The sequence below is a fragment of the Hypomesus transpacificus genome, unplaced genomic scaffold, assembly GCF_021917145.1.
Source record: "Hypomesus transpacificus isolate Combined female unplaced genomic scaffold, fHypTra1 scaffold_107, whole genome shotgun sequence".
NCBI classification, from domain to species: domain Eukaryota; kingdom Metazoa; phylum Chordata; class Actinopteri; order Osmeriformes; family Osmeridae; genus Hypomesus; species Hypomesus transpacificus.
In genome coordinates, this window is record NW_025813698.1 from 22,501 (window position 1) to 160,000 (window position 137,500).

Here is a 137,500-nt window from a genome sequence, read left to right on the forward strand (position 1 = left end):
ATTTTTTTTTTTTTGGGGGGGGGGGGGGGGGGGGGGGGGGGGGGGGGGGGGAGGGGGAGGAGGGTGGTTGTTAGAAACTGAACTCTTTGGAAAGTAAATAAAGATTTTGGTTGTATTTTTGGTTGCATCCATCTCATAGGGCTAACCTGTGAGCCTCTGCAACAGGTCATCCATGCTCTGTCAGTACCAGTCCACCAGAACGCAGCCAATCAGCATCTTGACCTGTAAAACAAGCTCCCCCTCACTCCCGCAGGTCAGAGGTCAACAGCCGTCACGTCAGCTGTGACAGGATAACCTTCACGTGAGGAAACTCAGTCAGTGCAGGCTCCTCTGCATGGTGTCATGGTGGGTTAGGACTTGGGGTTCGTTGTCTGGAACAGTGCTCATGAAGGCGTACAACTCTGGGGCAGGAGCGTAGGTTTGTTTTCAGACGTGGCGGGGCAACTTTTCCATGCGGCCATTAAATGTACTTTCCGTGATATCAAGTGGTTTTGAAAGTCCCACCCGTGTGTAATGAAGCTGAGTGGATGCTGTTGGGGATCATCCCGTTACCTGTTCTCTGTAGCTCTCTGAAGTCTTCCCGTCTGTCACCGAGAGGCTTTTACTGCGAAGCCGGAGAAAGGCTTGTTTTCCCCCGGACACTGGTCACAGCGTGTCAGAGCTTCCATTACAAGACGTCCCCCCGAGGCCGCCTGTGAAAGATTTATACCTGGCCAAGGGTCGGGATGGCAACGAGCCTCGCTGCCCAGACAGGATGCCTCCCAGATCAAAATCGCCATGGAAACAAAAGCGGGGGGGGGGGGGAGGGGGGGCGGGCGAGGGGGACTGGAAGATGATGGTTCAGAGCTGGTGTCCCTCTCCGCACGTCTCGGGGAGCTTAGCGCTGTGACACAAGCGCTCAGGGGTCCACAAACGAGTCCCAAACAACGGCATTTCCCGTAACGACTTCCTGTAACAGTGCTTCTTGTAACGTCACTTCCTGTAACAGTGCTTCCTGCAGACGTTTGCATGCCAGTTCGCAGTGGCTCTGTCTGTGCTGGGTGTCGACAGGATGCTACAGATTGATAGATCTATAAATTGTCTCTGTCCTCCAGCCTGCCCTCACCTTCACAAAATAGGAAGAGGAAGAAAGGGAAAAAAAACACATTAACGGTAATTGGAAAAGGGTCACTTACTGGTCAGACAATAAAGACAATAAAGGGAGGGAAGAAGGGAGGGAAGAGAAGAGAGATCTAGGTAAAGAGGGAAAACGAGGTTGGGTGGGGGGTGGCGGCAATGAGCAGTGAACGAGTGGGAGGAGGCGAGAGGGAGAGAGAACAGGAGAGAAGTCGTAAGAGAGGTAGGAAGAGCAGGAACGGGTACGAGGAGAGAGGAGCTGGGCGTAGAACGTGAGCGGAGCCTGGCGCACCTCGTTGTCCGGAGAAGGGAGGCCAACTCCCACCTCACAACCACCTGAACTCCACGGAGAGAGGAGAGGGGGACGGTGCTCCCCTCCTCCCCCAGACGCCAGCCGACCGAGGGGCGTGGAGTGGGAGAGCCACAGCCCCCTGCGCTAATGCTAACCGGGAGAGCTTCCACACCTGGGAAAACGGGAAGGAGCAGGACGTAGACAGAACTCTGAAAAGAACAACACGAGAGCGGAGGAGGATCTCTCTAGGAAACCGACCCCGGAAGCTCAACATTCTGATGTCGGGAGACCCGGGCTCCATCCATGGTCCCTGCGGGCTTTCTTTCTGAGCGAGGGCTCGGAGCTTCTCCCCTGTGCCGGCACTAGGAGGAGGAGAGGGGGGGGAGTGCTGGAGGAAGGACCAGGCGAAGACAGCAGATGGACACTGAGGAGGAGCAGTGAAGGCTGGAACTACATGTGAAGTGGTGTCATCGAACAGGACTACATGTGAAGTGGTGTCATCGAACAGGACTACATGTGACGTGGTGTCATCGAACAGGACTACATGTGACGGGGTGTCATCGAACAGGACTACATGTGAAGTGGTGTCATCGAACAGGACTACATGTGAAGTTTTGTCATCGAACAGGACTACATGTGAAGTGGTGTCATCGAACAGGACTACATGTGAAGTGGTGTCATCAAACAGGACTACATGTGAAGTGGTGTCATCGAACAGGACTACATGTGAAGTGGTGTCATCAAACAGGACTACATGTGAAGTGGTGTCATCAAACAGGACTACATGTGAAGTGGTGTCATCGAACAGGACTACATGTGAAGTGGTGTCATCGAACAGGACTATATGTTGAGTCATTAGACAGGACAACAGGTGACGTCAGTTTTGAGGACTGATTGTGACGCGCTGTGGAGAGATGCCTGTCTTCACTCTCCTCTGCTGCTCTGGGTGATATGTCTTTCACTGTTTACATAAACCGTTACATTATATTTACATACACGTTTACAATATAGCACCTAACATATACTTTTCAAAAAAGCCCTTTCCATATACCTTCACAAATAATAATTGATATGTACATTTACAATATAGCACATACTTGGCTTTGGAATGTTGTCAGCAGCAGAATTTAGAAATGAAAAAAGATCCCCTAAATGATGTCCACAAGGAAGAGGGACCTGGTCACTTGGTACTTGAGGAGGATATCAAACCACTGATGCCATCTCATCATTCCTGCCACACGCTTCGCCTTGCTGAATAAATATTAGTCTGGTTCCAGATCAGAGCCCGGGATAATGAAGCTGAATATCTGTGCACTTCTTACCTTTCACCTTCACTCATGCTAATGTGGGCTGAGACCCAGATGGCTTGACTGAATGTCGAGTCTGTGAATCAAACAGATCCCTTGTCGGACGCGCTAGCGGGCGCTCTCCGGCGCTCTCTGGGTCCTGAGGGCAAAGCCGTGGCATATGCCGGCACGCGTCTCCTGGCAGGTGTCTCTGTGATGGTGCGGGGGATTCGCGCGGGAATGTTTTCGTCGTCGTCGTCGCCGCGTTGGTCTCCCAGCCTGTGGCTCATTAGCATACAAGAGGGAACCGTTGTTGATTTGCCGCCCCCGTGTTTTCGCAACCTAACTCCGCGGGGAGGGGAGGGTTTATGTAATATCTGGTCTCCCCCACGGCGATGTAAGCTAACACACCGTCTAAATGTTGTCTTTTCCCCTCCTCCCAGTGCACACGCCAGAATAGCCTTATTAGCAGCTGCCAGGGAGACGGAGGGAGGGGTGGTGGACACGGGTCCCCTGAACATATGGACGAGTGTCTCCGTCTCATAGAGACATAGAGACTAGCTCTACCAGCTATCTGCACCGGGCTCGGACTGCATGGAGGAGAGAATGGAGGAAAACTCCTGAAGACGTTTTTCAAATAGGAGTCAAGTACGGCAGGGTGATTGCTTGTGTGTGGGTGTGTATTGTTGGTGATGGCAGCTTCTCTCTGTTGCACACGAGAGGATTGGGAGGGTAACCTTTCGCTAAAGCTGCCCCATGCTGCTGGACAGACCTTGCTCTTGGGACTAAGGCTCTTGATGTGAGGATCAAAGCTGGTTGTGAGACATACGTCCAGCATAGTCCATCAGGTTAAACGGTATACATGCAGCAAGAAGAGACATTACCTGTGGTTTACTGTGTGAGATCACCTCCAAAAAACGACGAGAATATAGGATGGTCTTTGGTTGTTTACTGGCTGTTTAACAACCAACATGAAAGGAAGCAAATAGTCAAGCAGGCAGTACAGTACACCAGGTCCAATCCTCAACTGACTTATTTCTCTGTCTCCTTTTTCCAATCTGTCGCTCTCTGGTTCCCCCTTCCAATCCCTCCGTAGGAATGAAGATGCTATCAACCAGATGGCTGTGCCTCCCTTTCCCAACCCACCTGCTGCCCTCCCAGTCGCTGAGGTAACACACACACACACTCATGCACACTCCTTCACACTTTACACACACATACACACGGTCTGACGTTCTTACACAAAAAAATTGGGATCTCTATTTTCCCTTTTTTTCTCCATACAAGCTATTCATACCCAGTCTATACATGTTGCCTCCTTATCCACGTAAGCTTTTAATGTTGGAGTCCAGTTCCATCGTCATTTCTAGAACATTGTGTTGTGACTCTCCCCTCCAGGTCCCCCCCCCCACCTCGGTGGTTCAGCCCCCCTCAGAGAAGCCCCAGGCCCCAGACACCCCGGCCCTCACCCCTGAGATGGCCCCCGCCAAGGTACAGGACCGGAGCCCTCGTTGTTGCAGACTGGAACAGATTGTAGTTAACTGTGTTCCTCAAGGCTTGATGCAAGGACACACTTTGGTACTGAGGCAGTCAAATTCATCCCTGGTTTTGGACTATCGCGCTGACATACTCTCTTTCTGTCTCTCTCTCTCGCCTCTCTCGTTTTCTCCTCTCTTTCTTTATTGTTCTCTTTCACATGTCTTTCTCTATCTTTCTCGCCTCTCTCTCTCTCTATCTTTCTCTTCTCTCTCTCTCTCTCTCTCTCTCTCTCTCTCTCTCTCTCTCTCTCTCTCTCTCACCTCTCTCTCTCACCTCTCTCTCTCATTCTGTCTCGTTCCATACGACTCTCACTCCTTCTTTCACTCTCATTCCCTCACCCCCGCCGCTTCCCATGAGCAGGTGTGTGTAGCGTCCACCACAGAGCTCGTCTCCAGAGACAGCGGCCCCAAGAGCCTTCGAGAGGGGGAGACGGTGTCCAAGGTCAGCCCCTCCGTGTCACTTCCTCTCCCAGCCTTCCTCTCAATCGAAACAGCTCCTGGACAGAAACAAGAGAGGGTTAGGGTTAGGAGCTCAGTATTGGGTCATCTACAGTCGACCCAATACTGTTTAATCCACTAGGTGTGTTTTGCGTGTGTGTCATGTTTTTTATCACTCACAAGTTCACACACATATCAAGTTCTTCCAGGCAGTTTGTCTTTGTCTCAGCCGAGGTTGTCTCCGAACTAGCTGAACATTGTCAGTCTTGTGAAGTCTTTTTAGTCGACATAAAAGTGTTTAGTGCACCGAGTGATTCTCTGTTTCTCATCTTTCGTTAACCTAGAAACCTGCTTACTGCGTCTGACTGAATAGGGCCATGGGCTTTACTTCTCGTCCTAACCCTCTCCCTCTCTCTCCCTCTCTCTCCCTCTCTCTCCCTCTCTTTCTCTCTCTCTCTCTCTCTCTCTCTCTCTCTGTCTCTCTCTCTCTCTCTCATCCCACCCCTTCCCTTTTCCCTCTCATTCCCCCTCTCTCTTTGTTTCTCTCCTCCTCTCTTTGTCTCTCTCTCTCCCTATACCTCTGCCACTGCATTCCGTGCCTCCCTCTCTGTGTGTGTGGCTGAGGTCGTCCGAGAAGGTTCCAGAGATCAGTGAGAGTGTTCCTCACACAGGCCCTGGCCCACAGGAGAAGGTGAGAGGAGGACCGGGGAGAGACCGGGCGCCGCTTCAAATGAGCTCCCACCGGAGCCTTCCAGAAAGGCCCACTTTTACCCAAGCTCCCGAAAGAGAGCAGGTGTCTCCGCAGTGTCAGACCAGCTCAGTTTAATAGTGGATGAGAACATACAAAATTCATCTTAAGGTGGCACTTTTGAGCGAAAGCGGAATGTAAAAATGTTGACGGTTGTGGTGTGGGGTTTGTTTGTGTGTATGTGTGTAGACTTCCAGCTTGCCCAGGGTCTCTGGAAGCTCCAGCAAGCTGCCAGCGAGGCCTGCTGATGGGCCGCTGTCTCCCCAGGCCCCCTCCCCCCTGCCCCTCACCAGCCCTGACCTCCCCTCCAGCACCAGAGGTAGGCCCATCACACTCACATCCACTTAGGACCAACAGTGCCCTCACTGCTACCCTTCGATAAAACAGCTGTCATCCATTGTGTGGGCGTCACTTCCCAGGCGATTCGATTTCTAACCTTTTTGCGAATGTGAACTTGGTTCATCCATCCCTCTGCTGTGGCCCTGTCTGCAGACCCGGCTACGTGCCCCATCGTGGCAGGCCAGGAGACGGTGATAGAGATAGCTAAGGGCCGCTCCGGCCTGGGCCTCAGTATCGTAGGGGGCAAAGACACCCAGCTGGTAAGACCCCCCCCCCACCCTCAAACACCCGGTAACCCTCAGCGACCAGCCTGCACTGACACACACACACACATACACATACAGGGACCGCCTGAGGGCAGTGTGTGAAGCAGGGGTTATCTGCAGCATCATGCAGGGCCCTGAGGGCAGTGTGTGAAGCAGGGGTTATCTGCAGCATCATGCAGGGCCCTGAGGGCAGTGTGGACTGAGAGGCACCTGTCATCTTCTGTGAGATCTCTCCCGCCCGCGCCCTCCACATCTCCCTCTCTTACCCCTCTGCCCTCGTCCCCTGTGCCTCTCGGTCGGAAGGGTTCGACTGGCTGCCTGGAACCCAGTGCTGCTGCATTATGGATAATGTGGATCCTATTGATTTAGCTCCTTCAGTGGCTCCGCAGTGATGTGATTTCACTCCTGATCCCTCCTGGAAAATTACTTTTTATTTCTGGCTGTTTCCATCTCTTTCTTTGTCCGTCTCTCTGTCTCTGTATCTCTCTGTTTCTCCCTTATTTAACTGTAATATATATGTCTGTTTCATTCCCTCTCTACTTTTATCCCTCCCTTACTCTCTCCGTCCCTCTCTCCTGGTTTCGCTCCATCCCTTCTTTTGTCTCTCAACCCTATTTCTATGTCTCTACCTTTTCTACATTTACCCCTCTCTCTCTCTCCTCCACCCCTCTCCCTCCTCCACCCCTCTCTCTCCCTCCTCCTCCCTCCCTCCTCCTCCCTCCCTCCCCCCCTCCCTCCATCTCCGTCCCTCCCCCTCTCCCTCCCTCTCTCCCTCTCTCTTTCTCCCCCCCTCCCTATCCCTTTCTCTCCCTCCCTCTCTCCCTCCCTCTGTCCCCCCCCCCTCCCTCTCCCTCCTCCCTCTCCCTCTCTCCCTCCCTCCCCCTCTCCCTCCCTTCCCCTCTCCCCCTCTTTCTCTCTCCCTGCCCCCCTCTCTCCCTCCCTCTCTCTCCCTGCCCCCCTCTCTCCCTGCCCCCCTCTCTCCCTCCCTCTCTCTCCCTGCCCCCCTCTCTCTCTCTCCCTCTCCCTCTCTCTCTCTCTCCCTCCAGGATGCCATAGTGATCCATGAGGTGTATGAGGAGGGTGCAGCAGCTCGAGATGGCAGACTCTGGGCTGGAGACCAGATCCTGGAGGTCAGTCTTCACACATGTCTCTCTTCTTTTGTCTCTCTCTCTCCCTTCCTTTCTCTCTGTAGAATTCCCATTCCCATTCTGTAGTGGGTCTTTAACCTGTGTGACAAGGTGACAGAGGGGCTTATCTCACCTCTGATCTCACCTCTGGCTCTAACGTCATTGCTCATCACGCCACAATCAACCCAGCTCATCTTTGACGATGACGCCCTCTACTGGACTTAATTGATATCTTACTGCTTGGAGACAACAGTTGGATCAACTTTATCTCAGTATAATTGTCTGGTAGCTCTGTTTTCAGCATACAGACAGGGACAGTAGTTTAGAGAAATGAGTGGGTGATGTTTTGGGTGTGAATGAAGGCCTATGCGATCACCAGTGTGTGTACGTGTACAAAAGCAGGTGTGTGTGTATATTTGAAATAAACACACATGAGTGTGTGTGTACAGTATGTGCATGAATTCCTGTGCAAAGTCCAGTGTGTGTATATTAACGTGTGTGTGTGTATGAACGTGCGTGCCCGTTCGCCAGGTGAACGGGGTGGACTTGCGCGGCGCCGCCCACGAGGACGCCATCGCCGCCCTGAGGCAGACCCCGGCCCTGGTGCAGCTGGCCGTTCTGAGGGACGAGGCGCAGTACCGCGACGAGGAGAACCTGGACGTGTTCCGCGTGGAGCTGCAGAAGAAGAGCGGACGAGGCCTGGGCCTCAGCATCGTGGGGAAGAGGTACGCTAGCTCACCTCAGGACGCTAGCTCACTCGGGGATGCTAGCTGACCTGAGGATGCTAACTCGCCGGGGACGCTACCTCACCTGAGGACGCTAGCTGACCTGAGGACGCTAGCTCGCCCTCAGGGACGCTAGCTCGCCCTCAGGGACGCTAGCTCGCCCGGGGATGCTAGCTCACCAGGGGACGCTAGCTGACCCGGGGACGCTAGGTCACCTTAGGACGCTAGCTCACCCGGGGACGCTAGCTCACCCGAGGATGCTAGATGACCCGGGGACGCTAGGTCACCTTAGGACGCTAGCTGACCTGAAGACGCTAGCTCGCCTCAGGGACGCAAGCTCGCTTGGGGATGCTTGCTCGCCCGGGGACGCTTGCTGACCTGAGGACACTAGCTCGCCTGGGGACGCTAGCTTGCCCAGGGACCTGTGTTGGACATGAGCAGCTTCCCCCTTGCCTCTTCTCTCCTCCTCTCTTCCATCCTCCAATCCCTCTCCTCTAATCTGCTCTTTCTGTCTGTTCTCTCTCCTCTCTCCTGTCCTCCATCTCCTCCCCCCCTCCCCTCCTCCTCCCCCCCTCCCCTCGTCCTCCCTCCCTCCCCTCCTCCTCCCCAGGAACGGTACGGGTGTGTTCATCTCGGACGTGGTGAAGGGGGGCGCGGCCGAGCTGGACGGACGTCTGATGCAGGGGGACCAGATCTTGTCGGTCGACGGGGACGACATGAAACAGGCCTCGCAGGAGACGGTGGCCGCCATCCTCAAGGTCAGAGGTCACGCGAGCACATTTAGACTGTCAGGCCGCACCCTCTAAACCTTAAAACTTAAAGGTTAATCTTAAAACTCATTGTGCCTCACTCTTAAATTGAATCTTACATTTCCTCTGGAACGAATAACGTGATGTAAATCGAATATGCCAAGAGGCTCCCTATATCTTCACCACCAGAGGGCGCCATTGTTCCAGCCACAAGGCTGCTACTGTAGAAGGCCTACAAGACTGTATGCGGGCTAATGCTGCCTATACTGGGGTACTAGGGAAGAGTACAGACAAGCACACCTGCTCCAGCAGCAGGGGGTGGAGAATCTGGGCTGTGTTTATCAGATACAACCTCTGTAGAGTGATATACACACCCCATTTCCACAGCCCTGTGTGTGAACCAGGAGGACTGGGGATTCAAAGGATAAAACATTTAGTCATTTAGCAAACGCTCTTATCCAGAGCGACTTACAGTAAGTACAGGGACAGTCCCCCCGAGGCAAGTAGGGTGAAGTGCCTTTCCCAAGGACACAACGTCATTGGCAAGGCCAGGGAATCGAACCAGCAACCTTTGGATTACTAGCCCAATTCCCTAACCGCTCAGCCACCTGACTCCCCAGAACAGAAATGTATTTCTACTATGTTGACGTGTTTAGTTTGTGTGGTTGAGGTGTGAGCCATGCAGCAGTGATTATTAACATCACGTGCATATACCACGGAGGCTGATCTGTAGTCACGGTGCAAGGACAATCGAAGAGAAGGGACGTTTTCAGACTTGAAGGGTAGCTCATCTTCTGGCCTTCCACGGACCATTTAAGTGAGTTATATTGACATTACATTTGACTTATTGAGCAGACCCTTTCATCCAAAGCGATGTGCGAGTATTGCAGACAGGGCACAGAAGAAGATCCGGCATCCGAAGTGCATCGTTCTACGGTATTTCAGGGGTCAGAGTCAGGGAACCGTCTTTGTGTATAATCTGTATTCAGATTTGAGGGGCTTCTTGGTCCACAGTTCCCCACCCTGGATGTGTGTCACCACCACCCCGCCTGCTAGCAGCCTGTCTCCAGGGCGGTGGTGTTTAGCCGTAGCCTGGTGCTCTTAGACCTGTGGGGTAGAGGGGCTGTGTGAGGGGGGCTCCTTGTGGGGGAGGAGGGGGGGGGGGGGGGGCTGGTCTGGGGGGGGTCAGGGGGCAGGCTGAGCTGTGGTAGTCACCCTGGCTTGCCTCCGCAGTGCGCCAGGGGAACGGTGGGCCTAGAGCTGGGCCGACTGAAGGCCGCATCCTGGATCTCCTCCAGACGCACCTCCCAGGGAAGCCAGGTGTGTGTGTGTGTGTGTGTGTGTGTGTGTGTGTGTGTGTGTGAGAGTGAGAGTAACAGGGGTCCGTATCCCTAACAGGAGGGAGTGTGTGTCATGGCCAGTGTTCATCCTCACCTCAGCTGGGAGCTTGCATGCAGAGGCTCTCACTCACCCTGGCCACCGCCTCGCCCTTCGCTCACCCCCCCCCCCCCCCCCCCTCGTGACTCACCCCTGTGACCGCTCATCTCATCTGTTCACATGCATGTGGCCCAACATGGCATCCACCTGGACCTCTGGTGTGTGTGTGTGTGTATCTGCACTTGCCTATGCACATTTCTGTGTGTGTGTATGTGTGTAACTGCGCTTGCCCATATGCCTGTGCACATGTCTGAACGTGTGTGTGTGTTGGTGTGCCTGACTGGCCTGTGTGTGTGCGGGTCTTCCCAGAGCATCATGGTGTCTCTCCTGTCCTCTCCAGATGAGCCACATCAGCTGCTCCAGCCTCCCTCCACACACCACCCACCCTGCGCCAAGCTCCACCTACAACCCTGCGCCAAGCTCCACCTACAACCCTGCGCCAAGCTCCGCCTACAACCCTGCCCCCAGCTCCGCCCCCAACCCTGCGCCCAGCTCCGCCCCCAACAACGCCCCCATCTCTGCCCCCAGTCCCGCCCCCCAGCCACTCAACAACGCCCGGAGGCCCACCACCGAGAGCATGACGTCATCAAAGAGCGCCGGTAGGACGTGACCTCATCATCGTGTGCTTTCGGTTTCTTTTTTCAAATGGTTCCTCGAGACCATATTTAATTTTTAGATAAATAACAAGTTACCTCCCTGCGTGTGTGTGTGTGTGTGTGTGTGTAGGGTCAGATACAGGGATGCGTACTGTGGAGATCACACGGGTAAGTCGTTACAGAACTCCTTGTGTTGTCCTATTGGACAACTGTGATTCTGCCTTATCATAGGTTTAGGAGCAGGACCACAGAATTCCACTGGACTTGTACCAGCTCTTGTTACAAAGAAACTAGAACATTGACAAGCCATTTATCATTGGGAGTTTAGAAGTCAGTAAACCAATACACTCTGTTTCTTTCTCCCTTTCTCTTCTCTTCTCTCTCTCTCTCTCTCTCTCTCTCTCTCTCTCTACCTTTCTCTCTCTCTACCTTTCTCTCTCTCTACCTCTCTCTACCTCTCTCTCTCTACCTCTCTCTCTCTACCTCTCTCTCCTCACTGTCTTTCTGCCCTTGCTGTCCCCCTCCGCTCTCTCTCTCTCTCCTCTTTCTCTCACTCACCCTCTTACCCTCTCCTTCTGTCCCCGCCCTCCTTCTCCCTCTCCCCCCTTCCCTCTCTCCCTCTCCCTCCCACTCCCCCGCTCTCTCTCCCCCCCCTCAGGGTCCCAGTGATGCTCTGGGTATCAGTATAGCAGGAGGGAAGGGGAGCCCTCTGGGGGACATCCCTATCTTCGTGGCCATGATCCAAGCCAACGGAGTCGCAGCCAAAACACACAGGCTCAAGGTGTGTGGGGGTGTGGGGGTGTGGGTGTGGGTGCATGCGCCTGAGTCAGTCAGTCTACGGTGTGATCCAAGATTGACTCCATTTGTTATTACCTGTGTGTGTGTGTGTGTGTGTCCAGGTGGGGGACAGGATGGTCAGTATCAATGCCCAGTCCCTGGACGGGATGTCCCATGGGGAGGTGGTCACCATCCTGAAGAACGCCTACGGCATCATCACCATGCAGGTAGCCCAATCTCTCACACACACACACACACACCTCACACACACCAACCAGACACTCACCCTGAACACACACACACACATAGTTAAGGGACTAACAAACTGCATCAATCAGTGCATGGTCACACAAACTGGCATGTTCACAATCATCAACAAATGTGGACAAAATAAATAAAGAACTGTCATTACAAAACTGTACTGTATGTGGAGCTAATGTTTTTGTGTACGTTAATTAATGTTTGATGGGTCTATTGGAATGAATGGTTTGATGGATGATTTGAATGAATGAGTGACTGGTTACATGGGTTTATCTGAATGCTGTGAAAACCTTGAGATAAAATAATCAAAAGCTTAATATGCATAGAGTGTACTCAAAAATAAGTCATATTAATACTTACTAAATATTCAGGAGATCATAGTTATGAATATTCGTTTACAATATTAAACACATTCAGGTAAAAAAAAAAATATATGAAAAAACACTAATATACACATATTTTAAAGAGGTATTCATAATGTGTGTGTGTGTGTATGGACATGTCAAACGTATGACTGTGATAATATAAAATGTGTGTGTATGTGATCACATTGAATGTGTGTGTGTGTGCGTGCATATGTGTATGTGGTGTGTGTGTGTGTGTGTGCTGTTATCAGCTCCCTGCAGCTGGAAGGCAGTTTGGCGCGGTGAGCCAGATAATCCCAGTTCTTTATGCTAATGCAGCTTTATCAGGGGAGCTGCAGCCGACCAGCGCTGCTCTGCTGAACAGGGACGCCCCTCTCTGCTGCCTCCTGATTACACTACCCTGGACAGCAATTACTGTTTACTAACCTCCTCACTCCTCCCTCTGCCTCTCTCTCTCTATGCCTCCCTCTCTCTCTCTATGCCTCCCTCCCTTTCTGCCTGTCTCTCCTCTGTCTCTATGCCTCTTTCTGTCTCGCTCTCTGCCTCTCTCTCTCCCTCTCTCCTGTTCGTCTCTTTCTCTTGTTCCACCTCTCATTCTGTCATTTCCTCTTTGTCTTTCTCCCTCTTTCTTTTTCTCCTGTTCTCTCTGTCTCTCCTTCATATCTCTGTCCGTCTATCACAGTGCTCTCTCCATCATCCTCTGTTCTGTTTTTCTAGCCCACCTCTCTCCCTCTCACTATTCACTGTCATTCTGCCCCCCCCCCCCCTTTCTCTCCGTCTCCCTCTATCTCCTTTCTTATTCTCTCGCCCTCGTGCATCCCCCCACCACACACACACACACACACACAGTGTGTCATACACTGCATACACTAGTAATCCTCAATAGTTTTTTTTTTTGTCCTTCATCTTTTTCTTCCCCCCCATCCTGTTTCTCTCTCTCTTTCTCTCTCTGAGGATTAATAAAACACAGTGTTTTCACGCGCGCCCCTTCCCCATCCTTCTTTCTCCTCGTCGCCTCTCTCACACGCAGTCTTCTCCCTCTCTCGCCCCGCGCCTCCCCAGCGTCCTCCCTCTCTCCCCCCGCCGTCCTCCTCCTCTCGGCCCCCCCTCCCCCCCCCCCCCCCCGTGAGAAGGTGTGTCGACGAGATAAGGGAGAGGGGCTGGCTGGGGAGTGTTGGGCTGCGTTCAGCTAGCGAGCCGGCGCTTCATTAGCCATTGTTTGTTATTGTTGTTGTTGTTTTCATAATTTTTTAATTGCTTTTCTGTTGATTAAATATGGAAATGAACCGATTCCGACCGTGGGTGCCCTCAGTAGTTGGCTGACTATTATATTAAAGAAACAACTTGTGGAAAAAATGTATCCCTAGAATTGAATACCTTCCTGGAGAGAAGGATGGAAGAAGGTAGAGATAAAGAGGGGAAGAGAGAGCAGAGGGGGAGAGGGGGAGAGGGGGAGAGGGAGAGAGGGAGAGAGGGAGAGAGGGAGAGAGGGAGAGAGGGAGAGAGGGAAATGATTTCTGTGTGTAACCACAGTTTGTCCATTAACACTATTGTGATTCTGTTCTGACTAACAGAACCTTACTGGAGCATAGTGGTTGATTTCAAACACGCATTATATGACCAGTGTAGACTCACTCTTGCTAAACACAAAGATTATTATAGCGAGACAGATGCTATGTGTTAATGTACATCTGTGTGTGTGTGTTTCAGGTGATAGCTGACACCAACATCAGTGCCATAGCCAGTCAGGTGGAGAGCCTGTCCACCAGCTCCAGTCTCCCTACCAGCCCAGAGTCCCTGCCCCCGGAGCCAGAGTGAGTGACACACACACACACCTACACACACACACACACACACAAGCACCATACCCACACACACAGTCTTCCACAACGTTCATGCGAGCCCCTGGTTGTGCCCCCCTGTGCAGGCCCCCCCGGGCCAGGAGCATCTGTCTGGAGAAGGGCAGCGAGGGGCTGGGCTTCAGCATCGTGGGGGGGTTCGGGAGCCCCCACGGAGACCTGCCCATCTACGTCAAGACCGTCTTCAGCAAGGTAAGCCCTTAGGCTTAGGTAGGCCCTTCAGCCCGAGGCAGTGGTGAGAGTGAGGTGTGTGTTCCTGTCTCCTCCTGCAGGGGGCGGCAGCCTTGGACGGCCGGCTGAAGCGAGGCGACCAGATCCTGTCGGTGAACGGGGAGAGTCTGGAGGGGGCCACCCATGAGCTGGCTGTGGCCCTGCTGAAGAGGCAGAGAGGGGCCGTCACGCTGAACATACTGTCCTAGCTCTCTCTCTCACACACACACACACACACCTGGACACTCACACACACCTCCAAACAAAGTGACTCTCACGCACCCTCACCTAGACACAAGTTCACACCTACACTCGCACAAACACTCTTACACTTACACACACTCTTGCCTACACAGCCACGTACTCACATGCGCACTCTCACAAACGCGCACCGACTCACACTTAAAAATACCGACTCTCACACTGTCAACACACTAACTCACTCACATAGACACACTCACACACACACACATCAGTTGGCAAAGGACAACCGATGGACGTTTGAACTTAGCAACATGCAAAAAATGATCATAATCATAAAAAGTAAGAACCAAGTCAGAAGGAGGTGGCTCCTGTCCTCCTCCCTGGACCTGTTGGGCACCTCATGTCCATCTTCACCCCCTTTAGAAGAAAGAGAGAGAGAACTCCATGCATTAAGGACTGCCTACAGCCTTGCCCCCAGCCCACAGCCCTGCCCCCAGCCCAGCCCCCAGCCTTGCCCCCAGCCCAGCCCCCAGCCTTGCCCCCAGCCCTGCCCACAGCCCTGCCCCTAGCCCAGCGCACAGCCCAGCCCACAGCCCTGCCCACAGCCCTGCCCCCAGCCCAGTACACAGCCCTGCCCCCAGCCCTGCCCCCAGCCCTGCCCCCAGCCCTGCCCCCAGCCCTGCCCACAGCCCTGCCCACAGCCCTGCCCCTAGCCCAGCGCACAGCCTAGCCCACAGCCCTGCCCACAGCCCTGCTCCCAGCCCTGCCCCCAGCCCTGCCCCCAGCCCTGCCCACAGCCCAGCCCACAGCCCTGCCCACAGCCCTGCCCCCAGCCCTGCGCACAGCCCTGCCCCCAGCCCTGCCCCCAGCCCAGCGCACAGCCCTGCCCCCAGCCCAGCGCACAGCCCAGCCCACAGCCCTGCCCACAGCCCTGCCCCCAGCCCAGTGCACAGCCCTGCCCCCAGCCCAGCGCACAGCCCAGCTCACAGCCCTGCCCACAGCCCTGCCCCCAGCCCTGCCCACAGCCCTGCCCACAGCCCTGCCCCTAGCCCTGCCCACAGCCCAGCCCACAGCCCTGCCCACAGCCCTGCCCCTAGCCCAGCGCACAGCCCTGCCCCCAGCCCTGCCCACAGCCCAGCTCACAGCCCTGCCCACAGCCCCGCTCCCAGCCCCGCCCACAGCCCTGGCACTGACCTGGAAGGGTGCCACTTCAGCTGTAGACCGTGGAAGAACAGGAAGTCATCGTCAGATCCACTGCCTCCTAATCACTTGTGTGAGCTCTATCTCCTCTGGGTACTGTGTGCCGAATGGACAGACAGGATGTAAAATGGCTGCCAATGGACTTGAAGCAGGTACAAAAAGGGAAGTGAGGTCACGGAATTGTGACTCGAATCTCCACATTATTTTGTCTCCGTCTCTGTGAACGCACTTTTTTGGGGGTCTTTTTTTTCATGCAAGATTGTAAGAGCAATATGAAGGGATCGCCAGGTATGGCTCTGTATCCCTTTAGCTTAGCACGCGTCAATGGGGAAAGTACTGGTGAGGAGGTAGTAACATTAGCCGCAGCTACTGCTAATGCAAACCCTTTTTAGTAGCTTAGTTTTCAGTTTGTCTTTGAACCAACTAATGTCTCGGTATCTACATGCATCGGCCACCAGCAAGCACCGTGAAGTGGATTAAGCAGTGAAAACAATTACACCCTCTAAACCTACCCACTTGAGCACGTTAGCATGACTCAGCAGAATCTTCATACACTTAGAAACAGCCCTACCAGTATGTCACCTGTCACCAAGTCACACTGCAGTTATTTATCATAAGCTTTCAGTGTTGTTCCGCTTTGTTGTAGGAGGTTTTTGCCAAAGGTTGCCAGTTGAAAACACTCATCAGAAAAGCAGGGAGAGGAATGGCAATCTGAAGATGTTTATTCAGTCAGCTTTGTTACGTCCACTAAGGTGGTTCACGGTAGAACTTTCAGAGTATGTAGATAACACTCAGGAAGAACTCCTTGTCTGTGAATATGGTGAAAAATATTCAAGTTCTCAGTTCTGTGTCTCTGTGTTCTCTAACAATATTAGATGCTAACTAGTTGCCAAATATGTCCTATGTTGCTTTGTCTGAGGGGGAAAAATGTGTCAAAGTTAGTGTCCAGTCCTGTGAAAGGAGATTACTTGGAGGATGAGAGTCTGGTGCAGTTGGCACCAGGCAGCTTAGGATCTGGACCTGCAGTAGTGTGCACGTGCATGTGTTTGTGTGTGTGTGTGTGTGTGTGTGTGTGTGTGTGTGTGTGTGTGTGCAGCACACACACCAAGCGCTGGTACTGTGGGTTTGTGATGGGAGCTGTAAGGAATGTTTATTGGGAGGATCCTGCGAAGGTCACCCGTGGACATTTTAAGATGGGAATTATTATTAGAATATGTCATCTCGTGTTGTGCTTTATAGAGGTACTAAAGGTAGATTGTCAAGTCAGTCTGTGATTTTTCTTTAGTTTGTTAAATTCACACATTTCTGTGTGTGTTTGTGTTTCACACTTGCCAAACAATGACAGGATATCCTGTCTCGGCCACGGTCAGTTGCTGGTGTCACTGCAAGCCGTCCACTCACAGGAAGTGACATCACTGACCGCCAATGCACTGGGAAGCTCCCCATTATTGCTACGGAGTAAGGCACACTCAAACTGCATCTGTTTGGTGTATCTGTGGATGGTGTTTATGGTTGAGTGTTTGTGTGTTTGTGTGTTTGTGTGCGTGTGCGTGTGCGTGTGTGTGTGTGTGTGTGTGTTTGTGTGTGTGTGTGTGTGTGTGTGTGTATGCGTGTTGATCCTGTGTGTGTGTAGGGGTATGGAAGACCTGGATTGTGGAGGACTACTATTGTTTTGTGGAAGCTAAGTGCTGTCGTCTTAAAGCCAGATCCCTTTAAAGGAAACCCACCCACTGTTGAAAGCCCTACTGCATACCTCTCTCTCTGCATCCTTATGCCTTCATGCTCATGTTTTTAATCCTTATGGAGCTAGTGACACAAGCTGCAGAATTGGGTTATTGAACGTTGTCAACACTGATCAACAAAGTACCACAGCATTTTCTAATCCAAAGAACCCTTACATTTGTAGCCTTTGTGACCAGCAATGCCGATTTAAAATGGATAGAAAGACTATATCTATGGAAAAGGTATGCAAATATATAGTCTGTGATCAATAATGCAAGTCTTCTCCTCTATGTATGTGTGTGTTCGTTGCTTAATTTCACACGTTTATTATTTCAGTTCTCATGATTTGTCTTAAGATCAACAATGTATGTTTTATTAAAAAAAGTACAACCCATTTGCAGAACAATTTCCGTCATGTTAACTTTGGCCTAAGGATATATATAATATATATGTCTATATATATAGACATATATATATATAGAGAGAGACAGTGTCATTCTGTTCTGCCAAGCCATTTGCATGCTGTCTGAAGTGAATAATTGAATGATTATTGTGATGATTCATCTGGGAAAAAAATTATGTTTTGGTGAGATTAATAATTACTCACATGATACTTTAGACCAGAGAAGGACAGGAGTGTTGACAGGATTACACATTAAATGTGAATAACAAAGACCAGTCTTCCTATACACCAACACACTGGTTGTACACTTGATGGGGTCAACTGTATACACTTCTTATGCATTTTCTTTAGGCAGTTTGAGATTTTTAAACAGATCATGCAATTATTTCTGTATCTTACTTAAATGATGTGTCCTATCACCTTCAAGTAGCGTTGTTAAAAGTGTGGAGTGAGGAGATGCAGTTGTAAGCCGGTGCATTCTGTTGTCCTATCTTTTTGTGTTGTGAAAGAGAGGTTGGCCGAAAACCAAATAGCAAAGGAATGAACTGGATTGGTCCACGTCAGTCACATGACAGTGACTTTGTCTTCACTGTGATCGAAAGCCAAGTTGTCATAGACGCTCTCGCTCTCGTGATCAGCACTCCTGTTACGCACACAAACACACACACACACTGTGATTACAAAATGAAAGGGTACAGATAAGCACAGTCGTAAACTATATTGGTCTTAATAAATAATAATATGGTCAAACCAAAACAGTAGTTGTATTATAGTGCACTATCTTTTAATATAAGGTTGTAATTAAGTATATTATCAGGTTGTACAGTAATGGCTACCCCATTCTATCTGATCAGGATATTCATTAATTCCAGACAGGACTGGCAGCTTAGCTTACCTGAGCACGTTGAGAGAGGTGTCATAGGTCGCTCCGTTCGTAGTTGCGTGGTCTTCTACCATCACCGGCTCCACTCTCAACTCTTTGCTTCACAGGTCAAGTAAGTGACAGTTATTTCATCAGCATATTTGCCTTCACACAGCAGCAATACAGCACAGTGTAAAACCTACTGATTCAGAAGGAGTTATTTTCTTCATTAGCCAGTTTACAGCTAAATGTATTAAGTGAGACATGATTATTTGAGTATCTAGGTAGAATTTCCTACCAACGTATGGACAGAACATTAAAAAAGCAGAAAGTAATTTATTTTAACACTAGTTTTATCCTCTCATCTTCTTGAATAATTCATAATTCAGGCCTTTTTTTCCCCTTTCAAAACACTAAAGTATTTCCTTATCTAGGTCCTTGAAAAATGCTGTTTGCCGGTGAGCCTATGGCATACAGTGAGAAGCTTGCTTCATCTGAATAATCTTAATGCAAACTGCCTTCAGTCCTTCAGGTAATCTTTGATGAGCTGTTCCTAAACAGGTCTCAGAGCAGAGGAAGGAAGGAAGAAAATAAGATCCCATCCTCTCCTACCTGTGGTCACACCAGGCCTTGTTGACGAGGAACGTCACGAAAACGAGGAAGAGGAAGCAAGCCACGGCGATGAAGCCCGTCAGCCACTGTGGCAGTGCCCGCCCCTCAGCTCAGCGTCAGGATGGAGGAGAGACCATTGGTACAGCAACCACACCCACAGTACATGACGATCAACCATTCTTCCACTCAGCAGACTATCCCACATCCTATCCTTTGCCAATTTCCTGGTCTATGTACTCAGTGATTGTTGTTCTCTCTGTGGATGGTATTACTAGCATGGCTGTTGTGTTTTGGGTTTTTCCTCCAGCTGGAAGCGCTGTACAGATATAGGATTAAGAAGCTGTGGACCAGCTTCACCTCTAAAAGGAGCGCATGCTGTGTTTCAAAGGTGAAATAGCCTGCGCTCAGACTTAATCGAAAATGCCAAAGCCATCGAGCAAAGATAGAATTGAAGGTGAGACTTCAAAAATAAAAAAGTCCTGATCCCTCCCCCATACTGTCATTCAACCATTCACAATGTAAACAGGAAACGGTGCTGAAGAATACATCGGAGGCAGTGAGGTTTCTTTACAATAATAAGTCCATTGCAAAACCTACCTGTCTGGGCAGTCACCACACCAAGGGTCAGCATGAGAAACCAAACAGAGTTCACTCTCCCCATGGTTTAGATCTCAGAGGAAGTCCAGTCTATGTTCGAACATCCAAGAGGGTCAAAATGATGAACTAGAAACCAACAATACCTCGGTGATCTGCTTTGCACATGAAGTGTCCCAACTAAATGCAGTGTTAGTCCTGTTCTACCTCCTGACCGAAATGGTAGTTAATAGAGTTAATAGTTAACCATGCTTCCTCAAACAAATCAAGATTCCATAGAAAGGTGTAGCTTCTCCCAGGTTTTCAGCTGTTCCCTGGAAACACTCAAATTGATTCACATTCATAGACCATGCATGCAAGCTTATATAACTTATATTGCTCTTCCACCTTCAGGCAGTGTGTTTAAAGCATTTATATAATCACATCAATAAAGTACAGAAACCCTAATAACTATTTATTAAATACCAGATTACAGTTGTCAACATATTGTTCTAGGACTTGGATGGCAAAATAAACGTGTTAAATGTGTGCTTCATGACACTGGGTTAGGGGGTCAGTCTCAGGACAGATCTCCAAATAAGTCACTGCAGACCTGAGTTAAAGAGTCATCTATTGAATGCTGGTGATGTTATTCGCTTGTCAGCATATTAGCTGGGATAAAGATAGAGATGCGTGTAATAATTATAAACCATTATAGTGTCTCATTTTTCAGACTGTGGGATATATCTGCCATTGTACACGACTGACTAAGCAGAACTGGGGAAAAGTGGTCCTCAGTAGCACTGTGGCTCATTGAGCGATACATCAGCCGACTAGCTTCAGAGAGGGCTTCTGAGGCGGGGGGCAGAGGAGAGGGGGGGGGGGGGGCTGAACAGGCTTGATTGGAAGACCAGATAGAGAGGAGAGGGTAACAGGGAAGGGTAGGGGGGCTCGGGCTGGCTGAGGGCATGGAGCACGCCCCCTCTGGACTCTTGGGACCGCTTTTCTGTGTGTTTGAGGGGGAACGAGTGTGTGTGTGTGTGTGTGTGTGAGACAGAGACAGAGACAGAGAAGGTGTTTACGGGGTGAGAAAGAGAGAGACAGTGTTTATGTGAGAGGAACAGCCGACGTGAGAGAAGAAGTTGGCTTCGGTGTTAATGAGGGGGCAGGGCTGGTTTTTAAAAAGCTTGCTAATTTAGTGTGGGTTCGGCCGACACACACACACTCTCTCACACACAGGCACACACCCCCCAACACACACACAGACTCACATACGCCTCAGGGGAGTAGGCTACTCTGATGGAGGGGCCAGATAGCAGTCCTGAGATCCACTAGTGATCTCTCTCCCCACTGTCTCTCTGCCCACTGAGAACCTCCCCAATCCCATGTTCTCTGGAGCCACGCAACTCCCCAATGGGCCATCGTGTCACCACAGAGAGACGAGGATAGAGAGAAGGGGAGGGGCTCCTTAATTGAATTCGCTCTCCGCCCCCTAGTTATCTCCGTCCATAAGGGCGCGTTTTGTTATCTGCCTGTAACGCTGAGCCTCTGTCAAAGGGCTCTCCTCGGAGATCTATCTTACCCACTAACCTCCCAGGCTCTTCTTATGGGAAAATGGGAGATTGATGCTGGAGTTAATTAAAAAGAGACAAGGCCGTGTCACACCGCGGTTGCACTGCGCTTTCTTCTTCCTGATTGAATCCTATTCTTTCAAGTGGGAACTCGCAGCGGAAAAAGAACTCGGTACGCTTGAGTGGTCGCCACGATGATACAAGTGTAGATCGACGTGGGTTGGGTGAACCTGAACTCTTTACGCCTGCCTGTTTAATTGAGTTGAATGCAAGACACAGTAATATCTACATTGCATCTTATTGTATTCAGTCAGATAAATAAGATTTGGGGGTAACCTATCAATTAGGCTACATTAGCCTACATTTCTTTTTTGTCATATTACGTGTTGTTGGTCAAATAATGTGTGTTATGCAATACATTTATCGTCGTGGGTCGTAAATGAGTGGATCTTATAAAGGCCGCCCTACTGTAACTCTCGATTATCTAACTGGCGATATTCCGATACACAGACATCTTAAACGCCGTTTAGAGTTTGTCACTTCCCGATCTATCCGGAGTCCCTCAAGTGGTTGGGGGAGGTAAGATATTAAACACCACTCACCTAATGCTTCCAGTTAGTACCCCTGTTGCACCAGACAGTGAGTGCGTAATGACCATGAGAAACCTGCGTATTAGTGTGCATGTAAACGCATGCCACATCTCCTTCCCCTTTTTCGAATTTGTTTTTAGCATGGTCATACAAATACGCTGAATGTGTGTATGTTGGCCTATTGCGTGTGTGTATGTGAGACAGACAGACAGACAGACAGACAGACAGACAGACAGACAGACAGACAGACAGACAGACAGACAGACAGACAGACAGACAGACAGACAGACAGAGAGCATCGTGACTGTCCTGGGAATTGGAAATGAACCGTCTCTTCCACTGGGATCTACCACCTCTCCAATGGCCTTTTGATTAGCTTAGATTGTTATCAGCCATTACCACTTCAAATCAAAATGGAAAGATAATAGTGACCAACCAGTCCCCTGTGTACCCACATAACCCACTCAACCTTCATTTTCCCACCATGAACGGGTCATTGGTGCAACATGTGATGAATAGTGGTGCAACACCCTAATATGTGATTCATCACAAATTAGGGTGGGTGTCGCACCAATGTCCTGTTCATGGGAAGAGGGAGGTTATGTGGGTTCTGAGCATCTCATCTGTTCTGACATATACAGTATACCTTAACTCATGACGGTGGATTATGAAGGTGAAAGGGGTTTTAAGATGGTGGAAAATGTGCTATAATGTGCTGTGTGCCAATTTGCTGTTTTATTGCTGCTGTAATTGTAGATTAGTATTAAAGTTATCACATTATTATTCATGCATTACTTAAACTATACAGCAGTCCTGCACAAAATGACATATACAAAAGCATGGATCATTGGTAGTGTACAAATCTACAAAATGGAATAGACAGGTTTGTCATAAATAGTTTTCATTATTTTTATTTCGTGATTTTATTTAAAAAATCTGTGATATAATGCTGCGTGTATTTATAGATATATTCATCACCAAAACAAAGATTTATCTACCAATCAGCACAATAAAATAATAAAATGTCTTTGATGACATACAAGAATTAAAGGTACCAATTGTGGTTACTCAATATTCTGCTGAGGAAGCAGAATTCCATTGTGTTCATACAGTGATAAAACACTTACTTGATTAATACAATTTAATATAATTCTAGAATCTAGAGATGAGGAAACAATAAAAGAAGAAAAGATAGTAATCTATGTACCTTAGTCACACGTCGAGAAAAGAAGTACAAAATTGACGTTTGTTCCATTTGAGATTTACAGGTCTGTCGTGTATGTACACATTGGGTAGAATACTTGTACCTTTTCTATTTCAAGCAACTCTCACTTAATGTCTAAACAGACAAATATTATTGTGTATGTGCCTTTTATATCAACATTTTCCTAAACTATACATACTATTATTTTAATAACCATACGGTCTCTGTGAATATCACATTACCTTGTACACTTTCAAATGTTCGAATGCCTTTAACTCTCACAGCAGAAACAGTCATATGGAGGTCTTCTACCAGTTATCTAACGGCTGCTCTCTGAAGGTATAACATCGTTTTTGATAAATATTATTGTTTCTGTCCCAACATTCAATGAATCAAATGGACAACCACGTAAGATTTGAGGTGACAAAGGAGAAAACGGAACAGTTTACATTTGAGCTAAAAGTTTGTTCTTAAATCAGGGCAGTGTACCTTAAATAATACAATATTGTTGTATGGTAAGGCACCATACTTTACCCCATGCCTTTTTTGAAATATAATATCTTCTCTTTATGCACATCTCCATTTAAACATTTTCTGAAATCCTTTTTTGTTCTTTCAGATGTGACTTCCACAAATCACAATCCATCAGCTACTTACAACAGCAGCAGAGACAAGCAACAGAGAACAATCTCGCCTCTGGCCTCAAAACAGCAATCAAACTCAGAGAATTTGCAAAACTGTGGATGTCCATCCACTTCCAAATACCACACGCTCACAACAGTAGTCCAGCCAGGCCTTCCTCTGCTTGTCCCTTTTCTCCACGGCTTTTGTCCTTCAGATCCAAAATGGCGGATCATCTCTGGTTGCCTCCTTCCAGGTGTATTCTGGAGGGATTGTGGAGGCCTCTTGCGGCGGGCAGGTGAGTCTCCACAGACGAGTCCTGGTCCTCGGTGAAACTATCCGGACTGGCGTCCCCATCCAGCAGGCTCCCACAGCTGGAGTTGGGGGACAGCATGCCCTGGAGCATCTCGTCCCGGCCCTCGAGGACCCGGGGCCCCGCCTGGCCGTCCACGCCCCCCAGCACATCATCCTGGTCGCTCAGCAGCTTGGCCAGGAAGTTGATGTACTTCATGGCCAATCGGAGGATCTCGTTCTTGCTGAGCTTCTTGTCCGGAGGGTGGGTGGGGATGAGCTTGCGGAGCTCGGCGAATGCCCCGTTCACGTTCTGCTGTCGCCAGCGCTCGCGGCTGTTGGTGAAGATCCGACGCACGATTTTGGGCTGCGAGCCTTGATGGAGAAATGGAGGATCATGGGTCAGGTCAAGTCTTCCATTTCATGCGGTGCGCATACAGTTCAACTATTTTCACATATATCTTGGTTGTGTTACAACAATCGCGTTCGAAATGTACTAGTGCCAAAGCCTAAATATGTAAGGATTTGAATTAATTAGCACTTTTATAGCATGTTTATGAAGGTAGGAACAGCGACAGATATCTCCCTTATGAAACTGAAGGAATGCAGTATCTGGTGGGTCCTCCCAGACAACAGCCAAGCGTATTTTGCAGGCAGTGCTGTGGTAACATGGGTTATTTCGGTTTTCTCTCCTAACACTGTTTTCCTGGCAGACAGGCAGACAGACAGTCTCTTGCTATTCGTTTCAAATGTGTTGTTTCTATGAGATCTTCTATCCCTCTATAATCCTCTTCTTCTCTGCCCACCTCCTCTTCCAACTATGATCTTTTACATACAGTATCTATATAATTAAATGAACTGCACCATTTGAAATCTATGAAATGTTTTGAATGTCATTTCTGTAGCCTATGTAAATGACCTAATTCCTTTTGTGACCTATCCCTTTGTGGACTATTTATGGTTTCTGAAACGTTGCTCCCTATTATTGTTGGATGTATGGACAGGAAAGTCATTCTTTTTTGTCAAATTAAGCTAATCTGATTAAGAACCAAATAGGCTAAATCTAAAGAGTGATTTAGCTTACTATAAATACAAAAAAGTCTAAAACATATAAATGTATCATACCGTCGTTGATTTCAACCTCATATGGAGCAGGTCGACGTTTCATCCTGTTGCTGGGGTACATGCCGTACTGTTCCGGTTCGCCACCGTAGCCACTGCACAGGGAATAACATTGGGTGAGTAAATTAAATAGAAATCCGTTGAAAGGTGCTACCATTTTGTCACAGATGAGTCGGTTACATGCTTTTGTCTAACACATTTGTGAATTTTATTATTCGATTTCCATGAAATTCACGGTTTCTTATTTTGCTTTCACGTGCACGTGCAGAATATAGGCCACAGATTGTTTGATGAGAAAATGCGTTGGCAACTAGACAGATGAGATCCTGAATGTAAAACAATCTTAGTGATGTCAAACGAATGATCTGAGTGTAGACTACACTGTGTTAACTGTCACGCTTCCTTTCACTAGTGAGTGTCTAGATTCAAGTATCACCAAAATTGCCTTATATTAATTAATAACAACACAATGTTTGTCCGCATGATGAAAAAATGCAAAGAAATAAGAAGCATTGGTGAAATAGCAGCATCTATATTCTAAATCCAAACCAGGACTTTGCACAAACTGTGAAAAATAGAAAACTGGCTTTTGTACAAATAACTCACACACATAAGCAAAGTGTCAACAAGGATGCACAATAATCGAAGGATCAAATCTTACCTGTTCATGGTGGCGAGCGGTTGCGCAAGATTACTGTACAGCATCGCTCGTGCAGGGAGAGGGAACGCGGGTGGACTCAACTGCACCATTCGAGTGTCGCTCAGAGGGTCCCGGGGCGGTAGAGGCAGAGGTATCGGTGGTCTGCACAGCTCGGTGGTCTGCACCTTGTGGATGCTGTCTGCCGTCTGCTCCCTGGCTTTTATATCTGCACTCCCTCCTCTCCTGGCCAATTCGATAACCGGCACTTCCTTTTTTAGGTCGCTGGCGTGGTAAGCCGTTTCCTTGGTAACGCCATTAATGATGACAGTCCCGTTGCAGTGCTCCCCGGGGACATATTCCCCTTTCCGCTCACTCGCAGCAGATTCCACCGAAGCTGCCGTCGTGTTTTCCTGTGTCTCACCCGCCAGCCCCTCAGCGCTGACACGACCCATTGTGGAAGTTGGGCTGTCGTGCCGTGATAACTCCTTCTCGTCCGACGGAGTGCGCGGCCTCTTCTCTGGTTTCAGTTTGTCCATCATATCTGCTGTTTTCGATTTGCCTATCTGCGTAAACTTTTAAGAGCAATGGTTTACAACACGAATAAAGCCAAATTCCTCTCGTCCAGTGTTACAGCTACCCTACTATTCCAGATTGTCACCTGAAAAAGAAAGACATCTTTGGGCTATCTTATTTGTATGTGTTGAACTGTGGGTTGCAGTGCACGCCCCCCTTGGCGTGACACTGTCTACTTTCAGTAGCTAAATATTATGAGCCACCCCCCACCCCCCTCCCACCACCACCACCACCCCCCCCACAAACACACACATAATGAAAAACAATGCATGCGGTTAACTAATTTAGGATAAACTGTACACTTTATGGAAATCTTGTTATGCTCCTAATGTATGATGCCACAATCTTTATGGGCTTCTATAAACCCCATGATTGTTCATACAAATACACATTTCGCCTGCGTCCTAATCTAATTGTTGATATTTAAACAAATGAAATGAAAAAGATTGTGTCGATTTCAATTGTATTCATTTTCTGCGTCTGTCCAATTTTTCTAATAATCCATAAACCTTGACTCCAGACCATCATGTATCCAGCCAATGAAGGTCTTTGTGAACACAGATGATTTTTATGTGGACTTCGCCAGAATTAGTTCTACGTGTTTCATTCCTTCTTGACCTTGATTAGTGGCCAAATTAACTGTCGTGACTTATCATCAGCCAACACAATCATGCAGTCTTGGGGAGGCGTTTATCATCTTCCTCAACATTGTCGGTCTGTTTAACGAACGAACCGACCCTTTGTTTTAACAGACCTTTATCTCTAAGATACGTCTTCAACCTGCATAAGGCCCTAAACACGGCCAAGACCGCAGAATATTTTCTAAACTAGAGGGTAGCCAGTTAAGTTATTTCATTAATGTAAACCGATACACTTGTATAGGCCCTACATATTTTCAGTTAGATGTTCGGGCAGTCTCATTTATTTAGGCAATACTGTTCGTAGATTTGTTATTTTGTATTTTTTCCCCCTGGATTATGCATCCTTTTGTTGTTTGTAGGCATGTTCATAGCTCAAAACAATCTATGTCTTCGTGTGCTATGCAACTTTTCAACAAATGGGTTGGGAACATTTTTAAAATAGGCTAAGTGTTATAAAGATTATACCTTTGGTTAACCTAAAGGTCTATGTCCAATAAACATTTTAAATAGGGCCTAAGTCTTCTTTTTGTATCCTAGTCGTTTTATTTAGTTGCAGCTATGACAATTAATTCCGTCTTTGTGGACAAATTCTGATCTGACAATATGTTTAGGCTATCAGTTAACAGACATGTTGTCAAAAGATGTCTGTTGATAGCCTATCATGAATGTAAAATAAATAGGCTGTACTGTGGTGACGCTAAAATAACGTTCCTCAAGCTAATGTCAATAATATAGCCCCTTGGCACTTCATCGTTTTACGTCGAAATATCCTTCTAGGCTACAGTAACACATATGGTCATAGCCAGCCAACAGGCCTAATAGATTGTTTAATATTAAAAAACATATCGTTTTATTAGTGGCATAAATGGCTGCCAACATGATAACATTTATGGGCCTTCATTTATCTTTCCGACATAGGAAACAAATATTTAGATTTTTCTAAGGACATTGGTTATGCTCATAATCAGATCAATGGAAAGCCTATCAGAAAATCTCCCCCCAAAAATAACGTGACATTCCAAAAGCTGTTAGTAGGCCATAGCCCATGATTTTCTTACCGTTGCTTGAATGTTGTTGAAGGAGTATGTGTGGAGCCATTTTGTCGATGGTCATCCATGTCCGAGGTTTTAGATTCACTGAAGTGCTGTTTGGAGCTGGGAAGTGAGGTCTAGATTATTCCACATCATGTCCAGTGCTCTGCTTAGTATGGGGAGCGGAACACGGTTTCAATGTGGCCAGGGGAGATAAGCGCCCAATTGCAGGAGCTGCTCATTCGATAAGCCCTTAAATCCATTATTTATTAAATAATTCATTATTATTAGCCTTTTTAAACGAAGGCAAGAGCGGGGAAAAAATATTGATTTACATTTTAAATTGATATGCACATAAATAGGCCTAATTCGGCGGGAAATTTGAAATATAAAGGTCCTGAAAAATAGGCCTAATGCTACATGACATGTAGGCTAAATGTGCATTTCAAGGAAATAAACCTGTACTATTTTTTTATTAGACTTTTCCTGATTTTTCAGTAGGCCTAATTAAATGGAGAATGAATTGTGAAATAATGGATTTAGAATTTTTTGAAAATAACTAGAGATTATCGATTATGATATAGGTAAAACATAAGTTATATATTTTTTTACAGATAGAGAAACCGATAAACTATTAGCAAACGCTCTTTCTCAGCCTATAGGCAGTAGGCCTGTCACATGAACCTGCCTTTTGTATGCTGTGCACGAAGGAAAATGTCAGATCACTTGGTTCTTTTTGCTCGGTGAAATCTTGAAATGTGGTGATGATGGGGAGTGTTTAAACACCCCCGTATCGACTGTTGGCCAATACACTGTATCTTATCCATCACGACTCCTTAGGGATTGTGTAAACAACCGTGTACATTTTTTTTTTATTTACGCCAAATATTTCCTTAGATGGTTATCTCCCAAATGCATAAAATACTGTCACGACCACCATCCGGTCTCTGCTCAACTCTCTCCGCACCCATGCAGTAGACCTGAAGTTAAACATGTTTTCCGGTGTTGTGAGATCAGATGCACAGCTGTCATAAGAGACACCCCCTTGCGTGAGCGCGCGCAAACCACTCGGAATCCAAAAGTGAAGCATTTCGTCTTGATATCGCAACCAAACGGAGGGGAGACAATGGTCTCAGTCTCACATTATACTTTCTTTGTTATATTATTCAAAAGAAGAATGTCATCTGTGTAAATAACAGATGTTATTCTCAACACAAAATCCTCAAAATTCGTAATTCAAACCGTATAGTACATACAATACAGACAAATTAACAAATGTCAACACATTTTTGGATTATGTGCAATCAAGGCACGAGTAGTCTTCATTCACTCTAGGCCTTCACTCTTCACTGCACGCACACATGGTGGTACCATCTCCCACAGATGTCACTGCAGATCTTAGAAAAAATAATAATAATGCAAGTCCTCTTAATTTTGGCACCATCACTTCTCTTAAACTGAGGGTTAAGTAATTACCATATCCATAACCTTCCAATGCACACCCGAATTTTTGACAGTTTCCCTTCCCATATTGCAGTCATTGCAAAGCTGTCTATGACAGCAGCTGCATCAGCATTGCAACTGTTGCAGTTCCGCACGAGCACTGTCGAGTACGCATTTATTGACACTTTCCTTGTCAGAGTTAGCAGGGGGTGCATTTTGTGGCAAGATGGAATACAAGCCTGCCATGAAATGCACCCCCCTCTAATGTCTGTTTTGTATATCCCAGCATCAAATGATTCTTACTGTACACTGAGGGGACTACTATGAGTTAGCAGAGTAAGGTTCATGCATGTGACACTTTCCTAGTCAGAGTTACCAGGGGGTGCATGGCGATGGCATTTACATCAAATGGGAAAAAAGGCCTGACATGTGAAATGCTTTCCCCCTCGCATTATGTACATTCAATAATATCCTTCAAAATCCTTTGCGAGCGCTCCCGCGAGGGGGTGCCTTTCATGAAGGCCGTGCATCTGATCGCACAACACCGGTTAGCTGGAGCCAGAATTGCCTAGGTTCGATACTACTCCGTTTAGTAACCCAGTAGTTTAATCGAGCTTTTAGCGTCCTCTGTAGTCCTTTTATCGTTATTACACCAAGTGGATGGCACAAAGACAAGATGTAGGCTACAGTAAACTAACATTAAATTGGATGCCCCCCCCAAACAAAAAAAAACATTGAAAGGGACATAAACACTGTTATTTAAATGTTAATAATACATTTTAATTAAGGAAATGAAGGCCTATGCATGTAGGCTATCTGTTGTAAATACTGGATGTGGTCAGAAAAAAGTATTTGCCTGATGAATTTTCACGGAAAATTTAATATATCACATTGAAAATAATGACTTGTTTGTTTACTATAGAGATCATTGTGAAATAAACACCTAATTTGTTTATAATTTACAACTTTCATATTATCAATGCCACTCAGTGGTAGGCCTACACTCTAGTGGTGACAGTGGAGAACGCCCATTTGCCATACGATGAGAATATTGCAAAATAAAACAAAAACAAAACGACTTTGAGTCATTGTAAATTGTCATGTGTCAGGCCTACAATATAACTTATTAAGATACTGCAAGATTCCTTTGGTGGCAATTAATTAATTAAAGAAATCATAACAAACATCGAAATTATAGTCTACATGGCCCGTTCAATCTACTTGGTTGATTCAACTGCTGTCATGTTGGAAGATGATTCTATACACCTTTTCAGTCCTCACATCATCCCTTGTCTCGTTGCACCGCAGTGTAGGTACACTACGGCTCGCCTCGGAACATATATGTCGTTTTCTTCTACCCGGAACATTATAGATGTGCGACAAAGGCAGTGGAAACATGGCGGCGGCCTTAGTACAAATGTCATGTTTGTATCGTGGGATGTTAGCCGTCAGGGCGACGGGAATCAGACCGTTCATTCCAGGGCTGGTGCCCTCGCAGTTTAGAGCCTTTTCAGTGAAGAGAGAACCAGACCTGGAGGATAACCCGTATTACAATAAATATCAGGAAAAGATCAACAAACTGCGCCGGTGAGCAAAGTCAACTGCCTCGGTTGAATGCGACAGGGTAGCTAAATCTAGCGAGTCTCTGTTCTTACATTACATCTTCCTGTTGTCACTCCCAAATAGCCTACAGCGTTGGCATGTTATCTTAGGTAGCAATTTTGGAACATGGGTGTAGCCTTCATGTAACAATGTAGTTCCCGAGGGTAAACTGCATCATAATGTATTCTGATGGTCGTCGGTTTCCTGTCGGTGTAATGAATGCGACTGGGTAACACTGGCTTAATTTAACCTTTCGTTTTCAGTGCCAAACCCCAGGAGTTCAAAACTCGGCTACAAAAAAGAGATGAAGTCAGGAAAGAGCCACTTGGACACTCCAAACAAGCAGAGTTCATAAAACTCATGGAGGACGAGGTATCGCTGCAGTATAATACTAAAAATGTGTAAAAATAGCACGTGAGCACTGGGTAAATGAACGAGGCTTGTTGGATGAGATGCCTTACAGTTTGCTCACTTGAGAAGAGAATTTGTTAAAGTTTTACATTAAAATAAATCCCTAAATGTCTTATTTACAGCTGGAAAAACGTGACAAGCAACCAGCTGGCTCTGGATTCACCAAAGACAAGGTAACTTGTGTTGTTCTTAGGTCAGATTCCTTTTATCTTCCAAGATCATGGTCTCTCATCCACCAACCACATTTTTCAGAATGATTCATTCATTCTCTGCTTTGCTTTACAACCAAGCCACTGTAGGGAAACATCGATAAATCATCCCCTTTTTATGACATTTATGATATATTTTTCTCACTAGAGCCTTGGTTCCATCATAAATCTAGAGCTGATCAAGGATAACTCAGGCGATGAGATTGGTGAGGTATGTGCACTTGCTTGTTTTGACAAAATATTTCACATCAATCATAAAAATATTAAATTGTTTGTTTTCTATCACAGCTGTGCCATAAATGTGCTCCATTTTGTATTGTCCTTCTAGATCTGGATGCGATATCATGCCACAAAGGACACGATTAGTGCTGTCATACCAGTAAGTTTTCTTAATGTAATATACTTCATGTCATAATGTACTCTATATCATAACAAGCTATAATTATTTCCATATCATTATCATTGTGTTAATTTCAAATACATTAATCTAATGCTCTTCCGAGGTCAAGTACGTCATTTGTTTTGTTTGTGTTTAAGGATGAGATTTTTGAGTTGATGTTCAACAGAGCCAAGACATGCCCGACGGTAAGGGTCGTTCCTCAACATCAGTAATCTTCTTTATTGGCCAAGAGTATTTAAATGCAGAAGTATCTGTTCTTTTGAAAAACGCAACCATTAAGTGTTGTGTCAATGAATTCAATAAATCCATCTCTTGCAATGACACGGTTTCCTCTTTGAGGCTGGCTTGTGTAGTTGGAATTCTGTCACTCAACATTTTCACAGGAGTGTTATTTGACGACATGTTCATAAGCAAAATAATGAAATATCAAACAAACAAAAAAGCTTTGATCATTCTGAAAAAGCTGGTTGTTAAGCAGCTTATTGTCCCTGTGTGCAGTTCCTGTATGCGTTGCCCCAGAAGGAGGGTTATGAGTTTTTCCTGGGACAGTGGTCTGGATATCAGTTCCATTTCACATCATTGATCAATGTCCAGGTAATCATACAGCCCTCTAGCTTCCAAAAATATTGTAGATACCTGACAACTTCAACAGAATGTACAGTTTACTCACAAAGTGTTTATGTACACCAGCACTATGACATAACATGTTGGGTGCCAGGTACTCTTGTTGTAATCTTGTACATCATAGTTCTTCATATCGATACTATGTAATTACATCTAGACTTGCCTAACCAAACCTTATCAGAGAGGACAATAATGTTCAACTGCTCTTGTGAGTGTTAACTCACTCTAGTTTTGTTGACCTCCCTCCCCCAGACCATGGGTGAGAACGCTCCCAGTCAACTGATTCTCTACCACTACCCAGATCTGCAGAAAGACAAGGGCATAGTGCTCATGACGGCAGAGATGGACCCCAAGTTCATCGTAAGTCTTTCCGAAAAAAATCTGTCTGTAGAGGCTGTCTAGGCCTTTTCACTCATGTAAAATTAGAACATTTGAATTTAGCAGACACTTATCTAAAGCCATGTACATTTGGGAGATTTGAACCTGTGGCCTTTTCAGTTGTCAGAACTTTACTACTAATCTATACCTATTTTTAATGATTTTGTATTGCTTATATATCTCTTTGTGATATTTATATTTCTCTATATAAATTTGAATACTTTTTATATGGTTCTAACATACTTGAAACCTAATATTCTTTCAGACCGTACACCAGGCCCAGTGTCTGGCCAATCAACTCCAACTGTTCTACGCAACCAAGCGGCAGGAGACCTTCCAATTGGTTGAGAGCTTCAACCACAAACCAGCCGATTTCAGGCACATGTCTGTGATAGCTGAGCTGGAGCTGAGTGGCATCGGTCCTACGGTCGTCGTGGGTAACTCCTAGGTCAAGATGGGAATCAGGACTGTAAAATTGCACCAATATGCCGTGGCGTAAGAAATCACTAAGGAATGCTTGCACAGTGGGTTTTTTCTTCTGAAACTGTAGCCCGTGTGATCCCCTTGTCGAGGACTGGTGGGCCATCGCAGACTTAAATATACTTTATCATCCTTTTAAGTTATACGGTCAAAATTATGAATGGAAATTAATCCCCAAACTGTTTTTGTCTAAATGTGCTCTTTATTCCCTGTCCATCATATTGTAGTACTTTTGACACTGGTCTCAATGGAAACTTGGTGCTATCAGAACAGATTTGGTTCAGTATGGCTTTATCCCATTCATATTCTGTGTAATATACTGTACATCCCTGATAATACCTGATTTAAATTGACTGTCCAAGCTCAGTTTGGTTTGTCAAGGAGAGTATGTACATCTCTCTTAGTGGATAGAAATGGTCGAATGTGAAATACAGAGTTGGTGGGAGGTCATGTTGTCTCTTGAATGTGTACTTTGTTTATTTGGGTGTGCTTGTTAAACCCTATAGGTTTTGGATGATCAATGTCACAAATTGGCCATTTGGGCATTTTAATGTGGCATATTTTAGACATATGTTGGCTGTGCAGCGTATTGCAATCTAGTTGTGTAATTTACCCCTAGAGACCGGAGACTATTAATATATTTGCATTTTTTCTTAAGAAATGATTACAAGCGCCACTGACCCGCTTGTGAGTCATTCAACTGATAAAAATGAGCGTTCTGCAATCTGATAGGCCGGCCACTGCTCATGCACATAGAGCCACCGTCTGGTTACAAAATTGGTTCATTCACAGCAGTAGATATTTTTAGGGCCTTTCTAGGAGGGAGGAGGTGAAACAGCTGACACCTTTGAGAATTATAGTCCCATACTGTATGCCCCTGGCAGGATATTGCCGTCAATGCCAAGGGTTGTATACAATGCAGATTAATTTAAAGGAGAGTCTACTTGGCTATAGGACATAGTTATCTATTAAATTACCTTTTTAAAAGCAATTTTTACGTTCCGGCGTCCAAAAAAATGTTCAGATATTTTGCGGTGCATCATTAAGCGTTTTGGTCGCGGAACAGCAGCTGCCTCATAACCAAGACAACCGATAGCGAGATCTCTTCATCAAGTAGAATATTACGCTCAGCGCACTCTGCTTGCTAAATCATCGAGTTGAAAACGACGGGCGAGGAAAACACCAATAGCCTATTTGAGGTAAGATTTCATTCACGTCCCCATGAAAATAAAATGAATGAATAAACAATCATGACATACGCGCAACAACCGGAACGCTTGAATACAACTGTAGGCTACCTCAGGCATAACGACTGTAGCCAATTGAATAATGGTAGGCTTGACAACTGTTTTATTATTCAGACATTTCTACACAGATATTTATTTCTCCCCAAAAAAATCACTCTACTGAATGTAAGAAAAATAACCAATTTTGAATAAGAAGCACACCTGAGTTGCAAACCTGTTTGCTAGAATTATTTGCATCGGATTCCCACACATTGAAAAAGAGGCTTGCACCAGGTCGTAAAACGATTTTATACGTGCATTCTGATTGTTGTCTGATAACATACTGTATCTAACCTATTCATAGAAAAAAGGAGAGCAAATCGTTTAACCGTGAACATAATTATGATTGACCTGAATAGCTTATGTCATAAACACACATTATGTCAATAAACTCGGAAAATGGCTGTACTGTGTCCATGTTTTTGTGGTGTCTGTCAGTCTTTTCAAACATGGATTTGGTACTGCTTCCCTGTCCATCCATTAACAGCTCATGGCAGAGCTCATGGCAGTATTCAGTAGAAAATTAAATTAACAAAATTGATTATTACATTTTCCACAGAATACTGCTTTCTTCCAGATAGTGAATCAATATTGCACAGATGCTTCAGTGACATAATCACAAATTCTTCCAAGCCTGTCTCTGACTCATCAGTCTGCCACATATCATCACTGGTCCCCAGATGGCGAAAGCAGACCAGCGCTTCGGCCAGAGAGACGGCTCAGACCAGAACTTTGACTACATGTTCAAGCTCCTCATCATTGGCAACAGCAGTGTCGGTAAGACCAGCTTCCTGTTCCGCTACGCCGACGACTCCTTCAGCAACTCATTTGTGAGCACGGTGGGGATCGATTTTAAAGTCAAAACGGTCTACAGGAATGAGAAGAGGGTGAAGCTGCAGATATGGGTGAGTCCAGTCTTGGTCCTCTCTCCTCTGTATTAGAGTGGCACGCCACACTGGAGGTTGGGTTGTGCTCTATTGTACAGATGATTTTGCTTTCCAGTTGTTTGCATCTGGGCATAAGTACTCTATCATCATGTTAAACTGAGGATGGTTATGTAAATATATACAGTACCACAAACAATCATGTACAATGTAAATATATACAGTACCACAAACAATCATGTACAATACAAACGCACACACACACAGAATGCAGAGCCAAAACACATGTTGACATCCTCCTGTCTTTTGGATCTGAATAACGCGCTAATGTAGGGAGCAATTTGCTCTGAGGGGGAGAAAAGGAGACAGAAGCTTCTGGCGAGCTTGCATCATCGGCGATGATGGTTGTCATGGCAGCAGCTCTTCACACCGCACTCCTCAACAGCGATGTCCTCCGAGGCAATTTAAGTGGCGCCCCCTGGGGTGAAGGGGTAGAACACAGGAGCCTGCTGGGTAGGGAGGGGGGCAAAGTGGGGTAGGTAGACAGAGCGACCAGAGCTAATTGCAGTTTGTGATGAGAGAGGGATAATCAGGGCCTATTGATCCTGCCTGAACACATGGTAGTGACATAGATATAGATCACAAAGAAACACGCACACACTCTCATACACACATAAAAACAAACATGGAAGCACATTTCAAAAGAGATGGAGAGCTGTGAATGTTAGCAATTGAGTGAAGCTACAAGACTGCATCCATGCCTTGGTTATATCCTGACTTTGAAAACAGGCAGGTGCATGTTGTTTTCACCTGTACTCTGAGTAACATAGTCAAACATGCAGAGGGGGATTTGAACCTGCTACCTCCTGATCTGTTAAAGCTCTAACCACTAAACTACACCCATCCCTCCCCTTTTCCCTCCCTAACTCATAATTTATTGTGAAAGTTCGGAACGCTCATCTTTTTGTGTGGACACTGCACCAGTCCTCTGATAGGAGTGGATTGCTGTGAGTCGAATGCTCGCACAGCTATCTATATTGCACGTTGCATGTATAGCCATAATTAATTGGACTTTAACAAAGTGCTACACTGTGTCCTGCATTCTGCCAGTGAACATGTACTTCATGAAAACACAGACACAGATAAACAGTGACATCATGTCATCAGAGTACAATGAACATGACGCTTCTAAATAGGGAGATACAGCCCTCTTCACAGCCAGCCATATAACATATGCATGTCAAAAGGCTGTACAAAGCATTTGCATCAGTGTTTGTATTTCTGTTCGGTGGACCATATCCTGTGATAGGTCTGCACAAAGACTCTTCCATTCAGAAAAGCTGTGCAGTAGATAGGATGCTGGAAGTAAGATGTCACAAACGATCTGAATCTCCTGCGACGCTTTCCCAGCTTGGCTGCTGATCTTCCTCAGTGGAGACACCACAGCTTAATCTATAATTAAATGATAAGTGTGGAATGGGAGCGGCGAGGTGTGCATGCGTTTCCTGTTTTGATTGTCAGCGTGAAGCTGCGGCTTCTTCGCGTGCCCGCATGTGCCGTCGGGTGGGGGGAGAAGGTGTCGATCTTTCTGATTTGTCCTGGTAGTTCACAGATGGGAGCTCCGGTGTCGTTTTGCCAAGGCAACTGTTCCTCAGTGAATGAAGCTAATGTGGAAAGACAGAAGATAAGCCTGCTGGTGTAGCTTTCCATCCCTGCTTTTTTTCTTCCTTGACAGTTACCATCTAGATCCTCTAATCCCAGGCCAAATGCTGCACTTGGCTAGATTTCTCTGTCCCACAGCATTTGGTTCATCACAATTCCTGTAGCTTACATTACGCAGTCAGGAAAAACGTAAATGTCCATGGAAATAGTGTCAGAAAAGTGTGTTTTTCTTGTCTCTTTCTTTTGGAGTGTTAAAGGGGAGGGTTCTGTTGCCCTGATTGGTGTGTGTTGGATTATGTGTCAATTTGGCAAGTGGTGCTAATGTGTGTGTGTTTCTTGTCTCTAGGATACTGCAGGGCAGGAGAGGTACAGGACTATCACCACTGCTTACTACCGTGGAGCCATGGGCTTCATCCTCATGTATGACATCACCAACGAGGAGTCCTTCAACGCTGTGCAGGACTGGTAAGGGCTCTGCTCCACAGGAAAAGGAGGTGGTTTCTAATGGCCGCCTTTCTTATTGTCCCCAGATAAAAGGCCCAGATAGATGTCGTCCATTCGTCTTTCTCCCTGTCATGTCTTGTCAGAGCAGTGGCGGGGAAAGCAAAGAGATGAAGAAAGGAGTATATTTAGAAAGCAGTGAGATGCAACCCTTCTGTGCTCCAGATGGTTACGTTTGAGGGAACATTTATTCATGCAGCATGCTCCACATGAACTGTTGTGGGTTCAGCTCCTGCACAGATTTGACTGACTATGACTGTTATATAAGTAATTGATCTCCAAGACGTGATAGATCATGTTGTGTGTGTGTGTCTGCGTGTGTGTGTGTTTTCAGGGCCACTCAGATCAAAACCTACTCCTGGGATAATGCTCAGGTGATCATGGTGGGCAACAAGTGTGACATGGATGAGGAGAGGGTGGTGCCCCCTGAGAAGGGCAAACATCTGTCCGAGCAATTAGGTGAGCCCATAAGTGTCTAAATACAAGACTATATAACTGCAGTAGATGATGGTGATTACTGTACTTGTGTTGCTAGTGAGCAAATCTCAACAGCAGCCATCAGTCCATCTCACCCAACTGTCACTTTACTTTACATATACATATCGTTAGGGTATTCTTAGTTGTTATTGTTCCCCTAAATTAATCTGTTGTTCATGAAATGACAAATTCTATTTATGTTTACAACATGGATCAGGTTTAAATAATTTACTTTTAGCTTTAAGCAGTGTCTTTATTGGTAGTCATTTCAAACTCTGTATGTGTCTTTGTTTTTTTCGACGGCAGGGTTTGAGTACTACGAAGCCAGCGCCAAGGAGAACATCAACGTGCGGCAGGTCTTCGAGCGCCTGGTCGACATCATCTGTGTGAAGATGTCAGAGCGTGTAGACGTGGAACCACCCATGGCGCCAGGCACCAAGACGACCAGACTGACCGACAAGCCTCCCCAGCTGCCTCAGAAGTGCTGCTGATTCACCAGGAAGTTCTCTCATTCCACAACTGTCCCTTCGTTCTCTACTATCACCCTGTCACTCTCACACTTCTGCAGTTCCCCCAAACTGTCCATAAGGCCTGTTTGTCACTTTGTATCAGCCTGAAGGAAGGTGAGCACTACACATCTGTTATTACTAGGACAACTGCTACTACTATTATCTAGTATTGATTGCACCCTTAATGTCACCTTTGACCTTCAGATTCCGAGGACAGGGAACTCCAAGCAGAGTAAACAGGTAGCACTGCACTGCCTTTCTCCTTGAAAAAGTGTGGATTCATAGCACAATAGACACACAACCATAGCTCTTAACATCACATGTTTACAGGTTAGATATAGCTTTGTCAGCTGCATAATGTGAAGTTCAGGCGTTTACACCTTTTGTCTAATGTGTATTGACAGGGACCAGCTGCCTCTTGTGGAGTGAAATAGGTTATAACTTCTCTTATTAAGTCTATTTTGCCCACAAAGTTTGCCCACAAAGACATAAATTGCAACTGCCACTCTTAAAATGCATATTATATAGTAAATCAGGGTGTTTTGACTCTTTTGACGGACTCACAAGTTCAGTGAAGAGGATGCTTATTCCTTACCCCCCGCTAATGTAGCTATGTGGCTTCGTTGTTTACAGTGTTTATTTTCACAAACGTGTTTAAAAAGCAAACGTTATATTGTGTATGACATAATATTGACTGTTTGGTTGTGAGTTTTGTGCAGTATCTTTGACATGTGCGTTACATGTTGATAATGTCAGCCAACATACATGTACATTTAATTCGTGAATGGAAAGAAGTAGAAACGTAAAAATAAAATAAAAATAATAGTGCTACAAACTGGATTTAATATTGACTGTAATTGTGACAGCAAATGTGAATATATTCTGCCAAATCTCTATAGATATTTAACTGTAATTTCCCATCATGTGTATTTTATGTTTATATTGAGAATAATACAAACATATTTACAACATGTGATATGATTATTTTATTATAAGTTAATTTGTAAATTATAGTTAAAACTTATAATAGTTAGAACTTATAATAGTGTTAGCCAAGTATGGATTTATTTTTATGCTGTATGGGAAAAATATATACCTAGAGAATTAATGTAAACTTGCCATTTATAACTTAAACGACTTCAAGAGAAGCACAACGTGATTGTACAAAATATTGTGAATGTTTGTATATTATAGATTCAATTTAGTATAATAAAAGCACAATCTTTACTTCAACGGGAATGTTTGCTGTGATTTGAGCAAAGCAACAAGAACTGAACTGTGTTTGTCCATCCTGTTTGATAGAATGGTCATCACAATAGTGGATACGTCAGTCTTTTTGATAACAGTCGGAGATGGTCGGAACAAATGTGTTAACTTGAATGTACAGTCAAACGCGCAAGCGCTTGAAGTGACATTTTCTTCATTTCATTTTTAATCTTTCTCACCACTAAAAATAACCATGTTTTTGTGTTGCTGTGACAATATATGGTAAGTACACAATCAATGGGATAAGGGATCAATTACGTTTGGTCATTTAGCAGACGTTCTTAATCCAGAGCGAATAGGGTTAGTCGATTTTGGTCAATTTTTCAAAACCCTTCATTGATAGTCCAAAAGCATGCATATTTGTATATAACGGCGCACACAACTGCCATTTGGTGGATTTAGTTCTAAAATGTTTTGCACCGACCAATCAATCATTACTGATCAGTTTGGAACAATCAGATGCTCCCTTCTAGTACTGGTACAGTCATTTCCCCCAATCACGTTGCGCCTTGCAGTGTCAGTGCTGTTAAACAAATCCAAGGGGCAGATTAGGTTGAATAGGTTGTTAGAACCTCAAACAAGTCATTTTTATCGCAAAAGGTGAGTTTTATGTTACAATTTGTGCTAATTGTATGTTCTATAGTTATAATTTGAAGTGTAAGAAAACTTTAACTGTACAGTACACTTTCATAGCGGATACAATTAGGCTAGCTGGCTAACGTTAGCTAGCTCTAGCTATGTTGCATGTAGCACATCTCGTGTCTGTTGACAGTTTGCTGTTCCATTAACTCAGATTAACCAGACATGCAATGTTAGCTACGGTAGTGCTGCGGTAAAGGAAGCAATAATGCTATCCACTGTCTAGCTATAAAATTTGTTTGGCACGCTGTGGTTGTGCTACTTGAGCTAGCTACCTGACATTGCTAGGCTAATGGTTGCTTACAAACTAGACTAGAGCATAGTTAGCTCGGTAGATAGTATTAGTAGTGCTAGCCACTAATTTCACGTAACACTACAGTAGTTAAATTAGCAAGCAAGTTGACATGTTCACGTCCTATAGCTACTGTAATCTTGTGATACAGGTGGTATTAGTACAACTACCTAGTTAAGTCTTTAGTTAGTTAGCTACCTAGCTACTGTAGATACTACCTTGCCATTTATGCGGTGCCAGATAACTGTTATAAGAAAAGAAAACATTTACAATTTTAACAAAAACATGCTGGATGCTGCTATATGCAAGCCTGTAATTAGGTTGCTAAACTAAATTGATTTCTCCATGTCAACATTACTAAGCGCTTGAGACGTTTGTGATTTGTAACACCTTTAGGCTAACACAGGCTATGCAATAAATAATTTTCATATTCCAGTTTCAAAACGGCTTCAAGAATGCCTCAGACAAATAAGGCGATAAGTTGTCCTGGCGGTCCAGGACAGGCCTCTGCCCCAGACCGAGGTGAGCCACCACCAATCCCAGACGCTAGAGATCCGTTGGCAACAGGGGATGGTGCGGAAGCCGTAGCACAGGATCAAGGGGACCTCCATATCATCAAATCTCCCAGTGATCCAAAGAAGTACAGGTAAAGGTGTTTGAAGTGCAGTGACATCACTTTTGAACTTCACAATGTTGTGTTGTTAGTATGGTGCTATATAGGCCCCTGATACAGGTATGGACACCCAGCCATCGACACTTATAGCACAGACATGGATAGGTCACACATGCATGAATGTCCTATGAATATCATCTTCATAATTAGTTTTGTGTGTATGTATCTTTTTCAGCATTGAGTCTGCCTTATTATGGGATATTATCCTAAAATGAGTTAATTAACACAGTCAATTGATTTCAATTCATTTCCATCAAAACAGACCAAAAGTATTTGACCACTCTACTCCACAGATACATCGAGTTGAGCAATGGCCTACGAGCACTTCTTGTGTCAGACTTCAGTGGTGCTGAAGGGAAGGGAGGAGCTGAGGATGAGGAGGATGATGATGAGGAGGATGATGAGGAAGCAGGGGGTGGCGACGAGGAGGAAGAGGAGGGGGACTCGGGCGAGGGAACGGAAGAGGAGGACGAGGAGGAGGAAGAGGAGCACGACAGTGACTTTGAAGAGCTGGATGAGGAGCATGAGGGGAAACAGAAGAAAAGCTGCTCTGAGAAGCAGGTGTGTGTGTGTGTGTATACCATATATGCATATCTCAGATTTGCAATGTGTGCGCACTGCTGTGCAGGCCTGATATCAGGTTCTCACCCCCCTCCACCCGCCCCTCTGTGTCCCAGTCTGCAGCTGCTCTGTGCATCAGTGTAGGCAGCTTCAGCGATCCTGAGGACCTGCCTGGCCTGGCCCATTTCCTCGAGCACAGTGAGGGTTTATTTATTTTTTATCAGTCTACCTCCTTTTGTGGTATAGCCGTAGATCTACATTTTTGGTCCATTTCCCTGACCTGACCGTTGCTTTTCAATGTCTCTATCTCTCATTCCCTCTTTCTCTCTTGTTCACCCTCTCTTTCATTCTCTTAAGTGGTGTTCATGGGCAGTGAGAAGTACCCAGCAGAAAACGGTTTTGATGCCTTCCTGAAGAAGCACGGTGGCAGTGACAATGCCTCCACAGACTGCGAGAGGACCATCTTCCAGTTTGACGTGCAGAGGAAGTACTTCCGCGATGCCCTGGACCGGTGAAGCCAATACAATAATACTTAAATGTTTGTCATAGTTGGCACATCTTGTGTAGATACATTAGGTTTAAGTTATTGTTGTGAAACGTTTTTTGTAAAGATGAAAATGTAGCCTCCATGACTTTGTACTTGACAAATGTATAAACAGATATTTCATCTCCACTGTGACTAAATGCTGGAAAAGGCAACAGTCTGTTCTTTTGAGTGAGAGGGAATCATCTCATTCCTGTCTTCAGCAGCTATTGTCTTGAGACTTGAAAGTGGCCTTCAACCTGATCTGGGATGTTCTCCTTTTGTCCCAGGTGGGCCCAGTTCTTCATCTGTCCCCTGATGATTGAAGACGCCATCGACAGAGAAGTGGAAGCTGTGGACAGTGGTGAGTCTCAGTTTGTGGACCATTAGCTGGGTCCTGCCTTACTCTACCTAATGTATCTGTTCTCCTAATCTGAAACGTCTAGTCTTGTCAGGTATTTTTAATTCTCAGGGGCACAGTGTATGTAACACAGATGTGTGGCCTAGGTCTATCAGGTATGAACCAAGAGATTATTGAATTTGTTCTGCTGTGAGACCTAATGGAAAACTGCCTTCTGGAGTTCCCAGGTCGTCTTCTCTCACAGATGACTTTTCTCTCACTCTTCCTCCATCCCTCCGGCCCTATAATTGATTTTCCGCCTGTTTCTTTGATGTAGAGTACCAGCTCGCCAGGCCTTCAGACTCCCATCGTAAGGAGATGCTGTTTGGAAGCCTGGCCAAGCCCAGTCACCCCATGGGCAAATTCTGCTGGGGTAAGGACTCCAGAGAGGATTGGTTTTAAATGTTTAACAGCCAGTTTCCCCAGACATGGAATAAGCCTAGTCCCTAGACAAAACGGAAAATGCCCTGACCTCCATATCTCCATTGAAAAACGTTATAGTCTAGTCCTAGGCTTAATCCATGTCTAGGAAACTGAGCCTTAATGTTTGAGAGCCCAAGACGCAACGTTTCAACATACACATTGCGTCTGGAGAGCAGCAACGAGCCATATCCTTGTTTTCCTCTGCAGGCAACGCCCAGACTCTGAAGCACGAACCCAGAGAGAAACACATCAACACCTACCAGCGTCTCAGAGACTTCTGGAAGAGATACTACTCTGCCCACTACATGACCCTCACTGTGCAGTCCAAAGGTCACAACCACAACCCCTATGCCAAGTTAACAAACGCAAATTAACTCCACAAATCTCTCGATTTGAAGGAAATGTGTGCATGACGTTATTGGTTGTATACTCTGCCGGATCAGTTTTGTTATGTACTTAATTCAGTTTTAATAGGGAAGCGTGTGCTAGATCACATTAGCGGACTTGTAACATGTCCTGTTTGACTATTAGAAACCCTGGACACGCTGGAGGAGTGGGTGAGGGAAATCTTCAGCAATGTTCCCAACAAGTAAGTTCTGACTGGCTGGCTGGCTGGCTGACTGACTGACTGGTCATGGACTCAGTCTACAACTGCGGTCTGGTTTGTAACGGTCTTTGTTCCTCATCCTGTGTAGCGGTCAGCCGGCACCAGACTTCTCTGATCTCCAGGATCCCTTCGACACGCCGGCCTTCAACAAGCTCTACAGAGGTAACGTGGTCCAACACCTCAAATATCAAATCAAATCTCACTTTCTGAATTCTTCTGGTGAGATTCAATTCCCACTTCTTCATTTCCACCTGCACGTCACAATCTCAATGTTTTATATGTGTTTGTGTGTTACAGTGGTTCCTGTGAGGAAGGTGCATGCGCTCACCATCACCTGGGCCTTGCCACCTCAGGGGAAGCACTACAGGTGAATGTTCCAGAAGATCCAGGGGTTGTGGGTCTGTCTCCCTGCAGGACTAGCTGGATGACTGACCTGCTGTTTCTTGTCCCTCAGGGTGAAGCCCTTGCACTACCTCTCCTGGCTGATCGGCCATGAAGGAACCGGAAGCATCCTATCTCTGCTCCGCAAAAAGTGGGTTAACTGTCCCTTTCGTATGTGTGTCGACGTTGTGTGAGTGTATATGTGTTTAACAGTGTGTTGTGTAAATCTGTGGGTATTATGTGTGTACGTGTGAACATGGGTGGGCATGTCTGTCAAAATAGTTTGCAGGAGTCAGGTGGCTGAGTTGTTAGGGAATTGGGCTAGTAATCCGAAGGTTGCCGGTTGATGTGCCAAATGACGTTGTGTCCTTGGGCAAGGCACTTCACCCTACTTGCCTCAGGGGAATGTCGCTGTACTTACTGTAAGTCGCTTTGGATAAGAGCGTCTGCGAAATGACTAAATGTGTCAATATGTGTGTTGGGTCACAGATGCTGGGCGCTGGCTCTGTTTGGAGGGAACAGTGAGACGGGCTTCGACCAGAACGCCACCTACTCCATCTTCTCCATCTCCATCACGCTCACCAATGAGGGCTTCCAGAACTTCCACCAGGTCAGACCCCCCCCCCCCCCCCCCTCCTCCCTGCTCTGTTCACACACACAACATCCTCGTCTCACACGGTCACAAACTAACACACTCACACACACACTCTGGTTTCTGTGTGCAGGTGGTGCATCTGGTGTTCCAGTACCTGAAGATGCTCCAGACCCTCGGTCCTCAACAGAGGTTGGAGTCCTCGAAACCTCTAACCCTTCACCCTGTCGCAGCCGAGAGATATCCCTGCCCCTTATGAACAAACCATTTGTCCATTCATCCTGTCTCTCTGTGGGATTTTCCTCTTGAAAGACCGAAATGTTCATCCTGTCTCACTATCCCGTTTTTTGTGTCTCAGGATTTATGAAGAGATTCAGAAGATAGAAGCGAATGAGTTTCATTACCAGGAGCAGGTGAGCACCCTCTACTAATCTTTACATGGTTGATGTAACTTTTATTCCTGTATAATATAATCCCTGTAACTTTTATCACTGTGTTTGGTAGTGACGTGGTTCTGATCGTGAGTCTCTGTGTGTGTGTGTGTGTGTGTGTTTTATATCGGCGTGTGACCCTCCTGTGTTCCTCTGACAGACGGACCCCATTGAGTACGTGGAGAACATCTGTGAGAACATGCAGCTGTTCCCCAAAGAGGACTTCCTGACCGGAGACCAGCTCATGTTTGAGTTCGACCCCCAGGTAAGGAGGAGATCCTGGGCTTTACAATTGAGCCCCGGGCAAGCTACACCAACCCCATGCTTTGCTCCCAATGTATTATAAGTAAAGTGTTGTGTGCCTCTCCCCCTCCCCGTAGGTGATCTCTGCAGCCGTGACCCTGCTGACCCCAGAGAGAGCCAACCTCCTGCTGCTGTCCCCTGAGCACGAGGGACACTGCTCTCTCAAGGAGAAGTGGTTTGGCACCAACTACAGCATGGAGGGTACGGCCACCAGCCCCACACACCACCTCCACCAGCCCCACACACCACCTCCACCAGCCCCACACACCTCCACCACCAGCCCCACACACCTCCACCACCAGCCCCACACACCTCCACCACCAGCTCCACACACCTCCTCCACCAGCCCCTCACACCTCCTCCACCAGCCCCACACACCTCCTCCACCAGCCCCACACACCTCCTCCACCAGCTCCACACACCTCCTCCACCAGCCCCACACACCTCCTCCACCAGCCCCTCACACCTCCTCCACCAGCCCCTCACACCTCCATCACCAGCTCCACCAGCCCCTCACACCTCCTCCACCAGCCCCACACACCTCCTCCACCAGCCCCACACACCTCCTCCACCAGCTCCACACACCTCCTCCACCAGCTCCACACACCTCCTCCACCAGCCCCTCACACCTCCTCCACCAGCCCCACACACCTCCTCCACCAGCCCCACACACCTCCTCCACCAGCCCCACACACCTCCACCACCAGCCCCACACACCTCCTCCACCAGCTCCACACACCTCCTCCACCAGCCCCTCACACCTCCTCCACCAGCCCCACACACCTCCACCACCAGCCCCACACACCTCCTCCACCAGCTCCACACACCTCCTCCACCAGCCCCACACACCTCCACCACCAGCCCCACACACCTCCTCCACCAGCCCCACACACCTCCTCCACCAGCCCCACACACCTCCTCCACCAGCCCCACACACCTCCACCACCAGCTCCACACACCTCCTCCACCAGCCCCACACACCTCCACCACCAGCCCCACACACGTCCTCCACTGGCCCAGTACACACCTCCTCCACCAGCCCCACACACGTCCTCCACTGGCCCAGTACACACCTCCTCCACCAGCCCCACACACGTCCTCCACTGGCCCAGTACACACCTCCTCCACCAGCCCCACACACGTCCTCCACTGGCCCAGTACACACCTCCTCCACCAGCCCCACACACGTCCTCCACTGGCCCAGTACACTCCTCCTCCACCAGCCCCACACACGTCCTCCACTGGCCCAGTACACACCTCCTCCACCAGCCCCACACACGTCCTCCACTGGCCCAGTACACACCTCCTCCACCAGCCCCACACACGTCCTCCACTGGCCCAGTACACACCTCCTCCACCAGCCCCACACACGTCCTCCACTGGCCCAGTACACACCTCCACCACCAGCCCCACACACCTCCACCACCAGCCACACACACACCTCCTCCACCAGCTCCACACACCTCCTCCACCAGCCCCTCACACCTCCTCCACCAGCCCCACACACCTCCACCACCAGCCCCACACACCTCCTCCACCAGCTCCACACACCTCCTCCACCAGCCCCACACACCTCCACCACCAGCCCCACACACCTCCTCCACCAGCCCCACACACCTCCTCCACCAGCCCCACACACCTCCACCACCAGCTCCACACACCTCCTCCACCAGCCCCACACACCTCCACCACCAGCCCCACACACGTCCTCCACTGGCCCAGTACACACCTCCTCCACCAGCCCCACACACGTCCTCCACTGGCCCAGTACACACCTCCTCCACCAGCCCCACACACGTCCTCCACTGGCCCAGTACACACCTCCTCCACCAGCCCCACACACGTCCTCCACTGGCCCAGTACACACCTCCTCCACCAGCCCCACACACGTCCTCCACTGGCCCAGTACACACCTCCTCCACCAGCCCCACACACGTCCTCCACTGGCCCAGTACACACCTCCTCCACCAGCCCCACACACGTCCTCCACTGGCCCAGTACACACCTCCTCCACCAGCCCCACACACGTCCTCCACTGGCCCAGTACACACCTCCTCCACCAGCCCCACACACGTCCTCCACTGGCCCAGTACACACCTCCTCCACCAGCCCCACACACGTCCTCCACTGGCCCAGTACACACCTCCTCCACCAGCCCCACACACGTCCTCCACTGGCCCAGTACACACCTCCTCCACCAGCCCCACACACGTCCTCCACTGGCCCAGTACACACCTCCTCCACCAGCCCCACACACGTCCTCCACTGGCCCAGTACATACCTCCTCCACCAGCCCCACACACGTCCTCCACTGGCCCAGTACACACCTCCACCACCAGCCCCACACACCTCCACCACCAGCCACACACACACCTCCTCCACCAGCTCCACACACACCTCCTCCACCAGCTCCACACACCTCCTCCACCAGCCCCACACACCTCCACCAACACTCTGCTACACTTCATTCCTGATTCATCTAAGGGACCCATCCCATTTCTGGGTTCAAAGCTGTTTGAGGTCCTTTGAAGTGCTGTGTGGTGATGGAGGGAGTGGTGTGGTGTGGTTGTCTCGGCAGATATCCCTGAGGAGTGGGCCCAGCGCTGGGCAGGAGACTTCGACCTCCACCCTGACCTCCATCTGCCTGCAGAGAACAAGTTCATTGGTTAGTATCGTCAGTTGTTTTATCCCCGACGCTGAGACTTTAGTATTTTAATTAACGAAGCAATTTATAAGGCAAGATATTTACAAGATCGGATTTTTATAAGAATGTGAATCACAACATATTCATTCATAGATGAATGATCTATGATTATGATGATTTCTGCTAGCCGGCCATGATTTCACAACTCGCTGACCGTCATGTTCCCATAGCTACGGATTTCACTCTGAAGACATCGGACTGCCCCGACACAGACGTTCCGGTCAGGATAGTGAACAACGAGAGAGGCTGTCTCTGGTTCAAGAAGGACAACAAGTTCAAAATACCCAAAGGTGTGAACGTGTGTGTGTGTGTGTGTGTGTGAATGTGCGTTTGTGATCATGTGACTAACACTTAACACTTCCACGTTCCCCTCCCTCCCAGCCTACGTTCGTTTCAACCTCCTCTCCCCGATGATTCAGAAGAGTCCAGAGAAGTAAGCAGCACACGCACACAAATACACACCCGTCGCATTCAGCATCAGCGAGTCACACTAGAAAAAAACGGGAGGAAAACGTGGTCTGATCTGTGGTCGTGCCGTCTCTCCCCCGTTAGCCTGGTGCTGTTCGATATCTTCATCAACATCCTGGCTCACAACCTGGCGGAGCCGGCCTACGAGGCAGACGTGGCCCAGCTGGAGTACAAATTCATTGCAGGAGAGCACGGCCTGGTCATCAGGGTCAAGGGCTTCAACCACAAGCTGCCTGTGAGTGGCTCTCACACACACACACACGCAGGGACACAAACATGGCTGGGGTGTATGTGTGGGGGTCAGGGTCAAGGGCTTCAACCACAAGCTGAAACGCACACAGTACGGTCCTCCCAAGTCGAGGGCCACTCTGTACGCAAACATACTTGTCTCCCGACGCCCTAGCTTGTGTCTCACGCCCCCCCCTCTCCCCCTCCTCGCCCTCCCAGCTGCTGCTGAGCCTCATCGTGGACCACCTGGCCGACTTCACGGCCGAGCCTGGCGTCTTCACCATGTTCGCCGAGCAGCTGAAGAAGACCTACTTCAACATCCTCATCAAGCCAGAGAGACTGGGAAAGTAGGTCTCTCCCTCTCTGTCTCTCTCCAGCTGTCCTGACCTGTCACTAAGGCAGAACCCCAGACTGCCTGTGACTCTTCAGCTCTCTCTCTCTTGCTGTGCCGCTCCGCTGGGGTGAGTCGGAGGCTGCCTCGTGGTCAAAGTGGCTGAGCGGTTAGGGAGTCGGGCTAGTAATCTGAAGGTTACCGGTTTGATTCCCGGCTGTGCCAAAATGACGTTGTGTCCTTGGGCAAGGCACTTAACTCTACTTGCCTCGGGGGGGAATGTCCCTGTACTCACTGTAAGTCGCTCTGGATAAGAGCGTCTGCTAAATGACTACATTTAAAGTCCTGCGTGCAACGTCTGACTTGTGTCTGTCTCGCTTGCCCGTCCCCGACCATCCGTCCCTCATCCGTCTCTTCTCCCCCGTCCCTCAGGGATGTGCGCCTCCTGATCCTGGAGCACTGCCGCTGGTCCGTCATCCAGAAGTACCAGGCCATCATGCAGGGCCTGACCGTGCATGACCTCATGACGTTCGTGGGCGGCCTCAAGGCTGAGCTGTATGTCGAGGGGCTGGTGCAGGGCAACTTCAACAGCGTTGTGAGTCGCCTACGCACACAATCTCACACACACACACACACACAACTATTACAGTCTTAAAAAAATAATTTGTATATATATTTAATTAGTAATTTTATTTGTCACTGTTTAATGAAGGATAGGAATTAATTTATATGTTTCTCTGCCACATATAGTGATTTCTTAATCCATTTTCCTTCAACAGGAGTCCATGGAGTTTCTGCAGTATTTCATTGAGTAGGTGTCCCATCTCCCTGGCCCCTTGCCTTAGGAAGTCTTCACATCTGTAAACCCGTGTCAGAATCCAAGAGGAGTGGTAACCCTTTTTCTCCTCCCGTCTCCCCCAGCAAACTGCAGTTCAAGCGTCTGTCAGTAGAGGTCCCCGTTCTGTTCCGAGTGGTGGAGCTGCCTCAGAAGCACCACCTGTGCAAGGTCAAGTCCCTCAACAAGGGAGACGCCAACTCTGAGGTCACCGTCTACTACCAGGTAGGGACGCACCCTGCGCCTGTCACACGGTGGAGCAGCCCTGCTGCAGGGTTACCACGTGGTGGTTGTTAAGTACAACAGTGAAGATGATGGTTTGTCTGTGTTCTGTTCTAGTCTGGCCTCAAGAACCTGAGGGATCACACTCTGATGGAGTTACTGGTGGTGAGTGTTGTTGCCAAGAGACCCTGACTGATATCGCAATTTGTCATCCTCTTTTACAAGTATCCTTGTAATCCTTTTGAGTAAAAGAACTGTTTCAAGGGGTAGAGAGTTTACAAACGACAATGGCTGAATTTACGGATGTGAGAAAGCCGTTTGTTCATCCACTCAGTGCAGTCAGCAGGAACGTGTTCCCTATGTGTCGACACCAGCCCTGCGTCCCCCGGCTTCAAGTGGTCCAATAACACAGTTGACTGAGTGTGAAGCACAGGGCCCAGCAGCACAGATAAGAGCTGCTCTTGTTCCTTCCTGTTTCAGATGCACATGGAGGAGCCCTGCTTCGACTTCCTCAGAACTAAGGAGACACTCGGGTCTGTAGATTATGAGACATATATCAAACAGAGTATTATAATCTACTATAACATCCTTATCATATTTGGGGTCATGCATCTTATAGAGCAGTGGTTCCCAACCCTGGTCCTCTGGACCCCCTGTCCTGCATGTTTTAGATGTTTCTCTGCTCCAACACACCTGATTCAAATGAATGGGTTGTTATCCAGCTCTGCAGAAGCCTGTTAACGACCATTCATTTGAATCAGGTGTGTTGGAGCAGGGAAACATCTAAAACATGCACAACAGGGGATCCAGAGGACATGGGGTTGGAACCACTGTTATAGAGGATAACCCACAAGTCCTTTAAAGAGAGTACATAAAATAAATTAACGTTTCAATGTTTAGTAACTGACATCAAAGCAAGTTTTGCTTCCAGAGCTGGATGGGGGTGACCTTTGACCTTGTTGTCTGCAGGTACCAGGTGTACCCCACCTGCAGAAACACCTCCGGGGTCCTTGGCTTCTCAGTCACCGTGGAAACACAGGCCACCAAGTTCAAGTGAGTCCCCGTCATCTTGTCGCGTTTGGGATTTAATGGGCCAGGAGGTGTAGAACGCAGCCCAGGGGAACACAGACAAACTCTGGGATGATTTTAAAAGCAACAGTGAACTGATGAGGTGACAGGAGGGTCAGTGATGGATAACCTGTGTTGTCAGGGGCAGCACAGAGGAGAAGGATGTCAGCAGCGTATGCAGGTTAGACGGAACAGAGGGTTAGAACCACAGGCATGTCCATCGGCTGCACAGCCGTCATATGTGCTCATAGGTTGTCTCTGAAGTTGGTTTTAACAGAACCGAAAGGTGAAAGTTGCAGCGTAAGAGTCACGGGTGAAACGTATTCACACGTATTCCTTTAGCAGACGCTTTTATCCAAAGGGAGGTTCAAATGGTGCATACAGAAAGCAACGCAAGAGAATTAGGGAAGTCTGATGCAATCTGACCTCACTGAAGTCCACCAGGCACACACAGTTACTCAGTTGAATCCGATATGCTAAACAGGGAATCTCAACCACGACAAATCTCTCCCACTGTCCTCCCCCCCATCCTCCCAGCACTGACTTAGTGGAGTCCAAGATCGAGGAGTTCCTGGTGTCGTTCGGGGAGAAGATGAGCAGCCTGACGGAGGAGGCCTTCCGGACGCAGGTCACCGCCCTCATCAAGCTGAAGGAGTGTGAGGACACGCACCTGGGAGAGGAGGTGGACCGCAACTGGTTCGAGGTGGTCACCCAGCAGTACGTCTTTGACAGGCTCAGCAAGGAGGTGCGTTCCCCCTCCGGCCCTGCAGGGGGCGCCAACCCCCAGCAGCACCTATCATGACTGACCACCGCGATTCTGTTAGAACACTGCACTGCTGATTCTTAACCGTCTAAAAAAAAAAAGCGCATGGTACCTTTTGATGCAAATGTATGATGTCTGTTAAGTTTATTTATCACTGCTCCCATCAGATATCCAAAATTGGGTGCAAACTGATTCAGGCTACGTAGACAGTTCTACATCCACAGATAACCCCTTATCTTATCATTGTGCCATGTGTGTTATATAGAAGAGCAGTATGTCGTGTCTCACTCCTGTTTATCTGTGTGTGTGTGCGCTGCAGATTGAAGCCCTGAAGATCATCACCAAAGCAGAGCTGGTGTCCTGGTTCATGGAGCACAGGGATTCCTCAAGCAGGAGACTCAGTGTTCATGTAAGTGCGTGCGTGCGCGTGTGTGTGAAAGAGAGAGTGTGAGTGAGTCAGACGTGGTGGTTAGAGTAATAGTATCTAGATTAGAGCGACAAGTGCGTGTTGAATAGGAAATCTTACCGAGAATATCAACGTGTTAACATGGCGAGTCATTGGTCGTGACTGGCCGAGAGAGAGAGAGAGAGAATCTGTAGGGCAGTCATCCATCCAGCTGACCCCTCGCTGACCCCTCTCTCCCTCCCAGGTGGTGGGCTTTGGCGAGGAGGAGGACGGGCCGGCTGAGCAGCCCTCCTGCAGCCCTGCAGGCCAGGGCCCCGGGAAGGCCTCCTCCTACGGCGAGGTGTCCAGGCTCACCTTCCTGCCCGCTTCGCCTGCGCTCCCCGACGTCACCCTCATCACCGACATCCGCGCGTTCACCTCCTCCCTCACCCTCCACCCCTACCACAAAATCCTCAAGTAAACCCCCACACACACACCCCGACCTTGGGCGGAGTGGGAGATGGTGTCAGACGTCTTGTATCTCAGGATGACAAGGCCCTGGTACCATGTGGCTTCTTCAGAAGGGAAACTCCTGCCTGCCTCCCTCCCCTTTCTCCCCCCTCTCTTCTCTCGATCAAAATAATAAAGGGTCGATCACAGCGGTCAGTATCTATAATTGCAAAGACCACTTTACAAAGAGGAACCGGTTGTCTGGAGATATAGTAAACCTTGACGGGTCTCCAGTATTTGTCTTTAGTTTGTCTGGCCAGTGCCCCCTGATAGAACGTTATTGATGTGTTAACAACTCAGGATGTTGGGTTAACAAGGGATAAGAAAAACAAGAAGTAGCGAAGAAACGGATTTGGTTTTCAATCATGTATTTGAACTACATATCACTGACCACTGTATCACTAACAGATGTAACCATGTTGGAAGAAACTTGTATTTTGATAATGGCTCATCAGGGTTTATATATACATGTTTCAAAGATGGAAAGATTTTGTTGATAGAATTCAAATAATCATTGTGTGTAAAGAACCTAAAATGGTGGCCAGTGTTGTACTTTTAAGTTGATTTTGTTGTATTGTTTTAACGGACAGGTTGCGCAGAGGGGAGAAAGATAAGGCGTCATGATCTTTGTCAATTTAAGATTTCATCCCTACCTCCTTCCTTTTAACCACTGGACTGGCATGTTTTAATCAATAACCTGTCATCAACTCAAATGTATATATTTATTAAAAGTGAATGTAGAACCAAGGTCCTGACTACTACTTATTTAGAGAACTAGGTTAAATGTTTGGCCAAATGTATTTCTTATTTTACCCTTGTGCTGCCTTCGGGTCACATGACCCAAAGGTTCATAACGAACATCCTTGTTTTTACCCAATACAAAAACAAATAAATGTTCTTTTAACCATCACAATGTGGGGGGTCTGAAACAGCCCGACGGTTAAAAGAAAATGCTTCACTTTGTTTTTGTATGCAGTAAAGTTGTCGCAATACGACGGTGTGTCACAATGACTGATGGGTCAGAATGACTCGAAGATAACACAAGGGTTGAAAAATAATAACTATATTATTATATGGCAACGACAATGCGAGCATTCTGGCTAATGGGTAGTCATGCCAGCCGCGTATTGACCTAATCGCCGGTCCGCGGTCTGATACTAACTACTTAATAACCGAGAATGAGGTCATGCAGGGAAATATCAAACTGAGGCTGGAACGTATCGACCGAGCGATAGCGAGGCGCTACTCACTGCTGACCTCACTCTCGGTTAGTAAGTAGTTAGTATTGTAGGATATTTTACTTCAGAAGGATTTGGATAAAGAATAGAGACAAAGATGGAATATCTTTCAAAGTCAAGATGGCTTGAGAGGTTTATTCAGCACTGCAGCAGTGGTACAGGAAGACACCAAAAGCTAACAGGCAGAAGAAACAACCCGTTAATATAGTCATTATGAGGATAATCCCTTGCCCGACATTATACTATCTCTCAATGTTATTCCCCCAACATATCCAAGGTGCGTCACCCTCAAAGAGACTGACATGCGTGCCCCCCCCCTCTATCTGGCTCAAACTGCCACTCTTGGTCCTTACTTTATTCCCATGGTGAACATACATCCCAGAGTCAGTAGTAACCCAAGCACAGGGCCTTCTGAGCTTTCCCAGCTGTGCCACCGTGGCTGCCTCCCTTTCCTGGATTCTTGGTAAGATTACATCTAGTCATTTAGCAGACGCCCCTATCCAGAGCGACTTACAGGAAGTACAGGGACATTCCCCCAAGGCAAGTAGGGTGAAGTGCCTTGCCCAAGGACACAACGTCTGATTACTAGCCCAATTCCCTAACCGCTCAGCCACCTGACTCCCTAAGATGTTGTTCACTCACAGACTGATAACAATCCCTTTTGAAACATAAAAATACCCAGAGTCACAGATCATGCTTAGTCACCCTGGCCCCTATTCTTCCGAGACATTTTTGAGAATGTCCATCACCCTGTTAATCATGTTTTGGGCCACCGCAGTATCAACTCTGTTAAATCCTGCATCTAGTATAGAAAACGTCACCCTTATCAAATACATTGTACAAGAATGTAAAGTGTGGAGAAAAACTTCTGAGACTTTGTATAGATATGGCTGATGTGGTTTTGCATGTGTAGTCTTGTAGACGTAGTCACCGTTGAAAATAAATACATTCAGGAGACTTAAATTAACAAATGCTAGGAAGATGCATGCTTTTGGGGACCTTTTTATATCTAAATAGTAAAAATGACTTTGTGCTGTTTCAGATACTGTATCAAGTATTGAAACCAGGAGTCTTCTTCATACATTGCACAGTTGTGGATTAATATATTGACAATATGGGTGCGGTGTATTATGGAGTTTGCCACCAGTAAAAAAAAAACAAGGACCTATGTAGCTGCTAGTCCAAGCACTGGTCCTTTCCAAGTTGGACTACTGCAACTCGCTGCTCGCTGGTCTCCCAGCATGTGCAACCCGCCCTCTTCAGAGGATTCAGAACGCAGCGGCCCGCCTGGTCTACAATCTACCCAGACGCTCCCATGTTACCCCGCTCCTCATCTCTCTCCACTGGCCCTTACATAGGGACCCGCCTTGCCTTCGGTGGACCCCAAAGCCTGCAGCTGAAGGCCCACCCAAAGTCCTGGCTCAAGCCCGAACCCCCACTCCAGCCTCGGTCCTGCCCTGGGCCCCTGCCTCGATCCTGCCCTGTGCCCCTGCCTCATCCTGAGGTTGTGCCGCCCTGTGCCCGGACGAAGAAGGTTGCGCCGCCCAGCACCCAGACCACCGAGGCTGTTCCTGCCTGGGAGTCTCTGCCACCTGCCGCCGGTACCCAGCCCCGTTCCTGCCCTGTGCCCCAGCCTGGGTCCTGCCCTGAGCCCCTGCCTCGCCTTGAGGTTGTGAGAACGGGGTACTGTCAGGGCCACAGCCGTGCCCCCCTATTGTTTTTGCCCTGCCCTAGTGTTTCCCTGTCATTGTCTTCACCTGTGTCTCATTGTCGTTAGTGTCATTGTGTCCACCTGTGACTTGTTTGTTTCTGTGTATTTAGGTTTCCGTTTTGTGTCCAGTCTTTGTCTTGTCATTACTGCGTCTCCTGTATGCGTGAGTACCCTACTTCTTCCCCGGTTTTTGATCATTAAACCTCTGTTTATCACGATGCCTCGCGTCTCTCATGCGTTTGGGTCCTACCCCTCCTCACGTTGTGACATTCTGTTGATTTTGAATCATTTGGGTTTTCCCCAGTCCTGTTCTGTGTGGGTGGTTCTGTTTGAGCAGCCGGAGTCTGCAGGGGGGAAACAGAACTGTCTCGGTGGTGTTTCTGCTGGTCCTCTGGGTCAGTCTTGAAATGCGTCGGGGGTTTGTAACTCAGGTTCTAACTCACTGTCTAACTCACTTAATTTGGCCAAAACCTTTACAGCAGGCCCATGTTTGATCTGTAGATCTTTAAGATCTTTTTTGCTGAAACATACTAGGCAGTCTCCAGACACCTCTTCCTTTAGTAGCCGGTCAGTGTGTTGTTTGTCCAACTCCACTTTATCCAATAACCAATGACAAACTTGCTCTTTTGTCCACTTGTCTACATATGCAGGATATTTTGATGCATGCTGTGATCCTCTCCTCAACTCATCTAGATTAGTAAAGATTTTGACACAAATATTTGTTCTTATTTCAGAGAAACAACAATGATCAGAAGGCCACCTCTTAACCTTAAATGAACCCTAACCCAACTAAATATTACCAGTTGCTGAACACGTCTCATTTTGTAATTTCAGAGAAGTCACAATGAGGAGGAAGACATTGCGTTACATCAAATTGGTGGGTTTGCTTTTGATTGGAACTTTCGCCTTGGTGCTCATCTTTGAGAAAGAGGCCAACCCTGCAGATGAGCCATCAGATAACATGCCAGTTCACACAAGGGAATCAAACCGTAACCAAATAACTAAGAAACTAGTCAGTGTGCGGTCAGATGCCATCACATGGCCACCTTGTCAGCGTAATGAATCTGCATCCAACGTGACAGGCTTTTCTTCACTTCCCGGCCACATCCAAGACTTCCTGGATTATCGTCACTGCCGCCACTTCCCCATGCTGCTTGACGTTCCTGATAAATGTGGAGGTCCACAGAACTCTGCTGATGTCTTCCTTCTGCTGGTTATTAAGAGCTCGCCTTGGAACTATGACCGAAGGGAGGTTCTACGTAAAACCTGGGCAGAGGAGAGAATCCAGAATGGGGTGTGGGTGCGTCGACTCTTCATCTCAGGAACCACAAGCTCGGGATATGAGGAGTCAAAGCTGAACAACTTACTGGAGCTGGAAAACAAAGAACATCATGACATCTTGCAATGGGACTTCAGTGACACTTTATTCAATCTAACACTGAAGCACATTCTGTTTCTCGATTGGATGGAGAGGAACTGCCCAAATGCTCGCTTCCTGCTCAACGGTGATGATGACATCTTCGCCAACACAGATAACATGGTGGAATACTTTCAAAGCCTCAAGGACAATGACGGAAGCAAGCATCTGTTTGAGGGTTCTTTGGTCATCGGCGTTGGACCCGTCAGAGACCGACGGAGCAAGTACTATGTGCCAGTTCAGGTACAAGAGTCAGAAACATACCCCCCCTATTGTTCAGGAGGGGGAATTCTCCTTTCAGGCTACACAGCTATGGTCATATACAAAATGTCTCAGTTAATAACCATATTGCCTATTGATGATGCTTACCTGGGGATGTGCCTGCAAAAGGCTGGTCTTGGCATCAAGTCCCACATCGGTGTTCACTGTCAAGGACTGCATATTCCTTCTAAAAGGCTTGATGCCCATGACCCTTGTTTTTACAAGGAAATAATTTTAGTACACAGATTTGTAGTACATCAGATTTACATTATGTGGCATGCAGTACGTGACCCTAACCTGAATTGTGTCGGAAAGACTTTGACACTTTAGACGTGTTGATTTCCCAGGCATCTCTTTTAGGGCTCTGTGCCAGGACAGGGCTTCCATACATGAGGATCTATAATAGGTCAATCCTTCACATCTGGCCAGAAGAGATACTTTTGTGAAGTAACAAGAGTTTTTGTAAAGTAATTGTACAATTCTGATCTCTATTGCTGATATACAAATGTAGTAAACGTGTGTGATGTGAACATTTAAACAACCGTGTTTTCATAACTACTTTCACTCATTCCAGGACATCATGTCCAACTGAATTAAGGTGTTATCGTGGTGTGCTTATGGACACAGTAAGGGTGTCACCCATTTAGTTTTTCCCCCAAAAGCATAGGGAACTAAAAACTTAAATGAGTTCAGAGTTGGTTTTTGTGTGTTTTCTTTTTTGTATATAGAAATGAGAGCAGATATTTAGTGAAGTGCCCTCAACGAGACTAATACATATTATTTGTAAGATTTTAAATAACTCAATGAGACTCATAGAAAACCTGAACAATTCTACAGTTTCATGATCATGATGAGTAACTTTGATGAGAAGTACATCGCTGGACTTGTCAAACACACTCTCCAGGAATTTAACAGTTGTACAAAAACAGAAAAACATTTTACATTCTTAGCACTTCTGAATACATATGTGGTTGGATCTTACATTCCTGTATCTCTTTCTTGGGAATTAAATAATTTTATTGTGATGAAAATGTATGTGAAGAAATGGAACCATACTCAAACTTTTTGATAACAGACAGCATTGACGACCAAGGAGGATACAAAGTCCTTAGAATTCTACATTGTTCTATTGCCACTGCGTGTCTTGAAGAGCTGGACACAAGGTACAAACGTTGCTTGAGTGACGATTTCATGATTTAACCACATTTTTGGCTATGTCGGCGAGATTTCAATTATACTGACAGTCTTTGAGATGTTAAGGAGCCTGACATTCTTTGGAGTAGCTCATCCAATCAAAAATAAGTACTTCCAGGGATTTCTGAAGGGTTCAATCCAAATCACCAATGTTCCGGATGTGGGCAAAGAATATGTTGACGTCATCCAAGGACGGGAGTATTTTCTCTCAATTTTGTTGATTCAAGTGAAAGATATATTTGAGTTTTTTGACTGCTATTTCACATACACAAAGGTAAACAATGACAAAGCGTCCCAATCGAAAACTGGGAATAAAATCACTGATCATTTTGAGAAATATTTGACTCTGTGTTGTTCATCAGAGGAACTATGCAGTGAACTAGGAAAAAATCCTGAAAAAAAACTGAAAATCAAAATTGAGGGAAGAAAAAGTGAAACTAGAAAGAAAATGCATGCACGCACATTTGCAGGAATACATTTAGAAAAGGCAGAGGACATGGAAAAAATCACTGAGTGCTATGCATTTTTGCATACACACTCTGCTGACATTGTGTTGACAACAAAAGAAAAGTGCAATTTTGTTTTCTCCAATGTCATTCTCCAATGTCAAATAACCAGGAAATCGAAAATCTCTCCAAGCAAATATTGCAAGATGCAGGATTGACACATCCATTCCCCGACCCATACTATCTGGCATTATTGTTATTTTGGCCTGGTCTAAGTACAGATGTAATTCATTCAGATATCCGGACGTATGTGAACTCAATTCGGAACTCATCCCAAAAGTATCTGTCCATTTTGTTTAGGATGAGGAGCACTGTTGCCAACTTCTACCTGGCCAAAGGAAAGGGATTAAATAGGCTTGTTCCAAAACTAGCACTTGTTACACACTGGTTATATTCAGTGAAAGTGAAATACCTTTTTCTGAAGTTTGAATAAATAAAGATGTAACATGTATTGTTGTTAATACAATTGAAAGATTTGTTGTTGGGTAGTATATATATATATATATGGGTAGTAATAGCAGGGGGAGTGGGGGACAAATCTTTCCCATGCTCTCCCTCTCCCACCGTCCCCCCCCCCCCCCCCCCCCCCATCCTCCCAGCACTGACTTAGTGGAGTCCAAGATCGAGGAGTTCCTGGTGTCGTTCGGGGAGAAGATGAGCAGCCTGACGGAGGAGGCCTTCCGGACGCAGGTCACCGCCCTCATCAAGCTGAAGGAGTGTGAGGACACGCACCTGGGAGAGGAGGTGGACCGCAACTGGTTCGAGGTGGTCACCCAGCAGTATGTCTTTGACAGGCTCAGCAAGGAGGTGCGTTCCCCCTCCGGCCCTGCAGGGGGCGCCAACCCCCAGCAGCACCAATCATGACTGACCACCGCAATGCTGTTGCAGATACCTGAATTTGGTCCACACTAATTCATGCTACGTCGACAGTTACACATCAACAGATATCCCATTATCTAATGTGTAAGTTCTTTTCCAATGTCAGTTTTATTGTTCAGGACCAGAGAGAGAGAGAGAGAGAGAGAGAGAGAGAGAGAGAGAGAGAGAGAGAGAGAGAGAGAGAGAGAGAGAGAGAGAGAGAGAGAGAGAGAGAGAGAGAGAGAGAGAGAGAGAGAGAGAGAGAGAGCGAGAGCGAGAGCGAGAGCGAGAGCGAGAGCGCGAGAGAGCGAGAGAGCGAGAGAGCGAGAGCGAGAGCGAGAGCGAGAGCGAGAGCGAGAGCGAGAGCGAGAGCGAGAGCGAGAGCGAGAGCGAGAGCGAGAGCGAGAGCGAGAGCGAGAGCGAGAGCGAGAGCGAGGAGTTCATCACCCTGTTAATCAGGTTTTGGGCCACCACAGTATCAAGTCAGTGAATCTAGTATAGAAAACTTCCCCCTTAAGGAAGACACTGTACAAGAGTGTTAGAATGAGGTGTGGAGAGAAAAAGGAGACTTCTCTGTATTCTAAATCGGTTTTCTGAGAGGCTGACATGGTTTTACATTTGTAGTCTTGTAGATGTAACCTGGAGGGAGACATGTTCCTTCTGTTGAAAATAATTAAATTAAGGAGACTTAAATAAATAAATAAACTAGGAAGATTCACAATTTTGGGGAAGAAAATCTTTTCATATATATTAAAATAGTAAAAATGACCTTTTTTGTGTTCTGTTTCAGTTACTATATCAAGTATTGAGTACTGCAGTCAATTGTGGACTTCATACAGCTATTTCTGTTATGACAGTCTGGGTGTGGTGTAGTATGGAATGGAGTTTGCCACCAGTAAAACAAACCATGTGACCTATGTAGGTGTTGATGGAGACCTTTGATAGACCAAAGCACAGTACATGTTTGTTGCGGAGCCAAGAAATCATTTTGAGTTTCATTTGAGGGGTGTTAGAAGTGGACCTATTTTCTTTACAGGTAAATTCAGTTATTGAATGTTTACTATTAACTTTTACATTATGTAAACTTTTACATAAATGGGCATTGTGTATTGAAACCTACATTGTTTGCAAAAACACTTTTGTGTACAGGGTTGTATGTTACTTGTGTTTTAATACAAAAATATTTAGATAAGCAAACCTTTTGTTATCAGATGTATAGTTCTTATTTTAGCTTGGTACAGCAGTCATTTGGATGAGTAATCTAATATTTATGAAGTGTTAAGTGTCAGTTCTAGCTAAATAATAAATATTTTCATATGCAGGCTATAGGTGTAAACATTAAATCAGTTTGTATTTATAGTAGTTGGACTATTAAAGTAATGTACATTACTCATATGCGACAACCTTGATACTTATATGGAGCTCAGCAGTAGGAAGCATGATTCAAATGTACTAATTTAGATGTGCTTGTTTTGCATTTTACGAAGGGAGGCATTGTGCTTTTTTTTAAAGGAAACTATGTATGCAAATACTAGCTGGTAGCAGAAGGCTCTTTATTAGGCCTATGTTGGTATTCCACCTTTAAACTTGATATGGGATCCTTTGTCGGAGAAATTTAGGATGTAACGTTATATTCTGAACATACTGGTGCTAGCATTCCTTGCCAGCAGAGAACCCCCTCCTCACATGACTTATAGATGACACTAGGCTTACGTAAACAAACTGACCTAGGTTGACCATTAGCATACTAGAGGTGCTGTGTTGAGTGAATTATATGGTCAAGCCTAGGGTCAGGGAACTCTGTAAGTTTCCATGTGCAGGCGCACTCTGTCTCTGGGATCGATCATATTGACAGCTGGTATGCAGTCATGGACTTCTCTCCATTAAATGGTCTTACATGACAATTTGTGAACCAGACAAACTTTGTATTGCGATCAGACTTCATCTTCTTGCTGGCAAGCATTCAACTATTGTACTTTCTTTGAATCCGACGACTCTGTGCATTACTTGATAAAGAAATTATCTTAACACCCATACATGTACAATTATCGTAAACAATTATAATTGCCTACATTTAACACTATTATATACCCTTTACCAATTAACATTTTCCACTGAATATTTCTTAATCAATCCTTAAATAAACACACTAACACCTTTTGTCCCCTCATATATTTCAGGCACATTAAATATAGACCTAATCATTGCAGATGCAAAGCTTCATAATTAAAAATGAGCAAACTAACAGAATCGGAAGCTAAGATTGAAAAATGGACCACGAAAGAAGTTCACCAGTGGTTGAAGACAACGGTCAACATTCCACACTTGTATGCAGATAAGCTCCTAGAAGAAGAAGTATCAGGGGAAGAAATGGTCTGTTTTAAGAAACAAGATCTGCTTGATATGGAAATAAAACATGGACCTGCTGTCAAAATCTTTAGATATCTAGATGAGTTGAGGAGAGGTTCACAGCATGCATCAAAATATCCTGCATATGTAGACAAGTGGACAAAAGAGCAAGTTTGTTATTGGTTATTGGACAAAGTGAAGGTGTACGAACCATACACTGACCGGCTACTAAAGGAAGAGGTATCTGGAGACTGCCTAGTATGTTTCAGCAAAAAAGATCTTATAGATCTACAGATCAAACATGGGCCTGCTGTAAAGATTTTGGCCAAGTTAAGTGAGTTAGACAGAGAGTTAGAACCTGAGTTACAAGCCCCAACGCATTTCAAGACTGACCCAGAGGACCAGCAGAAACACCACAGAAACAGTCCTGTTTCACTCCTGCAAACTTCAGCAGCTCAAACAGAACCACCACAGAACAGGACTGGGGAAAACCCAAATGATTCAAAATCAACAGAATATGCGGAACCTAAAAAAAAAGGACCAAAACATCAGGCTATGGGACCAGAGAGACCAACAGTCAACGAGGTATAGTAAAGTATGGATAGCATGATTTTTTTAGGGTAAAGTTTTGGATGTATTGGCAATGACTTGTTTTAGGTTATGTAAGTAGTACAAAACTAACACATGTATTTATCTTTTCCTACCATAATAGCTGTAGAATTAAATTTGTTCTCCAGGCTCGTGAAGTTTTTTGTTTGAATAATTTCTTGAAATTACGTTTTCAATGTGACAATTTTACTGGATTCTTCACTATAGGTGAAATAGTTCTAATATCAAATATGGTTGCAAGCAGCAATTAAGGGGCCAAGCGCAAAAAAAGTCTAAATGAGAATCCAAACAAGCAAGGCAAAAGTAAATAAAAAATATTAGAGTTTTTTCATGATTAACTAATGTGTTCAGTAAATATCTTACTTGGAATAAGGAATTATTAGGAATTGTTTTTCTTTGGTAAAACATTTAAAATGGCCGATATGGGAAAATTTGATATTTTTTGACTTGGTATGCCACATAGAATCAGAAAAGTCCAATCTTGTGATTTTTGGTCAAACTGTTCAGAAGTTATAAGCAAAAAATATATTTTGTTGAATTATTCTGACCAGTAATTGGCGCTGTGCCAAAACTGTGCAGGTCCACCCAAGTCATGTTTGTGAGGACAGTTACCAAATTTCGTCTCCATATGGTAAACCGTTGCAGAGATATAGCCTCACGTCCACTTTGGCGCGTTATTCGTGAACGGTTTGACTGATCAATTAGAATGTAATCATTTTTTGTCAACATGGTCTGAAGACGATCTGATACAATTTTCATAAAAATCAGAGCAAGAGCCTATGTGGAGTTTGAAAATTGCATTTTTTCTGAAAATTCAAAATGGCGGGAAAACTTTCATGATGGAAATTACGTCATGGGTCCAATCGGATTGTCTCATAGAGTTAATATCATAGAGTTAATATAACTAGAGTAAGCTACTTTTGTCTTCCAAGATGGCGTCCCCATTCATTTCTATGAAAAGTGCTCAGTGGCGCAGTGAGGCAAGCGAGAGCGCGAGACTGGACGCGGCCATATTTCCACTTCCGTGTCTTCCGGTCTACTTTAAACAGTGGCTCTTTTTTTCCCTTGCTCCGAGACCTCGTGCACGCTTGCAACTAGCTGTACACGTCATACTTTCCGACAACCAGTCTGGAGCATAGATTTATATGGTTACGAGCGTGTGAGCTAAGGCATTGCAGTGGCAGAATCTATGGGCAGAAAGTCCGATAAGAATCAGAGACATGATGCAAACTTAACGGAAATGTATTCTGTCACTGTATAGTATTCCTTCCACTTGTTTTTAGAAATAATCTATAGGGCTAAATAAAGTGCTATTCTAGATGGAACTCATCACATATGTTGCTTTTTTTCTTCATGATATGAGTATGATTTCCAACGCATTGTATCGGATGAAATAAACTGTTAACATGAACAGCTCTGTCATTGCTCTCGCCAGGCAAAGAAAGCTCAGTTATTTTGGTAACCGAAATCTTCCATAATGCAGACCATAGCTTACTGTCAACTTTATATTCAAACGAAATGCCACGAAATTCATCAAGTCTTTTGAGCGCCTTGTGCTGGCACACCTCAAATCCATCACAGACCCTTTCCTGGACCCACTGCAGTTTGCCTACAGAGCCAACAGGTCGGTGGATGATGCCGTTAACATGGCCCTCCACTTCACCCTACAGCATCTGTTGATTTTATGTAAAGCACTTTGAGCTGCAATGCTTGGATGAAATGTGCTATATAATTCAATTCTTCTTCTTCTTCTTATCTTGTTTTGTCCTTACAGAACCGAGGGACACATAGAATGTTGATCCTATACTTAGAAGAACTACTGGAGAATGATTTTAAAAAGTTCACTTCATTACTTCGTGATTCCAAGTTGACTGGATTTGCATCAATTCCACACGGCCATTTAGAGAAAAAGGACCGCATTGGAATTGCTGACCTGATGATAAAATACTATGGAGGCGAGGCTTTGCAAGTCACCCTAAAGATTTTAAAGCAAATTGATCACAATGATCTTGCTCAACGTCTTGAGAGGAATATGGGTAAGAAAAACAATGGTGTATCTCTGGCAGTAGATTTAATATCGACTATTATCAATCCCATAAGATAATACTATATTAACTAAGGCATTATTTTCTATTCTATTGCTTGAATCCAATTTGACAAAGACGTTGCCTGATTGTTGATTTCTGATTGTTGATGATTCTTTTAGGTGAGATGGCGACACCCAACCCAAAAGCTGTTCCGAGAAGAGAGGCCAATCAGGGTGATAAACTAAAGAATTTGTTGACATGTGGAGGAAATTCCCTTGACCACTATGATAGATTTGTAGTTGTTATGAACAAGTGTCAAAAAGGACAAGTAGAAAACCTTGAGTTTCTAAGCAAATTGAAATTGTTCTGTGTACTAGATTTTGACCCAAACTCTGCAGCTCCTGGTGGAGTATGCAGTTTCTACAGAAAATCGCGTGTGGCAAATCTTCATGGCCCCACCCAATTTCAAAGTGAACCAGAAGATGTGATCAAAAATCTCAATCTTGGCATACAGACAAGCTGGGTTTTTTGCAATGGCAGAAATGATATTACCTGTGAAGCAAATAAAGAGTTATCCTACAAGGAATGGTTTAGGACAGCACGCGGAGACATTGAGCAAATTGTTTCATTCATCTGTAAGCCAGAAGTTCTTCAGTCTAGAACAACTCTTGTCATATTTCTCCTACTGTCACCAGTGCACACTGACAAAGACGCTGTCTTTGATACTTTCACGACTTTCTATTCACGTAGAAAGGGAGAAAACATAGTGAGTATTTGTGAATCTCAGAGCACATTTGATAAATGGAGAGACATGATAAAGGACAAGTGTGATTGTGATATCACCAAGCAGGCAGTATACCTGTTAACAATGAGTGAGATAAATGGCGCTGTAATGACCCTTGGACCACACAATCAATCATGTGGTAGATCCCTCCCATCTTCGGATTCAAGCAGCGTAATTCTCAAACAGAAGGATGAAGACTATATGACTGCTTTGGACATTTTATGTGAAAATCAGTGTGAGAATGTCTATGATGAGAAAAGCACAGACTTCCAAGACCATAAAATAAAAATGGAGGAGGAATTCTACAGAGGGGGCAAAGCCAAGTGGTGGAACTTCTATTTTAGTGACCAAGGTAAAGCAAAACCTTTCATAAAAAGAGACAAATATGTCAATGTAATGAAGATGGTCAAAGCTCAGACTAAAGATCCCAGATCTGCATGTGTTTTATTGAATCTTTTTCATCACCCAAGTTGCGGGGGTACCACACTAGCCATGCATGTGATGTGGGATCTTCGAAAGGAATTCAGATGTGCAGTATTGAAGGACAATACTCTACCCAAACCTGAAGTGGCTAGACAAGTCGAAATGTTGATGAAGCTTGGGCAAGGTGAAAAGTCTACTCCAGTGTTGCTGTTGGTAGATGATTCAAAAGATGCCGAAAACCGAGATCATCTCATTAACTGCATTCGCAAAGGCGTTGGTGAGAAATGCTCTAGCAGGGATGTGGAAGATCCTGCAAACTCTCTTGTCATCATTCTGAATTGTGTTCGTTCCCATAACCCAAAGAGCCAGTATCAGGATTGTGCTCAAGAAAGTAGCCAGTACATAACTGCATCACTTACAAAAAAGGAACAAGATGATTTTGAAGAGAAACTTCAAGAACTCAAAGAAACTCATACAAAACCTGAAAACTTTTACAGTTTTATGATCATGATGAGTGGCTTTGATGAGAAATACATTGCAGGACTCATCAGCCACACTCTAAAGGACTTTAACATTGAACTAAAGACAGCTAAACTCTTTGCTTTCTTAGCACTCTTGAATACACATGTGCCTGAATCATACATTTCTGTATCTCTTTGTAAGGATTTCTTTGGAAGTAAATTTTGGGGTATTTTGGTGAAAGACAGTGTACTTGACAGAATGGAACCGTACACAAACCTATTGATAATTGACAACATTGAGAACCAGGGAGGATACAAAGCTATTAGAATCCTTCATCATTCTATTGCCTCTGCATGTCTTAAAGAGTTTGGCACAAGTTACAACATTTGCTTGAGTGACATAACCTTAGAAATGCTACACTGTGATTTGTTTTTCAAAACTGGAGTGGTAAAAGACACCCTGATGCTCTCAATTCAAAGCATGCTGATTGGAAGGTGCAAAAAAGATGAAGATCTCAGAACTCAGTTCTCACCACTGATAGAAGATATCCACACACAGGAGGGGAGAGAACAAATTCAGGCCATCTTTGAGAAAGCATCTTTACGATTTGTTGAAAGTGCATCTATTCCTCAGGCACTTGCACGGTATCTTTATATCAAAGTACGTGATTTTCCCCAAGCCGTGAAATGGGCAGAACATGCAAAAAATATCACAGAAAATCCATACACAGTTGACACGATAGGACAGGTTTACAAAAGTAATCTTAATTACAACATCCAGAATGAAACCCAGAAAATACCAAGTCCAGATAACTTAAATACAAATCTGAAGATTGCAAAACATGCCATTCAGGCTTTTGAAAGATCGCAACAGTTGGCCAACAAACAGGATACATGTGTCAATGATCCTGAGGACAATTTCACAAAGTCAACCTACAGCATTTTTGGCTATGTTGGGATGATGGAAATGATAATAACAGTCTTTGAAATGTTAAGCAGTCTGCCATTCTTTGATGTGACTAATCTAGAGAAAAAGAGGCATTTACTTGGCTTTCTAAATAAGTCAATTCCCATCACTACAGTTCCAGACATAAACAATGAGGAGTACAGAGAGTATTGTGACATAATCCAAGAGCATAAGTCTTTTCTCCTTGATTTCCACTTGAAAGCTAAGGTAAAACAAATATTTGAAATTTGTGATGGCTACTTCACCTACATCAAGGGAAAACATTTAGGAGACTTTGAGACAAGAAATCGAAAGAAAATCTCTGACCACTTTACCAAGTATCTAAATCTTGTTTTCATGTCATCACAAGAGATGCGCGAGGAACGGCAAAAGAGGACCCAACTCAATCTGAACATTGATATTGAGGAACGCAGAATGTACCTAGTGGAAAGGCATGCAGACACATTTGCAGGATTAATTCAACATTTAGACAAGACTGCCGAGGAAATGGAGACAATCACTGAGTACTATGGATTTTTGCACAAACACTCAGTATTGTCTAGTACAAAAAACAAAATTAACTTAATTTTGTCCAATGTAATTCTCCACCTACTAAAACCAAAATCTAAACATTTAAAGAATCACCAAGAACTTATAAATCTCCTTAAACAAACATTGCAAGATGTAGGAATGCAACATCCCTTTCCCGACCCATACTATCTGGCACTGCTGTTATTTTGGCCAAGTGCAGATACAGAAAATACAGACATTGGGACATATGTGAACTCCATTCGAAAGTCATCCCAAAAGCATTTGTACGTTGTGTTTAGGAGGAGAAGCACTGTTGCCCACTTCTACCTTGGCAAAGAAAGGGGATTGAAGAGGCTTGTACCAAAACGTAACCTTGATGAGTGTTTTATGGAAATATCAAGGGTGAAGTTAGCTGCACTTTGGAGGAACGGAGATATCTTTAAAGATAAGAAAATCAGGGACCGTCTTCGCCGAGTCCATGGAACAATTGAAGAAGAACAAGTTTTTGCTAATTACGACAAAATGAAAATCCCTGTGCGACCAGCCAACCCTGGTGTTGTAAGGAGCGGATTCAGCTCAGAAAAAGTGTCGTTTTACTTGGGTTTTGCTATTGATGGCCCTCTTGCATATGATATCAAGTATGAATCATGAAGTTGCAAGATGTTCCTTAGGTCTGTTACAATGGGAACTTTCCCTAACCATGATCTACAACAAACGTTTCTTTTTTTCATGAGATGCGTATTGGATTGTGAAGAAATGCCTTATCTTAAGATAAACATTTTTTTTATTTTTATGGAGCCCTCAATAACCTGAAATGTAATTATTGAATGGCCTGTAGTAGTCAAGGCTATAGTCCCTTAATCCAGTATTGAAAACTGAGACTGAAATACAATTGCCAGGAGTGTCAAGAAAATGAATCATTGATTGTTCCAAAAACATGACACTGACAGATTTTGAAAAAAGCCATCACAGATGTCATGAGTTACCATTGCTTTAGGCATAATGGAGCAGATTCAACTGGATTATACATGACTACAGTCCTCATTGCGATGTAACAAGGCTTCAACTATCTTAATGAACAGTATGGTCCAAATATTTGAGATGGTGACTATATTCAATGAGTAAACATGCTTAAAATGGGCATGAAATTATTAAAGTACTTTCTTCTTTTAGACATTTTTGTTTGTTAGGGTTTCTGTTATATTGCTTTGTTTATTTACGGCTTGTGTGTTTTGGATTCCCGCAAAGACTGTGGCTTGTGTTTTATTGAGTTACAATTTTAATTACATTGGGAAACCACAAAGACTGTGGCTCGAGATACCGCGAAGACTGCGGCTTGTGTCTTCTGGATTACCGCAAAAACTGCGGCCTGTGTACAAAAGGGTTTTGTTACTTTTAATAACTTATTACTATAATGTTTAGATTTTATGTAAAGCACCTTGAGCTGCAATTCTAAAGTGATGACAGAACACCAGGACATGTACACACAGTACATGTTCAAATAACTTGCAATAAAGTTTAATTATTATGCACTGTTATAGAACAGTATAAATCTAAATAACTCAACATTATATGATGAGATTGTATTCTTTTAAGCCTACATTTTATGAGTGGTTTTAGTGTATTGGTATTTCATGGTGTCATTGAATCTTTTCCATTTTTAGCATTGTGAAACAGTAGAACTTTTTCAAAACAATGCAGCTATATCACATAGATAGAGATACGACAACAAACTTTTAATCTGTCTCTACACTCTAATAATAAATATACTTTGTTTTGTGTACCACAGTGTGCAGTGTCTTACATGCTTTCACTATTCAATCATATGTATGTCATTGTGTTGCCGTATTGCTCAGGCTCTATTTACAAAACCACCCTGGATTTTATTTTATTGGCTTTATTAAAATCAGGTAATTATGTTAATGAAAAGGTGACGGCAGAGATCCGTTGGTGTCCATCAGAACCAGCTGATGGTGGTCAACGCGTCTGGGTCGTCAGGCGCAGCGGGCAGCACAGCCTGGTCCAGCAGAAGGGTGGATCTCCAGATATCTGGTCTGGTTGTCTGGGCCCAGAGAAGCAAACTGGTCCTGCTCATTGGCGCTGTGCCCCTGTACAATTCTCCTACCTTCTTCACCTTCCTCCGCTTCACGCTACCCTGGCCGAGGGCAGGCAGCAGGCAGGGGCGTGCCAGCGGAGGGGCGGAGACCAGCATGGGCACGTTTTTCTCCAGAACCAGAGGGTTGCTGCTTTGGATGCCGTCGGATCCAGATGGAGCAGGAAGACCAGTCTGGAGGGGGGCCAGAGGCTACCGAACACGCTTGTCTCGACGGGCTTTCTTGGTGCGCTTCTTGGGGCGGACATCAGAACATGGGGGAGCCTGGGGAACAGCACGCAGGGAGGGGAGGGCAGAGGGCCTTGAGGAGGAGTCCAGGGCATCGTTGACTCCTTTGATCTCCCGGGGCAGTCTGCTAGGATGCAGTGGATCATCCTTAGACTTAAGCCCAGCTCCAGTCAAGTGTGTGTGTGTGGGGGGGGGGGGGGGGAGGGGTAGTGATTGTGATGGTGTTTTGGGGAGGATTGTGATAGTGGAGAGGATAGTGATAGTGCAGAGGATAGAGATAGTGGAGAGGATAGTGATAGTGCAGATTATAGAGATAGTGGAGAGGATAGTGTTAGTGATAGTGGGGGAGGATAGTGATAGTGTGGGGGAATGGGGGGGGAAAGGAATAGGGGGGAGGGAACGGTCCCTGCTGCACCTAAGGCAGCATGGCAGCTCCTGACAGGCCCTGGTTGGAAAACTGGACCTTCTTCTTCACCTTCCTCCGCTTCGCGCTTCCCTGGCTTCCGAGGGCAGGCAGCAGGCAGGAGCGAGCTGGCGGAGGGGCGGGGACCAGCTTGGGCGCGTTCTTCTCAGCCCTCCTAGTCAGCAGGGGCCCTGTGGTAACCACGGGTTTGGGGCTGGGGATGGGGCTCACCTCTTTGGCAGGTGCCGCCGCCACAGCCTGGCCAGACTCCGGCATAGAGAGCAGCATGACGTTGTTGAAGCAGGCGTTCGGCAGGTCCAGCCCCAGCTCACCCAGAACCAGAAGAGGGCTGCTGGACTGACTCAGCCCAGGCTGAGAGGAGCACAAGGTGCTGCTACTCGGTTGCACGTCTGGCTTAGCGGTGCCAACCGGATGGCATGGCGTACGTCGAGAAGGAGGACGCGCTGTGTTTCCGGGTCGATCTTCAGAAGGAGGACACATCATCACAGGGCTTCTTGGCTTCACAACAGGCTTAGCAACTGGGTTGCTAGGCCGTGCAACAGGTGGCAATATATTCCCAGGGTTGTTGGGACGAGAATCAAGTTGAAGATTTTTCTCCTTCTTCTTCTTCTTCCTCTGAAGCACCTCCTCCTTGCAGCTTGATGCAGCGAGCTGAGGGAGCACGGTCTCTGCTGCACCTAAGGCAGCATGAACCGACGTTCGCAGACAGCCCCTGACAGACCCTGGCTGGAACTCTTCACCTTCCTCCGCTTCACGCTTCCCTGGCCGAGAGGCAGGCAGCAAGCAGGGGCGTGCCGGCGGAGGGGCGGGGACCAGCTTGGGCGCATTCTTCTCCAGAACCAGAGGGCTGCTGGTCTTGATGCCGTCAGATCCAGATGGAACAGGAAGACCTGTCTGGAGGGGGGCCAGAGGCAGCCGGACACGCCTGTTTCGACGGGCTTCCTTGGTGCCCTTCTTGGGGCGGGCATCAGAAGGTGGGGGAGGCCGGGGGACAGCAGGCAGGGAGGGGAGAGCAGAGGGCTTTGAGGAGGAGTCTAGGGTATCGATGACTCCTACGCTCTCCTTCGGTCTGATAGGAGGCAGTGGACCACCCTTGGACTTCGGCCCAGCTCCATTCAGGCTGGGGAGTCTTCTATTCATGACTCGGGCACTGAAGCTGAGATCTGATAAATACATAATAATACATAATTTGGTTTGTGTTCTTTATATCTGTAAATTCCAGTTTAATCCGATTTATTGTAAAAAAAAAAAATGGTTTGTCCTCACCTCCAACTATAGTTTCTTCTAGGTGAAATGACTAGGTGAATGTACTAAAAATTACTGTTGAAGAAAAATACAATTTGTTCTACTAAATCATACAAACCAAATATACAATCACAGGTATCTTCAATAAAAAAGACAACATACAAGCCTACTACTGCAAGTTATACATGTACAAATACATACACACGAAGTCTAACATAATTGCAACAAAGAATACTAAAGTAAGTCGAGTACATTTTACATTTATTTTAGTTGTAATACTAGGTCACACAGAATAAAAAGTTTTCAAAAAAATATATAATATCCAAACAGTTATTAATTGTTCAATTAACCCAAGGAGCAAAGGGTGTAGTAGACGTTTTCCTTACCTTGTTTCAAGATGTCAAACCGCAAATGATCTGATTTCTCAGATGACCAACTATGTATAGAAGCAGTAGGCATTGTGACGCAACAATACATTTTGATAATGTCGATGGACAAGAGCTCACAACATGAACCCCATAACAAATACTAGATGTATTAAGGAATATGTTATTTGAATTAATTTGTTTTAATTGGGTTTTATTGTAACTTTACTTAGGCTACAATTAATGTCACCGGCATGCTACCCCCATCGCTCAATTAAAATAGTGACTTTCTCAATTCTTCAATTCTTGTGGATAATTTGCTATTCCTTGTTTACTTCTCATTCCTTGTTAGTTCTAAAAGTTCAGATAAACATTCACAACTTAGGTCACACACACGCACCCACCAACACAGACGCTCACATACAATTTAACGTGAATATCATCTGTTTCGGTCTTATAATTATTTTGCTGGGCGGTGGGATATAAGAAAGACCATAAACAAAAATATGAATCAAGTAAGCCGTCAGAGAATATAACTTTATGTAGGTTACACGTCAAAGCAGGCTGCAGTCAATGTAAAAAAATAATAATAAGAAAACATTAAATAAAGAGCCAACAAGTACGCCCATTTTTGCAGCGCAAGACCGTAGTCCAGCGTCCTTAGCAACAACTCATCGGGGGGTGACCAAGGAATTTGAGATGACAGGAGAAAACCACAAATTCGATAGGATAATGTTTTGACATAGGCCTCCTGTTCACATATTGAGTAAGTTTGTCGTTGTTTTCCGAAGCCTCACTTTTGCATCAACGCTATCCAGCACAAAGTTGCTTGGAAAGGCATGCGTTTTTTTGTCAGCCGAAAGGTAAACTTCAGCCTACTTAGGTAGCTTAGGCTACTAGCTATTGCGCGGTAGCTCACTGGCTACTAGTAGTACTGTAGCCTATCACACAGTTTACTAGCCAGCTTGTGTTTGTGTTCAGAATGACTACATTCAAAGCAAGTCCGTCACCGCCTGTTCTACCAAAGCCGGAGGGAGGGCGGATAAAGGCAAATCATACTGTCATACCTACTACTGGGAAAGATGATAAAGGTAGGCAATTTACGGACACATTGCGGAAATACATGATAACATGTTAAATTCTATATTAAACTATGGGTCTAACTGTTGCTTCGTTGATATGTTTGTACAGTGGCAGAACTGCCGGTGCTGAGAGAGAAAGGGACCGATCGGTCCAAGATGCAGCTTGTCCCACTGCAGAATGATTATATCCCAGATGAACTCATGGACACTCTTACTTCAACCATCTATCCCCCAAACAGACTGGGATCCTCAAAGCGAAGCAAGACCCCCCCGAAAAAGGTGGAGATGTGATTTATTACTGACATTTTGGCATGTCTAATATATCCTTTTCTATGTTGGCAATGGTCACAGTCTTCACTAATCTATTTCTTCTTTAGTTTTGTGCTTGTCAGTAAGTCATTTTCTGTGTCCCCTAGATCCATGGAATACGACACACAGATGCGGTTTGGCATCATGCTGTTGGCCGTAAAAAATACAAATATTTTCTTGACCAACCAACATCGTTGACTGGAGCTGGCAGGTTAGATTACAGATAGCTTGATTTATGGTTCAGAAATGCAAATAGAGCTGTACTCTTCAATTATTTTTGATTATTATTTAAATTGTGTGTGGTCACAGAGATATCTCCTTCCTGTGTGACGCCATGGCAACCCAGAGAGAGAGGATCCCCCTGCCACCCATGGCTGAGAGGAACTCCACTAATACACAGGGGATTCAGAAGGCAAGCAGCACATCAAGATGTGTACATATGTGTTTGTGTGGGTCTGGTTGTGTGTTGTGGCAAGCGCAAAGCATAACAGGGAAGAAAGGAAAATGGGATGAACCAAAATCTCCCCCCAAAAACTATAAATGAACTGGGGATGCCACGGTGTGTGTGTTTGTGTTTATGTGACCCAGTTGTTGATTTCACAATCGCTTCCCTCCGCAGGACTTGAAGCACATGGAGACTCTGATCCCAGAAGAGTTTCACATTGTGAAAAACAAAGGGGTTCAGGCCCTGGAATGCTTTGACGAGTGAGCAAAGTCCCCCGCCCTACCAAACCCCCAATCCACGCCCCCAAAATCACTTCTCCTCTTAACTTCTCCTCTTTCTCTTCTCAGTAAATTCACAGTACTGCTGGAGGACGATAAAAAGATGCTTAAAGTCTTCCCATCCATGTGAGTAAAGATGTAACACAAATACTTCACTAATGTCATTCTCTTTCCTGGGCCTTCTGCATTCCAACACACACTGTCTGTGCAGATGTCCTGCTTATGGTCCTCTCTGTGGAGAAATATCAAGACGATCCAGAGTGATATCTGTATCTATTATTGTAGTTCTAGCTGAGAGGAAGCATAGGTGTGCTACTGGTCTCTGTGTGTGAACAGGAAGCCCAGTGGTAGGCTGGAGGCTGTCCAACTGATGAAGGTGATGGATGAGATGATGGACCGAGCAGGGGTCAACCAGGAGTACAGTGAACTGACTGGACTCTCACAGGTACGATAACTAGGAAAACATGGACTGAATGATTCCGTTCCTGTCAATTCCTTTTTTAATGGGGAAAATGGTTGTAGCCAACAGAGCAAGGAAGTGCTTGTTTTACAAGGCGTTAAATAAAGATATCTTAGAGTTTATTCGCTACCAGACATTAAACAGAAGTTCTTATTGTTTAACATTTGTTTTTGGTCTAATCTGTAGCAGCTGACTTTATAAACAGATATTGTAATCAAACTTTTTTTTTTGTCAAGACACAAACTTGTTTACACCAAAACGGTATTTAAGCTGTGGACTGCACCATTAAATCATAAAACTACATTTTATTAGAACATCCTGAACCGTCAGACTGTGTTTGTATGTGTGGTGTACCTCACCCTTTGTGTCCTCCCCCCAGATGCAAGGCCTGCTGGAGCTGGTGCGAGTGGAGCAGAACATCTACAACATCGTGTTCCACGAGCTGATCCGACAGGTCAGTGTGGAGTGTGCAGAGAGAGGACATCTCCTCGCCAAACTCAGGTCAGTACTGCTACCAAGCCCCCTTCACACTCCTCCTAGATTTTTCTACGAAAGGATTCTCTGGTCAGTGGTGTGTGCAGGCAGCAGTGAGGTTTAAAATAATCAAATAGAACTAATAGAAATAGAGTCATTCATAGTATTCGTTTAGCTCTAATCCAAAGCAAACATGCAAACAGGTCCAATGAACGCATCACATTCCGGGATGTTCCATGAGTGTGTGTCTCTCCTGCCCCAGAGAGAGGTATGTGGCCCTGTTGGATCGTATCCCCCGGCAACTGAAGGGCCTCCACACGGAGACCCTGGCCCAGAGAGCGCTGGACCGACGTCTCACCGAGGAGATCATCTGCTTCAAGGGCTCCCTGACCCAGCTTAACAAGTAAGGAGTCAGATGGCTGCGTCAGATGGCTGAGCGGTGAGGGAGTCGGGCTAGTAATCAGAAGGTTGCCGGATCGATTCCCCGCCGTGCCAAATGATGTTGTGTCCTTGGGCAAGGCACTTCACCCTACTTGCCTCGGGGGGAATGTCCATGTACTTACAGTAAGTCGCTCTGGATAAGAGCGTCTGCTAAATGACTAAATGTAAATGTAAGTAAGCCTGTGTGGGGGTGTTTCTTTTCTTTCTGGTTGTTGACAGTTATTGACATTATGTGTACAGTACAGGTTATAACCACCTTGTTGGTTGCTGTAAGGACTCACTACATTACTGTCAAAATACTCTTTTTCAATTCAGTTTTATTTTTGTGTGTACGTTATATGCATGAACTTGATTGGGTGTGTGTGTGTGTGTTAATGGTTGTGTGTGTGCCTGTGAAATGTCAGAGAGCTGTGCAGCATGAGGGAGCATGATGAGTATGTGACCAATCAGGGAGCGAGGGCACAGCAGCAGCTCGCCAAAGCTCTGGAACAATCTCAGAAGAACTCAGAGTAAGCTCTGCATGGCTGCTGTTCCCTTTGACACTACACACAGAGTGTTCGATGCTATGTTGGGTACCGTGAGAATCTCACAGGTGATTGGGTTGAGGCACTTATCTGCTGGTCCTGGCATTTATCTAAAATATGTACAATCTCTCCACTCAACCACAAAACTGCAGTTTTCGAATTCACACAAAGGCCAAAACATTAGTCAGAACAAAGCAGCCTATACTTCAAATGACTTTCCTAAACATCGTTTTTTTTGTTGCCATGCTCTACCTCTTGCTGCGTCTGCAGCATGGTAGGGGAATACCACAACCTGTACGAGATGCAGAGGCACCGGTTAGAGAGCCAGGTGGACCGGCTGACCGACGAGAAAGACCTCTGGAGCAAGGTCACCTACAACCTGGCTCTCAAGGTGATCACAAGCATGATATCCATTACCATTCATGTCGTGCTATGATAATGTGTATCTTGTTATGCTTGTGTTAGCTACCCTATTAGGGGTCCACAAGGACAGCATCCTGCTATGTACCTCAACTCCTGGACTTTTGGAATGGTTAAGATAGCACTTGTTGTGTTGCAGGTGATCAAGGTGAACAATCTGCACCTGGCCAACAAGCTCCACGTGAGCGAGCAGACCTGGACCAAGACGGCCGAGCACTTCACAGTCTTCCTCATGTCGAAGGTGAACCCTGATGCTTCAGTAAACCTCTATAACCTTCAATCCTCGACCTTTTCCTGTCTTTAACGATAGTGAAGCCAAGTACAGGTCTGTGCCACCCACAAAGCTATCTCGACCCTCTTGAATTTCCTTCGGGATCAATGAAGTGAACTGAATGTTGTGCTATCTGGACTAAATGACCTACATAGCTGGCATGGATATCCGTTTGACTAAAGGCATCTGCTAAGTGAACAAATGACATACTGAGCCGTGTTGCGGTGTGCTGCAGGACTCTGAGGACATGAACCACATCATTCAGCTGACAGAGCAGTGGAAGGAGCTCATGACTGGCTTCGTGCAGCGTCTGAGCGAGGCCGAGTTCAGGCAGTGTGAGAAGATCCAGGAAGTCCAGGCCGACATCGTCACGTGTCACGCCTGCTTGAGCACCAACGTCAAGTGTGCATTACACGCACATTCAGATCATGTTTAGACATGTTTCAAGCCATGTTGTCAAACTCCCATCGCCTATTTTAAGCCATGTTGTATCACGGCGTGTCTGTTTTCTTCTCCAAGGATTCCAGATCCCAAATTAGAGAAATCCTTCGAAGAAGAAATATATGATAACTTGAAAAAGTGGTCCAACGTAAGAACACTTCCTACTATGCTTTTTTGTCTTTGTGAGGGGGAAAAAAAACCCTCTGTGTGATTGGAAATATTTGTATTTAAAGGGTACTTTTCACTTTTAGCGGTACCATGTCTTTTAAATGACATGTCCTTCTTTAATAGAAGACTTTGGGTCCATGAAATGCATGACTAGAAACCCATGTCGATGGTTCTGACTCTCACCCCCTCCGCTCCCCAGGAGTTCAGCGTGCAGTGCGAGCGCTATGGGGGCGAGGAGCTCATCTCCTGCCAGGAGAACCTCACCCTGCTGGCCCAGCTGCAGGACTCCTGGGGGGAGGTGGGCCTGGAGCTCTTCAGGAGACATCCAGCCCCGGACGGAGCACCCCCTAGGGGCCAGGAGGCCATGAGGGAGCTGGCCAGCAATGTGTCTGAGCTGCACAAACAGCTCGACACACGCATTAACGGGGAGAGCGGTGAGGAGTATCTACTGGCTACTGAGGCTGTAGAGCTGGAGGAGTTTTGTAGCTGGTGCTAAACTGCAGTTGGGTTTGTCAAAGAGTGTGAAGATGAAGAAAATGCTTTTTTTTGATCCACTTTCTCAAGTTGCAGGTTAATGTAGATCATTTGGATCTTCTTAGGTTGAAGGCTCTTTCCATGTGGCATTCCCAGGCATCCACAAGCAACTGATGGCCCTGGCCGGGGTGATGGACTCGTGGGCCACCAAGCTGAAGGTCCTGATTGGACGTGCGGAGGTGCTGCCTCACTGTGATTGTTTGAAGCTAGAGAAGGAGCTGGAGAGCTGGATGAAGGTGGGAGAGGAGGCTCTGGTGTTAGTGGCAAGCACCCAGCCAGACAGCGGGGGGAACAAGAAGAAAGCACACATCAAGTAAGACCAGCGTTAAGATACTATGTTTGGTTCTCCACATCCTACAAACAGATCCTACCAACAGACTGGGAGGTCCTAACACAACACATTACCTGGATCTTATTGGAATAACCAGTTATTTATTAGGCATTGAAAGCAACCTTGCTTCAAAATGACCCTGATTACTTTGATACTCTTGATCATGCATTGACTTGAAAAACTTCCCTTTTGAGACTTTTGCCTTTCTGTGATTCCATAGGATAGAGATTGATGACGTGTTCAACTCCATTCGAGAGTTTGTCTCCACCCAGTCCAACTTCTTTGACTGTGAGAACCAGAGGCTTTGTGAGGAGGTACTGTTTACTTCCTGATGGCATAGCCCCCAATGAGTTGCATCAATAACCTGATATAGGCCTATATTTAACCTATAAAGGTAGTATTGTCTTATTGTTTGTAGCTACAATTTTTTTTATTGTTCAATATGCACATGGCAAGACATTTTGGCCCTTGCTTCTCTACGCATGTTCCATACTTTGGTTCAGTTGTTGATGTTTGGCACGATGACCCTTATTTTCACATGGTCATATTGGCACCATATGAGCGATGATAGATAAAACACAGTCTACTTATGATTCCAGAACGTTCCTCCCTTTAAAAAAGGTCTGTGCATGTCCCCCTCTGACCCGCCCCAGGTGAGCTCGATCCACACGGCTCTGACTCGCTGGATGGTGGACCTACTGCTCCAGATGGTTCCGGACCAGTGTGACGAACAGGAGCCCCTGCCGGTGACGGGCCCTGGGCCCCAGGCCCTCAAGGAGGCCTCCATGAAGCAGCTGGAGGAGGACGCCAGGAGCCTGGCGCAGGAGCTCCTCTACTTCTCTAAGTACATGACCAGGTCAGCCAGAGCTCAGTGCGCAGAGGGAGCCGGGGGGGGAGTGCGCGTCTGTTGTCGAGGGGACAGGACAGGACAGAACGCTCTTCCTGAAAACCGAGCGCCTCTCTCTCTTTTCCCCTCCTTCTCTCCCTTCCTCGTCAGCTCCTGCCAGGATATCGTGGAGGAGGACATCCAGAAGAGGACCATGGCTCACGACGACACCGACAACGAGCTGTACGAACTCAACAAGCTGCAGGTACACCCAGAAACACCTCCGTCCCCTCACGCACTGTTCAATGCATGCTTGAGGCCATTCATTATTCATGTATTCATTATTCATGATTATTTCTTTCGGGATTGATGGAACAGGTGTGCAAGTGTTTGTACATGTGTGAGTCTGATGTGTATTTTAGTCATGAGTGTGTGTCTGTGTGTTCTTCAGAGGGAGTGTGACGAGTGGAAGGACGCCTGTAAGATCCTGCTGTCGGATGTCAAAGGCAGCCCCGTGGACCTGCGTGTCACCTCAAACCTGGTCCCCACGTCCGCCACTGATATACTTCCTACCCCGTCAGTCAGCGTGGAGTCTAATGTAAGGATACGGTCTGCACTCTCACTCTTACCGGGGCCTTGATATGGAATTCAATTTTTGTGTCTCAAACTAAAGTAAATGTTTCTCAGACCTGGGGTAATACTGGGAGTTCATGTTATCCTGGTATCCAGCACACACATGGTTATTTTCTGGTGTTCCAGCGATGTTTTGATTATCCTGCCAGGTCCACAGACCTGAGGAAGACGAGGAAGACTCTGGAAGGTCACAGGTGGAAGAGACCAGTCGCCTAGCTGATGTAAACAACCCTGAGGTAATAAATGAAAAATCATTCAGTTTGTTTTCTTGTAAATGATATAGCCATAATGCTTCATGTACAAAATGATGTCATCACAGTGATTTGGAACCATCGTCTGATAAACAAATTGCCAGTGAGCTGGAATGTATTTGTAGTTGTATGTTTTGACCCGCAGGGGGAGTCAGAGAGCCAAGAAGAGGCCGTGCAGGAAGGCAGCCAGGGAGGCTGCATCATGAAGCTGATAGGACACGATGGCTACGTCATCGAACAAACCCTGGGAGAGGACAGGGTCCATCTGGGGCAGGTCAGTCTGGAGAAGATCCCCACACTCCCCTTCCAATGTGTCGTCTTCATTCCTCACCGTGTATATGTTGCTGCTTAGGCAAAGCGCTGATGTGTGAACTGTTTGTGTTGGTCAGACTGAGGAGATGGTCATCAGTCCGCACACGGTGAACGCTCACCGGGCTTTCGACGCCCTGGCCACGGTGGGACTCCTGCAGACGCAGCTGCTGTGAGTTCTCCACATGGGGGTCTCGTGAGAAACGTGTGGAATTGCACGTGTGTGTGTGTGGGCGGGGGTGGGGGGGGGTAGAAAATATGTATGTTTACTATTTGTGGATGTGTGTGGATGTATGTGTTATGTATTTCTGTGTGTATGTTTTTCTGTGTGTGTATTCATGTGCATTTGCGTTGCGTGTGTGTGTGCACGTGCGGTGTGTGTGTGTGTGTGCACCAGGGAGATGGAGGCGCGTGCCCAGGGGGCTGAGGAGCGGGCTCAGAAGGCAGAGGAGGATCTCCAGGCTGCTCTGGAGAAGATCCAGGACATGGAGAGACAGCTGCAGGGCAGGCCCAGCTTGGAGCCCAAAGGTAGCCAGTCAGTGACACACACCGCTAACACGCAGCAGTCATACAACCGTGTACAAGCAATCAAACGCTCTAAGGAACTTTATTTGTTTCGTCACTGTTACCAGTACTTATGAGAACCGTCTCCATAGATCTGGATCTTGTCATATTAACTAGCATCGTTGTTTTATGCCCAGTATGCACACATCATCATCATCCTGAATGTGTTTGCCTTTCAGTGAGTAAGAAACCTGTGGCTGTCACATCCCAAAAGATGGAGTCCCCTCCTGCTCCCAAACCAGCCAGTCAGAAGCCCGAACACAGCCCTAAACCCTCCAGGCCCAGGAAACGCTGATCCCAGACCAGCATTCATAGTGTTAGTGTGATACACGACTTGACTAAACCTCTGATGAGTTAGTATTTGAAGTGTTGAATTTTTAAAAGGTCTGACCATATGACTATTTATTTAAGTGCCTCTTCTTGTTCTGTTTTTCGTTAGGCCTTTGTTGCATTTGTCATGTCATTGAAATAGTTGAGTGTAGTTGGAGTCAATAGTTGGAGTGGCGTGAACTATTATCTTATGTTGATTTGTGGAACATCCGATTATGATCGGGTGATTTTGCAGCATATCATGACAATAATACAAACAAAATAACAACTGATTTATTTTGATGTAAAAATTTAAACTGTCACATGGACTGTTTTTCCTTTGTGATTGCTATCAATAATAGACTTGTCTATTATGAAACAAACATGGACACGCTGACGCAGGCAAACCAGCCTAGAGTCAGGTCCCCACACTCTACCATCCTCTCTATTTGAAAATTCCGCAGTCACAACATTCCATTAGTCCCTACATCATGGGAGAGTCTGAGTCGCGACCTTCCCTGGTCCCTCCTAAAGCCCGGGCGGGCAGGAGGGAGAGGTCAGAGGGCAGGGTGATGAGGTCCGACGGGAGGTTGAGGACCATGGTGGGGCGGTCGCTGCGCAAGGTGTGGAGGAGCTGCAGCAGGCGCAGCTGCACGGCGGCAGGAGAGCCCGTCAGGGAGTCGAGAGAGACCCTCAGAGCCTCGCAGGCCGCTCTCTCTCCCTCAGCCGCAATCACCTGGGACAGGACAGGAAGTAGAATCGTTCGTCTTGACTTGTGCCGCTAGCTAATGCTGTTCCCTACTATAGTGACAGGCAACACAGATGAATACGCTTCAGGCTTAATGGTATATTTGCCCAGAGAATAAATGACTTCAAAACGTAAATTCCACTAACACTAATACATTTAAAGCTAATGATGCTGTATGTTTCATGGAGTGTTTTATTTATTTTTTGGCAAAGTTTTAATCAAAATCTGGCTTTATGAAACACTCACCTTGATCTGGGCTTGCCTCTTGGCTTCTGCCTCCACTGCTAGACTATGCTGCAACTCCACTGGGAGACAAATGTCCTCTCTTCAAAGAGAATGAAAACGCAAACACAACAAGGGCAAATGTTTCACCACTTCAGGGGTTTTTGGAATACAAACCGCTTCAGGTGCTCAGCCCTGAGTTGAGTAGTGTAAAACGCTGTTGGCGACTCCGCACTTACATTTCTGCTCGCTCCACCTTGATCCCCCACTGGCAGGTCACAGAATCAACGGCCACCTGCAAAGATGAAAAACATTTCCACCATAAGGATAACAGGAATGACTACAAACCGTTTACACGCCCTTCATAAGCTCCAACATTTGACTTCTTCTAACATAGTACGGCGTATGGAAAGGATTTACATGTACTAACTCTGACCCTCTGCACTGTACACTAAAGATGAGACCACACATCAAACCTGGATCTCCCGGCTTATCCTCTTCCTGTCCAGGAGCACCTGGGTGAAGTTGTGATGGGCCAGCACATCTCTGAGTGCCACCTGGGCCACAGCCTGCAGCATGGTGGTCAGACCAGACAGGGCTGTGGAGCACAGAACCACGTTCTCTATCCGGTAGTAAACCACCGCGCCCAGTTCTGTGCTCACCAGGTCCTTAGTCACCACCTAGATCCATTTGATTAGTGCAATGCTTCATACATTTCCACAGCCATGTAGCCCATTTAGTTTGCAAAGCATATCTATCCATCATATTTCTATCACAGCAAACATTTACCGTGCATGTTCTGTGGCCCACACTAAGTACTGCACATGCTTGTGAAATGCACACATACAATTTACTTTGACATCAGTCAAATATTCATGCCTTTTCTATGCTCTGAGGAATTTAATCGGAATATTTGATGGTGTGTTGTGTTTTGGTCTTGGCTTGTCAAAGGAGTTACCGTACTGTGTGAGGTGGGACCTTGAGCATTTTCAGTCGAATGTCTACTCTCTGGAAAACGTCCAGGAATGGGAGGTAGAAAAGAAGACCTTGAGAGAGTAAAACAGTCCATACTCGTTGATCTGCTGTTAATTGTCTCATAACCTGAAATTGTCTTTATAAGACCTCAATGATCTGATCAGACAAATAACACTGAAATAAATGATTCGTAGAACAAAACTCAGACCAGGTCCTCTGGGTCGGCCTTGCAGTAAGTGACCCAGTCTGAAGATCACAGCTCGCTCATGCTCTCTCACTACCTGTCAATCAACACACAGACAGACACACACACACACACTGTCCATCAACACCTTGGAAATAATGCACAGAGAAGCTTGATACAGTTTCAATGTGAAAATTAATCTTCATTCACCAAAATGAATGTGAATTCAACTGGAAATAAATGCATTACCTTGACACAGAACCAGATGGAGAGGGGTAGGAAGAGGAGAACCAGGGTCAACGCCAGCACCATGAGCAGCCACTCACACAAGCCTAGATTCCTCGTTTTCACACCTGGTGAGACGTGGTGTGAAACATTCCAATTTGACCTCATGCGTGTTATGTTCACCCCATAGATGCTCAGTTTAACTTCGATTCCATCTCTGGATCTCACCTTCCTCCTGCCACCCACTCTCCAGCAGCAGCCCCAACGATTCCTCACTCTCCCCGGCCCTGTCGTCCTCTCTCACAGCGTCCACATCCACCACTGTGGAGCTGGACTTCACTGTGGAGCTGGACTTCACTGCCCCGTCCTCCTCGTCCTCTGCCTTCGCTCCCTCGATCTCCAGAGTCACCTTCTTCTTCCTGTCTTTTCTCTCACGGGACTCCGTCAGTCTCACCGTCTTGTTGGCCCTGGGACGGTGACCCCTTGAGGCGGGGGAGGGCTCCCTCCTCGCTGCCTTGCCAGCTTTGGAGGAGTGATGAGGCGAAGTAGGGGCCGAGGCCGAGACAGGCTCTGTTTTTTTCTCCATCGCACGTGGACTCTCATCGGTAAGAAGCATTGAACTGGTGGAAGCTCCAGTGGCTGTAGTAGTTGTAGTAGCAGATATAGTTGCTTTGCAACTATGCAAAGTGTTGGTTGGGACCTCCATGACCTTGTCTTTGAGGAAGCTCTTTTCTGGGAAAGAGAAAGGGGAGGGAGTGTACACCGGAAGTGAAGCTGGAGGGAGGAACTTCAGCACCAAACACTCAAACGCGCACAACCAAACAAGACAGAATGAGAAGCTAAAAGTACTTTAAACTGTGTGATGCAACCAAGTGTAACGTAGTTAAGAGGTTAGGATTTTATCTAGTTGACACATTTCCCGAGGGACAAATTACAATAACGAAACCTGTTGCTTTACATTTTTTGTATTTAGTATGTTTGACATTTAGTAATTTTAGCAGCGGTCTTCTTGTAAATCTGGGGAATGTTAAAGTGATGTCCCACAGGCAATGACGCAGTTACTTTTAGGGAGTCGTTCAGTGCCTCTTTAATGAACGTGCAGACTCAGACATTGATCTCTTACAAAGTGCTGATGTCAGGGTTCCTCTGTTTTAAATACAGGAAAGATACACATTCTCCCTTACACAATTTAATTAAATTGTAAATTAAGTCTTTGACCCACATTTTCTTTGCGAAACAAATCATTGACTCTTGTTATGGCCTTAATTACACCGACATATTTTATGAGTACACATGGATTGCTGAAGGTGCCCAAACATTAATTAGCGCAGAGCTGAGTACTTACAGATTTGTATTATATCAATGTGTGATAATTTTGCCCAAAGCCCTAACCTCAGCCTACTTTTAGAAAGCTTTTTATTATTATTTCCTATCAACTGCATATACTTGATGATGACGTCACTAAGTGAACCAGTTACTGAAAGTGCACGTGCACCTGCTTTGGGGATATCATGTTTAAATTAATTCACACTTAAACGTTATCTATATAAACCTTACTGGAAATTGAATACATAGTTTGGTAAGTTCATTACAGACTAAGTACTAGTAATAGTCTAAGTACTTTTTAACCGTGCATTATTTTTGAAGGGAAGCTAACCCAGCTACGACCGATCTAAAAGAATGAAACGCAATACAAATCTGGGGTTGTTAGCTAGCCTGTAAACTAGCTACACTCAGTCCAGTTTCAGCCTTTTATGTTAAATGTATTTATCTATGCAGGTACTATAGCCATGGCTTATTCTGAATTCAGAGACAGCAAATAGATTCATTTGGAAATGGGCAAATTATTCATATTCGTTTCAATGGTCAGTCGGCCTGTTGGGTCAGTTTTTTTAAATCACAAAGTTAATTATCTGTAGCTAGCTGGCTAATTATACTGAAGTTGTTGACCCAGCTAGCCATCTTCCTCACACATCCATAGAGAGCATGCTTTGTTTTTGTAAAGTTACATGTTATGTCCTCAGTCACAATTTATCTTTGTAAATGCATGCGTTCATCCATTCTAACCCTTTTTATTAACTCTTCAACGACCCCCCCCCCCCCTCCCTCCCTCCCCCAGTAAATCATCAAAATTGATGCCCCATCTCTTCCGAGACAGATCATTTCTCCAAACGTGTTGACAGGATTTGAAGTTGATAGAAAGGATGACCCAAGAACAGATGCTCGCAGAGCTGAAGAAAGATGTGCGCTCTCTCCTTATGTCGGCTAAAATGGGCCTAGCCTCCGACCAACTGAAACGGGATTATGCCAACATGGTTGGCCATCCACTTCCTCTGAGGTCCCTTGGGTTCCGCAACGTGCTGGACATGGTCAGGGAGATGCCAGATGTGGTTGCCTTGGACTACCTGGCAGATGGCAGCTTGGTGTTAAAAGGCAAGATCACCCGGTTGACTGTTACTCTGCAGTATTTACCAAACTGTACACTTCATGTATGACGTCATGTCTTCCTCTTTTTTTTTTTCTCTCCCCCCCTTCCTCTCATTCCATTCCTTTTCCCATAACAGCTATTTCAGACGAGAGCACCCGAGGCATTGAAGAGCTGGTGGCCAGGCAGCGCGTCGCCAAAGGCAAGACCTCCAACCGAAAGGGCGGCATGGCCTTCTTCTCCCCCCGCTACCTCCACCGCTCTGGTCCCATCACCCCCATGGTGCTGCCCAGGCGGGGATGGGCTCCACCGGCCCTCCCCGCCCAGCTCCGCGCCCAGCTCCGCGTGCTGCTCTCCCAGGGGCCCATCAGCCTGTCGGCGCTTGAGGCTTCCTTCGCCCGCTGCTTCGGCCAGCCGCTGCGTGTCACCAACTACGGCTTCTACTCCGTCGCGGAGATGCTGGGGGCTGCGGGGGACATGGTGGCGGTCCAGCAGGGCCGGACGGGCTCCGTGCTGAGCCTGAAGGGGCAGCCGCCGTTCACGCCCCGGCTCAGGACCCAGCCGGCGACGACGCCTTCCCTGAAGCCATCCAAGCCCACCATGACAATTGAGGCGGCCGTGAGGCCAGCGGTGAATTCGCAAGGTGGGTCGGTGATTTTCGTTGGAATGTGGGGTCCACAGCCGACGTTATATGTTTATGTTGAGTCTGAAGGAATAGTCGCAGACTGAAAACACAGATGGAAGGTTTATACATCTTTCCAGCTTCTAAAATGTGTTTCTTCCACGGGTAAACTGAACTCGAGCGATGTTATTTTTTTATGAAACTGTCAACTGTTGAATTTAGGCAGTTCCTGAGCGGCCGCCCGCAATGTCAAATTCTATAATACATATATTAAAAGTGAAGTATGCTCACATTTGTGGTAATCTATAAATATATATGGTCACACTCTGCAGTAAAGCATTTGACTGCAGGTCAAGAGGTCATCATTTCCATCTGCCTCCTCCTTTCAGCTCCAGTGGACAGCCCCAGGCCGCCGAGCGCTCAGAACCATGTGGCGTGTCTCTCCAAGCCCCCGGTCACCACAAGCCCCTGCCCAGGGCCCACAGTGACGAGCCAGCACAGCCCAGGGGCCACAGAGAGGGGCCAGCACAGCCCAGGGGCCACAGAGAGGGGCCAGCACAGCCCAGGGGCCACAAAGAGGGGCCAGCACGGCCCAGGGGCCACAGAGAGAGGCCAGCACATGGAGCCCACCACACCTGAGCCCCAGCCTCCCTGTGGGGACCAGCTGTTTCAGGAGTGCATCATCAAGGTCGCCTTTTGCTTTTACTAAAATGCATTGTTGGACTGAGTGAAAAACAGATAGATTGACAGGCATACATAGATGGATTTACGGTTTATAAATCCATTTTAGTATACCGTTTATGATGAATGTGTCATTCTACATGACTCGGGTCTGCCATCCAGCTCTGCCTGCCTGCCAGTTGATTCCATGATTTGTATTTTTCGTTGGCAACTTCAGCTTGAGAAGGAAATGCAGCAATGCATCCTGGAGAATGGACATGCAGGCACAGTCAGCTCCCAGCTGAAGACCAGGCTCCGACAGGTCCGTCTACACACACACACACACACACACATGTATACAGACATACCCAAGTCCATCTGCACACATAAGCACACACAGAAGGAAGTGTATCACCGATCTGCCCCTTCATCCTGATTGATGTTTGGAAGCAAGCACCGGTGAAGGCAATCTTATGGGAAGCCTTGGGGAACATGCTGCTGTGATTTTTCTGTTTTCTCACATCAGTCTGGATGAAGGATGGGGGGGCAGGAGACTGTTTCCAGATGCAACCGTACGTCTGACCTGACATCCATTGAACGCTCAAGTCGTACATCATCATAGCAATGATGGCGATTCTAATATTAGAATCCTAAAATAGACCTGTAACTTTTTTTGCAGGTGGTCAGTCAGAACAGTGAAGGGATATCTGTACATGATATCCCTTCAGAATACAAGGTAAAATGTACTGTTTGTTAATGTACAATGATGGTGTTTCAGTTGTGAGTCTCTACATTGGTTTCCTCAGCTGAACTTGACCTCTGTCTTTGACCTTGACCCCTGACCCCTGTCCTCAGAGGGCGTTTGGGGAGGAGCTACCCGTGATCCAGAGTGGCTTCCTGAGCGTGACGGAGATGGCGGGCGCTCTGAACGACACGCTCCACCTCAAACCCGTGAAGGAGGGCGAGGGGGTCCGCTGGATGGTCACGGACATCAAACACACCAGCCAATCCCAGCCAGGTCAGCTAGTCTAGTAGTGGACGCCTTGCCGTCCTATGTGAATCTTTAGATTCCAATCGTTTGTGGGATCAAACGTCATAGATGACAGTGGAAGGAGCTTGAGTGTTTAGTCAGGTCATGCTGGTGTGGGTTGGATACATTTGCCCATCGAGCGAAGTATGTTTAAATGGGTTGAACGTGTCACTCAGCTTCTCTGTGTGTTTGTGTGTTTGTCCTGGTGTGTCAGAGCCCAGCCGTCCTGGTGGAGAGGAGAGTGGGCAGGGTCTCAACCCATCCAGAGCAGGGTACTACCTCAGCTGCAAGGAGTCCCCCTGGGAAGGCCCAGAGAGTGACCCTGTTGCCGAGGACGATGACCCCCCAGGGTCTGACAAGGCGCTTGGCACCAACAAAACCTACCACCAGGTGAGCCTTACCTGCTCTCGATGGGCGTGCCGGAGCCTCTGTCTCTCAGGGCAACAGAGGGAAGAACTGAAAGTTGATGTCGTCGGGTCGAATTCCTTTATTTTAATTAATTTTTTTGCACCATGTTTTGACCTACGGAGGTGTGCACATGCATGATTGTTTCTGTTTTCATAGAAGTGTTTCTATTTTTACCATGGTGGTGCTGTGTTCTTGGCCCACACCCCTAAACCTTTTGTGTGTGTGTGCGTGCTCCTAGGCGGCAGATCCGTACCCCACCATGCGGGTAATCATGGGTGGCGAGGCGCGGGTGCCCCCCGACGCCCTGCGCGGACAGCGCTTGCGGGCGCCCACCCGCAGAAGCCCCCGGGCCCTGGTGCCCGTGCTGGTGGAGCGGGTGGAGTCGCCGAGCCACTTCTACCTGCGCTTCGACGAGAACCAGGAGACCCGCGCCCTGGAGAACATGATGATCGAGATGAGGTGACTCCACGAGCACCGCTCAGGGGGATGAGAGAAGGGAGTGCGAGGGGGGGGGGGGGGAATGTTCTGGTCGGGTCATTTTTGACGATCAGATTTTTGAACTCTTCTTTGCTCAGATTATATAAGACCAATCTCTCGACGTCTGTCTCACCAAACCCCTTCCTTCCTTTCCTTCTCCACCTTTTCACATCTCCCTCCTCACCCATTCGTTCCCTCCCTTCCTCACCCCCTTGTTCCCTCCCTCCTCCTCCTTCTCCAGGAGCTGCTACACCTGTCCCAAGGTGTCGGAGCGCTACCGCCTCCCCCCTCGCTACGTACGGCGGGGCCAGGCGTGCTGCGTGGCGCCCAGGAACATGTGGTTCTACCGCGTGGTCGTCCACCGCGTGCTCAGCGACACCCAGGTCGAGGTCTACTACGTGGACTTTGGAGACCTCACCAGCGTGGACCGCGCCAGCCTCAAGTTCCTCAAGTAGGAACCCGATCCATGTTTAGTAGACCAAACCTCTTCTCCCTAGGCGTCTCAAGCCTTAGGATGATTTAACCGATAGGGTCTGTATGTATGTTGCGTGACACCTTAGTGTCAGATTATCCGCAGACCGTTGATTTCATGCTCCTGGACAATCACATGTGGTTGCCCTTCTTGTATCCTGTTGTGCTTACTAGGTCTTGTTATTCTGAGCTCCCAGCACAAGCGGTCCCCTCATGTCTAGTTGGAGTCAAGCCTATCAGAGTAAGTACTTATCTTCCATCAAAGAATCTCCCACCCTCAAAGGCTGATGAGCAGTTTGTCGCTAAACGTCCCACTTCCTGCTGCTAATGCTACCGCCGCTTCCTGGTCCACCCGGTCGCCCAGGCCGAGTGGAGCGCCGAGGCCACCGGCTCCTTCCAGAAGCTGTGCTGTGAGCGCACCCTGGTGGCCGCCCTCCACAGCTACCAGCAGGACTTCCTGCAGCTGTTCCTGTGCGACACGCACACGGAGGAGGACGTGTATGTGCACAGCGCCCTGCAGGACCAGGGCCACGGCCTCCACTGCAGCTCCTCTGCCAGCGCCGCGGTCAGCCTCTCACACACACACACACACACACGCTCGCACTGTTTAGACACACTTACACACATCCACTTTATATACACGCACACTTTCACATATACCGTTTATACACACACACACATGCACACATACACACACGCATATACGCACACGTATGTTTTGCATCCAGTGACAGTTGAGTTCTATGTTGCTCACTCTGAGTCCTTTTGTTTTGTCCGTGTCAGCACTGTGGCCAGTTGAACCCCGTGACCCTGTACCTCGGGGAGGGCGTGTTTGACGAAGGGATGGAGATAGAGGACGAGCCGTGCCCAACAGAGCCCAGCCTCGACACCCCCACAACTCCACAACCCAGGCCCTCTCCCTCCCCACCGCTGAAGGTAAAACCCTCCCTCTTCTCTCCTTCACCCACTCTCCCTCTTGTTCCTCTTCATTTTCATTCTGTGTTCCCCCCCCCATTCCATAATTTTCTCTCTCCTACCCTGCTAGCCTAGCTGCCACTGCTGCAGCCCTTAGCTCCCGCTCTGTCTCCCTGGAGCTCTGAGCCCCACCCTCTCCTGGGTGAATTACTAGTGTCCAGGCGCACGTCAAAGACAGGGGGAGGAGGAGGAGGAGGGGGGGGGGGGAGAGAGAGAGAGAGAGGCAGTTAAACTTGTTCTACAGAAACGGGAAGGATGACTCGGGGCAGTTTGGAGCTGTGTTGAGAGCAGAGCCACGTTCTGAGAGGGGAGAACTCTGGCCTTGGGCCTGTTCAGCACATGCATTTCAGAATCCTGATCCTGGGTCCACTGAAGAGAGAAAAGCTACCCAGTGGAGCTGCTGTTGAATTGATCCAATATATTCAGTTGTATTGGTTATTCAGGATGGGCATAGCTCAGTGGTTGGAGCGGCACCAGATCCAAGGTTCAAATCCTCCCTTGTCTCCTAGGATAAAAGCATCTGCTCGATGAACTCATCATTTAGGGTGTCATTACCAGTAATCATATGAATTCCTTTGCTATTTGTATGCTTAGTAAAAAGAAAGGTTTATGCAAATAACTGATTTTCAGGCTCCTTATCCTGATCTTGACGACCTTCCAGAACTGGAGGTCTTTAAGGAACTGACTTCCCAGGTCCAGGTATGACCCCTGACCTCTCACACCTCTCTGAGCAGACACAAGTGGTATTGAGTAGACTTCCGCTGTACAGTCATCACAGTGAGCCCCTACCTTCAACAGTAACCTTCCTGAATGTGCATACAGTACAAATCCCTTCTCTGAGAGTATTGAGGTGCATCAACAGACGAGTGCTTGAACGCTCCGGAACGTTCTGGTTCTTTTGTAATGCCTCATGGGTTTGACTCCCTCCAGGATTACAAGCTGGACCAGTTTGAGACGCTGAGGAGGGAGGAGCCAGCCCTGTGCTGCAGCGTCTGGGACCAGGCCTGGACACCGGACCCCGATCCCAGAGAGGTGAGGGGGGGAGCAGGGAGGGGCCACCGCCCTGTGCTAAACGACTAACAACTAAGTTGAATCGAGACGTAATTGTACGACTGCAGTTGAGGAATTTAAATGTGTTACTGCACTGCAGTATGATTATATTTATTCACCATACATTATTTAGCTTGCTACTAGAATACATTTTATTGTTGCTGTTAACGTAAGCAATTGTAGATGTAATTGTTGCACCGTAGTTAGTAATCTTTTTGTATTTTTTTATCGTGCCTGTAAGCTGAGATGTGGCTACTTAGCAATGCAGCAAGTAAACACTTGACTCTAACCACAGAAATACTGCACATAACTGTACTTGACTTTCTATATGCACTATTGCTTTGGATAAAAGCATCTATTAAATAAATACAAATGTAATGTATGCATTTACAGCCCAAGACCAAACCTAGTTACCATAGAGACGCAGCCGAGGTACTGACATGCGTTAAACGTCAGCTTAAATCTTAGATACGGTCGTGTTAATGTAATGTGATGCAAGCTTGAGAGAAGCCTGACCTCACTGTGGGTGTAATCAGTGAGTGTGATCTCTGTGGATTACACTTGCTTTGTAGCAAGCCATTTACATATTACAAACTTGCTGACCAGAGCTTAGCACGTCTTTTGTGTTGCGATCAGATAATCATTGCGTATCATTTATTCAGGTTTTTACATTTAAAAGGTGATTACATTTATTTGTCATCTGGAAAACGAATACTGTTCAAAATGCATCAAATTCAATATTCTAAACCATAACATTTGATTGATATATATATAATATAAAACAAGTATGGTCAGGTGTGTGCAAGCCTCTCAAGTTGCTGGTGTCGTTTGGGAATTTTGTATGAATATAAATGTGAGCCAATACGTTTATTAGGTGTTAATGGAGAGAAAAACAACACCATCCAAGCTACTACATGAACGCGGTCCAATCAACAAGCCAGCCACATTCCAAACATAACAGTTTTGGCCTTGTTTTCTGGCCACATGCCTAGTAGGCACACTGGCTACCAAACAGCTGCTGTTGGTCCCATAGAGTTCCTAATGTTTGGGAAAGCAGCTGGAGCCTGTTGTTGGGGTGTGTGTCAAGTTGAGTTAATCTCATGTCCTGTTGGCTTGTTTGTCACTCATCAGGCCTTTACCCCTGCCCAGTCTCCCGGGAAACCCCACGGCAAAGCAGACTTAATTGTTTAGTAATTGGAAGAGAATGAAAGCAATTTTCACCCCATGTGTTTTTTTTTACTTGCAAAGTCATTATGCACAAGCGTGTAGGAGAAAAAAGGGACTGGACTATGTTCAAATACAAATGTTCCAACCATGGAAATGTGGTTTCCTGTTTTCTATTCCCCTGCCTTTCACCTGGAATTTAGTTCGGATGGAGCTAGCTCCTCAAAGAGCAGTGATGCTCCTACCCAGGATTCCTTGCTCACTTGTTGTTGCTCGCCCTGTTGCAGCTGAGCCCGGCCCTCGTGCTAGCCCCCCAGCCCTCCAGCCTCCCAGCCCCCCAGCCCTCCAGCCTCCCAGCCCCCCAGCCCTCCAGCCTCCCAGCCCCCCAGCCCTCCAGCCTCCCAGACCCCCAGCCCTCCAGCCTCCCAGCCCCCCAGCCCTCCAGCATCAGGACTCTCAGCCTCCACACCCCTGAACTGATGGAGTCTCAGAGCTGCTATTACGGTAATGCCATCACGCACACCCACGCATACACACGCAAACACCCAACACACAGGCAAACGCACACTTCACACACTTCCATAGACATGCACAGGGGTTTTTGCGTTAATGACGCTATAGCAAAACCGAAATGAAATTAGCCTGTGCCATGGATGCATACGGGGTGTATTGTTTTCAGTGCTGCGGCCCCAGTGTTTGATAGTCCTGCGCTGATGAACTGACGTGGATTCAATTAGACCTGTTCCAATAGCTGTCTGCCTCAGTTGTGTTCTTTCATTGCATTGGCCTTGATATTGATACACCCCTGAAATCGCAGTGTTTCCAGTTCAGACGCAAAGAGAGCACCACCCACTTGGCACACCAAAAACACAGCTAAAGGTTGTTTAAATGACATTGTTCATTGCTCTCTTTCCCAGTCACAGATTCACACCGTTCATTCTGATCGTCTCGTGTTTATCTGGAGCAACACCTTCAGAAAGTGGAAGAAAGGAGATTTCTTACGTGCTTTGTTTATCACACTCAGTAGATCAGCCGTTGCCTTATTATCGGTTAATGTATCCTGTCATTATTCAGTCATGTATGTGTTCCTACTGTACTTATACATTTGAGCTCCTACTGCTAAAAAATGACTAAATCTAAGGTATATTATGTTCTGATGACAGTCACGCTTTAAGACTGATGGTTTTTCTCTCTCCAGGTCTGCCCTTCACTCCTGTCCGCTCGCCCACCAAATTCATCTTCCCTCTGTTTGGGAGACTCGGCTAGTCTGAGCCACGCCATGAGACCTGTTCGGAAAGCTGGAAAGCTTGTGTGTTTCCGAATGATCGGAGACTCGTAGAACTGATTACAATACGTGTTTGTGTTCATTGTTCAGTGGTTTGAGAATAAATCTTTTTTTCAAATTGTACGTTCAGAAACAACTAAGAAAAGGACAGCCGTAGTTTTTTTTTTTTTTTTACACACATCTCATTGTATACCTTCAGCTGTGAAGCCCTTAACTTTCTGAGAACTGTTTTGTTTTGCCTATTTTGTAAACATGAGAATCGTCTTCATTTTACAACCTCCATCTTGTCGTTTTGCAGTGTTTGTCATGTTCCTCCAGGCTTCCTCAGGCCCTCGCCCCTCTACCCTCTCTGACAGAGACGTCTCTCTGACCCGGCCACAATGGCAGTCTGTCCTACCAACCCCACTGACTCATCCTTTTTAATCCGCCGCCGTCCTGTTGAGTCCATGCGTCCTCGCTGGTGCTGCTCTCTCACTCGCGGCGCCGCGTCACAACAGATCAGGACCGCCGCCGTGCTCACGCCTCCACGCCGGCGTGACAGCGAGTCAAACCGAAAGCTACGATAACAACGCAGGAACGATAAATAAAACAACCTCGGTTAGTAGCCGGGCCCCCGCTTACGTAAGTCCTCATCAGCCGGAGCTGTTCACCGAGCCGTGGAGAGCCGAGGCGGTTTTTACCTCACTAAATCGCCCCTCCGCTCGCCGTGTTCCCCCTCTCCTGCGTCCCCCCCCTTCCCCCCGTCCCTCCATACGAAATAGCAAAACGTTCCATTTGGGGGGGGGGGGGAGGAGGGTTATAAATATAGAAACAGGGAAAACATAAGAAAAGGATTTAGAAAACCAGCAGGCCGTATCTGGGTGCAGATCACATGGCTGGGAGGTTTGCGCCCCACGCTGCGTGTCTTTTGGATATTCACTCGCTGGGCTCTGACCTCAGATCGTTTAGCCAATTAGTCTTTTCTTACGGGTCTTAATGAGGCTTGCTCCAGTGGGCCTGGTCATTTAGCTGGCTTTAGCTGGGGAGAACTCGGAGCCAATGCTTCATTTAAGCTCAGAGGGAGGGGGCCGAGCTGCAGCGAAACCCTATTAGCCCCAGAAACTTGGGTGTTATCAGCTCCGACCAGATATAGCATCAGAGAGTGTACATACAGCTGATCATTTGACCTTCCAGGCTTCATCCTTACCATTAGAATCCTGAAAGGCAGAGCAGGCTTTGCAGTCAGAAGGCCTGTGAGACATCAAAAGGTGATGGATGTAAAAGGGGGTTGAATACTTTCCAAAGGTCTTGCAGGTCTATAGAAATGCGTTGTACTATACATACAGTGCTGACATGACACACAACCACATGGTATTTTCTCAGTGCATCTGCTCGATTGTGCCCTTCCGTTCGCCTGTCTCTGTATCGTGGCTGCAGAATTCTAATTTGCAGATCCTCAGTTCTTTAGTTGAGTTCATCAAGATGCATACGAATATATTGAAGTTATGTGAGTGTGTGTATGTATAGTCAGCGAAGGCTGCACGGCATAATTCATGAAAAAGAAAGGCCTTGGTATTTTCATCCTTTGAAAGTCTTATCTCCGCTACTGAATTTGAGGAACAAATGAACTGGAGCCAGTGAGAAGCTAGTCACTTTCATTTTGAGGCCTAAAATACCCAGAGGCATTCAGTTGTACTTCAGTGTCATTCATTGTATGGACTGCAATAATTAAAGATTTCCTAGTTGCACCAGATGCTTCCAGAATAGAGGCATGGTATACTAGCCTGGCTCTGCCCTCCTACGTACTTCCGCTCAATTTTCATTTTGCTTCTGTACTGCATTTGGGCTTAAGGTATATTAGTCAGATGTCTCCGGTAAACCGGTCCAATCAGCGAACAGAGGGAGTGGCTGAGAACGATGACGTCGAGGTTGTGCGCTAGTTCGAGTTGTAGTTCCGTAATGGTGCCGGACAAAGATGCGAGCGAAGCCATTCGGTCCTTTGTGGCAACGCTGCCGAATATCCAGAAGTTAAAGCTGGAGCAAGAACAATTCTTGATCCCCACGGGGTTTGTTCGATTTTCCAGCTAGCTCCGTTAGTGGTGAAGGAGTTGGCTAAGGCGAACACTAGCGATTGCTTATGGCAGATCCAGAGTGGCTCTGGGCTGATCCAATAGTTTTAAACTTCAACAGAGTACGCACCTTCTAGGAACTTAACGCTTGTCCATGGAGCGAGCCCAGACTCTGTCAAAAATGAAATGTACGAGAGTCTGGTTAGGACCAGGCTAATAGTATACCACCAACCCAACCAATATTCCCTCAACAGTATCCCTTAACATTTACAAAAACAAAATCTTGAAACAACGAGATGCAATCAACGAAAGCTGCCCCCCCCTGGCTCTCTAGTGTTGGGTCACGCTTAATCTGTGTCTGAGGAAACGGTCCTTTACAGCTGCCTCTTAAAACCTCCCGCTGACAGAAGCCCCACCTATCGAGCCATAAGTCAGTCCCAGAGAGGCCCCTTGGAGACTCCAGCAGGAAGGGGAGCGGTAAGCCTCACACGCCTGGGGGATGGGGGCCAGACCGGGCAGCCACGTCCCCGGCCTCTCAGGGAGAATTTATGGCTGTGTGAATTAATGCAGGCCTTGAACGGGGCCCAGGGGACAGAGTCCTCCAGCTCAGCCTGATGAAGGGGAGCTTCGCTGGCCGGAAGGGATGGGCTGGAACAGGACGGAACCCTCCCTCTTTTTGTGGTCGAAGCTGAATGGGAGTTCAACCACTGAACTAGAGTATTATGGAATAGGCATGTTTAGCTCATGTTTAGGGGGCTATGACTGTGATATGGGGGGCGGGGGGTGTTGAAGAGAAAGAGGACTGGAATATTTACACTTTCCCCTCAATAGGGTCTGTTGGTTCTATACCTGCCTGTCAACAACATGCAGATATAAAAAACATACATTGTGTATTATACATTGGTATAATTTTAATTTGTCCTAGTGTATTTGCTAAGATAGATGTTGTGCCATTAGGTTACCACAATTAGCTGTCAGCTCAATTTGGAATTGAAGCACTGTTAATATGTGTTGGCACAAGACGACAGTTCCATTAAAGCTTATTTACGACAGCTCTTATAATAGATATGCAGATACGCCCACATGTAAGCAGGAACATGATTGGTTCTAGAACATTGGAATGATATCTATTTTGGCATTGGTGTGATGTAAAAACGATATATGGGATATACTTGACAACCTTATCAGTAGAATAGTCCCCAATGCAAGACAATAAATCGACTCCCATCTTATTTACAGATGTGGGTTGAGGCATCTGAAAATGTACTGTTGACTCAAAGAAGGATTGATCCTCATAGCTAATGTCACCCCTTAGTGGTTTGGGTCTAATCTGTGTGTGTGTGTGTGTGTGTGTGTGGTTGTGTGTATGTGTGTGTGTGGTTTAGCCACTGGCGGAGCGGAGACGGTGGATCACCTGACGGATGGATACACTTACAGTGAGGCCGGCACAATGCTTAGTCATGATCAATCATCTCCCATTCTCCTCTCAGCCGTCCCTGAGGTAATTTAGTCCCCTTACACATTCTGCATCTTCATATCCTCGTGTCAGTCTCAATAATATGTGGTGAGTGGTTTTGCATAAAAAGAATTGAGCATTATTCATAAGTTACCAAGACTATTCTTAGTCGTCCGTGGTCCAGCAGGGGAAGGCTATTGAGGAGGATATTGATGGTGTAGGTTATTTAATGAAGTCTCCTGCATAGACTCTGGTCATACAGAACAGTACAATATGAAGATTGTCCCCTTAAACATAACATTCAACCCTTTGTCAAAAACACACCAGACTGTATATCTCAGTCACTCTGCTCTGTTTGAATGAAATGGTAAAGTGATGAATGATTCTTTTACAGCACCATGTCTGCCTCTCCCTCGGTCAGAGAGAAAGAGAGAAAATGTGCAAGGTACAGTACGTAGTACCAGTCTTGGGGTGGGTCCAGATAGCCATCATGTAAGTGAGAGCGTCCAGCCGTACAGGAAATGACATTAGCTCTGAGCTGACCCGCGCACACAAACCTCTCACTCAGCCGGAAGCTGACGGTTGCCATGGAGATGCGACGGATTCCGCCCCAGGATCTCATCACGGGGTCTGTTCAGGGGAGAGTCGTAGATAACGCTGGAGATAGGCCAGCGTCCTTCAGCACCAGATCTAACAGTGGCGAACCGCAAACAGTGTACCGCACCCCACTCCAACCCCCACGACTCTAGATGATCCATCTGGATAGCTCTGTGTCAGTCTGCCTTTTAACACCCCACCCTCTGACCCCTGTGGGGGGGGGAAAAACTACAACAAAATAGAAGACAGAAAAAGGTTTGGATGGAGGACGTGGCAGCCACTCGTGCTAGCTACCTAGGTGTTGCCGACAGGGGCACACTCTTTGTCTTGACTGCTGTTTAAAAGCAGGGGTTGTTCCCGCCTGTGTTTCATCGTTTGTGTGGAGTCCTCTTAGTAGGAACAAACTATCTAAACCGTATTCTCTAATAGACCTATCCATCAAGTCCCTTTAGCAAATAACATTTACTTGTACATTTTACTGCCTCCATTTCACTGAATCATCAGTTGCTAGGGGAGTGGAATTTGAGCGAGCAAGCCGGTTGCCCGAATACTCGTTAGTTTAAATGGATTGCTTGTATGCAAGGCTGATCTTACCCTTTTGCATCTGTGCAATATCAGAGTCGATGGGCAAACCGAGGCCCATTAATAACCATCAGACAGCGCTGATGCATAGCGTTTGGTCTTTAAGGTCACGTCTCACTGTACGGTCACTGGGAGAGAGAACGCTCCCTATGTCTGGAGAACTGACTGACCCAGCACTTCACGTGGAGATCGGATTTCAAAGCTAGTCCTTACATCTCAACCAGATCGATACTGTTTGTCCAGCATGTTCATAAACCTTCACTTGGGTTATGTGCTTTAGTGACCTCCGCTTCGGTCTGGACTGTACACCGTCTGGTTCTCTGGGTTTAAAATGATAGCATTTCCCTTTGTATCACATTCCAAGATTATGACATTCTCTCCTGTTTGTTTTCGAATATCCAAAAAAGGTTTGTTGGGTACAAAAAACACTGTACATACAGTCTAAAACTAGAATACATTTCAGATTTTGTTTCATCAAAGATATATAGATCAACTCTATTACCGCCATAGTAATTTTGTCAAATAGATGCTGATGATCAATAAGCCCCACGTAGATGTAAGGTGGTATTTAGTGAACTAGTAGCCTAGTAGTAGGCTGCTCCCTGTTTGTTTAGTTTATCTGGCAAGCGAAAGAGTGAGTCGTCCATTGTCCACAGTAGCACAAAGCACCGCTTGCAGGCTTTCAGCACCTTGGACAGCGTCAGCACCTTGGGCAGCGTCAGCACCTTGGACAGCTGCCTTGATAATCTCTGGACCGCACAGCTCCCTCCAGTTCCAATAAAGAGGAGGGCTAAGAGCCACTCCAGTGTTGGCGGTGTCTTTATTTCGACAGTGACGAGATTAGAGGCAAGACGTAATTGGCGGCAAATCAATTATAATAGCTTACTTGTCTGTATTTGAACCTTGTGTTAGTATTATTGAAGACCTAAAGAAAGCTTAATATTGTCAAACGACAGGGATATTCAGTGTTGTCTTTTGCTAAGACATTTCACCCCATGAAGAGAAACCATACCTGTAGCCTAAAACGTTGCTGCTTGGGCAGCGCCTCCAAGTTAACTCCTCCTTTCGCATAAAGCAACTTGCGACACAACTTGTTGGCTTGGTTAAGCTACTTATTTCTCCTGGATTGTATTATTTAGGTTTACAGACAACGCTAAAACGGGAAGATCTACTGCAAGAGGATTCTGGCTAACAGCAGAACACAATGGAGTATGTCCTGACATGTATCTAGGTAACCGTCGCTTTTGGGGTACTCTTTGACCTCTGTCGAACACGATCCCTCAGCAGGACCGTTACGTTACGTTCTTTCAGGGAAATCGGCGGCGCGCGAGCATCTCACTAGATCGATGTGAACCATGCACCGCATTCCCCATAGCCTACAAGTGCTCTCGACTCTTTTGTCCCGATAATGCTGTAACAATCAGCTGTCCGTATCGCTGTTCAACTCGAGAGGAATACTGCAAGTTGACGAAACGAACAATGTGACCGCCCAGAAGAGTGAGTAGCCTTTCCTTTAATTCTGTAGACATATACCAGTGTCAACGACGTGTGTCATCAGTCTAGCTCGTTTTATATACATTTGATGAGAACATGATAATTTGTGAGATTAAGCAAGCCATGAGAAAATGCACTTGTTTTGAGTAGGTTCATTTATGCACGTGTCATTATGTCTCTTTGACGTGTTCTACACTGCCAGGGAACATATATTGTGGTTTTAGTTCATGCTGCAGCGTTGAGGGAAAAAAATGTCAGTTGAAATGTGTCAGGACCTGAACTGTAACGTTGGTCTCCAAAGGCTGTTTTCTGCAATGATTTTCCTTTCGCGTGTATCGGCTGTGGTTAATGGACCTTGAGGCTCATTAAATGAAGTGGATGTAAAATAGCTGACAATGACCTAAACTAAAATGCACCCTCCTTGTCTTTCACACCTCGCCTATTTTGTTACACTGTGGCTGGGGAATATCCTGCCCATGGCTGGTGCGGAGCTTATACTGTAGTTACTGTCCTAAAATTATAAATAACAATTATATTGTTATGTCCATCAGTCAGTCACCTACTCGCTCGCTCACACACACACACATAATGATGTTTCATTTCCAGATGTTAAGCTCACTCACCTATGTCCACCAAACGGGTTTAATACAACAGGGGATATCAATACACTTGAAAATGCCCCCCCCCCCCCCCCCCCCCCCCCATTTCTTCCCTCTCTATATCTCTTCATCTTTCTTCCGTTCTTCCACCTCTTAGCTGGGTGATGCAATCAGTCCTGATTTCCCATGGGTGCTCAGTGTTGACCATGCCAGGCTAACAGGATATGGGAATCAGTAGGCTACAGCCACAATGGGTGATTATGGTGTGCTGCTGGATGTAGCGTTAGCAAGGAGCCACAATGGAGGCTAATATTGAGCTAGCCTTAGTTACTTCTTTCAGGTAGCAGGAGGGAGCTGGAAGCGCACACCACCCCACCCCACTACACACACACCACCACACTACACACACACCACCCCACGACACACACACCACCACACTACACACACACCACCCCACTACACACACACCACCACACTACACACACACCACCACACTACACACACACCTCCCTACTACACATACACCACCCACCACAATCTCATACTTACATAATTGCTACTTGGTCTCACTGAGATAACTGTCCCACTGAGGTCATTCAGTAATAACTACTATTATTTCTGGGAGGACTTGACTTCCTGTTGGTATAGCTTACTGTAGGAGAAATATAATGGTAGTTGGTAGTTAATTTGTAGTTAGTAAGGATAATGTCAGGGTTTGAGAATCCAAGTTTCGTAACAAACTTCAATCTGTGGTTTTGGAATGTAAAGTGTTATAAAAGTTTAAAAGTATTTATGGCATCAAGGAGCCATCATTCACATTTTATTTTCTGAGTTAATAAAGAATTCAACTTCATGTTGAAAGTGAAGTGACTTTTAGAGCCGAGTCAAATAACCGTCCTGTTGAGCCAGCCTCACTTCTAATGCAACATACATACAAGTGCTGTATGTTGTAGGCCTGTACAGTTTCTTCATTATATTTAAAAGCTCTTTACTCCTTGATGCTGTTGTAAAAAGTATGCATGTTGACTCCCAAAGGCATGCTCTAGTCTAGGCAAGGCACTCTGTATTCTCCTGTATAGCAGCTCAACTCCGTTCCTCCTGCACTGTATACTCTAACATGGGTCTGTTTGGTCTCAGAGCATCCTAACATGACTACTCTTCGCAGGCCCAAGCCCAGTATACTGTACTTGCATGTAACTAAAACTGACCCTGAGATGAGAGAAGCAATGCAGGGCTGAGTGTTAAATTATTCAACAAGCTAGTTTTTTTGTAATGGTTGCTGTGTTTGTGTTTGAGGCAACTGCATCAAAATATGAAAGGTGAATGAGAGGGTTGCGATAAAAGAGGAGATGAAAGGATCTTTGGAGACCCAAGGTTCTCCAATCAGAATTCCCATTCAGTTAATTGTATAAGCCAAATCATTTCTATTATCTAGTTATTTGGACTACTTGACGTACAGTTAGTGGAAACATAAATACAGTAATAATTGGAACAAGAAGCCATCTTCAGCTGTTGAAAATAATCCCCAATAGGATGTTTGTGTTGAAAGTGGTATTACATTTACTTAACTGTAGGGATTGGGATGTCAGCTTGGATGATTGTTCAGGGATTTAGAATATTTAGTGGTTGCTTGATTGAATAGACTATTGTGATGGTAGTGCTTCATGTGAGATCGTGTATTTTAAGCTCTCAAGGAAGTAGCTGAGAAAGGCTCCATCCATATGTGAGTCTTGGTTCGAAAACGTTTTTCATGGGTTATCTCACAAAGGAACAGCGTTGACATCCTTTGAAGACCTAATGCCTAATCAGTAGGTAGGTGTAACAAATAGGTGTGTAGAAGGATGTGTCAAATCTCTTTGCATGTCTGTCTCTGAGTTTCCCCAGCGGTTTCGGTGTTGTTGAATGCATCATACTGCTCAACCAGGCATTCTGAGCCGATGTCATGCTGTGTGTGAAGGGGTCAGAGCGTTGAAACGTTGCCAAGGCGACGCTTGTCAGCCCAGTGTTTCTGCCAAGGCATATCCTTGGCACCATGCCTCCCAGAACCTCCCAGAACCTCCCAGAACCTCCCAGAACCTCAGTCTTGGGACAGTAGCAGCCAGCGTTGAGATGATTTGTATTCTGCTAATTTAAGTGTTTTTCCAAACCAATCCTTTATATCTCCCCGCGTTTCATCATTCAGCTTCTGCTCTAGAGTGTTTGTTTTTTTTAAAGCTAATTATTAAACTCCTGATTGGTTGTGTGACTGCGAATGCATGCTTAGACACACTTTGCAGGGGATGATTCACTTACTGAAGGGGCCGTACTGCTGACCAACACTTTGCTGTGGACACACGACACCGTCAGACAGATAACTGCAGGTCGTGGTGCTGTAAAACGAAACGACGACGCTCCGTGGTTGGACGACGCGAGACGAATCTCAGCCCTGCTTTGTCCTAGAGGCGGTCCTCATCTCGTCAAGCTAAGCCCGGAGGCCTTCTCCTGGGGGCTGTTGATGTAAACAAAGCTGAAACGCGTCCCGCTCCCAGGCGCCGCGGAATAAGCTGCTCGCCGCTCTGCTCCAGCGCCTGAGCACGACATCTGAGTCTGACCGTCTGTCCGCCCGCCCGCACGTCCGTCTGTCCTTGGAGTGAGACACGCGGGGAGGGGGAGGAGAGGGGTGCGAGTCCAGCTGAGCTACTTGCATACAGATCTGCAGAGAAGCGCTGTGAGATCAACGCTTCAACATGAGGTGCTCTGTGCCGCACCATCACCGCGCAGCTGTAACAGGAGCGCGTTGACTCTGCACCACTGCTGAGGAATAGAAGTGCAGGAGAATAGAAGTATACAGCAGAGTAGATCAGAGTAGAGGATCATTGGTAAATAGAGGAAAGATGTGTCGGGCAGCAAGTTTGAATTCCCTGGAAGAATACCGAAGCGTGGGAGTCTGAATGAGGTTCTACAGTACGGAACCTTGTTCCGGAACATAAGCTCAACCAAGAATAGAGCACCGATGATGCTTCTGCAGTTTTCTTTTGACTACCCTTCCTGGCAGAGACTGTAAATTGGCTGAGGGGATTGGAGGACCATCTCTACTTCATAAGACCAATCCATACTGTAGGACACTGTCGTCATTATTGACCCATGGCTTTAACTAGGGGGGGAAAAAAGGATTGCTTTTTACATTCTACGTCTAAATCAAGCAGTTAAACAAAAAATACTCAATATTGTCTATTTGTGTCTATTGACCCATGAGCCATTAGGCTGTGTGCAGTGTGCTATATCCCTGACCTCTGTAATCCACTGTTAGGTCAGCTAGCTCCTCACAGCACTGACAGACAGACACACATGTCAGTACTGGTCATGGATGTTACATCCATTGTTGTTCCCTGCTCCAAACCAATACTGCCATTATTTAACATATTGATTATAGAAAACTTGCAGGGGTAAAAGAGTTCCTGAAAGGGTTAAACCTGAACTTCCTGTTTGGGGAGATCTGGAGGACTCAGGTCAGTTCACAGAGAAAACCAGCCCAACTCGATCCTAAATGCTTTAGGCAAACAGGTGCCTGTCTTTGAGTTAGGGTTAGTCAAGTCTTTGTTTGTGACAGTCACAAAACACATTTCTTTATTCGCTTCTCATACGATTAGTCTGATATTACTGTAGCAACAAGGAGTCAACCTGCTGTTAGTCTTGGTCTCCTTCTCTAAAGAATCCACCTTTGAAGCTCTCAGCCTCCTCTTCTCTCGAGCCTTGTTCCTTCACCCAGTCACACACGCGCTACGCATCACGCCAAGAAGATAGACAGAGAAGATGTGCAGAGAGGGAAAGCCTACTGGAGCTTCTGATAAGAGAATTACACAAATTGCATTAACTCTGTGACCGTGAATCCCAGTTGGTTGTGTTTTGTTTTTGTGAGGGGTGGGTAGGGTGGGGCGGAGGGGGGGTTGGGGTTGGGGGGGTGGGGATAACAAGCCTGTGTATTTCGTGTGCAGGGGAGGATTGTGGGGGTTTCCACATGATGTGCTCTGTGCCCTATGAGATGTTTGAGGGGACCCCGCTGGAGTGCGTGGCTTACAGCTTGGGTCTGACAAATGAAGCTGTGGAAGATAAAGGCTCCGCCCCTCAGCTGTTTGAAGGGATGTTAATGTTGCTGAGAAATGGAACGGGGCTTGATATCTAGTCAATCAAAATGCATTGAGCTGTCGCTGTCTGTTACACCCTTTGGACTGTGTGTTGTAGCGTGGGGTCTTGAAATCAAGATTGGTTTCATCATGTTGTTTGCTTTGTCATCCCTCCTTGGTTGGGCAAAGCAACAAAGTGAGTTAGACAGAGAAATGAAGAGAGAGGGGGATAGAGAGAGGAGGGGTGAGAGAGACAGGTTGACATGGGATCTGAATGAGCATAAACAGGGATCGCCAGATACAGAAGAAGCGATTGAAAAAGAAAGAAGAGAAGGGTAGAGCAACAGGAAGGGAGGGAGGTGAAGAAAGTGACAGAGATAATGAGGGGCAAAAAGAGAGAGAGATTAAAAGAAATAGAGATAGTTACAGAGGAGGAGAGAGAGAGAGACACACAAAGAGAGAGAGAGAGAGACACCGAGAGAGAGAGAGACAGAGAGAGACAGAGAGAGAGAGAGACGCACAGATAGAGAGAGAGAGACACATAGAGAGAGAGAGAGACACAGACAGAGAGAGCGCGAGCCCTAACCCTGACCCACTGCAGTACTGGACGTGTGGCAGGCACGAGTCTCTCTTGGGAAGTCCACTACACCGTGCTCATCACGCTCATGTCTAGCATACTGATGAGTCTCACACCCAACACGCTCTTCATTTCATATACGTGACGACCAGTGAAGCCCCAGCGCTGATCCGCCACGTGCCCCAATCAATGTGTTCTCGCAAGGGGTTCATAGAGGGAGATGCACAGGGAGGCAACTGCTTGGTGCTGCAGTTGGGGAGCGCCAATCAATGTCTTGTAAAAAATCCTCACCGTGGATGAGGGGCTCCTTCTCGTGAGCAGAGCGATGGCCATGCAGCCGGGGTGAATCCGGAGAGATGGAGAGATGGCTTTTTTTAGGCGGATTTATTCAAGCTCAAATGTGGATCGCAGGTAATATGCCATTTCATCCATACTTGGAATATGTGTTAATGACAACCTAGGTCAAACCATGGAAGATTTAGTGTGTCTGTCTGGGCTTCCAATGAAGCCCGGGACAAGACAAGCTGTCTGATACAGTGCACAGAGTAGAGCTGCTTTGAATAGTCTTCAAATATACATGTGTGTGTGCATGTAAAGCCACTTTTAAAGAACTGCAGACCCAAAATGTTGAAGTAAGGCTCAATGTTTTTGTCCTGGTCTGGTCACATGACCTCATTTCAGTGTCTCAGCAGGATGCCTCAGTTGACAGAAAACACATGCCGTGGTTGCAGAAGCCACATTGTGGAGGCTGTTGCAGTCAGTGACTGTGTCTTATCAGTGTTTGGGCTCTTCAGGCAGTGTGAAGGGATTGAAGGCAGTGAAGGGTCCGGCTATTGTTCCTCTAATCTGGGCCCAGAGGTGGTGTGTGAGAATGGCTGATCCAGCTCTCTCCCTTGCCCCCCCTCCCCTCCCCTCTCTCTCTCTCTCTCTCTCTCTCTCTCTCTCTCTCTCTCTCTCTCTCTCTCTCTCTGTCTCCCTCCCTCCCTCTCCCTCTCTCTCTCTCTTTCCCTCTATATCTCTCCTTCTCTCTCTCTCTCTCTCTGATGATCCTAGATGTGTGTGTAAATGTGTGTGTAGTGTGAAACATCAAACGTTGCCCTGAAGTCCCACAATACAATCCAGAGCTGACACTTGCTTGGTCTGCCCAGTGCTCGCAAATAATGACCGGATGACAACAGTGACACGGGGTGAAGAGACGGGATGAAAAGCTTCAGCTTGGATTGTTCCAGAAGATAGTGTGAGGGATAAGTCACATCTATTCATATTCAGATTGCTAGCTATACTTATTTGTATAGTGTGCCTATACACAATTTGTAAACGACAAGAAGAAGATAATAATCACTATGTAGTATAAAATTATGATTCGTATCGTCATTGTTTCAAGGCTACAGAGAATAAACAACACAAATGACAAAAAAATCTCTGGCTATACAGAATTGTACCACTTACAGGGGACGTAACTGCCTTTGAAGCTGTAGAAATGAAATAGGATTCTGTCATGTGGTGCTGTGAGGAGAGGAAAGTACAGACTTGTTTGGTCTCTTCCTGCCTCTTCCTGTCTGGCAGGAAGTAGTGGCGCCCGGCGTTAGTTAGACTTCCCTGATGTGGCGGAGTGCCGTCCACCTGCAGCAGCTGTGGGGCTACATCTCATTACACTGAGTCCTTAATCACATCTGCCCTGCTACTCAAACCCAATTCTGTCTGGCTGACTAGGACTTCCTCTGTGAAACCACACACGCACACACAGCGGACGCGCACAGACACACACACACACAGCTGACATGCAGACACACGTAGGAACACATGCACAGACACACACACGCGCAGTGGACGCATGAAGACAAAGACGCAGTGACACGCACCGACACAAAAGCGCAGGCACACAGAAATGCGGACACGAGCGTGCACATGCACAAACGGAAAGGCACGGACTGTAAACATTCATGCACATACACACAAAAATGCACATGCACACGCACAACGGAAAGGCTATACCTTAATTTGGTAACAAACTGTCATTGCGCACACATACGCACCAATAGAAAGGGGGGAAAAGGGCACGCATTGGCAAACACATCAACAGAGGCTTTGGTGCAGACATGCTAACACGAGCAGACATGCGATTTTAGAGTCGAACACCTTGTGCACGCGTGTGTGACACGCCACGGGACGTATGTCAAGGTCGTGTCGTGTTGTGTTTGTGTGTCACACTGTGAAGAGATGTCACTCTGTGGCTCTGCACGCGTCTTCCTGTGTGACAAACTGTGCGGGTCACGTTGTGTTCGACGGTGTGACAGACTGTTCTTTGTCTTTGTCTTTGTCCAGGTCAGGGGTAGGTCAGGTGTCATGTAAAAGGCTTTGTGTGAGAATTTAAGGGACGCATCCCTTTTAGGGTGCATCTGTGTGTGTCTGTGTGTGTGTGGGGGTATTTGTGCGTTTGTGAGTGTGTGAGGATGGATGGTGTTGGTTTGGCAGTGGTTTGTAAACAACGGTACTGAATAAACATTACTGTGGTAGTGTTGATCGAATTCTATTGGATTGGATGACCTGTCGTGTAGCAAAACAGCCAGTCACACCTTTGTGTTATTCTGGTTATCCTTATTCTTATTCTTAGTGTTTATCTGTTTGTATGTACTGTGTGTTTGAGTTTGAAACCAAATGGGTCTGACAGTGTCTTAAAGGCTCACAATAGCATTATATATATGTGTGAATATGGATGCATGCGTGTATGTCGGTATCCCTGCTTGTGTGTGTTTGCCTGTGTGTATGTGTGAAGGGATTGTACCTTTTGGTCAGTGTAGCCTACAGTAACTGCACATTCAGTGTCAAATAACAGCTGTCTTATGAAAACAAATGGGCCCTGGAGACCAAAGTAACAGACCACTAAGTGACTTTAAAGCCCCGCTCAGCATCGCGCTCGAGTCCGTGGGAATCCATTAGATACCGCGTGTCCCTTACACTGGCCTAATGTCTGTCAGTTGGCCATCTTTGGCCTTGACTTAACATGTAAGCGTACGAAACGTATTGTGCTGTATTATGTGTGTTATATCAAGTACTATGTGGTTAATGTCGATGGGCTGATACGTCTATGTAAATGAATGCAAGTGTTTTTTTTTTATTTTTTAAGATTTACATTTGACAGAATTACAGATTATGACTTGAATATGGATCAATGAAATACCATGGGATCTTTTACATTTTCTGAGTCTGTGTAGTACTTAAGGAGCAGGAGACATACCTTGGCACGAGTCTTTTGAAGGAAGCAATATGTACACCTGTACATCGTCAGTCCTGCACGCAACATACTGATATCAGACCACACTCACGCTTTGCATTTTGCTTCACTGATATTTATTCTTGTACTGCCATCTTGTGGTAAATTGTGGTACTTCGACACACTATCCTTGTGCAAGGGCATCTTTCTTATTTATGACCTCTTTATTCAAGTCCTCAGTTTCATGATCAGTTTGTATTATAAGCGCTTCTTCCTTCCTTCCAGGTTAAAGTGATCTTCCACCTGTGTCGAGCATCTGTCCATCAGTTTGCCTGATCATTTACAACCTGCTGACCTCAGTTTCCCCACACCTGTCCTCCAACACTCTTCTGATGTGAGTAAGGCAAAACACAAGTTTTCATTGTAGAGCATATCATGGAGATTTGAAGGCCATTTGGTGAGGTGGGAGAACGGTCACTGAATGGTGTCAAGAAGGGCTGTTTGTGTACTTCCAGGTGGTCACTTTCCTCAGGGCTGACATTGAATACAGGTTGTTACGAGGGCTATCAATGTGACAGTTTAAACTGTCGGTACAAAAATGTTTTGTGTGTGATTAACTACACAACAAAAAAAGCAATGTCTTCTTTGTGAACATTACATGTTTATTATTTATTATGTAATAATCTCTGTTCTGCTTTGTTTCAGGTGTTAAAGCACACTTTATTGAACGTAAGTACAAGTATGTTCCCTGTAATCACATGAAGTACACAGTATATTTTGTACTGTTGCCAGATGTACTCTGTGTCTATTGTATGCATGCTGGCTTCTTGATTATGTCATTTCCTGTCCTGTCAGAGTTTGATGGAGAGCTGGTCGGATGACAGCTGGAACTGTTGTCATAACCGGAGGAATTCTCGCCACGGTGATACTCCTGTGTATCATAGCAGTGCTCTGTTACTGTAGACTCCAGGTGGGTCTAATGCATGTGAATCTGTACAATACATATGTTTGTGTGTACACTATGCTTGTGTCTGTACATCCAGGTATGTGTGGAATTTGTCTGGAAGGCATTTACCCTTAAGTACTGTACTGTATGTCTGTACATAAACGTATGCCTGGTATTTCCTCAATTGCCCAACATTTGTGATTTACTTGCTCTGTCTTTCTCCTCCTACTCTCCCTGACATCTGACTCCTCCCCTCACCACCCTCCTCTCCCTTCCCCTTCAACTTCCTCCCGCTCCATCTCTCACCTCCTCTCAGTACTACTGCTGTAAGAAGAATGGGTCTGACACCGGCTCCATCTCTCAGCCCCGCTTTGCCTGTAACGCCTGCAGCGCTCCCAGGCTGGAGGGGGCGGCCATCACCCCCCTCTCTCTCACACCAGAGCCCCCTCCGCCGGCCTCCGCCGTCCAGACCCCCCGCGGCTACTGCCCCACGTGCTCGCCCTACGAGTCGCCCTTCTACATCCGCACCACCGACGAGATGCGCAACGGGGGCGAACGCATCACCTACATGCCCACGCACTATGAGAACCAGGCCCTGGCACTGGCCTTGCCTCCTCTCCCCGGGTCCCTGTTAAGTGCTGGTCAGTCACTGCAGCCGGTGCCGGACTTCTATACGAACACCCGCGCCATCAGCACTGAAGTGTGACCTTGGAGATGAGTTTAGACTGCGCTCATCTCTCCTGAGTGTTGCTGTCTCCCCTGGATGCACTCTGAGGACATGTCTCCTGAGTGGTCTTGGGAGAATCAGCTGGTTCGGGCTTCCTGCTTGATGCCAGTCCAGTCCCTAAAAAAATTGTCAACCAGCTTCCACTTATATTTGAGGAAATTGAAATAGTATTTTTGTCTTCTATTCAGAAGTAGGTGATACTTTAGCTATAATTTTTGATGTATTTCCAAACCCATTGAGGCTCCTGCAGCACGGAGAGAAAGGGCATTTACATTAAGAGTCTGCATTTTGCGTTTAAAGGACGAGACCCATCCACTGTCTGTGAAGGTATAATGTGGGTTCAGTAACCAATTGAGGGCTACCAACCATCACCAACAGCTACTCTTGTTATGTCCTGTATCTGCCAAAAGTGAAAATAAGAAGAAAAAATCATATTGTATACTGTATGAACTTCTTGAATGTTTCATTTTGGAAAGGAAATGAAAACCTAAAACATTTTTGAGAATGACAGACGTTGGAGAAAAAATTGAGGAACTGTCTTCGATTTTTTTTCACTGATTGACACCAGTAGAGAGACTCTAACTATAGATCTTTCTCTATGCAAGTTGTAGCACTTCTACCACCTGAGACAGGTGGGAAGAGCCCAAACCATGCAGCTGTCCATCTTCTCAATGTTTATCTTTCAATGGTTTTGTTTTCATTATGTAACTGAAACTATGTTATTGTAGTGCATACCACTCTACCGAGGGTATTTGGGGGGAAACTGGAAAATGACTCCGTACAAAGACTACTTTGACTCAAAGACTACTTCGACTTCATATTTTACAACAGTTATAAAATTATGAAGATACAGTAAAACTGGTAATTGTGTCCTCCATACAGTATGTAATCAAGTGAACTAGCAGTATTTTTTAAACTTCAAAATACTTACACTAAGGTCTTACTGAAGTTGTATTTCTCTTTATTGATGCAAAAGGTGAGATATGTACAGTATATTAGCAAATCAGCAGTGGATGCATATTTGTCCCTGGATGAGTTGACTTTACATATTCATTCGGGATAAGTTTTTAAAATGAAGAATGCAGTTTCTTGTAAGTCTTGTATGATCTAGATGTAGTTTGTGCCATTTTGTCTCTGCACTCTCCCAAATGGTTGAGCCTGTGAACTGTACATGAATGTCATTCCTTTCCCATGTTTAAGGTGTTTGTTTTGACATGTTAACAACTTGAGATACAATATTTAAGAAATTAGAATATGTCATTATTAGTCTATCTGTCACTTTACATCGCTCACTTTTAACTAATATTAGAAAACTTTGCTTGCATTGTTTTATTTCAATTTGCCCCTTTTTATATTGTGTAAAAAACGATTTTAAAGTGAGATTGGTTGAATCAGCAAAGCAAAAAATAAACGTTATAGTCATAATAATTTTGCTAGTTATCCTGAAAGTTATGTTGTGTGATGGATTTGGTACATAAGCAATGCAGGTATAGCATAACCGAACTCCATATTAAAGAAGAACACATGATTATTCCTACAAATCAGAACAGAACTAATGGTTCTCTGTTATACTGTAATTTGTTTATACTGTTATACTCTACATTCAGTATTAATGTAGAGTTATTAGTTTGTCTAACCCTAACCCTACTAACATGTTAGAACTTGCATTCAAATATCTAATGAAAGGCAGACAAGCAGTATTTAACAGTTACGTTTTGACATTAAAATGTTTTATATACATTAAATGTCACTGTTTGTTACTGCCGTGTAGTAGTGTTTTACATGTAGTTACTTATGGAGTTAGATTAGTTACATAATTCACAAACAAACGTAATACGATTCACACATGTATTTCATGATTCACAAATAAATGTAACGCGATTCACAAATACATGACCCTATCACATACATAGTTACTACACTTAACACACCGAATCTCTAATCTGACAACAATTTATCCAGCATCTACACGTTTCTTTAAAGCTGTGTGCGTGTGTGCAATACTACAGTACACGATGTGAGCGCGGTCCCGCAGCTAGAGCCCACAGAGAAGTGTACGCGCTTGGATCCGCTGGCGTCTGGGCAGTCTCGTGCACTGCAACTCAGTGACAGCTACTGCTGTTTAGCAAGTCGTCCGGACGAGTCTACATACCTCAAAACAAGTAAGTTAGACAAATAGCTATATATTTACCCTACACCATGAAGCAAATGCATTGCATGTATTTAAGAGAACAGCTTGTTTGTGTGGTGCAGTTAGCGATAGCGGTTCTCCTACAATAGTTTGTTTACCATTTTGGGCGAGGGTGCAAATCAAGTGCTTCACTGTTATGGTTTACAGACCGAGCAAGCCAGTCAAATAGCCAGCTGTTCTTGTTAGCTTAGCATATCATACGGAGGCTAACCACTTGACTAGAGCGTCCCAAAACTCAGCCTAGGCTAGCTAGTTACTTAAACTTCCTGTTTGGTATGGAAAGATACCGTGAAACTGCCGTCGGTGGTCCTCAATATCATTTCCGGTCCTGCAAATTTTCCTTCAGAATAAGGGCATAACCTGAGATGTGCTCATAACGTGTTCAATGTTCTGTAGTGCATTTCAGTAAAAATACGAGTTCGTTATCGTGGTTTTATGACAAGTAGAACTAAGTAAAAGTGTATTTTATTGAACTAAGATGTAAAATAACTTAGAACCCTTCCTACCTTTTTGTAGACGTAAAGTTTCATTTTGAGGTTCAAATAATACAAATTACATTTTGTTACGGTACTTTTATTTTGGAGAATGTGAAAGAAAAGGATATGTGATTACATATGAAGACTGGCTTCACGCTGTTGTAAAGATGGCTAGCTAGCCTATGTAGTAGCCCTGCTAGTTTTGTAGTGACAGCTCTGTTTCAACCTTTGGATGATAACACCTTAAACCCTATAGAAATGTTTCCATGAACTCGATAAAAATAGCATGACAAACTCGCTTGTGTGAATTTTTTTTTTATACAACAGGCTAGCTGAGGCTATCTAGCGACGCTAGACACTAGGTTTATTATCTCTGGCTATACCTGTAGTTGCCATCCTTTCTTTCTATGTTTTCTACGAAACATGCATACCAAACGATTTTGGTTGTTAACGTGAGTAAATGAGCTTATATACAAATGAAGCTAGCAATAGGTAGACGTTGTCAAGCAATAGCAACGTTTTGTTGCAAGCGAGAAAATCGAGTCATGCCATGCTCGCTTATCTAGAATAGCAGGTCTTTATTTGTCTGTTCATGTGACTGCTATCGAAGTCGACTGCTGCTAGTTCACGCAGAAGACTTATCAGCCATTTGCATTGGTTTGCCAAGAAAAGGTATTGTTGGATACTTTGCTTCGTTGCCACAATTTCCTGTACTTCATACTGTAACAGCTTTAAAACCCAGACATTGTTAGGAAGTAGGACTACTTCAAATTTCATGATAAGATTGTAGGACGCTTCTAGTGTGAAGTTTTGGTCTGTCACAGTTGTGAACATTGTAAATGTTCAATAATGTTATTAAGATTCTGCCAACAAACAGTATTTCGTAGCATTCAGATGTACACAACGTGCAATACGTTATACTAAGTGTCACTGACATAGAACATAACTGCTCTGTGAGCCAGTGTGTGACGTTATTTCATTATATCCGTGTTTGCATATTTGCGTATCTGGTCAACACAGACGGTGATACACGTATGGTTTAACATAAAGATATGGAGCATGGGGGTTTTCTGTCTTGCTTGGTGAACATCTGAATGGAAACAGCAGATAAAATACTTGTTGTCAACGAAAACAAGTCAAAAAGCTATCCATCACATCATGGTCGAGTATTCTCTTTTACTTAAGGAATCAAGTTTGGTTTACCACACAACAATGGCATTTGAGTGCCCTGTCAGATGTGCTAAATGTGTCAATCCACAGCAGACATTATGAGTGGTTTTCAGACATTCCACCATCTTTTTGTCATAACTGAAGCAATATTAGGTTTGGGAATGTCAGAATATGGATGCTCCACCCTTCATTTGTCAGACAGTTACAAACAACTTGCCTTAAATTCATTCTCGCACCACAGAGCACAATGCAGTCAAATAAGTACTGCATTGTGCACCGACGTTGTCTTTGGAAATCACTGTAACAACACTATCACAAAAATGAGCTTCATTCTTGCCTAATGGGTGTCATCAACCTGGTTTAAGGATGGGCCTTTTGAATCAGTGTCCAAACGGTTCACCTTGGAGCCAGTTACACCTGTAAGACAGTGGTGAGCTGTAAATTGCCTAACTTTGATCTGCACAACCAGTTGTAATGGACCTAGTGTATTGTCTCTGTGTTTAGAGAGACGGTTTTATGATTTGGTGTTCACACCCATCCTACCTATCACCATTGCTTAGCTGACAGGCTTGGTTGCAGTGAGAGAAGGGCCTATGAAACAGGCTTAGCTTTGGATGAAAAGTTGAGTAACAAATGATGAGGACATCATGTTGAAATAGGCCTACTGGATCAGATCATTCTATTTGATTTAGGATTTAGAAAAAGGTGTGTATGATTGTGTTGACTCAGACCACTGAAATAGTGTTAGAACCATGCACTTCTGAGCCTTATTTTTCTCTCTGCATTTTTCACTTCTGTATGGACTATTTGTAGTCACTTTGGATAAAAGCTTCTGGTAAATGAAATGAAATGTAATGTAACGTAGAGATGCAGGCCGAGACCACCTGATCATCCTGATAGTTCTGCATGTAGTACAGTTAGTCATTGTGGCACAGACTTTCCCATAGCAAATTGATTTGAATTCTCTCACAGACCAGTAGGCACTTATCACTGGGAACATTCATAATAATCCTTCCTCTGCAAGGTTTGTAATGGGCATGATTGAATGAGTGTGATAGGAGCACATGACTCATAACTATCTCTTAAGTGGGGCACAGTTTCCAAGGCCGACAAGCTGTCTGTGTGTCCCTGTCTTTCTGTGAGAGCTCTGTCCACAGGAACGGTCAAAGACCCCCAGCTAGGCAGCGTAAACTCCACGTGTCTCACTGTGCGAGTGTTAGTTTAGGAAACCAATCAATCACCCATTTTCTCCTCTTTGTCTTCTTTGGGACTGCATTTAGTTACATTTCAAGGTAAACAAATCACCTGATGATGTATGAATCAGATAACTTTTTGTGTAGACCATTTAGGAGACCCCATCTTAGCCTTATGGGGCATGGTTATACTGGATACGTGCAAGTATGAAACATGTTGGACTTGATCATGTAGCCTAACTAGATGCCGTAATACACAGATCAAAACTAACTACAATTGCAAGCTAAAAATGACCCACCCCCTAGAAGACTCCAGACGAGCTACATCACTCAGATCTATAAAACTGGTAAAACATTTCAACTGTAGTCTGCCTTAACAAAATCACTTGATTATAAGAACTGACAGGATGAGCTTTAAGCACGTTCAGCAGAAAGCATACCTAGGCTAAGTGTAATTTGACTGCTGAATCGCTGGCATTCATTTCAGATGACATGGTATTAATAGAGGCTACGGGTAGTGTCTAGGTTGGCATCTTTTCGGGGCACTCTGCTAGCTCAGATTGGATGCCCTCTGTCTGTGCATTAGCACCAGAGACTAGCTTGTGTGTGGGATGGAACGCAACATGTTTCTCCTTCCTCCCACTAATGGCTTTTCACGTTGGCCTACCAGGGCATCATGAGAACCAAGTGGGAATCTGTGGGAATTTTACCAGCTTATTCCTAAAGCTTGGAGTTTTTACTCATTTGGGGTGCGGCATTTTTTGTTTACTCGGTTTAATTCATAAAGGGAATTCTGGCTCTGCGGTATATTTGGTCTGGAGCATACCAGCTCATGTCAGTACAGAGATCACACCTGTTGGCTCTCTTACCTTCTGCTCCTTGATGTGTGTTGTCCTTTAATGTACCATTTTACACATACTTTGAGAACGTAAAAATCACCAGAATCAGTACGTTAAAGTAGACTATGGGTTCTCGATAATGTAAAAGGAAATGTATCCGGATCAAAGAGACAAGCTGTACAGTTGGACTATAAGCTAAGTTTTGAACTGCCCTACGGCTGTGTGTTTAAAGTCTACATTTATTTGTCTTCTCCCCTGATTTTCCCAGGGCTGCAGCGTCAGGGCTGTGAAGGCTGCAGTCTGCCTTGTTCCCTGAACGTGAGGACAAACAAAGTCGAGGGGGAGAGCTCTGGCCCGGGCTGGTCGCCGCTAGCAGACTAGCCAACTATGGAGGACAGCTCCTCTCTGGGCAAAGTTAGCGGCTCCACCGAATCGGTGGCCACCGTCACCAGCGAGGAGTTTGTGCTGGTGCCGCCCACCGCCGGAGGGTCCCCTTCAGGGTCCGAGGGGAAGCCCCGGCTTAAGGTGATCTTTCTCTCTCTCCCCCCTCCTCTCTTTCTCTCTTTCCCCTTCTCTCTTTCTTTCTCCCCCTCTCTCTCTTTCTCTGTCTTTCTCTCCCCCTCCCTCTCTCTTTCTGTTTCCCCCTCTCTCTCTTTCTCTTTCTGTTTCTCCCCTTCCCTCTCTCTCTCTCCTCCCCCCTCTCTCTCCCTCCCTCGCTCCCTCTCTCTCTCTGTAACGTCTTCTTCTTCCCTGCCCCAGATGTCGTGGAACGGTAACGAGCAGCTAGAACGAGCGATGGAGGAGGTGCTGGACGACGAGCTGCTGAAAGAAGAGAAGGGTGGAGAGGAGAAGCCAGAGAAGACCCAGGACCCAGAGCCCTCCTTGGGCCTGTCCCCTGAGGCCAGGCCTCAGGGCCTGGATCTTGATCCAACACCAGCAGGTATGGTAGCATCCCACTCAAAAGATACATGGCCTTGGTGCCCAAATAGACAAAGAGATAGGACATGATGGGGCTCTCTCAATAGTTTGTTTGATAAGTGGTCAAAATAGATCAATCTGATGGAAAACATCGCACTCTATTACAACTTTCATAACATAAAATATGCATGCCGTCTATCGTCACAGAACAGTGGTGTACATTGTGTTTTACAAATTACGAGGATAGTTTTGTGATGCATGGTGACCCAAACCTGTGAGCGAAGAGGATCTTTACCACACATGCTCCACGTCAGGCTACACGGAGCAGAGGAGTGCAGAGTAAAAGTGCTACCAACACAGTTTTCCATAGCATGATTCACCTTAGAATTGAGTGCTCCACAGAGCATACGCCACCAGATGACTCATCAGAATGAAATCAAATGACAAAAAAAAAGGTTAATTTACTGCTTATGTCACAAACATTTTACGCGAGAGGATTCTTGGCCTGTTTTTGAGCAAGCTCTTCTCTTCAGACTTCAATGCATTTCTGCTGCCTCCTTTAGAAGTGGCAGGGCAAAACTGTGTGTTTGATGACTGCTAGGCAGCTGCAGGTGCTGCACTCTTCATTGTTCTGCTTCCTGTTTGTAGAGTGCGAAAGTGTAGATTAGACCGACCCCCAACTTCCTGTCCCATAACTTGCTTCCTCTGCAACGCTGAGCTAATTTGGAACCGACGGATAGTATTCACTTATTATCCTCGCTGCAAAAGTGAGGTGAAACTTTGAAACAGCGTTTCTTCTCATTAGCAAGGCATGAATGACGCATGCTGTTTCACTACTTCCCCTGAATTTTTTTTTGCTTGCTTCCTTTCTACGTGAGGTAAATACTGTCCTTTTACCCTGACCCCCACCCCAACAGTGGCGGAGGTGTGTCCAGTGGCCAGCCCCACCACCCTGGAGGAGGACAGTGTCCAGTTCAGCAAGCTGTCCTACCTGGGCTGCACCTGGGTGAAGGCCCCCCGCAGTGAATCGGAGGCCCAGAAGGCCATGGCCACCCTGCGTGCGGAGAGTGCCATCCCCATCCCCGTCACCCTCCATGTGCCCAACGTGTCCGACGGCTGCGTCCGGTCAGTCTCATAGCCTCGTGCACGCGCACACACACAGATACACACTCTCTCACACACACACACACACACCTTTCCCTCATAGCACACGAATGTTACAGGCGCTTATGGACACATACCTACTCATTCATACAGTCTGACCAATTTTCTGTCATTCAAGTTATGCACACATAAATCATATCTGAGGTTGTAGCTTAAGAATACCGCAACATGTAATTTGGCAGCTTGCGTATTGCGCTTGGTGTGCAACATGTGCAAAACCCCATAACCCTCTCAGGGCCACAGTCAGTCTCAAATGACTGCACATTAGTTGTAACCTTTTAAAAGAGGAAATGGAAACTGGAGTTGCAAGGTATTTATGTTGAAACTGAGACCATTATTTTAAAGAAATGACTCCAGACACTTGACAGGATTGCAAGAGAATTGTTATAGTGACATTACATCAAAACACACCGCCAAACCACTTCTATCCCATTGAAAAAAAAATAATAATAATACAGAAACGTGTTAGATACAGAATCCCTACCTCTTCAACTGAATCAGATTCAGACACTGCTGCAGTGTTCTTGGCATTACTATCTTGTAAGTGCAAAGTAACTGGAGTGGTGAGGTGAAAACCTCTGTTGTTTGGCTGTGCATCAGGGTGGTGGACCAGGCGTCGGGCACGGAGATCGCCTCCTTCCCCATCTACAAGGTGCTGTTCTGCGCCCGCGGCCGCGAGGGCCTCCTGGAGAGCGACTGCTTCTCCTTCACGGAGAGCTACCGCAGCTCGGAGGACTTCCAGATCCACGTGTTCTCCTGCCACATCAAGGAAGCCGTGAGTTTCCCTACCTGCCCTAAAACGACGCCCTGAACTACCCATCCTCTCTCAGACGTTTTCCCTGGGAGCAACTCCTAAGCTAACTGTACTGGATGGATTAGATCATGTTCTGCTCCAAGCAGGTGATACCAGTCCAGTCATATCCCATCAGGGACTTCCATTTAAGGATGATTGGATGGGGGCCTTGCAGTATTGAGACAGGGCCCAAATGCAATCAAAAAATATTTGTGGTTGAAGCCAAATGTTCATGCCCCGCCCTGTGGGTTTGTGAGAGCCCATCCACTATTGATTCCCTTCATAATGCACACAGGAGGCCGTGTGAGGATGCTCTTCAGGCCAGCCTCATAGATTTTCCCCCTATGCTCTCCTCCAATCACAGGTGAGTCGTATCCTGTACAGCTTCTCCACGGCGTTCAGGCGTTCCTCTAGGCCAGCGCCGGACGTGAGGGACCCAGCCCTGCCCCTCTCCCCAGACAGCGACACTTTCACCTTCACCGTTTCCCTGGAGGTGCGCGAGGACGACAGCAAGGGCAACTATAGGTCAGACATGCTAGTTTATCTATCCTTAGTATAGTTAGACCATATATCTAAATTTAAGATTCCTATATGTTTATTGTATGCACCTTCCTGACAAAGCAAATTCCTTGTCTGTGCAAACTTTGATGGCGAATAAATCCCTTTCTGATTCTGACATAACCCACAGACTGCACAAACATCTCCCCGATACGCAGTTTTACAGACACACATATATTTCCACAGTTTATGAAATAAACTGGATTTGACCCTGCTAATGGATTTGGAAATAGTTGGCAAGGGGCATGTAGTTAATTGCTACTAAATACTAATATTTCACCATCATGTTTGTCATCTCAAGGATTGTGTTTGACCTCTTTTCCAGAAATAAACCGTCCATTGTTATTCATAAAGCTGGCCAAGTTGAGGAGATTCCATTTTTGATAAGGTCGATTGTCGATGGAAACATTACTTCTAATTCTATTTTTCCCGTTAATACATTTGAACCACTCCTCAGCCCGGTTCCTAAGGACAGAGACAAGTTTTACTTCAAGTTGCGTCAGGGTGTTCAAAAGAAGGTGGTGGTGACAGTCCAACAGATGAGCAACCAGGAGCTGGGCATTGAGAGGTGAGGAGGGCTACAGCTACACAAAGGGTCCTTAACAGCACACTTAAACAACCCCTTTTAAAAAAAAATCTAAAAGGGTCATGTTGGGGAGAGGAAAACAACACAGTACCCTAACCTATTTACAGAAAAGGCGTAGAGGCCAGTTCATGAAATAGTCAAACCAAAACATCAACAGGAAATGTTGTCAAAGCAACTAGCACATTAGTTCAGAGGAACTAACCTTACTCTCTTCCCCCTGGTTATTGTGCTAAAATAAGTTATTCATATTATAAATAGGCACTCTTTGTCCTGTTTCTTAGTCAGTATTCTTTATAACTTAACCGTGATGGCTGTTTACTAATGTGCTTGATCAGCAACAACAACCAAACCGTAATTGATTTATGGTCATCAAAGTAATAAAAACAAACACATTTTATGCAGAATGATTGTCAAGTGGTTCATTTCTGAACTTTGGTTTCAAATTTCTTTGTGGAAGTGCAAAGACAAATAAAGAGTGTGATTCTCACAGCAACCACTTGATGGCGCTCTGTCTTCATGACAGGAACAGGAAGTCTTTGGCATCCTGAAAAGATGCTACCAGGGCTGGGCTCCAGTCCTATCAGATCGCAATGCCAAAATGTATACATTTATTAGCAAAACCAGGCCCCTTCACAAAGTCAACTGTCAATTGTTGTTTAATTGCTTCAGTAAAAAGAATAAATAAAAAACTGAAGTGCATATCTCATTTAGGGATATTCCAGTAGTGATGTTAATTATAATAATAATAATAGTGATAATATTATTGTTTATAATATTTTAATGTTATTATAGCACAGAGATAAGGTGATGAAATATGAGCTGCATTTTCTCACACGTCGTTTCTGTTTTATACTCTCTTCATCTCCACTAGGTGCTTTGGAATGTTGTTGAGTCCTGGACACAAGGTCCGCAACAATGACATGCATCTTCTAGATATGGTGAGTTCTCCTGGAGCCTGGGATTCAGATAGTAAAACTAGAAGCAATACTTCTCCACTAACTTTACCTGTTTTCTGATACATTAGTGTATGTACAGTTACATTAAAATAACTGGTATAAAGATTGACCACGAAGTAAGAAATGTATTTATGACATTTGTAAAGATATTAATGAAGATAGATGGATGGATGGACAGAAAGATAGATAATTGGACAGGTAAATAGATAGATAGATAGAGAGATTTACATTTTAGTCATTTAGCAGACGCTCTTGTCCAGAGCGACTTAAAGTAAGTACAGGGACATTCCCCCGAGGCAAGTAGGGTGAAGTGCCTTGCCCAAGGACACAACGTCATATGGCACACTCGAACCAACAACCTTCTGATTAATAGCCCGACTCCCTAACCGCTCAGCCATCTGACCCCCCCAGATAGATAGATAGATAGGTATTTAATTCGTTCCTTGGGGGAGAGTGTGTGTGTTAAGTGGTGTGGTGTGCTGGTTGGTGTGTAGGAGTCCATGGGGAAGAGCTCTGATGGGAGGTCCTACATGATCACTGGAGTGTGGGACCCCAACATTGCAGCCTTCCAGGCGCTCAACGAGGACACGCCTAAAGGTAAGGCCCAGCATTCAACTCTGACAGGTTACTTTAGAATCAATACTGTTACCATCAAATAGATATAGATATAGAAGGAGTAAATAAATTTGCTTTCAGCTCTTTCCAGTTGCTGTCCAGGGATGAAAATGAGAGAACCTTTGGAAAATATAATGTCAGGTGTTTGAGTGTGTCAAGTCATTTGCAACCAAAGACCATGACACAATAGCCGAGACTCCAGCCTGCAGTGGTCACCAATCGCATGTTAGCGAGTGCAGGGCAGTTTGAAACAACAGTATTTGTCTGTGAAGGTCTTGTGTTGTATTAATACATTTAAATCCGGTGCAGCCCAATCCACATCAGGACATCCCCATAGTCCTTGTGTGTATATCTTGGCGGCATGCTAATATATCCTTGGCTCCTTTGGTGGGACAAAGGTGAATGTGATGCAGGGCAGATTACAGGGTGATGGATGGAGGAAGGCTCTGGAGATTCTATCCTTTGCCTGTTAAAGGGTAAATGTGTGGATCTTGGAGAATTGCTAATATATTTTCCGTAATAAAAACACAAGACGGCAATATTTCATAACCAGGATACAGGCAGGATGTGCAATAATCCAACAACAAAAAAAAAACTATTGGAGTTCTTAAAAGGCCATTAAAATAAATTGAATGCTCAAAATGATTGTTGTTGTTGAGATTCATGTTTCTCCACATTGTGTACACTGCAGTACAGGCATTTTAGAGAGTGGTGCTAGGGCAGAACCTCACCTCAATGAACTCATTATATCAAGGAAATTAGAAAGCCAGGCAAGTTGCTGACTCTAAGTCATGAGAGTTTGACTTGAGACTGTATGGCAGGTTGTCAAACCCACCTATCTTAGGGGAGTTAGGTGGTCTGAGCCACAAGCCACTCCAGCACACAGAACCACTCTAAGGGTGGATTCTGAAGAAATAGGCCTGGAGGTGGGGGCATTGATAACTGACTGGTATATGGCTGCAAGCAGCCAAAAAGAAGAATGATTGTCCAATAAAATAAACATATCATCATATTATTTCTCCTCTTCTTTAAAGCACTTCCCTGTTACAACATAGATATTTGCAGATTGACATACCTCCTACCCTCAGAATAGATTTGAGTAAATTGGTGTTAAATTGTAACATCTACAGATCTAGATGAGGCCTTCTGTAGTTTTTCTAGTTTTCCCTAGACTCATTTCTCAATAACGTCACTGACACTCTTTCAAGACATGACATAGAACTATCCTCTACCAACTAAAGTTTGAGAGGATCTTGTTTTATGGAACATCCTTCCAAACCAACATTTTACGCTTGACTCTATCGTAATTGGAATCTATTTTAGGCGATTTCTTACAGGGGCGGTGTATTTTCTTTTTCAAGTTAATTAAAATAATAAAACCCTCTGAGTGTGAAAGAGGTTACTTGCCTCTGTAGCACGTTTGTTAGATTGCTATCTGTTCTTGTTTTCCTCTCCTTCTATCATTGTGTTCCCAGTTGGTGAATCTGCAAGATTAGTCAGCCTGAATCACTTTTCTTTTGTACATTACATTTAATGGCAAAATCTGGTCTATACTACAAACTATTTTGTCTAGATTTGAGTTATCTTCTTAGTTTATCTTTGTCAATACTGTACTTCTCACAACTCCTCCTTTTGAGTAAATCTCAGGGAAATACGTAGCAGTGATGGCACAAAAAATGCTTCTAGAGAAACCTTGTTGTATGGTGTAATGAATTACAAATCAAACAAACCACAAACGCAACATGCAAATTCAACCGTTCTGCACACTGACATGGTGTGTCAACCCACAACAGTCACTTGGACTTGAGTGGGTGACACAATGTATGTTTTGATGTCCCTGTTGGCACTACAAACACCAACACTAAATCACCAAACCCTGTCCGCACACCCTTTCTGACAGGGTCTCACCCCCATCACCATGTGTGCTCTTGTGATTTCAGATAAGCAGGTGTACATGACTGTGGCGGTGGACCTGGTGGTGACTGAGGTAGTGGAACCGGTTCGCTTCCTGCTGGAGACCCTGGTGAGGGTCTACCCTGCCAACGAACGCTTCTGGTACTTCAGCCGGAAGGCCTTCAGCGAGACTTTCTACCTCAAACTCAAACAGGTACTGTACGTGAACTCCGCCCGAGTTATTCTTTATGCGGTAGCTGCAACTGACCCCTTACTTGAAGACACGAGATGGTCGAGGTGTTTCTCTGCGACGAACATCCGTTTTTCGATTCGTTTGTCTCTCTGAGCTGAACCAGCCATCGACACACCTCAAAGACGGCTCTCTCCTGAAACAAAGACACCAGACACTTCCACTGCATCCTTGTCAACATGACCACGCCCAAAACACTCGACTCCGTGCATGACCAAGCAGAAGTCCTGTTGTTAAAATATGCGAGGGTCAGGAGTCAAAGAGGAATCGATGACTTTGCACGCGGATACAGGGGCCCCCAGACAAGTCATTTCCCCAGGTGCTTCAAAAGCAAAAGCAAGGCTTGAGCAGGAAGGTTCTCTTCGCTATCCTCTCTATGGTAAAAAAAAAAAAAGGCAAATCTCCTTTGCATGCTCTTGGGGACCCCACCAAGCAGCAAACCGTCGGCTTTGTATCATCGGGAGCTAATAAGAGTCTACATCTCATTATCACGCGATAGCAATTAGCGTCGGTGCCTGAATCGCAGCCTGATTGCCTCTCTAGTTATCTCATCAGCACCAGGAAGAATGCCTGCGCTGTGGTTAAAAGCTAATTAAAAGATAATATGGTCTTGTTTGCAGCAGATTCGAATCTGACGTCCGTATTATTTTATTCTTATTTGTGACTTCCAGGCCCTCTCATTAGGGCGGGAGGAATGGGTTCTAATCATAGCCGGCTGCTTCGCAGAACTGAACTGAAACCGGGAATGGAAAGCGTTTGGTGATTGCATTAAAACCATATCAAACGTTCAACGTTTCCATTATTCTGTTTGCGTGACTTTAGTCTTTAGGCTGCAATACACTTTGTTTCCACTCTATTCATATGACTGGGGACACATTTAAGAGATTCGGGGAATATGTCTTACTAATTTGTATATAATTTTTATTTTATTTTGTATTTTAACAAAAAATCTGAAGACTGAACTGCTAAGAGGAGACTAATGTCATCCTGACACACGCAGGTCGTTGAGAGTTTTAGCCAGCCATTTACCGGCTTGATGGAAGATTCTCACACTAAGCTGTTAACTCCCCATGTAGCCTTGGTGTAGATCCCTTGGCTGGTGGAGGCCCGGTGCACAAGTCAAGTGCAACTGCCAAGTCAACACAGGGACAGACGTGCCAACAGGACTACAAACTGGAGTTATGACAAATCTGCTAATTTTAGAAGAGACCTGCGTAGCTATGCCGAGACACTGACTCTGACCGTGCCTGCGGACCACGGCGTGCATCCCCCCCCCAGACACGGCACCTCGCTCCTGGGGAGTGTCTCCCTGTGAACCCCATTACCAGACACTCTCTCTCCCCTTGCGGTCTCTCCTTCTCTTTCTCTCTCCTTCTCCAGCTCTCTCTCTCTCTCCTTCTTTCTCTCCCCCTCTCTCGCTCTGTCTGCCAATTCTTCATTTAATTTCCTCCTGTACGTGTAATTATATTTTTCCTGCTCCCCCCAGGGCAGTGGCAAAGGTGATGCTAACTTTGGGATTGGCTTTCAAAGGTTTCAAAGCTCTAAACATATTGAGGTTGCAGAAGGGGGCCCCCATTGCGACACTGCCGGCTCTAAGCTGATGCTATTTTCAATTTTGGGGAAAAAATATTGTCCTTGAGCCATTGTGGATAATAGCTTTACTTTATGTTCGATCCTAGTTTTACACACAGGTCTATTGCAAACTACTTGTGCGCTTTTGGAGTGTGTTTTAGAATGAAATATTGAATCGAATATTAAATTAGTGTTCTTCTCTGTGGTGTTTGATGGTGCTTGGTATCTAACATATGAGGATGATCAGATTTTGATTGTGTGTGTGCAGGGCTGTGAGAAGGGCAGTCAGGGAGACGCCGTGTTCGAGGTGGTGAGCCTGCAGAGAGAGACGGAGAGGGCCACCGGAGGACGAGGGAGACTGGCCTCCCCAACTGAGGAAGAGGAGCCAGAGGAAGGTATGGATCTGTCTCTCTGTCTCCCTCTCTGACACTCTCTCTCTCTCTCTTTCTCTCTCTTTCTGTCTCTCTCTCTGTCGCTCTCTCTCTCTCTCTTTCTGTCGCTCTCTCTCTCTCTCTTTCTGTCTCTCTCTCTCTGTCTCTCTCTCTCTCTCTCTCTGTCTCTCTCTCTCTCTGTCTCTCTGACACTCTCTCTCTCTCTTTCTGTCTCTCTCTCCTCTGTTGTTTTCTGCCCCAGTTTCCTCCACTTCAGCCTTCAGTCTGCTTTTTAGCTTATAAAAACCTGTCACCATTATCCTTCTTTTTTCCCCTGCGTCTCACACTTCCTCCGCTCATCCTCTCCGCCTTTCCCCCTTTACCTGCACACCTCCATCTACCTTGCCACGTGTGTGCTGCACAAGTCTGCTGCCCTTTACCTGTCTAACTCCCAAGGTCACGTCTAGAGCTCTCTTCCCCCAGGTCAATCCCTTTTTGTTTCACTCACGCATGTGAGAACTGATGCCTGATGCTTAATTGAAAATGTGCTCCATTTTCCGTTTTTCTGAAAATGTTCTGTTTCAGTAAAAAAACTAAAGAATAGCTTGGCGTATTTGATTGCCTTCAAGGAATGTGTAGAAGTGTCAAAAATACAGATTGCTTTGGCACAAATAGCTTGTTGGGAACAAATATTATTAATGTATATGTTTTTTTTTCAACCATTGTTCTTCTTTGGTAGTGGTAAGGTCATGCAAATGAGGGAATCTGTACACATACCCCTCCCCCCTCGCAAATGAAGTGCTATCAACATGTAGGCGTTCTTCACATTTTCTTCAGAGACACCTCTCCTCCCCCCCCTCCAAACGCTCCTTTCTATTTGCCTGCTATGAATCAACTGTGAAGTTTAATTTAGTTTGGCCCCCCTGGAGAAGGAACCCTGGCAAGCATGTGTGTGTGCATTTTGTGTAGAGGGGGGGAGGGTGTGTGTGTGTGTGTTTGTGCACGTGTGCACAAGTTGATGACTGGTGTGGACACGTATTGTGTTGATCGCCAAAGTGTGGCTGTTTTGTGGTTGGGTGAACGTGCTGTGAAACCATGGCTACATGGGCCAAATGTGTGTGTTACCTGACTGTGTGTGTTTTTGCGGTGTGTGTGTCTGTGTGTGTGTGTCAACAGCGGGGAAGGTGTTTCTTTTCGTACGGCCAGGACAGGGACTGTGAATCCCAGGGGCTTTGCAGGCTCAGTGAATTCACTGGACCACAGTCCAATCTGGTTAAGTGGGGTTGGCTTGCTGTTGGAGGACCTCAGCATGACGCCACCTGGTGCCTACCCTGTCCTGCTCCCGGCACCAACTCTGCTCACTAACCCAGTTTAGTAACAGCCCTGGTCAGTCTGCCATTTACAATGGCTCCGTCAATAATTCTGAAAAAACAAAACACTTTTTTGTTCTAATAATCATAACTCTAAACCATTTTACCCCTTCTTTTTTGTTGTTGTATGTTTCGATAGGTACATAACTATCGTAGACACACATCTAACACCTGTCGGTAAAAGAACACCGTTAGAGGTTATCAGTAAGAACATTCTTTTTTTTATTTTTATTTTTTTATTTTTTTTTTACTGTCAATAAGGGGGGCCTTCAGCTTTAGGAAACTGGCAAAACACAAGAAACACCATGAGCAGTCCAGAAACACCCGCTCCTCTCCCACAGTGTAAACATGGGCCCCTCGTCCATATGAGCCCTGCCAGAGGAGAGCTTACCTCAGCAAGGCACAGCCCCTTCCATGACACCATCATCAGGGTGTAGGCTGCTGAACTGTAAGCAGGACAGTGATCTTTGACTGAGTCCCCAATGTCATCGACTGGAGGGCTAAAATGACTTTTCTGTTCATTTGTTTTGGTTGAGCTATTTATTTGGTTATTTTAAATATGATAGTTGACTCGAGAAATAAGAATCATCATTCCAATGACCAGTCAACAACACGCAATTAAGCGTTCAGACGCCGACTATGCAGAAGGTTTTCATTTCCTTGCATGGCGATCGTTTCAATCGAGCGATGAAGAGGGAGCTCCTTATCGCGAACACATTTCATCTTAAAAAAGGAGCCAAAAGTGGAGTCGTCTCATAAGTTGGAGGTGGAGAAGATGTCCGCCCACACCTGCTCGATCGCTGCGGTCGCCCTGGCAAAGACCCCGGCTTCCTTCAAGGACCCTGGAGGCTGTCTTGTTAAAACGCGCCGTGGCAATGGTCCTCTGCCAGGGACGAGAAGGCATTCACAGGCATTTCTAAAGAATCCACTGCTTCGCTCCAACTGTCAGAGAAGCTGTGTGAAAAGAGAGGCTTTCATGGCATGTAGCTGGAGGTCAGCTTCATTGTCAATAGCCCTGAATGGTTTCCCAGTGTGAGAGCTGCAGTCCCCCCCCCCCCCCCCCCCCCCCCCCCCCCCACTTGCCATCTTCACAGTGATCAGTTGAGTATCTGCCACTATTGTCTTCCTGGTTCAGAAATGTGTGTTTTCTCGACTTTCTTTTCACCCCTTCTTGCGAGGATACATGAAGAATCATCTTATCCGCATGACAGAAAAGCTGGGTGAAATAAAGAGAGGAGACTTGCTGATTTCTCTATCAACATTTACGCCCCCCCCCCCCCCACACACACACACACACACACACATACACACACGCATGCTCGCAGTACAACCATGTTAAAAACGGATTTGGTGTGCGTACGTGTGTTTGTGTGTGTGTGTGTGTGGGAGCTTTTACACCCTCTCTCCCATTGTACACCTAAAATGAACCACGGCAATTCTCCAGAGTGGTCGAGCCAGGCACCAAAAATATGATAACCACAATACATAAAAGCCGAGAGACGACTCCATCCAGAATGAGTTACCCTGCTCTTCAGATAAAAAGGCTACTGGAACCATGGTAATGACCTTTGTGTATGTCGCGGTTCACACACGCACGCACGCACTCACATTCTTTTTATTACCTTGAGAAGCAGCTTGGCGCTCGGGCGCCGCCATGTCACGCTTCTCAGCCACGTGCCGTAGCCAATCACAGCCCCCTTTTCTCCCAGGAAAGCCAAGGGCCTCCGTCTACCACTTGAGTTTGACAAGGTCTGTGTGAGCCCCATTGTATGGCCTACATAGTCCTACCAGAGTCATTTGTCGCATTAAGCAGTGGCCCTGCCGCATAGAGAATGACTGACGCGCCGAGCTGTGTTTGGTGTTCCACAGATGCAATGACACTAGAAATAGTGTGAAAAGAGAACTTTGATTGCTTTCTTATAAATATGCTTTCTGGGGAAAAAAAATGTAAATGGAAAAACTGACTGGGATGTAAATGTATTTTACAAGGTGGCCGTGTTGTCTATAAAGACTGTGTTCTATCCATGCTGATGAAGTTGTACATTGTGGCGGCTGTTCGAGACAGTTACTGTGTTTTTATTGTTTATCTGTGTCAGAGCGTTGTCTGAAGAACAAAAAGAAAAAGAAAAGAAAAGCATGGAAATGGATTTGAGAGCCGGTTGCACCGTGAGATGTATAATGTATCTAGGTGCCTCAGCATGGTTTTTTAGCTGTGTGCATGGTTATTGATGTTATACTCGGTGACGCATCACTGCGACCCCGCAGGACTCCCTGTTCCCCGCCACCCACCGCGCGTGGAGTGGAAGCGCTAGGTCAGCCTCACTCTTCATCACACTCAGCCGTGTCAGACGCTATGTTGCGGATCCAGACGCAGAGTTCAGCCACTCACTGAGGGAAATGTGTGTGTGTGTGTGTGTGCGTGTGTGCACGCCTTTGTGTGCCCCGGTGTTGTGCGTACGTGTGTGGGTACTCCAACATGAGAGCGTGCAGCAGCTGCACGGCCAATCACAGCCCTGTGGAGGCTCGCCACATTCCGTCTTCAAGTGGCACAAAGCTGATTGTGTATTGTGTTTAATCAGTTGAGGAGCCATTTTGGAATTAGAAATCTGTGCGCGCGGTGAAATAATGACAAGCTATCTATCGCTTCCGTGGTCGTTGCTGATCTGCCGTGTCAGTGAGTCTGTCCCTGTAGCGTGTTCATGTGGATCCAACTGTTGTTCTCTCTCAGTTGTTTTTCTCTCTTGCTCCCCAAACCTTGCTTTTCCCAGGAAGACAGATACTAGGTATCCCAAAAGATTACAAACTCATTTTGATCTAACTATTTAAGGTAAAAAAATAAAATAAAAAGAAAGAATGTTTGAAACGATTTAGTATGAGTGAGAATTTTACAACTGTGCACCAAATACATACTTGTACAAACACTCAACTCATCCTTGGCGTTGACGTTAGTCAACACATAGTTAACGTCTTTTTGGTTTAAAATGGTTGTTGTCATCTCCCACCTCAAAATGGTTGTCATCAGTTTATTTCCTCCAGGAACACAATGACACTTATTGAGGGACTTGTTGCACTTGTTGGCTAGTTGTAACTGACTTAACTACTTGGACTCACTGTGAATTATATTATTGTTGCTTGCTTTCCTCCAGGTACACTCAAGCACCTTAGAGGATCATGTTGTTTAATTGTAATTGGTTTAACTACATGCTCTTAAGGTTTTACCCATTGGCACTTATTTGCTTTTCACAATGTAGCTTATGCTTCATGTTTTGGCTGCCTGCAATGTTTTTGGGGGGCTATCTCGCTGTTTATGATCATCGACCTATGCACTTTTGGTAAAGCTCTTTCTTGTAAGTCGCTTTGGATAAAAGCGTCTGCTAAATGAATAAATGGTCAAGTAAATCTGATATCTCAATTTACTGTGGGAGAGATTCTGTGGTGTTTCACTGTATTGTTGGATTCAACTATGACCTCCCTTCCTGTATGACGTTCTACAGATGTGTAACCTATGATGTATTTCCTGCAGATAGTGACAGTGAGATCTCCAGTGGCACGGGGAACGTGTCCAAGGATTGCCCGGAGAAGATCCTGGAGTCCTGGGGTGGAATCCTCAACAGATGGTGAGTCTCTCAGACCACCGCACACATGGCTGAAGTTGACCAGTTGGTGAAAGAGCTACTTTGTTCATGTTTGATTAGCCTACACCAGCCTGTTTTACTTTTGATTCCGATCCATATATTGAACTCAACTTGTGTGTGTGCCAGGCATGGGAACCTGTCGGCGAGGCCTAAAGGTCTGTCGGTGCTGGTGAGGCCCGGGGTCCCGGAGGCCCTGAGAGCAGAGGTCTGGCAGCTGCTCTCCGGCTGTCACAGTGACCAGGCACTGCTGGAGCACTACCGCATACTCATCACCAAGGTAGGCTGGCGACACGGAAGTCTCTCTCTCTCTCTCTCTCTCTCTTTCCATTACCCTTCCCTTATATACACGCGCACACACACACACAGCCTGTGTTCGCTCGACACCCAACAGACACACTCAAACACACCCTTTCTCTCTTTTGCACGGCAGTGAATTGGGGTTTTGTTATATTCTCTCAAACAAACGTGGAATAACACGGCATACACCAAAACCCGGGACGTATGTCGATTGTTCAGTGCAGCTACGGTTTTTTCGTCTCAACACCTGCCGAGCATTTCGCTGTGTGTGTGTGTTGGTGTTTGCATCATGGCGTGTGACCTCCTTGTCCACATCTCACCGTCCTCGTCTCTGCGAGGGGCTGTGTGAAGACCAGGCAGGAGCCGGAGAAGCGGAGAAAACCTCCACATCTCCAGGGCATTAAAAATGTCACTGTGAATATACAGTACCCTTCAGAGCTATGGACTAACCCTCAGCTACCTCCCTCCCCCTCCCACATCAAACTCACAATCCAACTCCACTGGCTCGTTGTCAAGTCTTAAAGTACAATGGGGTCGGGGGGGAGGCAGGGTGGACCACAATGCTTCATGGTGAAATATAACGGCATGTTTCGAGATATGGCCATTTGCATCAGGTGATGATATGGGGAGGTTAACAAGATGAAGCTCCCAAGGTTTTATGGGTAATACAATACCCATTCCCCATGGAGAAAGTGGCTTGAAATACAACGCGGCAATCAATAAGCAGAGAAAGAAAGATTGGTGAAAGATGGAGCGGGTGTGTGAGTGTGGGGGTGGCTGGAGAGAGGGGGGGGGGGGGGGGGTGCAGATGGCGAAGGGGTGGGTGTGTGGGGGGTGGAAATGGACCTATAAACAAAAGGTTGCAGCTGGAGGGAAATAAATAGGCAAAGTCACGTAATGAAAGAATGAAACAGGAGAGAGAGGCCACTGGTGTCTTACTCCTTGTGTGTTTATATTGTGCCCACCTCCCACCCTCGCCTGGTGGTGTATATTTCCCTCCCTGCCACGCTTCTGTAACCCACGGTCTATTTCATTCTTCTCTTTGTCTCCCTCCCCCCCCCTCTCTTTTTCCTCTTTCTTTTCCTCCACACTCTCCCTTTCTCCTCTATCTCTCCTTCCTCTCTCTCTCTCTCCACGTCTTTCTCCTTTTCTTTCCACTGCCTCCCACAGAGGCAGAAAATAGCAGCAGTCCAGATGAGTTGCTAAATATACCTCCACCCCCCCCCCCCCCCCCCCCCCCACCCCCCTTACGTAAGTTCAGGTTGTGTGACATGGAGAACAGAGCTCACACGCTCATTTAAATACCTTGAATGGGCCTCGCCCCTCCTCATGGAAAATACTGACATTGACAGACGGACGGACGTTGACATTGATAGACGTTGACGTTGATGGACTCGCTCGCTCATTTAAATACCGTGAATGGGCCCCGCCCCTCCTCATGGACAGGCTGGTATCGAGAGACGGATCGTCCGTGCTCTGATAATAACTGCTAGGGGATGGGAGAGATGCACACGGCCAGAGGACTGTGGGGTACCGCACAATGTCAGCATTATTAATGGCTCTTGTCTCCCCTCAATGATGACTCTAATGCTGATTGAATCCTAAGTAATTGGGCCGTAGGCGGATATGGGAGGGAGGATGGGGGAGGGGTTTGGGGAGGGATCGGTGTCATAAATTGGAGCACATTTCACACTGCTTGCTCCTTGACGCTGACACGCATTTGGATAATAATTTGTGGCACTCGAGACACAGGGTTTGGGGTCGTACGGCTAAGACAGGAGGGTAGAGGTGTGTGTGTGTGTGTGTGTGTGTGTGTGTGTGTGTGTGTGTGTGTGTGTGTGGGATCAAGTCATTGGTGGAGCTCTAGCAGCGTGTGTGTCGTGTCGTCTGGGGAGTACAGCCGTCCTTCAGGGTATCAGACATGTTACTGCTGCGTTGCGTCTGGCTGTCGCCCGATCAGATGGGACACCCAGCCACCGGCTTCCCTCCCAAACACAACAACCCGGGAGGAGAAGCAATCAGGACGGATGGCCTGGCCCGGCGCGTGGTCGTCACCTCCAAACAAACCACTCTCACATGATTTATTGATCGAGACAATTACATAGTATTGAAAAGCAGCGGCTAAATACACAGGCGAGGAAGAGAGAGGGGATGAGGAGGAGGAGGGTGGGAGACGCAGGACAGGAAATAGAGGGGACCTTGAGGATCTAACTAAACGCAATAATACCTGCTAAATGGTTTGTCTTTTATCTGTATTATGCCTTAAGTTGTGGAGCTGCCCCTATCCTTTCTTTCATTCAAATAGTAGCAACAGGAATTGTTATATTTTCCAGGAGGACCAGATAAGTTGGGCATTTTGTCCGTAGGCCAATAACAATTATTTGGATCATTTTGTCGGTCATAACATTGTCATTAAGAAAACTGCCGATTTAGAGCAAAAACTGAGTTGTTGTTCTTCATTCTCGCTTTATAATATTTTAAGGGCCATTAAAACGCTGCAGAGCTCCAAATAGAAGTGATATTATAACTCTGCTGGCGTTTGAGGCATGAAGCGGTATTATGTTGAATATAACTACTTTCCACGTGTGCGCGTGGCTTTGCCGCAAGGAAGGTGTGAAACTGACATTTTCACAACCTTTCCCTCTCCCCAGAGAGTGTTCTGCCAAAAGGTGTGCTGTTGTTGAACCGTGGCTTTAAAAAGCCCTGCAGCCTATGTCTGGAGTGCTCCCCCACAAGAACAATTTCACTGTAAAACCAACAATAAACTTACGGTTCCTCTGGCTGAATGAATCGAAAGCCATAGAGAGGTTTGATTGCTCCAATTGGAGCTGTAAGTGTACAGCCGTAAGTGCGCTCAGTTACAGTATACTGTAGCCCTATATACGAAATTAAAGGTCACAGATGTAGTATTGCTTTTCCTTGAATGAGGATTGATTTTAACTCTAAGCTACTCAGAATCATTATTTCCTACCGTAGGGTTAAGAGTCCCTTTCTCCTGTTCTTCCCTCGGAAACAAACTGAAACAGCCTGTACTTTTGTGACAAGTTTTGTCTAAACTGAGGCAGTGGTTTGGTTATGTTGGGAATAGAATCTTCATTTTTAGTTGTCTGAAAAAGCTGCAATTCTCTCACCTGAGCTTTGTCTTTCTCTCTCTCTTCCTCCCCCCTTCTCTCTCTCCCTCCCTTTCTCTCTCCCTCTTCCTCCCCCCTTCTCTCTCTCCCTCCCTTTCTCTCTCCCTCTTCCTCCCCCCTTCTCTCTCGTCCTCCCTTTCTCTTTCTTTTTCCATCTCTCTTTCTCTCCCTCCCTTTTTATCTCTCTCTCCCCCCCACTCTCTCTCTGGCTGATAATGAACTCCATTTGAGTCTTTATGAAGCATGTAATTAAATCTTAGATGAGGGGGATCTTTTTTTTCTTTTTTTCCCTTTTTCTCTCACCTCTCCAATGGTGCTTTACATTTTGATGTACCGCCATGTGTGGGACCTGCTCCTGCTTCGCAGTGGCATTTAGTGATAGCCCGCAATCAAAGGTAGCATCAGCATCATAGACTCAGGGAAGAATTAATAAGGCGCCCACACATGATAACCCACATACTGCGAAGGACAATGTACATGGGATAAGCTGCCATGGAAACATGCTTGGATTTATTGAGTGCTCTCTCTGTCTCTCTCTCTCTCTCTCTCTCTCTCTCTCTCTCTCTCTCTCTCTCTCTCTCTCTCTCTCTCTCTCTCTCTCTCTCTCTCACTCACTCAGTCACTCTCAGCTTAGTGATGCCTCCTGTGCCAATTCTGCCTGTTGTCTCACCATTTTTTACTTGAGGCGCTTGTGTGACACTCAGCGATATCTGCATAATTATAATTTTTTGCTGTGTGCGTAAGTGCTATGTCGGTACAACTTTGTAGCGCATGGCAAAAAGGTAGAAGAACAGTGTTGATTCTGTGGCTGGTAACACAGATTCATCCAAATTCCTTCTTGTTTAGAACAGGTTATTGTTTGACTAGTTGTTGGTTCAGACATGGCAAGGTGCTAATTTGCCATATTTGTCATTGATCTAGGTGATCTGCCACTCAGTCATATTAACTAGGTAATTAAAATCTAATTAGGTGCAGTCCTTAATTTCAATGAATTACAGAGTGCTTCAACCTGTTCAGGCTCATCATCATGTGATGTAGGTGTAATCGGGGAATCCAGTGGGATGAATCACCTGTAGTTTCCTCATGCGCTCCTGTTTTCTCTGTCCCAGTTGTCTTCTCCAGATCATACGTAACCCCTTTTTCATACTACGCTTCTGCATCGAAAACGCCTTCAGGGCTTTATATGAGAGTGTGTCACTCACAATCCACCCCCTTCCCAACCCTTACCCTGCCCTTTAGTCTTTAGGCCAGCTGCAGTGCTCCACCACAGGCCCCTCTGCCACACACACACACACACACACTCATAATGTACTCCTTTTAACAGGCCCCACTCCAAGCCCTATACATGAACCTTTTAACGCAGCCAATCACTGTCCTTGACTCAACTGAGCCATTCACTCAGCTCAGTGGGATGCATTAGCATTGCGCACCACGTTGCAGTTTCTGTACCCTCCATGGACAATCAATATCTTGGGGGGTAAAAAACCAAATGTATTTGATTTGGTTTTCTCCTACTTAGAGGAAAAGGGAAAGGAGAAAGTCACGTTATTTGAAATTCCTCCCAGTGAGCAGCTTTAATGTCTGACAATAAGCGTGTGAGTGTGTGTCTACTGTGTCCTGTGGCCCCAGAGACGTTTCTGCTGACACAGAAATGACAGTTGAGATTATGGAGAGACACCCAAAAGCCAGGTTTACTGGTTGTGTGTGTGAGGACCGCATCAGAACAGTTCTGTCTCTATATCTCTTGATCTCTCTTAGCCTACAGTGCAAGGTTCAGTTCAACTCTGAACACAACAAACTTGCACTGAATTATTAAAATATGCTAATATATATTGTAATTTATATCATTACATTACAGTAGACAAATTACCAAAATCTTGTAGTTTTGCCACCAATGAATGCTTTTACAAAATGCTGTCAGTTTGTAGACTGACAACAAGTGTACTTTCATTTTAACCACAGTTAACATTCCTGCATCACCGTCAAACAAATATATTGCCAAACCTGGTGTGTTATCAGGTCATACTTAAGCACAATA

At 46.1% G+C, this 137,500-nt stretch overlaps 13 protein-coding genes across 18 annotated transcripts in view; 10 read left to right on the forward strand and 3 right to left on the reverse strand.

Annotated features, from left to right (window-relative positions):
* Positions 1–14,872, forward strand: part of LOC124487930 (multiple PDZ domain protein-like) — a 19,190-nt gene extending 4,318 nt beyond the window's left edge. The window contains exons 3-19 of the mRNA XM_047050338.1: positions 3,791–3,863; positions 4,093–4,185; positions 4,594–4,674; positions 5,308–5,361; positions 5,608–5,737; positions 5,911–6,017; positions 7,070–7,153; positions 7,682–7,875; positions 8,486–8,633; positions 9,858–9,944; positions 10,402–10,660; positions 10,788–10,825; positions 11,316–11,438; positions 11,557–11,661; positions 13,771–13,874; positions 13,988–14,111; positions 14,192–14,872. Of these exons, the coding sequence (XP_046906294.1) occupies positions 3,813–3,863; positions 4,093–4,185; positions 4,594–4,674; positions 5,308–5,361; positions 5,608–5,737; positions 5,911–6,017; positions 7,070–7,153; positions 7,682–7,875; positions 8,486–8,633; positions 9,858–9,944; positions 10,402–10,660; positions 10,788–10,825; positions 11,316–11,438; positions 11,557–11,661; positions 13,771–13,874; positions 13,988–14,111; positions 14,192–14,338 (1,929 nt within the window). The 5' untranslated portion in view covers positions 3,791–3,812 and the 3' untranslated portion in view covers positions 14,339–14,872. The remainder of the gene's footprint in view (positions 1–3,790; positions 3,864–4,092; positions 4,186–4,593; positions 4,675–5,307; positions 5,362–5,607; positions 5,738–5,910; positions 6,018–7,069; positions 7,154–7,681; positions 7,876–8,485; positions 8,634–9,857; positions 9,945–10,401; positions 10,661–10,787; positions 10,826–11,315; positions 11,439–11,556; positions 11,662–13,770; positions 13,875–13,987; positions 14,112–14,191) is intronic.
* Positions 14,873–16,878: 2,006 nt separating this feature from the next.
* Positions 16,879–22,045, reverse strand: pdzk1ip1 (PDZK1 interacting protein 1). Of its 2 annotated transcripts, XM_047050362.1 has the most exons (5): positions 21,879–22,045; positions 19,730–19,819; positions 19,133–19,241; positions 18,554–18,640; positions 16,879–18,301 (listed from the first exon to the last, which is right to left on the reverse strand). In XM_047050362.1, exons 2-5 carry the CDS (start codon positions 19,791–19,793, stop codon positions 18,223–18,225), a joined length of 339 nt encoding a protein of 112 aa, XP_046906318.1. In that variant the 5' UTR covers positions 19,794–19,819; positions 21,879–22,045; the 3' UTR covers positions 16,879–18,222. The 2 variants fall into 2 exon arrangements, 1 of the variants encoding a protein (XP_046906318.1); XR_006958565.1 differs by lacking the exon at positions 21,879–22,045 and having other exon boundaries at positions 19,133–19,218; positions 19,730–20,526.
* Positions 22,046–22,761: 716 nt separating this feature from the next.
* tal1 (T-cell acute lymphocytic leukemia 1) lies at positions 22,762–28,181 on the reverse strand. 2 transcript variants are annotated; one of them, XM_047050354.1, is made up of 4 exons: positions 28,017–28,181; positions 25,766–26,316; positions 25,108–25,199; positions 22,762–24,357 (listed from the first exon to the last, which is right to left on the reverse strand). In XM_047050354.1, the coding sequence occupies exons 2-4, from the start codon at positions 26,281–26,283 to the stop codon at positions 23,924–23,926; spliced, it is 1,044 nt and encodes a 347-aa protein (XP_046906310.1). In that variant the 5' UTR covers positions 26,284–26,316; positions 28,017–28,181; the 3' UTR covers positions 22,762–23,923. The 2 variants fall into 2 exon arrangements, with proteins under 2 accessions (XP_046906310.1, XP_046906309.1); XM_047050353.1 differs by having other exon boundaries at positions 25,766–26,402; positions 28,017–28,178.
* Positions 28,182–30,787: 2,606 nt separating this feature from the next.
* Positions 30,788–33,986, forward strand: atpaf1 (ATP synthase mitochondrial F1 complex assembly factor 1). Its single transcript, XM_047050359.1, has 9 exons — positions 30,788–31,019; positions 31,298–31,406; positions 31,568–31,618; positions 31,803–31,865; positions 31,983–32,033; positions 32,192–32,239; positions 32,553–32,648; positions 32,931–33,038; positions 33,322–33,986. The coding sequence occupies exons 1-9, from the start codon at positions 30,805–30,807 to the stop codon at positions 33,502–33,504; spliced, it is 924 nt and encodes a 307-aa protein (XP_046906315.1). The 5' UTR covers positions 30,788–30,804; the 3' UTR covers positions 33,505–33,986.
* Positions 33,987–34,080: 94 nt separating this feature from the next.
* On the forward strand, positions 34,081–39,791 carry rab3b (RAB3B, member RAS oncogene family). The gene is made up of 5 exons (XM_047050361.1): positions 34,081–34,735; positions 35,503–35,727; positions 37,715–37,833; positions 38,204–38,328; positions 38,653–39,791. Exons 2-5 carry the CDS (start codon positions 35,503–35,505, stop codon positions 38,835–38,837), a joined length of 654 nt encoding a protein of 217 aa, XP_046906317.1. The 5' UTR covers positions 34,081–34,735; the 3' UTR covers positions 38,838–39,791.
* An 819-nt stretch (positions 39,792–40,610) lies between these two features.
* Positions 40,611–54,207, forward strand: nrd1b (nardilysin b (N-arginine dibasic convertase)). Its single transcript, XM_047050333.1, has 31 exons — positions 40,611–40,721; positions 41,489–41,698; positions 42,019–42,286; positions 42,403–42,484; positions 42,644–42,797; positions 43,100–43,173; positions 43,487–43,582; positions 43,840–43,962; positions 44,164–44,221; positions 44,328–44,401; positions 44,537–44,606; positions 44,694–44,771; positions 45,110–45,230; positions 45,346–45,404; positions 45,571–45,625; positions 45,804–45,908; positions 46,024–46,147; positions 48,525–48,611; positions 48,821–48,940; positions 49,032–49,083; positions 49,203–49,353; positions 49,566–49,693; positions 50,110–50,272; positions 50,457–50,488; positions 50,599–50,737; positions 50,852–50,899; positions 51,215–51,267; positions 51,704–51,787; positions 52,340–52,547; positions 52,885–52,974; positions 53,216–54,207. The coding sequence occupies exons 2-31, from the start codon at positions 41,508–41,510 to the stop codon at positions 53,429–53,431; spliced, it is 3,303 nt and encodes a 1,100-aa protein (XP_046906289.1). The 5' UTR covers positions 40,611–40,721; positions 41,489–41,507; the 3' UTR covers positions 53,432–54,207.
* A 3,046-nt stretch (positions 54,208–57,253) lies between these two features.
* On the forward strand, positions 57,254–58,417 carry LOC124487938 (N-acetyllactosaminide beta-1,3-N-acetylglucosaminyltransferase 3-like). The gene has a single exon (XM_047050349.1). It carries the CDS (start codon positions 57,254–57,256, stop codon positions 58,415–58,417), a length of 1,164 nt encoding a protein of 387 aa, XP_046906305.1.
* Positions 58,418–61,539: 3,122 nt separating this feature from the next.
* LOC124487931 (sterile alpha motif domain-containing protein 9-like) lies at positions 61,540–70,535 on the forward strand. 2 transcript variants are annotated; one of them, XM_047050339.1, is made up of 4 exons: positions 61,540–61,681; positions 62,826–63,579; positions 65,378–65,639; positions 65,810–70,535. In XM_047050339.1, the coding sequence occupies exons 2-4, from the start codon at positions 62,878–62,880 to the stop codon at positions 69,424–69,426; spliced, it is 4,581 nt and encodes a 1,526-aa protein (XP_046906295.1). In that variant the 5' UTR covers positions 61,540–61,681; positions 62,826–62,877; the 3' UTR covers positions 69,427–70,535. The 2 variants fall into 2 exon arrangements, with proteins under 2 accessions (XP_046906295.1, XP_046906296.1); XM_047050340.1 differs by lacking the exon at positions 61,540–61,681 and having other exon boundaries at positions 65,810–66,766; positions 66,885–66,995.
* Positions 70,536–73,819: 3,284 nt separating this feature from the next.
* Positions 73,820–82,548, forward strand: axdnd1 (axonemal dynein light chain domain containing 1). Its single transcript, XM_047050329.1, has 26 exons — positions 73,820–74,013; positions 74,132–74,241; positions 74,342–74,511; positions 74,649–74,752; positions 74,851–74,953; positions 75,161–75,246; positions 75,334–75,390; positions 75,601–75,709; positions 76,104–76,225; positions 76,461–76,601; positions 77,044–77,148; positions 77,434–77,554; positions 77,723–77,824; positions 78,090–78,256; positions 78,374–78,443; positions 78,663–78,897; positions 79,094–79,310; positions 79,549–79,642; positions 79,982–80,184; positions 80,326–80,419; positions 80,606–80,752; positions 80,937–81,023; positions 81,184–81,312; positions 81,428–81,519; positions 81,745–81,875; positions 82,091–82,548. Exons 2-26 carry the CDS (start codon positions 74,133–74,135, stop codon positions 82,204–82,206), a joined length of 3,111 nt encoding a protein of 1,036 aa, XP_046906285.1. The 5' UTR covers positions 73,820–74,013; position 74,132; the 3' UTR covers positions 82,207–82,548.
* Positions 82,549–82,659: 111 nt separating this feature from the next.
* nphs2 (NPHS2 stomatin family member, podocin) lies at positions 82,660–85,172 on the reverse strand. Its single transcript, XM_047050330.1, has 8 exons — positions 84,803–85,172; positions 84,599–84,702; positions 84,374–84,446; positions 84,154–84,236; positions 83,667–83,870; positions 83,430–83,485; positions 83,215–83,293; positions 82,660–82,956 (listed from the first exon to the last, which is right to left on the reverse strand). Exons 1-8 carry the CDS (start codon positions 85,158–85,160, stop codon positions 82,705–82,707), a joined length of 1,209 nt encoding a protein of 402 aa, XP_046906286.1. The 5' UTR covers positions 85,161–85,172; the 3' UTR covers positions 82,660–82,704.
* A 1,606-nt stretch (positions 85,173–86,778) lies between these two features.
* On the forward strand, positions 86,779–92,722 carry tdrd5 (tudor domain containing 5). The gene is made up of 13 exons (XM_047050257.1): positions 86,779–87,007; positions 87,139–87,642; positions 88,011–88,309; positions 88,520–88,603; positions 88,961–89,017; positions 89,137–89,299; positions 89,526–89,701; positions 89,958–90,178; positions 90,438–90,647; positions 90,842–90,908; positions 91,032–91,232; positions 91,451–91,603; positions 92,573–92,722. Exons 1-13 carry the CDS (start codon positions 86,779–86,781, stop codon positions 92,720–92,722), a joined length of 2,514 nt encoding a protein of 837 aa, XP_046906213.1.
* Positions 92,723–110,177: 17,455 nt separating this feature from the next.
* Positions 110,178–111,917, forward strand: fam163ab (family with sequence similarity 163 member Ab). The gene is made up of 4 exons (XM_047050352.1): positions 110,178–110,205; positions 110,517–110,540; positions 110,667–110,781; positions 111,074–111,917. Exons 3-4 carry the CDS (start codon positions 110,689–110,691, stop codon positions 111,461–111,463), a joined length of 483 nt encoding a protein of 160 aa, XP_046906308.1. The 5' UTR covers positions 110,178–110,205; positions 110,517–110,540; positions 110,667–110,688; the 3' UTR covers positions 111,464–111,917.
* Positions 111,918–113,524: 1,607 nt separating this feature from the next.
* The window catches only part of rabgap1l (RAB GTPase activating protein 1-like), a 72,924-nt gene continuing 48,948 nt past the window's right edge, over positions 113,525–137,500 (forward strand). For 2 of the 3 annotated variants that reach the window (XM_047050289.1, XM_047050291.1), the window contains exons 1-13: positions 113,525–113,646; positions 117,622–117,878; positions 118,113–118,293; positions 119,189–119,396; positions 120,036–120,210; positions 120,593–120,753; positions 121,244–121,354; positions 122,244–122,310; positions 122,823–122,925; positions 124,884–125,050; positions 126,927–127,053; positions 131,923–132,016; positions 132,161–132,311. In XM_047050289.1, the coding sequence (XP_046906245.1) occupies positions 117,741–117,878; positions 118,113–118,293; positions 119,189–119,396; positions 120,036–120,210; positions 120,593–120,753; positions 121,244–121,354; positions 122,244–122,310; positions 122,823–122,925; positions 124,884–125,050; positions 126,927–127,053; positions 131,923–132,016; positions 132,161–132,311 (1,683 nt within the window). In that variant the 5' untranslated portion in view covers positions 113,525–113,646; positions 117,622–117,740. Of the gene's footprint in view, positions 113,647–114,308; positions 114,824–117,621; positions 117,879–118,112; positions 118,294–119,188; positions 119,397–120,035; positions 120,211–120,592; positions 120,754–121,243; positions 121,355–122,243; positions 122,311–122,822; positions 122,926–124,883; positions 125,051–126,926; positions 127,054–131,922; positions 132,017–132,160; positions 132,312–137,500 lie in introns of those variants that run through there. The other variant, XM_047050290.1, reaches the window with a different exon arrangement.

Coding starts and splice junctions, on each gene's coding strand:
- tdrd5 (XM_047050257.1), top strand. CDS start 86,779: ATGACCCAAGAACAGATGCTCGCAGAGCTGAAGAAAGATGTGCGCTCT. Junction 89,018..89,136: donor ATATCCCTTCAGAATACAAG/GTAAAATGTACT, acceptor CCCTGTCCTCAG/AGGGCGTTTGGGGAGGAGCT. Junction 89,300..89,525: donor CACCAGCCAATCCCAGCCAG/GTCAGCTAGTCT, acceptor CTGGTGTGTCAG/AGCCCAGCCGTCCTGGTGGA.
- nphs2 (XM_047050330.1), bottom strand. CDS start 85,160: ATGGAGAAAAAAACAGAGCCTGTCTCGGCCTCGGCCCCTACTTCGCCT. Junction 84,447..84,598: donor CCATCTGGTTCTGTGTCAAG/GTAATGCATTTA, acceptor GTTGATTGACAG/GTAGTGAGAGAGCATGAGCG. Junction 82,957..83,214: donor AGAGGCAAGCCCAGATCAAG/GTGAGTGTTTCA, acceptor GTCCTGTCCCAG/GTGATTGCGGCTGAGGGAGA.
- nrd1b (XM_047050333.1), top strand. CDS start 41,508: ATGCCTCAGACAAATAAGGCGATAAGTTGTCCTGGCGGTCCAGGACAG. Junction 43,963..44,163: donor CCTCACTGTGCAGTCCAAAG/GTCACAACCACA, acceptor TTTGACTATTAG/AAACCCTGGACACGCTGGAG. Junction 48,612..48,820: donor TGCAGAGAACAAGTTCATTG/GTTAGTATCGTC, acceptor ATGTTCCCATAG/CTACGGATTTCACTCTGAAG.
- fam163ab (XM_047050352.1), top strand. CDS start 110,689: ATGACAGCTGGAACTGTTGTCATAACCGGAGGAATTCTCGCCACGGTG. Junction 110,782..111,073: donor TCTGTTACTGTAGACTCCAG/GTGGGTCTAATG, acceptor ACCTCCTCTCAG/TACTACTGCTGTAAGAAGAA.
- axdnd1 (XM_047050329.1), top strand. CDS start 74,133: ATGACTACATTCAAAGCAAGTCCGTCACCGCCTGTTCTACCAAAGCCG. Junction 74,512..74,648: donor GCAAGACCCCCCCGAAAAAG/GTGGAGATGTGA, acceptor TGTGTCCCCTAG/ATCCATGGAATACGACACAC. Junction 78,898..79,093: donor ACGCATTAACGGGGAGAGCG/GTGAGGAGTATC, acceptor TGGCATTCCCAG/GCATCCACAAGCAACTGATG.
- LOC124487931 (XM_047050339.1), top strand. CDS start 62,878: ATGAGCAAACTAACAGAATCGGAAGCTAAGATTGAAAAATGGACCACG. Junction 63,580..65,377: donor AGAGACCAACAGTCAACGAG/GTATAGTAAAGT, acceptor TTGTCCTTACAG/AACCGAGGGACACATAGAAT. Junction 65,640..65,809: donor ACGTCTTGAGAGGAATATGG/GTAAGAAAAACA, acceptor TGATTCTTTTAG/GTGAGATGGCGACACCCAAC.
- pdzk1ip1 (XM_047050362.1), bottom strand. CDS start 19,793: ATGGGGAGAGTGAACTCTGTTTGGTTTCTCATGCTGACCCTTGGTGTG. Junction 19,242..19,729: donor TGTGGTGACTGCCCAGACAG/GTAGGTTTTGCA, acceptor CCTGACGCTGAG/CTGAGGGGCGGGCACTGCCA. Junction 18,302..18,553: donor ACCTCTCTCAACGTGCTCAG/GTAAGCTAAGCT, acceptor TGTGCGTAACAG/GAGTGCTGATCACGAGAGCG.
- rab3b (XM_047050361.1), top strand. CDS start 35,503: ATGGCGAAAGCAGACCAGCGCTTCGGCCAGAGAGACGGCTCAGACCAG. Junction 35,728..37,714: donor GGGTGAAGCTGCAGATATGG/GTGAGTCCAGTC, acceptor TCTTGTCTCTAG/GATACTGCAGGGCAGGAGAG. Junction 37,834..38,203: donor TTCAACGCTGTGCAGGACTG/GTAAGGGCTCTG, acceptor GTGTGTTTTCAG/GGCCACTCAGATCAAAACCT.
- atpaf1 (XM_047050359.1), top strand. CDS start 30,805: ATGTGCGACAAAGGCAGTGGAAACATGGCGGCGGCCTTAGTACAAATG. Junction 31,407..31,567: donor TAAAACTCATGGAGGACGAG/GTATCGCTGCAG, acceptor TCTTATTTACAG/CTGGAAAAACGTGACAAGCA. Junction 31,619..31,802: donor CTGGATTCACCAAAGACAAG/GTAACTTGTGTT, acceptor TTTTCTCACTAG/AGCCTTGGTTCCATCATAAA.
- LOC124487938 (XM_047050349.1), top strand. CDS start 57,254: ATGAGGAGGAAGACATTGCGTTACATCAAATTGGTGGGTTTGCTTTTG.
- tal1 (XM_047050354.1), bottom strand. CDS start 26,283: ATGATGGACAAACTGAAACCAGAGAAGAGGCCGCGCACTCCGTCGGAC. Junction 25,200..25,765: donor CCGCTCGCCACCATGAACAG/GTAAGATTTGAT, acceptor TTCCCTGTGCAG/TGGCTACGGTGGCGAACCGG. Junction 24,358..25,107: donor TGAGGTTGAAATCAACGACG/GTATGATACATT, acceptor TTCTCCATCAAG/GCTCGCAGCCCAAAATCGTG.